This window comes from Procambarus clarkii, chromosome 45 (genome assembly GCF_040958095.1).
Source record: "Procambarus clarkii isolate CNS0578487 chromosome 45, FALCON_Pclarkii_2.0, whole genome shotgun sequence".
Classification (NCBI taxonomy): Eukaryota; Metazoa; Arthropoda; class Malacostraca; order Decapoda; family Cambaridae; genus Procambarus; species Procambarus clarkii.
The window spans coordinates 9,075,424-9,208,579 of NC_091194.1; the positions used below are offsets into that span (position 1 = coordinate 9,075,424).

Below are 133,156 nucleotides of genomic sequence, written 5' to 3' on the forward strand. Positions count from 1 at the left end.
ATCCTCAGGAGGGTTATTGAGACCCATTCATCCTCAGGAGAGTGATAGGCCTTGTTAAGACCTATCATCCTCAGGAGAGTAATTATGACCTATCAACCGCGTGGAGGTTATTTAATAAGGCCTTCACAATAGTCTATTGACCAACCAATAAGAAAACTTTAATCCAGGCCTAAACTAAGCTCTCAGTATACACCGAAAAGTGGAAGACACCTCCCTTGTTAATTATGTTAAAAATGTTATGTAGGATGTTAAAATATTACGTACGTTACGTTAAAATATTACATACGATGATAAAATATTACACAGGATATTGTACTATAATACATAGGATTCGTTACAGTGTTAACAGTATTTGTAATAGGCACTTAAGCACTTTATTGAGGTGCGTTCACCTAGTTATGCTTACAGAGAGTTGAACTTCATCTCCTGGGTCTCGCCTCCCAACCCACTGGTGTATCGGTATCAGAACTTTTTACGGCTGTCATGTGTTATATTATAAAGAGGTGTATGAAGTCTGGCTCAACCTCTTCACTCCTTACTTAGTTCAATTCATTTGTTCAGTACCCTGACAGATTTATATTTTAATTACAGATTACAGAGTGAATAACTATGTTTCCTGTGATTCATTGAGTATCTAACTGAACGCTCCACCGAACGCAAAATAAATGTACACTACAAGCGTATTCAATAGATTTCCGCGTTAATGATTCTGTAAAGCTGAACAAACTATTTACTTGTGATAAATACCAGGATAATTGGCATTTACCACTTCATGTGGGCGCCATTAGACTCGTGGGGCGTAAACAATTTAAGAAACGGAAGTTAGCTTAAGATTGGAACACATTTTCATGATATCTTGCCGGAAAACGATGACTGTGGTGTTATCTGCCTTATCGGTCGGGGAAGCCTCTGTCGACGAAAATATCGACACCTGTGAGGGTGGTGGTGACGGTGGAGAGGGGGGGGGCTGCTGGGGTGCCGGTGGCAGGGGGGGGGGTGGTGATGGGGGGATGGTGATGGGGGGATGGTGATGGGGGTGATGGTGAGGGTGGAGAGGGGGGAGGGGGGAGTAGTAAGCGAGGCGAACAGGCTTTCTGGCTGACGTTGGTGTATGTGAAAAGAGTAGTATGAGTCATGGTGCCCTTGGCACTCTGACCGCCAATCGTTCGCTCCCTCCCTCCCCATTCTCCCTCCCACTTACCGTACTCCCTCCCTCTTATTATAATCCCTCCACCCTTACTTTTCTCTCCTAGCCCTCCCGTAAATCCTCCTTCCTTAATTACTCCACATCCCTCCTCCCCCCCCCCCGTTCTGATCCCCCCTGACCCCAGTTTCCACAACAATGAGGGAGAAACTGGTGAGAGGTGAGGAGGAAGAGGGGTGGAGGGGTTGGGTTGCTGTGGCATAGCACATTAGAAGGGGGCGATTGGGTGTGGGGGGGGGGGAGAAAGGATGGAAATGTGAAGGAATTTTGCGCACGCGCGCACGTCAGGTCGCTTAGTCTCCGCTGTTATTCGACCCAGGTGAACATTAGATGATGAACACATTCTAACATGACTTAGAAGAACAGGTGTGTGTGCTACAACGGGTGATGAACAACGTTTCCTATCCTATTGCTCGTGGACAGAAGGTGAGCAGACGAAAAACAGGTCAGACAATAGGTTCTTCTGGTAAACAGTAAGTTGCACACCTCGCCAGCGTGAAGAACGATTGTCATAACACTGAAGAACGATTGTTATAACACAACCCGAGGACGTTTATGAGCCCCGAAATCATCGCAAGGTAACCGCAAGATAATCCTTCAACTGGGCTCCACCATGCGCCGGACAATACCAAAGAGAGAGAGAGAGAGAGAGAGAGAGAGAGAGAGAGAGAGAGAGAGAGAGAGAGAGAGAGAGAGAGAGAGAGAGAGAGAGAGAGAGAGAGAGAGAGAGAGAGAGAGAGAATTCGTCAATTGTACCGAACTGTGTATTCAAAATTGACTTTTCTTAAAGTAAATGAATATTATATTATATATTTAAATTTTATGTATGGGTAGCAGAAAGTTAGGTGTTTAGGTTCCACTGGCAATTATTTGTATTTGCAGTACGTGGTGAAGTATTTATTGAGTTGCGATTCGAACGCAGGTCGTCAGCGAAGCACTTCGAGAAAAGCTCGAATGTCACTATCACAGAGTCGTATGTAACACGTTTCTCATTTATAAACACGGTGTTTGGCTGCTGAATGTAATCACTTTCAACCTTTGTTGATGAAGACAGGCAGACGTAGGTGTAAAATTTAAAGAGGTACGGTTCGAACAGAGGACATGAGTGAAGCACTGTTCAATAAAAATTCGAATGTCATCTGTTGTGACTCGTGTGTAAAGTGTTTTTCATTAAAAAACGTTGGGAGGCTAGGCTCGAATAACGTGCATATTAGGTCATTGTTTATGAGGACGGGCTGCCTAACTCCAACAGTGGTTCATATGGAGATAATGTGGTAGTGTGTGGGATGATAACATCTTGATCCTTCGCACCATTCTCCACATTAAACTACATTTAATATTTCATTCCATCGTCAAAACAAATCGCCATCGATTTCACAATGTATAATAAAAACACTGACCTACTAAAATCTACATAAGTCAATATTGCATAGCCTCGGTCACTTCCAGCCTGTACTGTAAAAATTCAGTAAATCAACCTTACCAAGGTCTAAACATATACATAATATATAGTACTTTATAAATTAAAAAAAGAATGGTTATTATATATATACAGTAGTGTGAAAGATTCACATTTTCAGTTTGTCTGTGGCGTAATTAAAAAAATTTGACTTTTAAAATCTACGTCACTATTTGACACACAGTTTGAGCCAGAAGTTGTTTTGTAATATATTAAATACGTATCTCCATATTATTATTATTATTGAGAAACTTATTACAATGCCCTATTGATTGAATGAAAATGAAGGAAAACCAAACTTATGGTTTTGAAAAAAACTAATTTTCAGATATAGCCTACATCCTTTCTCAAGGTGCTGCATATAACGTTTATAATATTGTACACACCACCTTGAGAGAGAATGAAGGTTACATCCGAAAATTTGGATTTTAATAAACTTATACAAAAATTGAGTCTTTCCTTCACCTTTATTATTATTATTATTATTATTATTTAATCCTGTTCTCGTCGGTTTTAATCCAATTTTAGTCGATTTGCTGAGTATTCAATGACGTTGATGTTTGCTGACGTTCCAGTAATTCTTTTAACTCTGTAATAGAATTCCAGTTATTTTAAATATTACTCTGAAATAGGAAATTTCCAAAAAATCCAATACCTGGGCATAAAATTTCAGGAAATATAATGCTAGAACATAGATAGTTAAATGTAATTGTATAACATTAAAATAAATCCAACGCCATGATATATATTTCCATTTAAGTCGAAATGTAGGCACGAATCTCTGGAAAATTTCGTAACGGTAGGAATGAGCTGTGAGAGAGAGAGAGAGAGAGAGAGAGAGAGAGAGAGAGAGAGAGAGAGAGAGAGAGAGAGAGAGAGAGAGAGAGAGAGAGAGAGAGAGAGAGAGAGAGAGAGACTGAGACTCCCAAACACTTGGCTTGTCCACTTCAAATTTCAGCGTCGAGGCCACTGACGAGTGGTCGTAGTTAAACAGGTGGCCGGAGTTGAGCAGGTAATCGAGATAACGAGGTTTGTTTATACTGAAGGATGGTCATAAATGGTCACTACTATCAGTTACCAATAACAGTCACTGATGTTCAACAGTTGGTCAATATTATTGCCAAACAGACGACCACATCTATCCAACGGATTGATAACAGATGACCACAACTATCCAGCAGGTGGTTAGTTAACAGATGACTACAACTAATAGTATTATTAATAGTGCAGTGATTATAGTAATTATATTTATTTATGTTTATTTATACACAAATTATATTCCCAAAAGATGGTCACTACTGTCTAACAGATGGTCACTACTGTCTAACAGATGGTCACAAACTGTCTAACAGATGGTCACAAACTGTCTAACAGATGGTCACAAACTGTTTAACAGATGATCACAAACTGTCTAACAGATGGTCACTACTGTCTAACAGATGATCACAAACTGTCTAACAGATGGTCATTAATATCTAACAAATGTTAATTACCAACAGATGTCAACTACTAACAGATGGTCACGACTATGTGACACAATTACTTACAGAGTGCTACTAGAAACAGGTAGTTACAAGACATACAGTATCAAGAAATCAACCAGCCATCTCTAGTATAAAACTCACTGCCAACCTCTTTAAGACGACGGAGTTCAGTACTCACCAGAGTACTCATCTACTCATCTCCAAGTGCTTATACTCATCAAGTGTCTTCCAGGCGAGGTCTATACCTCTTTTATGCCCCCTGGCCCCCTGAGTTGAACTATTTAGACGCGCGAATTCTTGATCGAATCTGGCGCTGTGAAGTTGTGGGTGCAGGACCCAGAAAGAGAGAGTCACCCCTCGCTCTCTCGTATAGCCTTTTTCTTTGGTTAATCACAGTCAGTTCTGGGGCTGCTCTGTCGTCTGGCGTTCCTCTCCGTTACTCTCGTCTGCTGTCACTGTCAACTGTCTCCTCTCGACGGCAGTTTCGGGGTCTGTTTAGTTGCGCAAAATACAATCTACCAACATTTCTCTGCAGCCGTGTACTCACCTCTTTGTGCCATCAGGATCGAGCATTGACTCTTGGAGCCTTGTGTGTGTGTGTGTGTGTGTGTGTGTGTGTGTGTGTGTGTGTGTGTGTGTGTGTGTGTGTGTGTGTGTGTGTGTGTGTGTGTGTGTGTAAAAAGAGAGAGAAAGCGAGACAGTGTACAAGCAGGAGAAAGTTGCTGGGAGCGGTGAAAGCTGTATACAGAGAGAAAGCAGTTCAAGATATGGCATCGCGGAGAAAGGAGCGACGGACTGACATCGAACTGGAACTGAATATTGACCACAACCCGCGGAGGACCCGCGGGACCATCCCCGGCACCACATGTTGGCCTCAGCGTCGTCGGCTCCTAGAATTATGCTGACCAAACAAGTTAATGAGAAGATTCTTGTATAAAGACAGATTGTGGATGCTTAAAACAAGCACACTATCTAGGAGAACGCATAACACCAAGCTATACCCTAAGGTACATGTTACCTTGATAACGTCAGGTGCAATTCTAAAGTTGGCCAATATTAGGATCTCCTTCAGATATCCAGATATGAAGCCCAACAGAACTGTACCCTCTTAGGAGTCACAAGCCCAGACTTGAATTACAAGGAAAGACTGAAGGCCTTCAACTGTACGTGACTGAAGGAAAAAAGGATATATAGGTAAAGTGAAAGCACTAAGCCAGTATGACTATTGCACCCGGAATAAAAATGATGGGAAGCTGGAATATGGGGACAGGAAAGCTGGGATATGAGGAGTGAGTGAAGGGACGGAATGTAAACGCTTAGACCATCGGGGATCGCACCCAGACCCGACAAGACGCAGGTATGACTATATAACACATGGGAAGGGATAACGAGGACTTGGAGATCATGACAAAGTAAAGGAACTTTACATAACCACTTGGATTATCAACGGCTCGAACGCCGACCCTGCAAGAAGCAGGGCTGTGTCTCTACCGACCACTCAACGCAGGTGGGAGACATGAGTCCAAGAGGTGTCAGAAAATACTGACGCGCTCTCCCGATGGTAACCAGGTCGTGTTGGTTTACAGTTGTTCTTAAGACCTAACAACAATTGAGTATTCTTAACTCCACACCAGTGCTTACTCACCATCCAGTGAGTAAAAGTTCTGAGCGTATTCAAAGACTAAAGAAAACTCTAGTGAATTTTCACCAAGCAATACGTTAATCGTTATTTGGGATATATAAATATAAATATATATATATATATATATATATATATATATATATATATATATATATATATATATATATATAAGCAACTACTGATGACCTGGACATGTGTGGGTGAGTGAGAGTTTCGGTGAGTCAGCAGGTGACCTTTGACCCCGGAGCACCACACCCAAGGTCACATGGCACGAGTATGGCACTGGTTGACCCTTCACTCTCCCCGGAGTTCCTACTTGGAAGGAGGAGAGGGTGATGCCTGTTGCAACACGTGTTACTGCCACAGATGCTGCATCTCTCTCTCCCTCTCCCTCCCTCCTAGCCTATCTCCCTCTCCCTCCCTCCTAGCTTATCTCCCTCTTCCCTCTGTGCTTATTTCTTACCTGTGCTAATCTCCGTCACACTGTGCTTATATCTCCCTACATCTCAGCTTATCTCCCCACATCTTAGCTTATCTCCCTATATCTCAGCTTATCTCTTTCCCCATCTCAGGTTATATCTCTCCCTCCCAGCTTATCTTCCTCCATTTCATCTTATCTTTCTATCCTAACCTGCCTTTTAACCGACTTATCTCACTTTTCCATCGTCATCTTATTTCTCATATTACCCATTCGGCTCATCTCAATTCCCCCTTCTCCACTCATTACTTTTCCCCACACCACCCCATTCCCCCCCACCTCTCACGTCCTCCACCACCTCTTGCTACCATCAACAACCCCCCTCTCCCCCCACCCCCCGCCAACACACCTGTCTACTTCTCGTCAACAAACCGGGCCATCAACTGCACCCATCAATCTCTTTCTCCTGCCTGCATGTCCGATGCCGCAAAGTCGACCCCACGTGACGTTAAAAATGACACCGAACGACACCGCTAACGATTCGTAATGACTCCGACACCCATGACCCGCAAGATCTTACGAAAGTGAGGGGAGTTAGGGAGGGGGGGGGAGGGGGAGGAGGAGGCATTGAGCGGGAAGGGGGATTGCGTCATATCGATCAGCTGTTGTTTATTTACGACGCCATTTTGTTTTCCCTCCCTTTTCGCTTGTATTTCCACCCCAGAATATCGTGCTTCGTATATACTCGAGGTCGTGTGCCACGAATACAGCTCAGCTATGTGGCTGTAGGTCACAGGTTGACCGCCAAGAACAGCAGCAGCAGCAGCAGAGATGCCCAGGTCAGGTTTTTCTGAGTTACCCCGGGCAGGATGAAAGTCTGGCCCCATGATACCGACCTTGACTATCAGCTGGTGGTATCAAGAGCATAGGGGTAGCTCTATGAACCCCCCAACATGACACATATACACACCACCGCAATGACCACGAGTTGGGGGAGAAAACGTGAAGATATATCAGTAACTGGGAAGGGAAATGGGAAGTGAGAAGGAAAACGGGAGGTGAGGGAGGATGGGAGAGTGACCTTGGCCTAGTCAACGGTGGAGTGGGGTTGTGGGCTGTGGGAGGGGTTGTGGGATGTGGAAAGGGAAGTGGGCTGTGGAAAGGGAAGTGGTCTGTGGAAAGGGAAGTGGTCTGTGGAAAGGGAAGTGGTCTGTGGAAAGGGAAGTGGTCTGTGGCAGGGGAAGTGGTCTGTGGAAAGGGAAGTGGTCTGTGGAAAGGGAAGTGGGCTGTGGAAAGCGAAGTGGGCTGTGGAAAGGGAAGTGGGCTGTGGAAAGGGAAGTGGTCTGTGGAAAGGGAAGTGGGCTGTGGAAAGCGAAGTGGGCTGTGGAAAGGGAAGTGGGCTGTGGAAAGCGAAGTGGGCTGTGGAAAGGGAAGTGGGCTGTGGAAAGGGAAGTGGGCTGTGGAAAGGGAAGTGGTCTGTGGAAAGGGAAGTGGGCTGTGGAAAGGGAAGTGGTCTGTGGAAAGGGAAGTGGTCTGTGGAAAGGGAAGTGGTCTGTGGCAGGGGAAGTGGTCTGTGGAAAGGGAAGTGGGCTGTGGAAAGGGAAGTGGGCTGTGGAAAGGGAAGTGGGTTGTGAGAAAGATAGTGGGCATGAATGTGGGTTTAGGCAATAAATGACAGAATAAAAATGTGATAAAAGAGGGACAATACATGTAACAACAACAATAACATGTCAGAAAGCTGAAGCATTATATGAGGAATATTATTAGGAGGAATAAAATAAAATAAACTTAAGGAAGAGAAGGAAATACCGCTTAAGATGAAGTAAAGTAGGTTTTATGATGAAAATGAAAGACATAAACACTGATAACATCTTATTTCATCTACCATCGCCTCAGGCGGGACCAAGGAGCCGAAAATAACACCCCCCCCCATAAGCACAATTAGGTGAGTACAGATGCGAGTCACACTTCACATACACCAGTCACACCTCACATACACTAGTCACACCTCACATACACTAGTCACACCTCACATACACCAGTCACACCTCACATACACTAGTCACACCTCACATACACCAGTCACACCTCACATACACCAGTCACACCTCACATACACTAGTCACACCTCACATACACTAGTCACCCCTCACATACACCAGTCACACTTCACATACACCAGTCACACCTCACATACACCAGTCACCCCTCACATACACCAGTCACACCTCACATACACTAGTCACACCTCACATACACCAGTCACACCTCACATACACTAGTCACACCTCACATACACCAGTCACACCTCACATACACCAGTCACACCTCACATACACCAGTCACACCTCACATACACTAGTCACACCTCACATACACTAGTCACACCTCACATACACCAGTCACACCTCACATACACCAGTCACACCTCACATACACTAGTCACACCTCACATACACTAGTCACACCTCACATACACCAGTCACACCTCACATACACTAGTCACACCTCACATACACTAGTCACACCTCACATACACCAGTCACACCTCACATACACTAGTCACACCTCACATACACTAGTCACCCCTCACATACACCAGTCACACCTCACATACACTAGTCACACCTCACATACACCAGTCACACCTCACATACACTAGTCACACCTCACATACTCCAGTCACACCTCACATACACTAGTCACACCTCACATACACCAGTCACACCTCACATACACTAGTCACCCCTCACATACACCAGTCACACCTCACATACACTAGTCACACCTCACATACACTAGTCACACCTCACATACACCAGTTACACCTCACATACACCAGTCACACCTCACATACACCAGTCACACCTCACATACACCAGTCACACCTCACATACACCAGTCACACCTCACATACACCAGTCACACCTCACATACACCAGTCACACCTCACATACACCAGTCACACCTCACATACACCAGTCACACCTCACATACACCAGTCACACCTCACATACACCAGTCACACTTCACACACACCAGTTACACCTCACATACACTAGTCACACCTCACATACACCAGTCACACCTCACATACACCAGTCACACCTCACATACACCAGTCACACCTCACATACACCAGTCACACCTCACATACACCAGTCACACCTCACATACACCAGTCACACCTCACATACACCAGTCACACCTCACATACACCAGTCACACCTCACATACACTAGTCACACCTCACATACACCAGTCACACTTCACATACACCAGTCACACCTCACATACACCAGTTACACCTCACATACACCAGTCACACCTCACATACACCAGTCACACCTCACATACACCAGTCACACTTCACACACACCAGTTACACCTCACATACACTAGTCACACCTCACATACACCAGTCACACCTCACATACACCAGTCACACCTCACATACACCAGTCACACCTCACATACACCAGTCACACCTCACATACTCCAGTCACACTTCACATACACCAGTTACACCTCACATACACCAGTCACACTTCACATACACCAGTCACACCTCACATACACAAGTCACACCTCACATACACCAGTCACACCTCACATACACCAGTCACACCTCACACACACCAGTTACACCTCACATACACCAGTCACACTTCACATACACCAGTCACACCTCACATACACAAGTCACACCTCACATACACCAGTCACACCTCACATACACCAGTCACACCTCACACACACCAGTTACACCTCACATACACCAGTCACACTTCACATACACCAGTCACACCTCACATACACCAGTCACACTTCACATACACCAGTTACACCTCACATACACCAGTCACCCCTCACATACACTACTAACACCTCACATACACCAGTCACACCTCACATACACCAGTCACACCTCACATACACCAGTCACACCTCACATACACTAGTCACACCTCACATACACCAGTCACCCCTCACATACACCAGTCACACTTCACATACACCAGTTACACCTCACATACACCAGTCACCCCTCACATACACCAGTCACACCTCACATACACCAGTCACACCTCACATACACCAGTCACACCTCACATACACCAGTCACACCTCACATACACCAGTCACACCTCATATACACCAGTCACACCTCACATACACAAGTCACACCTCACATACACCAGTCACACCTCACATACACCAGTCACACCTCACATACTCCAGTCACACCTCACATACACCAGTCACACCTCACATACACCAGTCACACCTCACATACACAAGTCACACCTCACATACACCAGTCACACCTCATATACACCAGTCACACCTCACATACACAAGTCACACCTCACATACACCAGTCACACCTCACATACACCAGTCACACCTCACATACTCCAGTCACACCTCACATACACCAGTCACACCTCACATACACCAGTCACACCTCACATACACAAGTCACACCTCACATACACCAGTCACCCCTCACATACACCAGTCACACCTCACATACACCAGTCACACCTCACATACACCAGTCACACCTCACATACTCCAGTCACACCTCACATACACCAGTCACACCTCACATACACCAGTCACACCTCACATACACCAGTCACACCTCACATACACAAGTCACACCTCACATAAACCACGATCATCTCATAAACATATGTATTATTTTCCAAGATTTGGAGGAATAGGGACGAATGTACAGTATTGAATTATTAAACAATAAACATTGAAATAATAATAAACATATATAGTAAATTAATACAAAAATACCTAGACATGCTATTTTACAATAGTCTGCCCTTAATAAGGTATACGTTGTATCATAGAAAACTAAAATTTTAAGCTCTTTCATGAGAGACTTAGATATTCAATACCCTAGCCGAAATTACAATTAAATTTGTTTTTTTTTTTAATAATTCACTTTGTCCGGGGACAGGAAGACAGAGTGTATTCATACACGTTTGGCTTTTATCGAGGTCTCCCCCCTCCCAAGACCGAATTACGGAACCCGGCCAGGACGCAACCCCACAACACGCTAACTCCTAAGTACACCTATTCACTAAGTGAACAGGTTAAGGGAAAGGAAATGTGCCCAACCGTTTCTGTTCCGCCCGGGATTCGAACCCAGAATTCTTGATTGTGCGTCGAGAACGAATATGCAACCGACTATACAATCGGGACCCTTTTAACTGAATTTATATAATAATAATTAATTTTGCCGGGGGACAGGCAGCCAATATATATATATATATATATATATATATATATATATGTCGTACCTATCAGCCAGAACGCACTTTTCTGCCTACTATGCATGGCCCGATTTGCCTAATAAGCCAAGTTTTCTTGAATTAATTGTTTTTCGACTACCTAACCTACCTAACCTAACCTAACCTAACTTTTTCGGCTACCTAACCTAACCTAACCTATATGGATAGGTTAGGTTAGGTTAGGTAGGGTTGGTTAGATTTGGTCATATATCTACGTAAATTTTAACTCCAATAAAAAAAAAATTGACCTCATACATAATGACATGGGTAGCTTTATCATTTCATAAGAAAAAAATTTGAGAAAATATATTAATTCAGGAAAACTTGGCTTATTAGGCAAATCGGGCCTTGCATAGTAGGCCGAGAAGTGCGTTCTGGCTACTAGGTACGACATATATATATACACACACACACACACACACTGGGGTCCAAGAAAATTGAAACAACTTGAGACCCTAGAGCCGCCAGTTTTCTCTTTCAGGGCCTTAGTGTGGCGATCCAGAGAGGAAATGCTCACTCCATCCATGGTTCCTGCCCGCCATCTGAGGAGCTGGAGGAGCTCTACAACCTGTGACAAGTAGCCTTGTACCCTGCATGTAACCAATGTTGTAACCCTCTTTGTGTAATGAAATTTTAAAATAAAATATAGTTAGATATATATACACACGTACCAAAAGAATAGGGGTGGTAGGAGAAGAAAATATCAGTGTTCAGTGAGGTTCCACAAGGTCTTCTCTGGGTACTCTTTATTTTCTTCTTCGAGGCTATAGGTCCCTTCACTTGCACCAGAGGTGGTACCCCCTATTAGGATTATATATATATATATATATATATATATATATATATATATATATATATATATATATATACACACACACACACACAGGTGGAGACTGAATACCCAAATGAGCCACAGAGACGTTAGAAAGAACTTTTTCAGTGTCAGAGTAGTTAACAGGTGGAATGCATTAGGCAGTGATGTGGTGGAGGCTGACTCCATACACAGTTTTAAATATAGTTATGATAGAGCCCAGTAGGCTCAGGAATCTGTACACCAGTTGATTGACCATTGAGAGGCGGAACCAAAGAGCCAGAGCTCAACCCCCCCTTCAAGCACAACAAGGTAAGTACAACAAGCCGACTCCTGCTGGATACCTATATACTGGAAGGTGTACAGGGGCATCAGGTGACAGCAAACGATGCCCAACCACTTCTTTCCCTCTCGGGACTCCCAATTGTGAGTCGATCGCGAACCCGTCTGTACTACCGGGACCCTGAAGGTAACTCTTTTCCTAGTGGTCTCGATAGGGACAGGAAGCTGGTGGCTTGTCAAAGGTCCCTTATTGCTTCTGAAGCTTTGGTTTGTGTTGGGCTTTACTTTAAATCAACTTTGTGGAAGATTCTTAACAATGGCGTGTCGTAACAAAATGGTAGGATGAGTACATGACAATATTTACGCTCTCTGATGAAGGTGAAGTATGAATGTTATTAACTTTTGTATTAATTCAACATATAAAAGGCGAAATAGTAACATAAAATATGATTTTAACTTACCGTTTTAATATAGTTCAATGAAATTCCTCTTTGCTTATGAGCAAAATGATCGGTAACTTCTTTTACGTTTACTGTTTATATCCGCAAGTTGTCCAAACATTTGATAACAGAAGACATGTCCAGTAATAAACGCTTTGGCTCGCTGCGACTGCATTTCCAGTCTGGGAGGGAGGAACTGGGGGGTAGGAATAATGCATCCCAGTGCCTGCGTGCGGGTCCCAGTCACCGCTGACGGTCAACTGACTTGACTGTGTTGACAGGGACAGTAGCCCCCCCCCCCACCCCACACGCAGTAATACCACCTCTTTCATAACACTATCCAACCCCCGCTTCGAAAAACCAGTTTATATCATTAATTTATTATGTTACTTCAGAATATTAATGTCATCATTCAGGTATTATATGATGATTATCTACGAAACTGTGAAATAGAAAAAAAAGGTTAGATAATTATTATTTACGGAATTGGAATTTAGAACTGAATTTAATGAGCTGGTAATGCTGCGGTGCTGCCGGCCCTAATGTTGTCCAAATTTCTGGCAATATTAATTATACTCAGTGATAATAAGAAATATTATTAAGGAGACATTCCAGTACCAGAATGCGTTCCGCGACATATTACTTTGATCTAAACCTTATTTACATACGTTTGGAAACAAAAAAGGGGAGCAACAAAAGATAAATGATTTATTTTCATCTTACGCCTGGCAGTGGCATATCTCTATTTTCTGCAAGAGCGTGAACGAGATTACTGCACTCGGACGCTATCTAAGTAAGGGGACAGATTTTCAGGCAGCAAATTCTGAAATGTATTCACATTCAACTACATAGTGACGTAAGGTATGTGATTTTGTTCTCCTAACAGAGTTTACATTTGGCCAAATACTTCAGCAAGTGGGTGAGGGGGCAAACACCCCCATCCCCTCAAGAGGTACTTGCAGTCTAAGCCTAGCAGTGTGTGGACATCTTGAAGTCTGCTGATCTTTTTGGATGTGCCATAGATATGTGGCTCTTCCGGAAGCGCTGCCACATTGTCTGTGATGTGGTCTGCTCTTCCAAGATGCACAGAACCATTTGTTAGGCTAGATATTTTCACTTGGAATCACTTACACAAATGGCTTTCAGTGCTTTGTTTCATATATGTGGGATTGTTAATTTATATTCAATTATTTATCTTTATTTTTCATAACAAATGTACACATTTATGAAGGTAGGATTAGAAAAAAACTAATATGCACGTTTTGATAATTGTGTGTGTGTGTGAGGCTTCAATGTGTAATTGCATGTATTTTACTGTATTTTAAAATACCCAAACGCCAAGAACAGGCTCTTAGTATTGTCAAGATCAGTTTTTATCCCCCGGGAGACAATTTTGTTTTTGTATTGTAAACCCCATTCGTCCTGGTCCAGCTTCAAGCTCAAGCCCGATTGGGTCGTTAAGGCTAAATCGTCGTGGTTTTCAAGACCAGTTCTGACTAAGTCGTTAAGACCAAACCCAGCAGGGTCGTCAAGACCAAACCCAGCAGGGTCGTCAAGACCAATGTTGGCCACACATGGTGTGTACGTCTGGTCTAATAGCCTATACTCGCAAAATTCGGGCAGGCTATGAACATATATTTTAATACCCTTACGCAAATAAAGTAGTTAGAAAGCTCCTGATATTATATTCTATTTGGTCTAAAACCACTTATAACTTTATATTCACTAACATAACTCTAAAGCGCGTGATCTAACTCGTATTGAGGATTTGTAGTTAAGAGTGATCAGCGTTGGGAGAGTCGTTATCTGTCTTTTAACTTTCGTAATTGAGGAATAGTAATTCTTACAATTAATATTCTCATGCCTTCAGGGTTGTAAGTTAGTGGAGGCTCAAAGTGACTTTAATATATTACAGACATGTCATAACATTGGTTTCTTATAGTAACAAAGTATAAAATTACAAACTGAAGGATATGCCAGCATACCTCTTCATTAATGTACAATAAAACACAAACAATACTGAAATCTAAACTATATACCTACTTCTCAGTGTATATACACTCAGTTTACAGGTCCTGAAATATGTTTAAGACTAAAGTATACCTGCTGGTTGGCCAGTAACCTATTGTGATGGTATAATTTAAACCTCTAGATGGTGATATGCCTTAAGTCCAACACCAAAGCAAATCACATCTAGAGAAACTTAACACTATATTGTTTAATTCGGTTTTGTGTTTTTATAACATAAGAATTTATTATATTCTAATTAAATAGTCTGGGACCCTTGGGAACGCCCAATTTTGTCGGTAGACTGGAGACTAGGCTCTGGGAACGGTTCTGTGAGTTTTGGTGTACTGGAATGCCTTCAGCCTTCCCTATATTCTCCTCAGCTGCGGACCTGGAGTGTGTGAAGCCTCCAACTTGGCCGTCGTGACTTGTGGTGGACGGTGCTGGTGGATAAATTCTTATGTTAGTTATTTAGGCAACATTTAAGTTCAAATGTTTTCATGAAATGTCTGTAGCGTTGCACAAGCCTAATGTCTACACTTATGTTACTCGTGTAATGGATTCCAATCATGCCTTCGCTTCTACAAATGCTGTTGTTTAATGTTTAATATTTAATTAATTACATGAATTAAATTTAACCGAAATAGATTTCGTCCCGAATGATTTCTGTGCAAAATTTGTTCAGATATACCATTCATCTGATACATGTGTTTTCAGATATATCATATATCTGATACATCTATTTAAATATATACCATACATCTGATATATCTGTTTCAGATATACCATACATCTGATATATCTGTTTCAGATATACCATACATCTGTTTACAGATATACTATACATCTAGCTGCTCCTCGATCACGCACCACGTGTCAGTCTGCGTCACCTTCTCTCTCGGGGCTGGACAGTGATGAGAGCCGGCTCCTAAACATCCAATGTATTTTTTCCGAAAATCACAAGTAAGTTCATTTTTTTGTATTACTATTGGAACGTGAAATTTTCATTTGATGGGATTACTTACCACTTTTACCTTCGATGGGGATCCAGATGTCCAATGGTTCCCCATTGACCCCATAATGCATATTCTCCATCATCTTGGCGTGGCTCTCTGACACCTGGGCCTCGAGCGCGTCCAGTCGTTCCGGAAGGGGCTGGGAGACCTCGTGCATGGGTCGGAAGTCCTTCTCGATCTCGTTACCTGACGGGAAGCGAACGCCTCTCGTCGAAGAATCGTGGGGCTCGAATGCGTGTTCCGGAGAAGGGAAACTGTTGATAGAGGGCTGGATGGTGGTACCCCTTGGGAAGGAAGGAAGGGTGCCCTTTGGGAGTGAGGATGGGATCGTCGTATAGTGTTCAAGTGGAGGAAAACTATTGATAGTTGGCTGGATGGATGTACCCCTTAGGGGAACGGGGGAGTTAGCTGTGTGGTTTTCAGCAGAGTGGAAACTGTTGATATATGGCTGGGTGGTGGTACCCTTTGGGAAGGAGGGAGGGGTCGAAGTCTGTGGAAAGTGGGCATTAGTGTTTAGGGAAATAGGGTGGGGTTTAAGGTGGAGGTTTCCACGAGGCGGTGATAGGGGTATGGGTCTCTGGTTGTGTATTTGGCTAGGGCGCGGTGGGAAGTTGTTTGAGGAAACGACACGAGGAAAGGAAAACGACTGGAGCCTCTCACGGGAAAGAATCTGTGGGTGGCGTTGCGGGGGCAGATGAGCAGGAATGAGGACTCCAAAAGAATGGGAGCGTGGTGGGCGTGGTTGTGGAGAAAAAGGTCGTACAGAAGCACGAAGCGGGGCCCTTCCTTCGTTCAGTCCTGTGCCAGAGAGATGACGTGATGATCTTAACTCGTTCATTCCTGGGTTAGAGAAATGAGTAGCAGGTCCTCCATGAAGTCCTGTTTCAGAGAGATCAATGGGACGTCTGTGAGGGAACAAATTGAATTGTTGGAAGTTTTGCGGGGTTACATTGTCTGTTGGTTCTTGGTGCCCAGTCGAGGACCCTCCAGTGAAAGAAGGCTGGATCGAATTTTCATTTTCTGTTCGAGCGTGTGAGAAATTATCCTCATCTTTCCTATAAGGATGCGGTTTAACTTCCCAAGAATTTTCATTTACACTATTGACAAACCCAGATGGAGGAGGTATTAGTTGTTCATGTGGAGGCCTCACGAAGGGAATCAGAGGAGGATTTGTCCCCTGTATTGGTCTTCCTTGACTTGCTGATGCTTCGGGAAAATTATTCTCTAAGGTCATATCCTTTTGAAGATTTAGTGGCCTTATATGGTCATGATTGCCAGTGAATCTCTGGGGTATATTGACATTGAGGAAAGATATGTTTTCCGGACTGAACTGGGATATTCTTTGCTCTTCACTTCCAGTAGCTCCTCGTATATCTTGAATGCCGACGAGAGCATTGTTCTGTTGGCCGTCTTGGGGTTTCCAGGTGTTGTCAACGCGAGCTTCTCTGCCTTCCTGGATATGAAACTTGGTGGGAATGTTGACCTCATTTTCTGGATTTCGATGAAGTGAGTTTCCCTGAGAAAACATCGTCACTTGGCCACCGAAAGTCCTCGTCCCATCTGGGGACTGCCCGTCTTTGTCTTTGTTGGGAACAGAGGTTTTCTCGCTGCTCAGACCCTGGTTGAATTGGACAGGCCTTTCATTTATTTCAGGAGTGAAATGGGTTGGGAATGAAGGTGAAGTAGGTAAAGACGAATGATTTGAAATCTGAGACTGAGGGAGGAAGGAGACAGGTAGCAACACAGGCTGGGATGTTGAATGTAATGGAGGTCTGTGAAGGGAAATTGGAATATCTGGCGACAAACGTGTAGCTGTGTTTGCGAATATTTGGTGAGCATTTCCCGGCATCAAAGATAAACCACTCACGTCTCCACCGGATGATGCTAAGTTGCTGGGTTTTCGTTGTTCGTAATCTGTGATATCTTGGAAATTATTAGGTGCTAGGAAAGTGGAAAGCTTTTCTGTCACCGTCTTTAATGCTCTTCTGGAGTCTTCACTTTCTAAATGATATACGGTCTCGGGAAACTCTAGTACAATGTTGGTTCCCAATACCTCGGGTGCGACGAGACCATCTATGTTACTATTGAGACCATCCCCTCTTGTACCATGTTCTGGCTCTCCTCTCGAACCATGTCCTGGCTCCCCTTTCGTCTCATGTCCTGGCTCTCCTCTCGGACCATGTCCTGGCTCCCCTCTCGGACCATGTCCTGGCTCTCCTCTCGGACCATGTCCTGGCTCCCCTCTCGGACCATGTCCTGGCTCCCCTCTCGGACCATGTCCTGGCTCCAGGAAGCTGTGAGAAGCAGGAGTCCCGAAGCCACCAGAGAGTGAGGAAGGGGCGCTTGACACTTGGTCTTCCTCCGCTGATGAACCAAGAATTGGCGGCTCGTTTGAACTATTATGCAGAAGCTCAGGAAGAGGAAGATCGTAAAATGTATCGTGCTCTTTAGGATGAGAAGACGAGAGATGAGGCGTAGGCGAGAAGGAAGGTGATGATAACTGTGTAGGCCGCGTGGAATTGGAAGTTTGGTGGGGTAATTCTCTTCCGTGTAATATTTCCGGGCCAAAACCCGGCAATGGAGCGGGAAGAGGTGATTCTAGTCTTGGATTTGAGCGAGAAGAAGAGTGATGTCCCTCCGAGTTTGTGTTAGGCTGAAGAATATCATCTTTGTTTATTTGTTGCTGAAAGCCATCTTCTTGCCTTTTAGAGTGAGGTCCTTGGTTCAAGTGTATGATGTGTAGAGGTACTTGATTCTGACGTATTTCTCTTGGTGGGCCCGAATATGTCTGTATATTTGGTGGTGTTACTTGATTCGTCGGTATGCTTGGCAATCGTCCTTGATTTGTCAGTATATTAAGCAGTGGATCTTGATTTGCCTGTATGGTTAGCGGTGGGCCTTGATTTGACTGTATACTTTGCGGTGGGCTGCGATTTGATTCTATACCTAATGGCGGACGATGATTAGACTGTTGAGTTAGTGGCGGGTTTTTATTTGATTGTTTAATTAGCGGTGGGCCTTGACCTGAATGTTTAATTTCTATAGGGATTTGATTCAGCCATATATTTGCCGGTCTTTGACTCGGTCGAAAGTTTTGCGTCAGTGTTTCAACTAGTTGTGTATTTGGAGGTGCTCCTTGGTTCCGGCGGATAGTTAGCGGCTGTGCTTGGTTCCGGCGGATAGTTAGCGGCTGTGCTTGGTTCCGGCGGATAGTTAGCGGCTGTGCTTGGTTCGTACGTGTGCTTGATGTTGATATCTGACTTGGTTGTACATGTTGTGAAGGTCTCTGACTTGGTTGTAACTGTGGCGAGGGTCTCTGACTTGGTTGTAACTGTGGCGAGGGTCTCTGACTTGGTTGTACATGTGGCGAGGGTCTCTGACTTGGTTGTACATGTGGCGAGGGTCTCTGACTTGGTTGTACATGTGGCGGAGATCTCTGACTTTGTTGTACATGTGGCGAGGGTCTCTGACTTGGTTGTACATGTGGCGAGGGTCTCTGATTTGGTTGTACATGTGGCGAGGGTCTCTGACTTGGTTGTAACTGTGGCGGAGATCTCTGACTTGGTTGTACATGTGGCGGAGATCTCTGACTTGGTTGTACATGTGGCGGAGATCTCTGACTTGGTTGTACATGTGGCGGAGATCTCTGACTTGGTTGTACATGTGGCGGAGATCTCTGACTTGATTGTACATGTGGCGGAGATCTCTGACTTGGCTGTAAACGTTGTGAAGATCCTTCATTTAGAAACTTTTGGTACTGCGGTCTACCAAACGAATTCATCCCCATCTCGGTCGGTCTTTTCTGTCCCTCAGAATTATTAATCGTACGATTCTGCGGATGAAGTCTTTGTGTTGATTGGTCAGGTGTTGGAGGCGGTGGGTTGTGGTGTTGTCTAGGATTGTGTTGCCGTTGCTGGTGTGATATATACTCTTGGCTTTCCCGCCGATGCCCATCATCTCGTTGCTTCGTGAACTTCATTTCTTCATGGAGAATGTTGTTCCGCCGAAATTCTTGATTTCTGTTTTGTTCGATGATTCTCAGGACTTCGTCCGTGTTGCCGTAGTGGCCACCTGGAGTCCCTGTCGCTCCTTGCTTCACGGGCCCTTGTTTATCGGCCGTCTCTTCGGTAATGCCATGTTCCCCGAGGAACTCATTGAAGGAGCCGAAGACGTCTTCTTTACCAGCCTTCTTGTTGTCTGTCGAAGCATCAGCACGCGACCCAAGGGGCTCCTGCGGACGGTGCAGGTCGTGGCTGTCGTCAGGTACTAATTTTCGTAAAGCCGAGTTTGAATTTGCGCCTGGATAGTTAGGACTTTCTCGACCCAAAAGATATTGCCTGTTTAGAGGGATTCTTTGGTCTTCTACAGCAGCAAAGTCACCGAGCTGCACCCTCACAGGGTTGTGGTTCCTCTCTGTCTCTCTAGGGTTGGTTCTCGAGTTCTGCGATGCACTGAGCTTGCTACCGAAGAGAGGCTGCGGAGGCGGGGATACTTTGCCAACGTCTTGGGCGTCTGCAAGATAAAATGGAGTTATTTTGAGATGTGCGAGCAATAGTGGAAGAGGAGAGGGAATTATCAAGAGAAAGCGCCAAGCCATTATATATAGCACTTGGAAGGGGTCAGTATAAGGATTTGGGATGAGACGGGAGGAGGAAATGGTGCCCAACCACTTAGACGGTCAGGGATTGAACGCCGACCTGCATGAAGCGAGACTGTCGCTCTACCGTCCAGCCCAAGTGGTTGGCAGGACGGGTACTCTAACAGGTACTTCACAAGTTGTTGAGTAACTTGCAGAAACACTGCATCAAGTCGGAGTGTCCGTGGCCCCGGGTTCGATTCTCGGGCAGGACGAGACGTTTGGACACACTACATGAACAGTGTTCGAGGTGTCGTTTTACATAGTGTCATTAATGTGCATTTACAAAGGGAATCAGAATTGCATTTCACCTTTGTAAATGCACATTTAATGATACTATGTAAAAAGACACCTCAAACACTGTTTATGTAGGACAGACGTAAATGTGTGTATTGATGTATTTATGTTTGTAGGGTAGATTAGCATTTTAAAAGCACTACAATCACTTTCTGTGGTTGTTCAATAAATCACTGAACTATATGTTTAACAGATCTCTAACCCTGTCCATGGAGGACAGGAGAAAATGTATATATGCTGGGAGCATTGTAAATGTGTGGCCACGTCTGTGGTAGAAAAATAATAATGCAGAAAAAAACTTACGCCTCTGTTCACCCAGCAGTAGACAGGTGGTATATATACACATTTTTGTTGTACATGTACAATACATATACAAAAATAACACCAAAAACTGCAATAAAAAAAAGGATCTGCAACCTTTAAAAGTGTTAGAAAATCTTAGTCGGAAAATGGCAGTTTTCCGACTCCCATGGCTTAATTAGACCACAATTCTCAGGTGGATTTGAAAAGCGTGCAAGTGTGTCAGTAGCAACAATAGCCACCGCCCGCAGCAACAGTCACAATAATTCCTATTCGTAATAATTCCAAATATTAGCACTTTTTTTTGAGATACATACAAGAGTTGTTACATTCTTGTACAGCCACTAGTACGCGTAGCGTTTCGGGCAAGTCCTTAATCCTATGGTCCCTGGAATACGATCCCCTGCCGCGAAGAATCGTTTTTTCATCCAAGTACACATTTTACTGTTGTGTTAAACAGAGGCTACAGTTAAGGAATTGCGCCCAGTAAATCCTCCCCGGCCAGGATACGAACCCATGACATAGCGCTCGCGGAACGCCAGGCGAGTGTCTTACCACTACACCACGGAGACCACTACTTGATATGTATGACTGGTATGTATGCACTTATGTACTTACTTGTCCGTTCTTCCTCTAGCGATGACTTCTCTATTATGTCTTGCGCAGATTCGAAGATGTGTTGGTGCGTGCGGTCGTCTCTCAGGCCATTGTGGTGTGGAAGTCGAATCACTTTCCTGTTCTGTAAAAACTTCGTCAGGTTCGATTGGTCCTCCTGGGCGAATTTTTCGCGTACCGCAACATCGTTTTCTTTCGTGCCTTGTTTTGTTTCGTCTCCTATTCTGCTTTTTTGTTCCTGTTCGATGAGTAAAAGTGTCCGTGAGTCCCTTGAAGTATTGGTGTCTTGACTTTCACTTGTTGGAGCAGATGGTATTGTAAAAGGTTTATAAAACGTATATTTTCTGCTTCCCAATGGATCACCGATCAACCCAACACCGCTCGTCGTGTTCAAAACCCAACTCTCAATTCTGTGGGACGCTAAAGGTTCCAAGGTGGTTTCGAATTTGCTGGTGTCGAATTCCATGTTATACGGGTCGTCGGGTGTTTCTCCGGTGGTGGCGTGGTGAGCGACACGATGCGCTACTTGTAGAGTGTCTGGGTTACGCTCAGCTGAGCTTGGGGTCACTGGTGCCGGACGTGACACTACGAAACTTTTCACTCCTAATATTTTATTGTTTTTATTTCCTTCTGAACTGTTTGATTTAGTCCCGGGAAATAAATGTGAGTTTTCATGTTTATCTCTGAAGATTGAATAGTCGCCATTATCAGGTTGAGGACTTTGGTGTCCAAGTAAGTTTGTTGCAACTAAAAAAGCCTCTTGCTCTGGACGGGAGCCTTGGTGCGTATTGTAAGGCGATACTGCATCAGGTGCTTGTAAATCCTCCAGCGTGTCCCCTCTGTTCTCTACTACTTTTCCAACAATGTTCTTGGAGCATCCAGCCAAGACGGAGTCTACACAATTGCTGCTTTCACCCACTAGAACTTCAAGCACGAGCGTCTGCTTGTTGTTCTGGGTGGCAGACTCAGAGATGCCACCGACTGATCCATTCTCCGCCATGTTTTCTCCACGACCCTTTACTGATAACGCATTGACATTGACTCGACCCGCACCATCGTCAGGGTTTTTCAGTGTAATAGCAGCACTCCCGGTATTGCTTATTTTCTTATCTTTAACGTGATATGTCATTTGTTCGACTTCCGAAATATGATCGGCGATTGTTCTTGTATTTTTCATGTGTTTACTGTTTGCCAGTTGCATGATATTAGGCAGAGCGCTGCTCGTGGTGGCCACCGTCGGAGTCGTCCTGGCGGGAGACTGGCTCTCCGCGTGGCTAACATTAACCGTCTGGTCATTCTTTTTATCAGTACTTTCATACTCTTTATAAGAGTTTGACCATGCTTTTATCGTCGTGTTCTTGTTCCTCCTGAACATGGGAGGCAAGTCGCGAGTTCTTCCATCAGGTGCCCCAACTATCGGCCACTCCTTCTGCTGTCTTCTATTATGCCTGGTGAACACATGTCTTGCACTGCTTCCTAACTGGAAAGGTTGACTGGTCGGCAACGGAGGACCTCTGACGTCGTCGGTGGCCGAGGATGAGAACCTGCTGTCAGAAGAGCCACTTCTTATGTCGTCACTTGAATTCTGAGTTCGAGATGAACTCCAAGATCCTGTGGATATTTTCCGGGCAGCCTTCCGCTCATCTACGACAGCCTTAACCGTTTCGGCCTGCGAGAGCACCTTCAGGTCCTCAGTAGCCTCCCTGGCGCTTTGATCATTTAGGTCATCGGCCTTCGGTGATGGAGTGAATTGTGCGGGACTACTGCCAGCCTTCCCCGGTATCCTGTCATCCTGGTCATCGTCGGCTGAGACTCCAGCGTCGTCTTGCAAGATGCGGTCACCAAAATTGGTTGTCTCTGTCAGTCTTAACACCGGTAGCAGTAATACCGCCGCTGTCATCCACACCTGTGGACGGGGAGGAGACATGGTGAGAATGACTGGGTCTACATACAACAAAATACGCTTGCAAGCACTTTGAATATATATATATATATATATATATATATATATATATATATATATATATATATATATATATATATATATATATATATATATATATATATATATTATATATATATAAATATAACAGGAATGACAATTACTATCATTGTACGTAGCAAATGTAGGGCTATCGTGAGGTGTAGGAGTCGTTGGCAGGGCTATTGTACAGTACTTGTCCAGTACATGTGTTAGAGAAAGAGTTATCGCAATGAGTTTATGTTGGTAACGGGGCTATCGTCCAGTGGATGTTCTGGTGTTCGGATTTTGACCCTTATGTGTCAGCGGAAGGGCTATCGTGCAGGGCTATCGTGTGGGTGTTAAGGTTATCGTAGCTACCAACCAGGTCGGTAATAAGAGAAAGTATTTGTGAATCACTCCTTGAGTTTGTCGTGATCTCTCTCTCTCTCTCTCTTTCTCTCTCTCTCTCTCTCTCTCTCTCTCTCTCTCTCTCTCTCTCTCTCTCTCTCTCTCTCTCTCTCTCTCTCTCTCTCTCTCTCTCTCTCTCTCTCTCTCTCTCTCTCTCTCTCTCTCTCTCTCTCTCTCTCTCTCTCTCTCTCTCTCTCTCTCTCTCTCTCTCTCTCTGTCTCTGTCTCTGTCTCTCTCTCTCTCTCTCTCTCTCTCTCTCTCTCTCTCTCTCTCTCTCTCTCTCTCTCTCTCTCTCTCTCTCTCTCTCTCTCTCTCTCTCTCTTCCTCTTATTATCTCGTCTCTTATCCCTCTTTGTTAATCGCTCGCTCCTTCTATTACCTCCTTCATTCACTCCACTTTACACTCTACACAGTTATCCAGTTCTTGAACAGACCGAACAAAACCTGGACTTGAATGACCAAATATGTGGTTTTAATAGATTTCAACCCCCAACAAGTGCAAGGTAATCTAGATATGGGGGCTCCAGAAGATGAAAGCGACTGATGGAAAAGTACACACTGACAGCCATATTACTTGAAGCTTTTGAAAGGAAAAGGAGCCTGGAAATGGGCTCCACACGATGTTTATCACCCGAGACATACTCTAGACCTCTAGAGATAGTATACTCTACTATAGCATACTACTATAGCATACTCTACTATAGCATACTCTATATAGTAGCATACATACTACTATAGCATATAGAGTATAGCATACTCTAGAGATAGATATCATGCTATCATGTCATGTTCGTCACGAGGACAGTAGAATCACACACAATAAATACAATATATCTGACACTAACCGCATCAGTTGTTGATTCCCGAACACAGATTGCATTTAGAAATGTCGTTTTCTACCCATCGCAACATTTTTTTTTACCAAGCGGGGGGGGGGGGGGGTGTTTGGCTTACCTTCAACACAGCCATGATCAGACACTTCTATCACCTTGCCATGATGAACACTGCGACCTTGATCTTCGCGGAGGTGGGTTTTATACTTGGACCGGTCCACTCTGGGCTCGCAGGGGAGGACGCGACCGTTTTCTCTTTGAATTTCCTGTGTCCAGTGAAATGAATCGTGTGTAGAATTATTATTATTATTATTATTATTATTATTATTATTATTATTATTATTATTATTATTATTATTATTATTACACACACACACCTGTAACCTCTTGTACATGCACAAGAGGATCCAAACACTATACCCAAACACTGATGTACACTGATCTAAAAAGAATACAATAGAGTGAATTGGAGTGAATTCCGTCAAAATATTTATCAACAGCGCAAACATAACACGAGTTAAAGATCGTGCATCAATAATGGTTGTTTCACGTGATGGTTGGTGAAGTTAGGGAGTCGCTTTCACTGGTCGGTGAGGGACTGCTCGTTCCTGCCAGGCGCCCCGTTAGCCCGGAGTCAAACCTACCGCGAAATTGACAGTGCTGGAGCAGAACATCAAATTTCGCGAGTTATTATACGTAACATTAAATTATTATATTTTGGACATTAAATATAATCACGTACAACATAGTATCAAGTTTATATGTATGAAAGTATGATGTATATTGAATATATTAATTGTAAATTGAACTTGGATGACAAAATAAATGTTCAAGTGATTGTATAGACAACATTAGCTAATACAGCAATTGGACGAGGACTTAATCTTCTCTCTCTCTTCATGAATGAAGTCAAGAATGTGAGTTTGATCTTCAATAGGATCAGGAATTTTCTATGAACCTTGCCTGGACCCAAGGTTGAACTTGTGGCCAGTCTTGACCGCAAACTAAAAAGTTCTCAAATGTTCATATTTTAATAAAAGCTGCACCTCGTCTCCTCTAACAGAATTAGATTCGCTGGTTATGGAAGTGAGATGTAGCTCTCTACGTCCCACACCTACACGACTCAAATTCAAAATTCAAATTCAAATGTTTATTCAGGTAAAGTACATACGTACAAGGGGTGATACAAATATTGCTGAATTTATTGATAGAGCTAGTACATACAATGCCTAAAGCCACTATTATGCAAAGCGTTTCGGGCATACTTTAATTTACTCGTAATTTAACTTCGAATTCTTTGTCAAACCCAAGTTACAGCCCCTCTCCTGTGCCAGGTAAGTCCACTACGGGCACACCATAGCCCGTGCTACTTGGAACTTTTTATTCCGAGTAGCTGAATCTTAAACAACAACAACATTGTAAAATCTGATCTCAAAGTTGCGGAAGGGAGTGAGAACTGGGTGTGTGGAAGAGAAGGTCTTGGAAGAGTAAAGGTGATGGGATATCAAGAACGTTCTTCTGCCTCTTTGCTCGTTTGGTTTAAGGGAATCATATTTTGAGCTGATTTACTTATGTATATAAACATATATATACTGGGACATACCAGAAGGGAAGGTGGTAACTAACCACGTACAAGTATTGAAATGTAAATGTCAGAAAAGTGTAAGTTATAGTTTCTTGAGAAAAACATAGATATGCCATTGAAGGTTCTTTAGTTGTTTTAACGGTACAGGTTGCTAGGCTGGCCAGAAGGAACTTATATATAATAACAATTCCCCCCCACTCCCCAAATCCCCTTTAGATAAATTGTCCCTATTGTGAGTCATATATAATAAATCTACTACTATTCCAAATTTCAATATAGATGCATAACATAAAACGACATAATGTTAATTGATTTGGCATTGGGCTTAAATATAGTAGGTCATGAGGCGACGACAAGTGCTTACTCACCATTCAGCACGAAAATTTTCGACCTGGATATAGTGCAGAACCAAAGTAAACTGAACATATACACCGAGAAAAGGAGTATACTTCTCGGTGTATATAACCTTGACACAGAAGCCTATTGTTATAAGCCTTAAGCTACTGAGAACCTCCATGTTGCTGCCATTTTAAGACTATCTGGTTTCAGTGACGGAAAATAATATTCGTTTATTTCTGTGCAAATGGTGCATTTCTCTTGTCTTGTATTAGAAAGTATTGGTGTGGGAAGTGTGTTGGTTTGGTGATTACTTTCAGACGAAACCAATCTAGCGTGGACACCACTGCACCCGGTAGGGCTTCAGATGCTCTATAGAAATGATTGTACTGCTATGGTTAAAAGACACTATAATCTCTATACAGTGATTATTGTATCGTTTAAGCGTGAAGTGTGTTGCCAACTTTTTAAATATATTGAGCTAGGCTTTATTTATAATGAAAACGAATATATATCTTTTTGCTGGTTGGTCGGTATATTACTGTGATGGTCTAGGTAAGTCGGTAACCTTTACCTGGTTGATGGGGTTCTGGGAGTTCTTCTACTCCCCAAGCCCGGCCCGAGGCCAGGCTTGACTTGTGAGAGTTTGGTCCACTAGGCTGTTGCTTGGAGCGGCCCAGCGCAGGCCCACATACCCACCACAGCCCGGTTGGTCCGGCACTCCTTGGAGGAATAAATCTAGTTTCCTCTTGAAGATGTCCACGGTTGTTCCGGCAATATTTTGTAAGGTTGATAAGTCCAACACTTACACAATCCAAGATGTATACCTGGTATCTTGGTATATAAATCCCTAAGTCATTGACCTGTACTACAGTTGCACAGTGTTCCAATGGACACGTATACCATCATTGCAGTGACGTATGAGTTTGAATCCTACATATCACAAATCCTTAGACTATATATATATCCTCATTATGCTGATGCTTCACAAACTTCTCGTGAGAAAGCACAGCACATTTTCCAAGGACGCGCAAAACATATATTAAGAACCTGTGAATCAGTTGACTGGGCGCCAATCCTTAACGGTACGCCTCTGTTCACCCAGCAGTGAATAAGTGCTTAGTTGTATAACGATTTGGCGGGTCATATTCCAGGGAAAAAATTATGATTAAGGACCTGGCCGAAACGCTGTGTGCTAGTGGCTGTACTAGAATATTAAAACTCTTGCATAAATAAATAAATAAAAGTAGTAGGTAGCTAGGCAGGCCCACTTACTGCTGACGTACAGGAAGTCAGTGGCTGCTCTCAGCGGTGGGAGGAATGTCGCGTGAGACAGTTTCCCTTGCTCCGACAATCATCGTGTCTCGGATGGTTGTCAATGTTGTAAAATAAAAGAGACTTTCCCCCAGATTGTACAGACGCTACAGGTCATATATTACACGCTAAGGCATCCTCCGCATCCATTCTTTGCCCCATTTCCTCTGAACCCTGGCTGCTTTGGTTTGTCATCGTGTTCTCTATTTTAAAGTATAAACTGAAAATTACATACAACATTCGCTTAACAATGCGAACTTATATAATGATTTAATTTTTCGAACATTGGTGGATTCTGACTCCAAGGTTCTCTTTTTTATTAATTTTCTCCATGGCAATGTTGTTGATTTGATCATTGTGACGTGTATTGATATGCCCCACATGCACGGTCTTGCACTTCTTCGCTATTAATAAGCATTTGCCAGTCTTCCGAGCACTTGTAGCGCTCACGTAGGTCTCTTTGTAAAGCCTCAACATTAATGTCACGCGCTACTCTACCATAAATCGTAGTGTCATTTGTATAAACGTGTTATTGTTTGCGTTTACCTCAGATCCATAAGTCAACTGGAAAAAATGGAGCAGGAAAAAACATAAAATGACACCTGGTGTGGTTCTCAAGCTATATCTTGCTCTAGTTAGGCCCCATTTAGATTATGCAGTTCAGTTTTGGTCGCCATATTATAGAATGGATATAAATTCACTTGAACGTGTCCAGCGTAGGATGACTAAGTTAATTCCCCAAATTAGAAATCTTTCATATGAAGAAAGATTAACAAAGCTTAAGTTGCATTCACTGGAAAGGCGAAGAGTTAGGGGTGACATGATAGAGGTTTACAAGTGGATGAATGGACATAACCGGGGGGATATTAATAGGGTATTAAAAGTATCAACACAGGACAGAACACGAAACAATGGGTATAAATTGGATAAGTTTAGATTTAGGAAAGACTTGGGTAAATACTGGTTCAGTAACAGGGTTGTTGATTTGTGGAACCAATTGCCGCGTAACATTGTGGAGGTGGGGTCCCTCGATTGTTTCAAGCACGGGTTGGACAAGTATATGAGTGGGATTGGGTGGTTATAGAATAGGAGCTGCCTCGTATGGGCCAATAGGCCTTCTGCAGTTACCTTTGTTCTTATGTTCTTATGTTCTTATGTTCTTATGTTCCTGTCCCCGTCGAGGCCGCACTAACAAAATCTGGGAAGACCACAAGAATATCTTCCAATATTCGTGAGTGTATGAAGTAGATACATAGCTCAAATTACCTCATACCATTTGGTCTGAAATAATTGATAAGAGGGTAGTAGCAGATATATATAAAATATAACAAAACATACAAAAAAATAATAGGGGTTATCTTGAGATGATTTCGGGGCTTTAGTGTCCCCGCGGCCCGGTCCTCGACCAGGCCTCCACCCCCAGGAAGCAGCCCGTGACAGCTGACTAACTCCCAGGTACCTATTTTACTGCTAGGTAACAGGGGCATAGGGTGAAAGAAATTCTGCCCATTATTTCTCGCCGGCGCCTGGGATCGAACCCAGGACCACAGGATCACAAATCCAGCGTGCTGTCCGCTCGGCCGACCGGCTCCCCCGGTCGTGGTAGGGTAGAAGAAAAGAATAAAGTATTCAGTGAGAATCCACAAGATCTTCTCCGAATGCTCTTTGTTTTCTTCTTCGAGGATGTGGGTCCCTGCAATTGCACCAGAGGTGGTACCCCTGTATATATATATATATATATATATGAGAAAGCTGCATGAACGCGCAAGCCATATATCACTAAGAACTCTTTGACCCGTCCAGGATTCGAACCCATGCCGTCCAGGATCACCCCTAAACGTACACAGTACCGTGACCACCGCACCAATGATCGTCTTATATATATATAATATATATATATTTTACAATATCACACTAGTGGATGGTTTATACTGCCCGAACATAGAGTTCTCGGTTCTAAACTTATCATAACTCTTTATACTCGTGCTTTCTCGCCTTCGAGTGTCAATGACTGCTCTTCTGTCATCCCTGAAATTCTGCGAGAGATTGGAATGCCCATATCCAACTCAATTTCAGGCTTATGACTTATCACATTCAGGCTTATCATATATCAACCCGTTCTCGCAAATTCGTAAAGTCAATATTGACTTATTAAATATGTGCATAGGTGACATACTTAACATAATAGATACCCTTAAAAAGATTCATAGAAAACACCGACCTTACCTAACCTACTTAGTATGTTAAGATAAGCATCTTATTGCTTCGTAATTACAATTATTACCTAACCTATAATAGGTATAGGTTAAGTAATAATTGTAATTACGAAGCAATAAGATGCTTATCTTAAGATACTAACAAGGTTAGGTAAGGTCGGTGTTTTCTATGAATCTTTTTAAGGGTATCTATTATGTTTAGTATATCACCTATGCACGTAGTTAATAAGTCAATATTGACTTTACGAATTTGCGAGAACGGGTTGCATATATGCAGGTTTAGCTGCCTTGTCTGTGTCATCATGCTGGACAACACCTTTGTGAGGTACAAATATAGCCATACAAATGAGACTGAAACTCTTGCTCTGTGTATTAATAATTCTTTTATAATGGATGTTTTTTGTGGATGAATGGATGAAAAATACAAAAATGAATGTTTTTTATATGTATGTACTTCTTACCTGATGTACAACATTCAGTAGGGGATCTGAATAAGCTTAAAACAGTTGTTGGCCCTGGCAACGGAAAACTTTAGGGGGCCTTCGACAAGCCGCCGGCTTCCTGTCCTCGTCGAGGCCACTAGTATTAGTGGTCTTTGGATAAATTCAGGTAAAACATTAGTTCAAAAAGGAGCCTCTTAGCTATAAATTACCTGAAGAAGTTACCCCTTTAAATACTAATTTCAATTTTCTATAATAAAACGTTTTAAGGAGACACTTTAATATTTGTTATTCTTGCCTCAAACTGCTTAACATTTAGCAGAAACAAATCATATTTTAGTTTATTGAGGTTTCATCATTGGCGACACCTTTCCGTTGCTAGGTGAATGTATAGTCCTCACTAATTTACTGAAAATTCTTCACTCTTCTTAATGTATTTCGTTGAATATTGACACCGAAAAGGCGACGTAACAAAAAGTTTACGGGTTTATATATATATTCATCAATTACAATAGAAACTGAATTCTTAAATTTGAAAATTCACAGAGTTAAAGATTTATAGACACTGGTGTTGTATTAGTGGTTACCAGGAATTATATTTATTCTGCTAGCAGGTTTAAGTAAGTTTATTGAGAATAGTCTTTCGCAAATTAATTGAAAACGAGTTAAGCACTCTGCGTCACTGCATGTTCCCTCATGTTTATTATATACACAATAACAGTTTGGCTTGGTGCTGGGGGTAAGGCTTATAAGCCTCTAGGAGGTCATTAAGCCCCGTCATAATTAATTACTGACTAGTCAGATAGATTGATTGATAAAGATTAAACCACCTAAAAGGTGGCACGGGCATGAATAGCCCGTAAGTGGTGGCCCTTTTGAGCCATTACCAGTATCAATAGATGATACTGGAGATCTGTGGAGGTGCGACTGCACCCTGCGTGACGGGAGATGCCTCCTGTGGACTAGCCAGCTAATATATTTATATATATACTGCCCGAAACGCTTTGCGTAATAGTGGCTTTAGGCATTGTATGTACTAGTTCTATCTATTAATCCAACAAACTTTGTAAAATCTCTTGTATGTATGTACCTTACCTAAATAAACATTTATTTATTTATTTATTTATTTAGTATACTTTAGTCCTGAAAATAGTTCAGGACTATTAGTAACCATCAATATGTATATGTTCTAAAAAGAAGCCAGTTATACATCTTGGTGTATATAGCCCGGTGAGTGAGTGTTTACTTTAGTCCCGGACTATGTTGAAAACTAAAGTTGACTTGCCGGTTGGTTAGTAAAATTTTAGTGCGATATTAATATGTATTTAGACTCGTTGGCCTTTATAATCCATCACTACGCCAAAGTATGTACATAATTGCTTTCGCATATTAATTTGTTTTGCCTCTATTATTATGTATATATATTTGTTTGTTAATAAATGTTAGCATACTGCAATGAGAGAAACGTTTGTTATTTCATATGATTCACGAGGAAATAGTAAATGAACCTCGATTATTTTTACATTAGCTACCCCTCTAACACTTGGACTCGTTTTCTTTGAATGACAACTTTAACTTTCGTTTAGCAATTTTTAAATAATGCTTGATTTATAAATAATCTGTTTTAGATTTACTATTAATATTGAAAATAATTTGGAAGAATAATTCTTGAAAAAAATCAAAATTTTTTTATATATATTAAAAGTAATTACATAAACATTTCATATAAATGGAAAATTTTGTAATAAAGTTTTAAGGGGATGTTCGTTAGTGTCAATAATTATGTGTAGTCCTTATCTTGGGGATTCGCAGGGTCAATGATCGAAATGTGAGCCCCTGTCGTGCTACGCCCATTATATTTAAACCGCATCCCGGCTACTTTCCGGGCTGCAATTTTTGTAACCTCTTTACTTATAAGAGGAAAATAAACTTCAGCAAATCTAACTCCACTAAATTAAAATATAGTGCTGGAAAGATATTCTGGGGAAAGAGCCGTAAAACGTTGACATGAAAGGCAGGGCAAATCATTTTATTGCTAAGGATAACATTTCTGAAATCCTTGCACTGTATCCATGTTTTTGGACGTAATTTGAAATGAAATCGACTCGCAAAAGTGACGTACTGTTCCGTTTTCTATTTGAGTCGTCCGGCTTACGCGCAGAGGTTATAAGAGGACATATTAAATTAACGTTTTGAAACTTAATGAGAATTTCCTGCCCACCTAACCTATCAGAGGACACTTAACTTACTGTTGTTGAAAAAAAATCCCAAATTTATTTTAATTTTTTTTAATTTTCAAATTACGTCCAAATTCGGCCATACGGGCAAACGGCCAAAAGCGACGTTCTTTTTAAGAGGACAGGTTACAAACGCTGCCAGTAGATAAATGACATGAGGTTAAGGAACAAACGGTGTAGTGTGGAGATTAACAAGAATAAAAAGCAGCTTTCCCATAACCCTGTAATACCTCCGTTGCTAAAATATCTAAGTATTAGCTAAAGGGCCTACCATTAATGTTTAGTTGTAAATACATAGCAAATGAAATGAACGATCTCTGTAGCTAGCTGACATTATAATTATAAGGTGTGCAGGACTGATTTAATTGTTAATATATTAATCTCTGTCGAGGTCTGATAAAGACCTATGTGCCCTCTCAAATCCTTTTTTGCGCTACCGCTCACAGGATGAGTATGGGGTGCACAATAATCTAGCCGCCTCCGACGGCAATAATCAATCAGGTCAACAGGTATGTCTCTGGGTCACTCAGTCCTCAGCATACACTGGCAGAGATCTGATGATACTGTGTTCTTGTAGCAGAGATCTGATGATACTGCATTCTTGTAGATATGATTGATAATGCATTCAGGTGGCAGAGACCTGACTGGAAATATATATATATATATATATATGTCGGAAAATCCGACACCATTTAATATATCATACAGATAATAACTGTATTACCAACAAGTTACCCATAGAAAACGTAACTTGTAGTGGAATTACCGTCTATAGAAAACGGGATATCATCACCACATACTATTATAATTCACCACCTATTATGGTGGGAATTATTCTTAAATACATTAGTCTTTGGACTTTACCATCATAAAAACATCTCATATAAATTAACTTAATTATCAATATTAAAGTAGAGTAAATGTGACCCTTCTATCATGTTCTGAAATCTGGACAATGTAAGCCAGGCGTCAGAGGGAGGAAGGAGGGCAGTTGTTGTTATATTGAGACCAGAGGCTCACACGGGAGCAAATTCGGTTCCTGTTAAATTTACTTGGACGTAGTGTTATGGAACCCAAAGGTGTACCATTGTCAACACGCTGTCTACAAATTCAAGTTAAGTCTATCCGAAACCCGTTTATCATTCATTTATGGCCATTAATGTCAGGATATAGGGTGACCCGGTTAGATCGCGAAATCGCCTCATACTAAAGGTAATTAAGCCAGGTCTTTAATGTTCCATGTACTGTATAGTGTTTTCTCTGATATAGCTTGTCATATATAGGATTCTGGCTTCACAGCTAGCGCACAAAGACAGGTCAAGACGAGGAAGGATTTGTGCACCAGTTACTGGGTGATATGGAAGCTACCTCAAAGAGGATAATTTGGTGTCTACACCCTAGTTATACCTGGTGGACTAACCTGCTGTACTATAAGATAAGGAACCTCTTCAATGTTTAATGTATGTAGTTACTGTAGTTTGATTGGCTGCATACATATAAATATAAACCCCCCTAATGTGTAGAGGATCGATTTGTGAGATTGAGATTATTGCAGAAATACAGTCCACTTATCATTATACAAATTGCTATCGAAGTATATAAATTAACGTAAATATAAATTCATATAAATTAAATAAATATAAATCTCACAGGTCGGTTCCCACATTATTTGGACCTTCGGAACCGGAATATTCGGTCCTATGAACCCACATTTGGTCATCTTAGTACCGGATGAACCAGTTATCCAGTGGATTCATTAAATATACTAGTGCAGTGTTATTTAAACAAAGGCCAGCCAGTCAAAGACGGAAGCGTAGCCTCGAGGGAGCTCAGGAGCCTCCCTCAACTGAGTTCAGCTTCGTCAGCGGTTTCATGCACACCCACAGATATTTGGTGGCGTGTTATTTCGTGAAATGACAGCGCTAATATAGAATCCAGCCAAATTAGTGACTGTGTCTTCGCGAGATTGTTCACGGATTTCGTGGTGTTACATTTCGCGAGAGATTATCTACGAATTTTGTGGACTTTATTTCGCGAGGTCACTAATAATATTTAATACTTCTTGATAATATTAGAAGTTTCATAGAGGCTAATTAAGAGGCTATTAACAATAATTGTGTATATTATTTCTCCAAAATAGAGAATTATTTAATATAAATTGCACTAGTGATCACAGTATAATATTTACTAATTGCCAACCCACAACAGGGTAGGATATTAACTATGACTAGTTGAACTATTATTGTTCATCCTAGTCCCATTATTACAATAGTCAGTTGTACTATATTGAATAACCTAACACCATTAATGAATGGTCCAGACCCTATTTTGGGTGTAATTTTTATCAACTCGAGTTGAGTTGTGTATATATAATAATTTACTTATGATCATTACACCTTTGAGTGATTAATTAGTGTCTCTTCCATCCTAGGGTGATATAGAAGAGCTAACCTAAAGGTACTTCCAGTGACACTGGTTTATCACTCAAATCATTAGTGTGTATGATTGTATATATATATATAATGTGTATTAATTTTAAGTGCTAACCTCTAGTAGAGGTAGGATTATTGCCTAGTGAGTGCAGAATTTACCCTAGGCTACCATCAGTGCTTGTTCAGTATTATGAGCAGCCCAAGTACAAGTCCCACAAGGCTTCACCAACTAGCCAGTATGGATAATGCAGGGAGAATGAAAAGAACCCTTGCAGGTCTTAAAGGCCACTTAACAAGACAGATCAAGAAATGTGAAGATTTGTCACAACAATCAACAGTTGATTATGCTGACCTGGAAAGCTATTATCAAGCAGCTGCAGGTAAATTTGAGCAAATTAAATGTCAAATAGCAACATATGTGGCTGAACTTGCCAACACTAATTTATCAGAAACAGAAATAGACGACATTATGGTTGATCTTGCGAATTATGAAGATCACACTCAGGCCACGTTACAGCCTTATGTCAAATTAATTGCCCAGAACAAGGCAACAGCAACAACAACAACAGTTGCATCTAATACGAGTCAAGCAGAAGCTCGACTCCCTCCAATTAATTTACCCACTTTCTCAGGAAAAGATGAGGAAGATTGGGACGAATTTTGGAACAAATTCGTTGACCTTGTAGACTCAAAACAATCTTTACCAAAGAGTAGTAAATTCTCTTATTTGCAAGGCCAATTATCAGGTGAGGCTAAAACAGTAGTATCCCATCTGAGATTAACTAATGACGGCTATGATCTGGCAGTAAAACTCCTCAAGGATAATTATGCTGACCCAGAAGTAAGAACATCACATTTAGTTCATGAGCTGTTGCATTTACCCCCACCGGAGGCTTCAGCTGATTCACTCCAAGTCTTCAAGCTGGAGGTAGAATCATTGATCAATGCCCTCAGCCTGACAGCAGATACAAACGGGGCTGAGTGGGTCTTGAAAATAATTGTCCAGGAGAAAATACCTAGGGACATATTGAGACAAATGAGTGCTCATTACAATAAAAGCATCTTATCCATGAATGAAATATCTGAAGGTTTAAAGTCAGTAGTTCATCAATTACGAACACATGACAAATTAAAACCACCAAGTAAACCCTCAGAAACCAATAATAGTAAACCACAGAGTACCAAAGGTACTCCAAATCAATCTAGACAATATAATTCAACACCAAAGTGGAACAGTGGCAGTGTGGGCGTATATGCAGTGGGACCCTCCAAGCCTATAGTTACTGTGTCACCCAAGAACGTGACACCAAAGGGTACTGGAAGCTATGGAACATGTTTGTTCTGCAATGAGAAACATTCAATGTACCACTGCCCTAATTTTCCTGATAGTGACGCCCGTGTTGAGCGACTCAAAGATTTGCAACATTGCACGAGGTGCCTCAGGAAACATAACATCAACGACTGTGAGACCCAATTACACACCTGTAATAGGTGTAACAAAGGTCAGCACCATGCAGCATTATGCAGAGACACCAAAACAACGTCTCCAAACCCCAAGGTGGAAGATAGCATTCCCACCACAGTACAGTACTGCAAGGTGCAACAAACAAAGAGTGTCCATACGGCAAAGTCTAAAGGTAATACGACTTTGCCTACTGCCCAAATTACCATCCTGAATAAGAGGGCCAAGGTCCATACCCGAGGGTTGTTTGACCAAGGATCCCAGAGAACATACATCACTAAAAAGTTGGCAGATGAATTACAATTAAGGCCTGTAGCCCAGATGTCATTCAACATCTCAGGGTTTGTAACAGATGCAGGACCTCAAGTCTACCAGGTGGTACAACCATCAGTGCGTTTAGGCAGGTACGTCTGTCGAGTACAAGCCATTGTGGTGGACAAAATACCAGTAGACCTACAAGTTCAAGGTCTGAGAGCAACAGCCAAATTCCTGAGAAATAGAGGAATAAAATTGGCAGATAATATTAAGTCTGATCACCTCACTGACTTCGGTCTCCTTGTTGGGACAGACTATTGTCATCGATTCATCGGTAGCCCTACTAAATATCAGGGTATAACCATGTTAAACTCTGCAGGAGGTAAATTACTCTCAGGCCCAGTATCAAGCCTGAGGAGACCTATGCCTGCAGATAAACAATACCAGTAGAAATCTAAATTTGTCAGCTGATTATATTTCTCCAGTAGCATTATACTAAGGAGATTACAGCTGACTATACCAACAGAGGTTGATGTTAGTATCATCATTTAAAGCTGAAGATGAGTTCATGAGGCCTCAGTGGCAAATCAGTGAACAGTAGCCTAAAACAGCTACAAGTCACTGCGACCAATGTCACTGAACCCACTGCAGTCTCAGAACCATACTTTACTTTAATGATGAGCTATTCAATCTTCTGAATCAATTAACTAAATTAAACCCCAATAAATTTGATGACTGATTTGATACATTTATTATTTAATCAAGATGTATTCCATGGGCCTCAGTGTTTATATATCAGTGACCAGTTACCTGAAGAAACTTCAAGTTATATCTAATGTCACTGATCTCACTGCAGTCCCTGAATCATACTTGACTGTAGTACTTGATCACATCCAGTCTTCTGGGTTAAATAATATGTAATAAGGCTTGAATATTAGCCTTTCAAGAGTTGACAGGGAAATGAAATCGCATTAGACTTCTAACCCCTACAACTCTAGTACGGGACATCCGTCCTGTACGAACAGACACACAAATGTGTGATTACTAACTACTAACATCAAATTAATCAAATAATTCGAAGGAGGAGTATCGGTGTTCGTCTGTTCTAAAGAGGACTTCGACCCGTGAGCAGCCCCCTGGGGAATTATGTCGGAAAATCCGACACCATTTAATATATCATACAGATAATAACTGTATTACCAACAAGTTACCCATAGAAAACGTAACTTGTAGTGGAATTACCGTCTATAGAAAACGGGATATCATCACCACATACTATTATAATTCACCACCTATTATGGTGGGAATTATTCTTAAATACATTAGTCTTTGGACTTTACCATCATAAAAACATCTCATATAAATTAACTTAATTATCAATATTAAAGTAGAGTAAATGTGACCCTTCTATCATGTTCTGAAATCTGGACAATGTAAGCCAGGCGTCAGAGGGAGGAAGGAGGGCAGTTGTTGTTATATTGAGACCAGAGGCTCACACGGGAGCAAATTCGGTTCCTGTTAAATTTACTTGGACGTAGTGTTATGGAACCCAAAGGTGTACCATTGTCAACACGCTGTCTACAAATTCAAGTTAAGTCTATCCGAAACCCGTTTATCATTCATTTATGGCCATTAATGTCAGGATATAGGGTGACCCGGTTAGATCGCGAAATCGCCTCATACTAAAGGTAATTAAGCCAGGTCTTTAATGTTCCATGTACTGTATAGTGTTTTCTCTGATATAGCTTGTCATATATAGGATTCTGGCTTCACAGCTAGCGCACAAAGACAGGTCAAGACGAGGAAGGATTTGTGCACCAGTTACTGGGTGATATGGAAGCTACCTCAAAGAGGATAATTTGGTGTCTACACCCTAGTTATACCTGGTGGACTAACCTGCTGTACTATAAGATAAGGAACCTCTTCAATGTTTAATGTATGTAGTTACTGTAGTTTGATTGGCTGCATACATATAAATATAAACCCCCCTAATGTGTAGAGGATCGATTTGTGAGATTGAGATTATTGCAGAAATACAGTCCACTTATCATTATACAAATTGCTATCGAAGTATATAAATTAACGTAAATATAAATTCATATAAATTAAATAAATATAAATCTCACAGGTCGGTTCCCACAATATATATATATATATATATATATATATATATATATATATATATATATATATATATATATATATATATATATATATATATATATATATATATATACACAGAGAGGAGGGGTACCACCTCTGGTGCAAGTGTAGGGACCCATAGCCTCGGAGAAGAAAATAAAGAGTACTCAGAGAAGACCTTGTGGATCCTCACTGAACACTTTGTTATTTTCTTCTCCTACCACCCCTATTCTTTTAGTATGTGTGTATATATATCTAACTTTATTTGAAAATGTCATTACACAAAAAGGGTTACAACATTGGTTACATGCAGGGTACAAGGCTACTTGTCACAAGTTGTAGAGCTTTTCCAGCTCCTCAGATGGCGGGCAGGAACCATGGATGCAGTGAGCATTTCCTCTCTGGATCGCCACACTAAGGCGCTGAAAAAGAAAACTGGCAGCTGTAGGGTCTCTAGTTGTTTCAATTAGCTTGGACCCCAACTCCTTCAAAAAACTAGCAGCACTTTTACCCCAGGCACCAAGTGTCTCTGAGGCAATGGGGAATATATATATATATATATATATATATATATATATATATATATATATATATATATATATATATATATATATATATATATATATATATATATATATATATATATATATATACAGGTGCGCAAAGAGCACCTTAGGTGTATTATAAGTACTGATGAGTTGAAAGTAGCTTATAAAACAGAAGATGTTGGTTTTTGGTTCCATGACGCTTCAGTATGTCTCATTAAACATGGAATGGTTAGAAAAACAAACTTTTTAATTTATGCATTTGTAGTATTCAATTATTTTCCTTGACACGTGTGTGTGTGTGTGTGGTGTGTGTGTGTGTGTGTGTCCTGCATATACAGGGCATTTTAAAATACTTAATACATACTACAAAACATATCTGTAACATAAACAAAGAAAAGCTAAACTACTCACTAAGATTCTAAGAGTGGCTCAACATGTATTTCAGATATAACTGTTCCTTATGGAAACTTTGTCAGTCACCAGCAGAAGAACAGCCAACCCGCCACTCTCACACGAGAACGTGTACAGCAAGGGAACATTTGAACATGTAACTCGCACCATTAAGGAGACTAGATATCAGCAGCTAAATTTGAAAATGGCTGGTGCGTATAAAATCAGTGATGGTCTCTAATTGTTCTCTATATTATAACAACATAAACAAAATGAAAACATATTTGTGAGTCTGAGTGCCACTGAGTACTGTTGTGTCTGGGAGTGCTTCTGCTTCGGTTTATTGCCATGACAATACCTGGGGGGGGGGGAGGGTAGAAATAGCCTAAGCTACTCTATCCCTTTGAGATATATTTCGTTCTTGTCTCAATAAACATACTTGAACTTGACAATACCTATTTATATCATCTCTTCTGGCATAATTAGGAGTCATAACCATCCACACTTCCCATAAATGGCTAAGTTTCTCCATAAATTCTCCAGCCGGGTTGTGATGATTATGGAAGTCTGATGCATCGCTTCGTCTGATACAGTCTGACGGACCAGACACTCGCCAGTTCCAGTAAGAAAGCGTTCGAAACTGATCACAAGTGAACCACAGACTCCTATAATACCAGCAAACCAGACGCTGAGACGTTAAAGCATTGATTTAAAAAGTATTAAATTATCACTCGCCCAAGACACTAATGTAGATAGCCAATGAGTTCATTGATGTCATGCGTGCCCCATACTGGAATTCCGAGCTTAAAGCCTCAGGAGTGTGGAAAATATTTTGCATGCATTATGGGCTTTTTCCAAGAAACCTTTATATATATATATATATATATATATATATATATATATATATATATATATATATATATATATATATATATATATAACAACTTTTCTAAACAAGTTTTTATAATTTTTTTTTACAAAATTACAGTATTTAGATGAGATATAGACTGCTAAAATCCTCACTCAAAGACATCCATAGCTACCTCCCAAACCCACTTATAATTACACAAACCTTAAATAATACAAAATATATATTTTGTCCTATTTGTATATACTGTATATCTTTTTCCTCTGTAATATGTCATTTATATGTTCATAGCTAAACAAATGTTATTCCGTCTTGTGAAAGAACGGCCTTATTTATCTCGTTAATAAAACTTTTGAATTTTTTGTTATAAACATGTCCACCAAGCTTCTTGAAACGTATTATTGTGTGTGTTATCTGTATTTTAAGTACTCGGGGAGCTGCATGCTTGTCAATCAAATATGGCGGCCAAATGAACTCAGCTACGCCCTTATTTTAGGACGCTCAAACAATTTCCAGAATTTTAGCTCTGTGCGCCCATCTCGTTGTCGTACACTCCCACGTTATCCAGCAGTGCTGCCATGTGTTTAACATTCTCCGTATCTTCTCTGGAAGACTCAAAGTTGATCACTTGGGCCTCAGACGTTTCCTTCGACTCTTCTTCAGTATCTATTTCCTTCTGTTTCATTATTCTTCATCTGTAGTTCCAGTCTACCCAGATTATCTTTCTGTCATAGTTCCACGCCGCACACAATATCTTTCTAGCAAAGCTCCGTTCTGTCCAGTGCATCCTTCAGTCGTAGTTCCATTCTGTCCTCAGTGATCTTAAATTCCAACCATATTCGAACCAAGAGATCTTTCTCTTCTGCTAAGCAAGCTGCCTGTTACAGCTCCTGGAGCATTTATACAATTGTCAACAATATCTGTGTTGAGAGAGACTCATTTAAACAATTCACAAATACGCTAATATTTCTAAACTATATGGGGGTGACTACAACAAATCGTGATAATATTGTATACTACGAAATAATGATTAATTAATCAAGGAGCACCGTAGGAACTACTTGGTGGGTTTGCCGGTGCTCCATAGGATTGGCTTGGAGCAGGAGCGGGTGCTCCGTAGGATTGGCTAGGGGCAGGAGAGGGTGCTCCGTAGGATTGACTTGGAGGAGCTCCGTAGGATTGGCTAGGGGCAGGAGAGGGTGCTCCGTAGGATTGACTTGGAGGTGCTCCGTAGGATTGGCTAGGGGCAGCAGAGGGTGCTCCGTAGGATTGACTTGGAGGAGCTCCGTAGGATTGACTTGGAGGTGCTCCGTATGATGGACTTGGAGCTACAGGTGCTCCGTAGGATGAGCTTGGAGCTGCAGGAGGTGCTCCGTAGGATGTGCTTGGGGCAGCTGGGGGCGCACCGTAGGATGAACTTAGAGCCTTTGGTGGTGGTCCGTAGGATGGGCTAGAAGCCTTTGGTGGTGGTCCGTAAGATGGACTAGAAGCCTTTGGTGGTGGTCCGTAGGATGAGCTAGAAGCCTTTGGTGGTGGCCCGTAGGATGGGCTAGGAGCCTTTGGTGGTGGTCCGTAGGATGTGCTAGGAGGGGCTCCATAGGACGTACTTGGCCTACCCTTACCTTTCCCCTTGCCCCGGGATCGATTCCGCCTAAAGAGATTGAAAATAGGAGTCCTCCGTTTTCTTTTCAAGGGTTCGAGGACAGCCACGTCACCACGAACTGAAGAAAAAGGAGTTTAAGTTTTAATGGGCTCATAATGGACATGGGTAGGAATGGCTAGTAGAGCTGCAGGAACGGGTTGAAAAACTTTTTGAAAATCATGGATAATGAAGATAGATGAACAGATGACCATAACGCTGGTGGAAGTTAAAATATATCGCGTAATGATGATGGGTAACAAAACACCATAGTATCCCCTACTCTTCTGAAAAGTGAGGCGTGACGGGTGGAAACGTGAGTTGGGTTGATGCGATGGAGATTAATATGAGGAGGGAGAGTATGAGAGAAGAATACCCACAAGGTGATGAAGATGAGTGTGACTGAAATCAGTATAAATATGAGAGAAAGATGAGTATATGTGAAAGCAAAACTCACGTTTGGTAGCACCGCCGACCTCCATGGCCAGTTGCGTCATACCGCCGCCGCCAGCATCTTCCCCGAGCACCAGCACCACCGCCACCACCACCACCACCACCGCAGGCACCACAGGCACCTGTCAGAGGGAACATAAGTTACTATTGATTCGTCGTTGGCAAGATCTCACCGTATCACTGTTGAGATCTTTTAGAAGTCACTGCTGGGAAATCCCTAAGAGGTTTTCTTCCATGGTCACTGCTGAGGGCTCGCTGGGATTTGGAGCCTAGGACACTGTTGAGGATCCGTTAAGACCTGAGTGTCCAAAATAGCTTCTGGGAGGCTTATCAGCGTCTAAGAACTAGATATAAGGTTAATGCAAGTCTGACAAACATAAATAAATCTATCTACAATGCTGAAGAATTCTTTTATCCTTTAAATATTCCAATTTATTTGTTTTTCTTTCTGTAGAAACTAATTCGTGTTGACATTTTTATATATAGTTTCTTGTTTCATTTTTAGTTGAGAGTTTCCTTTAGACTTGGCCATGTTTTTATTAATTTATAGTTGCTGGTTAGTCAATAAGTTGTTGTGGTGGCTATCTAAGACCCTCCATAGGTTGATAGTCTTTAAGCGCAACATCCAGCCAAACATTACGGGACGGAGTGAGGGACTCAAGAACAGATAAAGCTACTCCTCTGAGATACTTGTAAACAAGCAAATTTTACGTTCTTCGCCGTTACGAAAATTATAAAAATTTAGCTAAGTGTCTTCAGCAGTAAAGGTATCACGTTTAGACAGCCAGATGTTATCTTTTTACGTTTATAGAACCAGACATGTCTAGAGAACCAAAGATGCTTATGTTTTGAGAACTGAAATGGTTCCATATCAAGAGAACAAAGGTGCTTCTGTTTATAGAGCCAATGATGTATTGAGTTTTGAGAACCAAACATTTATCATGGTCACACATAAAGAGTGTTTAGTATGTATAGACTCAAATATGCTTCGAGCATAGAAATCCAAAGACGTTTCGTGTCTGATAAATCAAAAATGTTTTCAAGTTTGGAGAACCATATTTCGTATCAATAAAGAAATAATTAGCACTTCAAGCATGAGAGATTAACTACACAGGAACCTGGCCAAAGGCGCTTTCCTAGTTGTAAATACAACAAACGTGAGACCTGGTTTTGACCATGCAGCCCTGAAATGCACTCAACCTAAAAATGTACAAAACAGGTTTAAAAGGTAGTCAGAGATACGCAGGAAGACATTTACCAGAGCTGAGAGGACAGAGCTACAAGGACGGACTGGGCTCTCACCACACGAGGAACGAAGGAAGACATGAGACATGCTAACACGTGATTTTAAAGATAATTGATTAAGAATACAACAGAAACAAACGTTCCAAGTAAGAAGTAGCAGAGCCTATTGTTTGTTGGTGGGCTTAAGGCGTACCAACCTCGGGATAAAGGCGTACCAACCTCTGCATATTAACCACACAAGGTCACCACAATAGCTTACTGACCAACCACAAAGTAGACTTTGGTCTTGAACATTATCCGGGACTAAAGCAAGCAGAGTACATCTTTCTGTATTCACCTAGTTGTGCTTGCGGGGGGGGGGGGTGAGCTCTGGCTCTTCCGGCCCGCCTCTCAACTGTCAATCAATGAACTTTTTTCCACATACACCGGGAAGCAGCCCGTAGCAGCTGTCTAACTCCCAGGTACCCATTTACTGCTAGGTGAACAGAGGCATCAGGGTGAAAGAAACTGCACATTTGTTTCTGCCTCCACCGGGAATTGAATCCGAAACCTCAGGACTACGAATACGAAGCGCTGTGAACTCAGCTGTCAGGCCCCTTTCTGTACATAGTCCTGTGGAGTTTCCATGTTGTTTAAGATTCAGCTATTCAGAATAAAATTTCCAAGTAGCACAGGCTATGGTGAGCCCGTAGTATGTTGTTGTTGTTAAAGATTCGCTACCTGGAACAAAAAGTTCCAAGTAGCACGGGCTATGGTGAGCCCGTAGTGACCTGAAGCATATTGTTGTTTAAGATTCGCTACTCAGAACAATAAGTTCCAGTAGCACGGGCTATGGTGAGCCCGTAACTTACCTGGCACAGGAGCGGGGCAAGAAGCACGGGCTATGGTGACCTCGTGGATGGGAGATGTCTCCCATGGACCCGTAGTAGTATAGATAGAAACTATATACAAAGTGACTGCTGACTCTAGTCTGTTATTTTAATGACAGGATGTTATATCAAGGCAGTTATATCCTCAACAGAGACGGAGGAAGACACTGAAAAAGCTTGTAAAAATCATTTAAATAACTGTAAAAAAAAAAAATTAGGAGCTATGAAGAGAGAAAATGAGTTACATCGATAAACAGAGGAAGATTATTAATTACTTGCACACGAACACCGCAAACATATACCCACATAACATACCATTTTCATTAGCAGCATGGTCACGCGATCTTATATATGTCGCAATTAAACCATACAGAGATGTTAGCGAAGAAGAGCAGGACGAGGATGGTCGAGGGACGTCCTACCAGGAGGGGATCGAGGGATGAAGTAATGACTAAGGCCAGTCTCCAGCCCTTTATATAGTTTACTTTCACTCTCGTGTGAAGCGTATGCCAGAACGTCTTTTTTTTTGGGGGGGGGGGGAGGGTTCGTCGTCTAACTAAATGCATTTTTATTTTTACGTTAGGGATATATTTTATATTTTCCATATTTTCTTAAACTTCGGGAGATATCTGAGTAGGAATTATACATTGAAATTGAAATTGAAATAAGTTTATTGAGGTAAAATACACACAAAGGGATGAGGTAGCTCAAGCTATTCTCACCCCGTTCAGTACAACGTGTAATGTACTGTGCAACAGCCTATATAGTTATATATATAGCCTATATAATTATACATGGTTATACAAAATATATAACTCGGTTGAAGGGCATAATCACAGTAGGTTACGAAATTTCGTAAGATTCATATGAATGTTCAATTGAAGATGAATCCATGCAATTTGCACAAGTATCCAGTGTGAGAATAGTGGAGACGATGGGCGGGGACTCGGAAATACAGGATCTGGAGCCTCTATTGGTTCTTAGGAAAAACAATTGTAGGATAGAGCTTCGCCCTTCTAACTATTAGTCGTCTTATTCAATGTTTCTTGCCATATCTAGTTTGTCCCAATTGCTTACTGGCATTACACTGAATGTTTCCTCACATCTCTGTGGCTCATCTGCGTGTCTAGCTGCCATGCATGACCTCTTGTTATGCTGCCCCTCAACCTGTACTTACTGTATCTATTTCATCGATGCTCCAAATATTACAATCCCAGGAAGAATACGAGACCTATACTATTGATCCTTGTGGAACACTATGGTAATTATTATTATTAACATCTTTATTAACAAAATTAATTACAATTTTGCCTAATCTGAGGATTTCAATTAATTCTTATTAAAGTAAGGATAATGCTGGTATTCACTGTCACACAGGACAGAGGGTCATACACAAGACAATAAATCTAAGCTGTAGGCTGAAGCACATATATATCATGGTTACAATCAATGTTTTAATGTATGAATATGTGAAAACAACTTTTTATTGTACACTGCCACACAAAGACAGGGATGGGTTCACAAGTGATGCAGCTTAGAAGTAATATAAATAAAATTGTTCTTCATTCTTTAAAATGGACAAGCAAATTTTGGATAAATTGTTAGGATGTCGTCCAGAACACCTGAGTCAAAGAAATAGTTACACAGTTGGTGGTACAAGAGGCCAGGAGGTCTAAAGTCTTTTACGGTTTCACATTCAACAATATAGTGTTCTAGTAAATGTATTAAAGGTTTATCACAGAGTTTACACTCTGAGTATTCTGGTAGTGGCTCAGCCTCACTAACCTGCCAGATGTGTCTATAGCCACGGCGAATTCGCGCAATGACTACATCACATTGCCTGGTTCGGTTACTGTACTTATTATTACAAAAGTTGTCATAGCTTTTAATACTGCAGCTTTCAGGTTTCTGGGCATTTCTTAGTTCTTCTAAATCTGAATTAATTTCTTTAATTTGTATGTTTCTAATAATAGCATTAGATAGTCCAAAGTCATAATCAATGTTTTCTTTCCTGCAAGCCTCATTGGCCAATCGATCTACAAAGTCATGTTTACCAACTATGGTAATAACAATCCTGGGAAGAGCACGAGACCTATACTATTGATCCTTGCACATAGTTACAAAAAGTACTATATAAACAGAAGGATGGGTTGCCATATGTGTATAATTCGAGCGTATTAGGGATTTAATTAATTACGTGGATAAGTACACGCACAAATGCGTAGGAATATCGCGTAAAGGAGTAAGGCGTAATTACGATAGATCTTCCAACGGAGAGGTTGCTTGCGATCGCGGGTAAAGGCATAGTGTCACATTTACTGCTGAGAGAGAGAGACGTATAAGATGTCTCCCGCCTCCATTCCGAAAAGCACGACGTATGGAATTGAAACGATCTCATAAGGTTATATGTTCTTCCTATAAAACGGTAAAGAATTTATATATTTCTTAGCAAGAGCACTTGAGGGGCTGAGGTGTATACACAGACCACTACTCCAGGGAGAACATAAGTAGCCTCGTTGATTTGATTGTTGCCGCCGGGGGAGACTATTTTATTGTGCACCCCATACTCGTCCGAAGCCGGACGACTCAAACAGAAAATGGAACAGTACGTCACTTTTGTGAGTCGATTTCATTTCAAATTACATCCAAATTTGGCCATAGCGCGCATACGAGCGAAAAGTGACATTATTTTTAAGAGGAGGGGTTGCGCTCACATTAGAGGGGGCACAAAAGTCTTTTTTTTATCAGACTTCAACGGAGATTATTGCATTCACAATCTACCCTGCTCACCTTATAATTATAATGTCAGCTAGCAACCGAAATTGTTGCATTTAAATAGCTATGTATTTACAATTAAACATTAGACATTAAGGGTAGGTGATTTTAGTAGTATTTGAGGAGCCTCATGCTGGCGTGATATATCGTGTAATACAACCATACGTTATACAACCATACGTTATACAACCATACATTATACAACCATACGTTATACAACCATACGTTATACAACCATACATTATACAACCATACGTTATACAACCATACGTTATACAACCATACATTATACAACCATACGTTATACAACCATACATTATACAACCATACATTATACAACCATACATTATACAACCATACATTATACAACCATACATTATACAACCATACGTTATACAACCATACGTTATACAACCATACGTTATCAACCATGACATTTTCCTGAGTGATGCAACGGTCAGCAAAAATGGAATGCACTTAAGGAACAGGTTGTGGAAGCAAATTCTTTTCATAATTTTAAAACTAGATATGATAGGGAAATGGGACATTGCTGTAAACAACCGATGGCTAGAGAGGCGGGATCCAAGAGTCAATGCTCGATCCTGCAAGCACAAATAGGTGAGTATACACACACACACACACACACACACACACACACACACACACACACACACACACACACACACACACACACACACACACACACACACGAATTATATACTGTTTGATTATAATTATAATGTCAATAACTGGAGATGTAGCAATTCCAGGCTGAGTCCACAGTCTCTAGAGGAGCGGAACGCCATGACGCAGGAGATGAGTGACGTTATGCTGCTGTATTGTGGGATGCTGTACGGTTTTTTTTTTTTATATGCTTCTTGACACAGTTCCATGCAGATAAGTACAAGCTCGAACCACGCCCTGTGAGAATGGTCGCGCCCCCACTGTCGCACTTCCGCACGGAGTGAGCGCACGAGGTGCCGCAGATTACGGGGTACTCACAGGTACCTCACTTGTTTTGAAGTAGCGCGGGAGAAGTAGGTTGTGGCGAGGCTGTAGAGAGGTTCTCTACAGTGAGGCTCTCACCCCACCGTGAGAGGGGTGGGGCTCGGGAGGGTCGCTGGGAAGAACACTAGTCTCCACCTCGCCACACACTTCCACCCCGAGGGTAGCATTAGAGGTGAGATCTGTGTGTGTTAAGGTCTCATGAAAGTGTTGCAACGCCCTCAAGATGGACTCAAGCGACGGGGGTTTGTAAAGGTTTTCCTAGTCACCAGTAGGAAGGGAGTTGGCATGTGATAGAGTGAGTGCTTGAGTAAGAAAGTGAGTGAGAGTAAGAAAATACTCATCTAGTTGTGCTTGCGGGTGTTGAGCTTCGGCTCTTTGGTCCCGCTTCTCAACTGTCGATCAACTGGTGTATAGATTATTGATCGAGAGCGCGAGAGTGATTGAGTGAAGTGAACTGCATTTCCCGGGGCACACTGAGGCTTTCTTCACTTCCCAACCATATTTATCCTTACAACTGCTGCGTCACCGACAAATAATGAGAGGACGGAGTCTATTCCTTCTCGGAGCTCGTTTGCAAAGATCAGGAATAACAGAGGTCTTAGTATAGGCCCCTGTAGAAATGTGTACTGGTTCCCTGTGAGGTACTGTGTCGAAGACTTTCTGGCAGTTCTAAAATATGCTGTCTGTCAACACTTGTTGTCTTGTGTGAGCTCTGTCGCTTGGTCATAGAGTTCCATCAAGTGTATAAAGCAAGCTATGTCGTCCCAGAACCCAAGGTGGTGTTGCTCTTCTCTCATAATGTTTCAATAGCTCCTTTCTTAAGGTGTTTTGACCATCGTCTTTCATAGAATGAAGGTAAAGGACACTTGCTCCGTAGTTTAGCACCTACTGTTGTCTCCCTTTTAAATACCAGCACTATAGTTGCTGTCTTCCAACCTACCGGTAGTTCTCTTATTTCCAGTGGGTTGCTACGATGTCCTAGTAAGCGGCTAGCACAAGGCTTCAGCTTCCTCCCCTCCCGTCTCTTACAGCCTCCAGGATGGGATCTTGCCTGGTCCAACAGCCGTGACCAGTTCCAGCGGGCGCCTCCTTACCTCATCTCTGGTAGTCACAAATTCTTCCAGTACTGCTTGGTTGCTCACCGTCTCTCTCTCAGATCAGGTGCGGACGCGTGTGTATAGCGCCGGCTCGAGCTCGCACATGGCCTTCATTTGCATTTCCTGGTGAATGAATTGGGTCGCTTGAGTAGGTTTTGAGAAGTGAGAATGATCTTGGTCAGCTTGAGGAACACATGGTAAGTCACTCCACCGCGTCATGGTGGTGAGAGAGAGGGACCTTTCGTATTATGGTGGAGGTAGAGTGTGGCGTAGCACAGTGGATGATGAGCACGTCTCCTGGTCAGTCAGGTAAGCACCGTTTGGTCTGGTCAGTAATTGGATGGATGATCATGCTGAAAGACTCACCTTTTGGCTAAGAGGACTTCTTTAAGCATTAACAGGCTTCCTGTCCCGAGGAATACGAGCATCATGGTAGAGGAGCACATGAGTGGTTATAGCTTGGTAGTGAGTCCCTTGTGCCTCACAGTAGCGTGGTTATGTCCCAAGATTCTCATAAAACTAGAGTAAGCAACAGCCCCTCATGGTTAAGTCCCTCATGGTCGCAAGAAAGACATCACAACTATGGCAGCCAGAAGAAATATATATATATATATATATATATATATATATATATATATATATATATATATATATATATATATATATATATATATATATATATATATATATATTTATCACTCAGAATGTCCCGTAATATGTTGATTGCGATGTGTCTATGCAGGGGGGTAGAAATAGCCTAAGCTACTCTATCCCTTTGAGATGTATTTTTTTCTTGTCTCAATAAACATACTTGAACTTGATGTGTCTATACATATATGATCACGTTGTATTGAACGGGATGAGAATAGCCTAAAGCTACCTCGTCCCTTTGTGTGTATTTATACCTCAATAAACTTATTTGAATTTGAATGGCGGCCAGTATCAACGCTTCCGGTGCGCGTTCGCTCAAAAGTAAACTGTAAATGCCAATCTACTTGTGCCAATCGTAGCTCCTTAACCATACCCTTTAACCCATCCCTCCCACATATACACATATACAGAATAAACAAACAAACAGGCACACGCCTCAAAAAACAAAAACTTACAATCCTCATAATTTTACGCCCTCCTTCCTGCACTGCGTAAGCAAGGCTTACAAACCCTCCACGCAGACTTCCTCGCCAGCTTCCCACTTGCGTTACGAATTTCGTAAAGGAAGGTGTTGGCATGTCACGGACCAGCTGCTGTGTCATAGACCAGCTGGCGTCACGCAGCAGCTGGCACGTCACGTGTTGAGAAACTGACAGGTTGTTGTCAGTAGCCTACTTGGGTGACGGGCAGAACTATGCTCAGAAACCATCTTCCGCCGGTGTGGGACAGAGAGAGAGACAGACATAGACAGAAAGGAAAGAGGCAGAGACACATCCCGAGTAGCAATGAAAACGAAGCAACTAAAGGAGAATGATGATAAAGTGAAATAAAGGCGACATAATGATAAAGGGGACAGAATGGTGAAGGAGCAGGAAGGTGAAGGAGCAGGAAGGGCGCCTCAGTAAAGTTAATACCATAAGGTACACATATTACCAGTTCTTACACCCGTCCCCCAGGTCATCGCCTCCCAGACACCCAGAACTCAGACCTACCAGTAGAAAGAGGTTTCTGGTCCATATGAAGGCACAGTTACTTCCTTTTGAGAAAACTGAAGTATTGTGGGGATTAACCTAAAGGAAAAAATGGAGTTGACTTAGTTTGTTCGAAGCCTTCTGACTATTGGTTGTTTTATAAGATGCTGCAGTGAGAGATGTGTGCCCATCTAACTGTGTTTACAGAATTGAGCTCCAGCTCATGGGACCGCTTCTCAAGCCTCGATCATCAGGCTAGTACTTGAGTACTAGCCTGATGTACTAGTACTTGAGTACTAGCCTGATGTACTAGTACTTGAGTACTAGCCTGATGTACTAGTACTTGAGTACTAGCCTGATGTACTAGTACTTGAGTACTAGCCTGATGTACTAGTACTTGAGTACTAGCCTGATGTACTAGTACTTGAGTACTAGCCTGATGTACTAGTACTTGAGTACTAGCCTGATGTACTAGTACTTGAGTACTAGCCTGATGTACTAGTACTTGAGTACTAGCCTGATGTACTAGTACTTGAGTACTAGCCTGATGTACTAGTACTTGAGTACTAGCCATAGTTGTTTCAGTGGTTCAGGAGACGCAGTTCTAGACACTAGTACCAGCCCCAGCGTCGTTATAGGTCACCTGGTACACTTACTGCTTGCAACCTTCCAGAATTCAGTCGTAAGCGGTCTTAAGGCTGCGTATAATAACAGTTCGTGTTGCCGGGAAGCTCTGATTTAGACTTATCGAGGTTCCCACAGGCCAGAACGGAACTATCAGGGGGAAAGCGCCAAGTCATTAAAACTATATAGCACTGGGAAGGGGTCAGGATAAGGATTTGAGATGGGACGGAGGAGAAAGGAATGGTGCCCAGCCACTTGGACGGTCAGGGATTGAACCCTGATCTGCATGAAGCGAGACCGTCGCTCTACCGTCCAGCCCAAGTGGTTGGACATTCCCATAGGCCAGCCACTGACCTTCCCCAGGATGCAACCAACGACAGTCGCCTAACTCTCGGGTACCTCTTTTAATGCTAGGTGAACAGAGACATCAGGTGAAAGGAAGCGTGCCCCAACGCTTCTGTCGTACTCGAGTCCCCTCCGTTAGGCGTCGAGGACGTAGGCCACTATGCTACAACCAGATGGAGGTGGCTTCCACCACATCTGCATCATCTGTAAGTGTTGATTGTTATTGCTATGAGTGTGGCCTGATCCTGATCAACCAGGCTGTTACTCATACGTCAGGCTGCGAGCAGCCGCGTCCAACAGCCTGGTTGATCAGTCCAGCAACCAGGAGGCCTGGTCGACGACCGGGCCGCGGGGACGCTAAGCCCCGGAAGCACCTCAAGGTAAGGTGACAATGACTCCTGTGTCGTGGTGCTAGAGAGAGTTATATCAACCAATGTTGGTAAATCAAGAAAAGTGTCAGTCCTAGGATTAAGCTCATTAATAATCCACTTATTACAATTACCAACCCTGACAATCCATACCTCACCTTCACTCTTTGTTTTCTGTCTCTCAGGTACTCCTTTGTCAACGGTTGCATCCGTCCTGTCTCCCTGACCTGCACCTTTATTATATGTATTAGTGTCCTTGTACGACATGATATCGAAGACCTTGTATTGTATTCAAGTGGCTATCCTTTAGCTATATGGTAGTTACTTATCTCTTGCAATTTATTTAATATCTGAGTGAGTAGCTTGTTTAGGGATTCATCTCCTTCCTTTAATATTAAAGGAGATATCCTCAGTGACTGCATGACCTTCTGCGTGTTGTGTACTCACCTAATTGTGCTTGCGGGGGTTGAGCTTTGGCTCTTTGGTCCCGCCTCTCAACTGTCAATCAATCATTGTCAATGAACTGTCAATGTGTGTACAGCTCTTAGATGAACCCTGTCACTTCTGTTTATTACGTCAATATTTAGTGTGTGTGTGTGTACGTGTACGTAGGACCTATACCCTGCAGTCATACGAGTTAATTTAAGCTTACTAAATAGTATTTGCATATTATTACTAACAATGAAATTATTAACAGAAATTTAACCCTTCTCTTTCCTCCCTTCCGGTTCACCTCTTACCTGTTTGACCTACCTTCTGCAATGATGTTATAGACGTTAGAAGGGCTCATATTAGAGCCCCACAAGCATGCACAACCCTGGCAGTGAAGTAATGTGAGAGGCTGTAAGTTATATAGTGTGTAGAAAATAAGATAGGCAGTGAGGTAACTTTAGCTACACTTCCACTTTCTCATATGGGCTAATAACTTGCTTCATAGACATTGCTATCAATCTTAACGAGCCAGTGGATTGGTCCTCAAAGGTACTGACGTCACCAACAGCATGATTCCACCCCCCCCCCTCACCACCCCACACACACACACACAAATCCCTCCACCCCCCCCCCCACCCCCACACTCACACAAACCTCTCCACCCCCTACCAGTACTCATCTATTTGTGCTTGCGGGGGTTGAGCTTTGGCTCTTTGGTTCCGCCTCTCAACTGTCAATCAACTGGTGTACAGATTCCTGAGCCTACTGGGCTCTGTCATATCTGTGTCAGCCAGTGTACCTGTCTGTAAGGTAACTGACCCATGACTTACTCTTCACTAGCATAATAAACGCCATTATAATTTAAGAGAATCAACTTTCATAAGTATCCTTTAGCGCCTAGAAATTATCATACACTTTTTAAAATATCAAGTCACTTTCATTTTTGTTTTTTATTTCGCTTGGTCATGTTTACACATGTCGACAGCTGCATCCTCATGGGCGTAATCCTCTCGTGATTATGATGAGTGTGTTGCATTTGTTGGTTTTGTCTTTGTTATGTACTCATGCGGTGAGTGTGTTTTTGTTGTGAGTGTAACCTTCCAGCGTTACATCACAATGACAAGCTGGAACAAGAGCTGTAAAGCAACGTCTGCGTTAAGTAAACATTGTGCTCTGGTAAGGCGTACACAACTGTCTCCCGTTAACAGACTCTGTAACTAGCTCGTCAATGCTGTAACTCCCTGAGCTCACTTTGTGCCTCTGTAACTCTTTCATCACGGGGCGTGAGGTCTAGCTCTGTCCTCCGCCTGCTGGCCTTGTTGTTCGTACTTGCTGCCTTATAATTTAACGATTCTGACGGTCGAATGCTTTGTCGAATCTGGCCTTAAAGTTGTGGATGGAGGTGGCTTCTATAGCTTCTCCATTCCACCGGAATCTGTACACCAGTTGATTGACAGTTGAGAGGCGGGACCAAAGAGCCAAAGCTCAACCCCCGCAAGCACAATTGAGTATTTGTTTACCTCCCGTAAATATGGCGTACATAATAAATTACCTAAACTAAAAACACAGTCTTTAGAAAGTCTCATAATTCATAAAATCTTCAAACATATAATAAATGAAATATTTTCAAACAAGCATGTAATGTTAAGTGGTCTATTCTAAGATAACTTACAATGTTGACAAGAAACTGTATTTCATAAGATTTATACAAATTAATATACTTACGCATTTTTATATTTATGCGAGTTAATATACTTATATATTAACTCGCATATTATATATGCAAGTTAATATATATATATATATATATATATATATATATATATATATATATATATATATATATATATGTATATATATATATATATATATATATATATATATATATATATATATATATATATATATATATATATATATATATATATATATGGTATTAATTTCATCAACACAAGACAGAACACGAAACAATGGGTATTGAATAGAAGTGTTTGTAGAAAGCCTATTGGTCCATATTTCTTGATGCTTCTATATTGGAGCGGAGTCTTGAGGTGGGTAGAATATAGTTGTGCATTAATTGGCTGTTGATTGCTGGTGTTGACTTCTTGATGTGTAGTGCCTCACAAACGTCAAGCCGCCTGCTATCGCTGTATCTATCGATGATTTCTGTGTTGTTTACTAGGATTTCTCTGGCGATGGTTTGGTTGTGGGAAGAGATTATATATTATTATATTGTATAGAGATTATAAGAGATTATATGTTGCATAAGCAACAGGGCTCCATTAAGGAACATATAATCTCTTCCCACAACCAAACCATCGCCAGAGAAATCCTAGTAAACAACACAGAAATCATCGATAGATACAGCGATAGCAGGCGGCTTGACGTTTGCGAGGCACTACACATCAAGAAGTCAACACCAGCAATCAACAGCCAATTAATGCACAACTATATTCTACCCACCTCAAGACTCCGCTCCAATATAGAAGCATCAAGAAATATGGACCAATAGGCTTTCTACAAACACTTCTATTCAATACCCATATATATATATATATATATATATATATATATATATATATATATATATATATATATATATATATATATATTAGCTTAAGGAAGAAAACAAAATGATGGCAGCTGATTTTCTCATTCATGGCAGCTGATGCCTGGATTTGGGACCTGTTTTGAAAGGATTATTAATTCAGTATGGGAAGATTTGGAACCTCAGCATGAGATTTAGAACTTGGGTATAGAGAGGAAAGCTCTCACAGTAATACTATTAACAGCTCTATAGAGACCTTGAGAATGCCAGAACCAGGCGATATGTTGTCTCATCTAAGGGCTATGCCTTTCTCCCAGCTGGTCGGGATAGTTGTTGTTGTTTTAGATTCAGCTATTCAGAACAAAAGTTCCAAGTAGCACGTACGCCGTAGTGGACTTACCTGGCACAGGAGCGAGGCTGTGTGGTCGGGATATTTCGAACGTATATAAAAAGGTCAAGAAACAGAGATAATGTTAGTGGGATTGTAAGGTGATATTGTAAGCTGATACGGGCCCAAACTCGAGCGAAATTAATGCTCATCACCACTTTAGCTGTAACTAGTTTAGTTTAGTTCATTTATTATGCACCCCATACCCATCTTGTGGGCGGTAGTGGAAAGGGTTACAGAGGCACTTAATGGGCTCAGGGACTGAACCCCACAATTCATTTAGCTAAGCAAGTTACAATCTTGATGAGCTAGTTACAAAATTCAATATAAGTCGTCACATCAACAATGGGTTCGAGATCGACCACGAATACAGTTTCTAAATTAAGCAACTGATATATGTGGAGAGCCTAGTGTCACAATTGATATGTTTAGCTGTAACTTACTCATCATTAGTCATTACTGAAACTTAATTATCTTTAAGAACATTAAAATACAATTTCTGGGCCAGTAATGTTCCGAATTTTAACGCAGCCACCACACACTATGGATAGCTTTGCAAAGCGTTCACAGCTCTTGATCGTTGAATAACAGAATATTATTAACTTAAACCCACGAAAAACTAACAAATAACAATCTTCTTCAGAGTGCATCCTACATCAGGGTCGTCGCCACTCCTACAATCTTGTTCAAACTTTCTCTGGACGCTGGTATTTTTAATTTCATTCGGAAACATTTATATTTTTCCTCCTATGCAATCATTTTCAGTCCATTTTTTATTATTTTTTTAATTGTCTGTCAGTAGGGATAATTTAACGCAAACTAACGGTCGCTAGTTTAAAAAACTTTTTCATGGAACTTTTGTCTCTAGTGGTTTAGAAGCAAGAGTTATGATCTACAGGGCCGGATTATCCAATAGGCCTATAGGCCTATTGACCATGGTCTATAGTGTGTATATGTATGTATTAACACGATGTACTGAACGGGGTGAGAATAGCTTGAGCTATCTCATCCCTTTGTGTGTATTTTACCTCAATAAACTTATTTCAATTTCAATGGCCTGGGGCCCAGCAGCACCAGGGGAGTTCCTATGATGAGTAGGAACAAAGATCACAAATATTTAATTTCGCTTTCAAACCTGTGATATTATTTTAAGTAAACCTATTCTGATGACAGTAATTTCCTAGCTGAAGTTAATAAATCAGAACACGTTTTGCCTCTCAATACGAAGGAACTTTCTGCACATTAGAAAAGTTTTTAGATTAGTGGCTTTACGTATTGTATGTACTAGCTCTATCTATAAATCCAACATTATGTTTGTAAATCAACTATGTATGTACTTTCCTGAATAAAATTTACTTTACATTAGTCAGTCATATATTGACCAAGAGTCCTCAGTAGTATAAAAAACGGGTTTCCAATGACATGTCCTGTCCTCGACACTGTTATCAGCAAGGCCTTCTGTATTATCTGCCTCCCTATTGTGTCTTCCACCCATCAGTAGCTCACAAGCGGTACGAGGATAACACCATACAATCACACAATGACATTCAAAGTAATTAGAGCGTACACGTATCATAGATATTTGATAGTAATGGCAGGTTTGTTGGTGTTACCTTTTAAAACCTGTCATCCGCGAGGGTAATTAAGGCCACATACAGCTTACTGACATTCCTTTTAGAATACATTAATTATGAATAAATTTAAAGTCTAGTGTTACTTCCAGTTTATATTATCTGGGAAGTAGAATATACATTTAATGTATATACCACATTTGGAAATATGTTCGCAGACTATACTAATGGTTTAATTAAATGTAGGGCTGACGGTCTGATTATCTCGGGAGTTAATAAGCCGACCAACAATAGCTTGGGTATATTGTGCCCACCACCCAGTGGGTATATTGTGCCCACTACCCAGTGGGTATATTCTGCCCACCACCCAGTGGGTATATTGTGCCCACTACCTAGTGGGTATATTCTGCCCACCACCCAGTGGGTATATTCTGCCCACCACCCAGTGGGTATATTGTGCCCACCACCCAGTGGGTATATTGTGCCCACCACCCAGTGGGTATATTGTGCCCACCACCCAGTGGGTATATTGTGCCCACCACCCAGTGGGTATATTGTGCCCACCACCCAGTGGGTATATTCTGCCCACCACCCAGTGGGTACTGTATATTCAACGGTGGCGTTAATTCGACGTTGAATTAACGTTATCAACGCTGATTTGGCGTTGACTGGTCAATGCTTTTGGATATTGCGCCCATTGGACAGTAATTAAAATTTAATCCTGGATATAGTCCAGAAGCAAATAACCTCCCCCCATATATATACATCTAGAAGTATAGTACACTATTTAGTGTACATCTAAGGAATATATCGTCATTTGTAACATGTAATACATGTACTGTTGCAGATGAGGTAATTTCGCAACTACTGTATGACCAAAAGCAGTGCAATAACACACGGATCGTTACTCTGCACGTTGACTAACAATGACAATGAAATATTGCTTCTAAAAATAACTAGTCATAACCAATACGCAATACCAAAATACTGAAATTAAGTAATTCAATCAGCAATTACTCCAGTGAGGGAACATGGAATTGCAGACTTGCAAGATGCAGCAAGAAAATGTGTGTGTGTCTTTTCCCCCCACTCCGTTCAGCTAACATTTTTATCTCGGAGTAAGACAAACTTTTTATCCAAAGTGGATTGTAGATATTAGGTGTGTCACCGTACCAAACAGTGGCGTAATGAGGAACAATTAACATCATATATCTCTTTCTCATCACTTTCACCAGTGAATGTGTACGACAATGTGCCACATTTGCTAAGATTCTAAGCTAAGCTAGGCTAGAGTAGCCCGAATATATGCGTGTTAGTGGTTTTGCATGAATGTAAAAATTATCACTCTAATGTAATCTCACCAACTCATTGTACCTTCTTGTAAATAAAATATTAATATTATTGTTATTCATATTACTGTGCCTGAGGGGCACAGGTCGCTGAGAGGCTACCTTACCTTACCTCAAGGTAAGTTAAGGTAGCCTCTCAGCGACGCCTTTAATTTTGGTTTGAAATAGAATCTAAAGCCTCTTAACCTGTGCAGGATTGTTAAGGCCACCACGTGACAGCTTATACAGACCAACCAACAAGTTTGGTGCAAAAAATATTGAGAAGATTCGTGTTAGAATCATTATTGAATATATTACTGAATGTCATTTTATTTGTGTGTTATTAGATTATTACATATCAAACTTTTGTGTTTGCTTGATTACTATTTAGGGATGAATTTGCAGATTAGCTAGGTAATGACATTGTAATTGCCAGAATTTGGCGGGGATATCGTTATTTATGACAAGTAACTGCATGTGATGTATATCTTAATTAACCGTGAGCACTACAATTGGGATCCGTGAACAAGATCTAGAACATAGTCTTTAATACTATGTTTACTATGACTACACCATTGTGTGAGATCGGATATTAAATGAACATTTAGCTGGCTCTTGATCTATTCTTAATAATTCATCACATAGAATAGGCAGCAGCAGACGCCTTAAATACGTTCTCTAGTCTCTACTATTCTCTAGTATATATATGTTCTAAGGTCGCCCAGGACGTCGGGTGTGATCCTCAGGTGTTTGGTCGTTTTTATACCTTTTCTGCAATTTTATTTGATATGGACTTTAAATAAACAATTTCTGCTTACTTGTGTGGTATTATTTGATTATTAGGAAATGGCTCGTTGTTTATCTGGCGGTGATATTAAGGAAAGTTTCCGCGAACCGTTGTTCCTCCTGATAGTCAATGGTAAATAAAGCAGCTGGGAGAAAAGCCACAACACCACCTTGATGCGGAGTTTCCGTGGCAATCTTATATTTTGGCGTGTAGTTAAGGTCAGTCTGTGTTGGCAGCGTGGCTGGCCTGCTTCCTAGAGTAGCAGAGTTCTGACTGTATGTGTAGATGACGTTACTGACTCGTGTTTCAGTTGGAAATAAGGTGTAGTTAGTAACAATTTGGGTAGACAGATTTCCTGCTGACTCTAAACTTTCCTCCCGCGAGAGAAAATGTTTTCTCTCTCTCTCTCCTTTGCCGTTGTGGCCGTTGCGTAGTTTGTTAAGCATATTTATAGCTGTGAGTGGGAGAAATGGTTGGCTATCATCATTCAGGAGTGTTTATTGGTGTGCTCGAGAATTAAGACGACGTTATATTAGTGTTTCTTTTACTTGAAAAACTCCAATGTAACTTATTTGTAAACATATCCAAAAATTCTGAAGAAACTTTGTGAGTTGTATTCTGTTGTATCATGTACTTTTCAAAATAATGATAGGTAGTTTAGTCCCAACTACAGTGGTTGGTCAGTACAGCGACGACCTCTCATCTTGGAGATTGAGCGATTGAGTCCAGATGGTCCAAGTGGTTGGGCACCGCTCCTTCACTCTGTCCTCATATCCCTTCCAATTGCTATATAGTCATAATGGCTTAGCACTTTTTGTTACGAATACTACACCCTCACACCTTCTGCATCACAATTATCCTGCTCGTGGTAGTCACGTTTGTGAACTTTATTTACTACTTATAACAGTAGCTTATTCCTTCAGAAAATAATTAATAATTCAATAAAATAATATTCATCTGTACAAGATACATGTTATATTATATTCATATATATGTATATGTATATGTATATGTATATATTATATATATATATATATATAGATATATATATATAGATATATATATATATAGATATATATATATATATATATATATATATATATATATATATATATATATATATATATATATATATATATATATATATATATATATATATAATATGTATAATTGTGTTATTAATTTTGTGCTCATTGTACAGTAGCCACATGGGTCAGCACAGTCAGCTTGTGACCAGTGGTCCCAGGTTCGATTACCACCCAGGAAGAGACATTTGTGAAGGTTTCCTTTCCTGATGCCTGTAAAAAAAAAAAAAAAAAAATCACCAAGCAGTAAATAGGTATACAGGAGTCAGGCAACTGTTGTGGGTTGCATTGTGGGTAAAGATTTGTTGGCCTATGAGGACCTTGGTAGTCTAACTATGTTCCCAACACTGGAAAACTATATGCATTACTGTAGTCAAGAAAAATTATACAATATATGTTTTTCTGATATTTTTTATGATGCTTCTTTACGTATTAACACATTCTACGGCAGAATTTTTCTTTGAGAAATGTAGAATAAAATTAATAATCATGTTAAAATTTATGCAACGCTTATGCGGTCTGCATACTGCGCAGAATCAAGTTGTCATAACTCATTTGAATTAATTTGGGTTGTAAGATGTCAAATTTGGCTTTGTCTGCTGTATTTAATCTTCTGGACGCACAGAATCCTTTTAATAATTGTTTATTAGGCCAAGAGGGCCATAAATGTAGTTAAATACTTAATAGTACTGTACTCATAATGTCCAAATACTGTACCAGTATATTAGTTAAACAGTATAATTGGATAAGTTTATAAGCAACAGTGAATTGGAACATGTGACACAGAACATGTGATGGGAATCAAGGATTTGCAGATTCCCTATATTTAGGTCAAACTCTTTCAGTTAGTCTCGACTTATTTTTAGACAAGAGTATCATCTTAAGTACAATGAAAGTAATAATTTATACTATATAATAATTCATTGTCGGGGGACAGGCAGCCAGTACTGTATATACAGACAGTACATGTTAGGCTTATATCAAGGTTCCTCCCAGGGTCAAATTACTGACCCTTCCCAGGATGCAACGCCACAACAAGCTGACTATCATCTGGGGACCTATTTACTGCTAGGTGCACAGGGGCATTAGGCGACAGGAAACGCGCCCAACCATTTCTGTCCCGCCCTGGATTTGAACACGGAATTCTCAATCTTGGGTTGAGAATGAACCCGACTGTACTACAGTACAGTACATATAAGGGCATCAGTACACCCAAATATGTTTCTGATTCGCCTTTCTACCTGCCATGAGTTGTTCATATCCATCTACAATATACATCAAACACCAAGAGACTTGAAAATATGGCATCAGTGCATTCCATAGTCACAAGCCAAAGCAACATGGTATGAAAATTCTGTTGAAGCACACTGTTTTCATACAAGTGAAGAGATATCTTAGTTAAGTAAACAGCAAGTTGGAAATAGGGACAATTTATGGAAACTATAGTGCATTGATTAGATACAGCTATCTTCTAAAATGAATTACCTCTAATAATTTTCTCTGACACCCTAATTCTATGGTTGTTCACATACACTACCATCTGTTGAGCTTTATTTTAGCTTTTTATGTTCCTTCTCCAGAGTTATATAGGATAGGTATTGTTTAGTGGATGAATGAGCAGTAATTTATCGTATAACAACAACTCAGGTTTTGGTATACCCAGAATTTAGTGTTATTTTACCATCCTTATTATAATATAGCTCTTTGGTTAGTATTCATAAACTGCATGTATTGTATAAATAATATAATATTACAAATATAGTAATTGAATAAGTTAATAACAAATCAATTTGTATTTTCTATTGAGTTTTGGTGTGTCAGCCCTATCCTATACAGTAAAAAAAAAAAAATAAAACTTCAATAAGGTAACTGGTATTTGTGCAGATCAAGTGATGGGTGAGATAGAGTTGGGAGCAGCTGCAGAGGCCACTATCCAGGCCTATAAGGAGCTGGCGTCTGACCCAGGCAAACGAGTCGCCTTGGCACTGGTGAGTGCACATTTCCTTGTGTTCAATCGTAAAGTCTTTTTTCTTAGCTTTTATTGTTTGCTATTCAGTATCTTGGAACATTTGTATGATTTTGTGTTTGTGTGTTTGGGGAAGGGTGGCAGATGAATGTTTTCCCATGTGTATGTTGGGATGTTTTCTATGTGTATTTGTGCATTTATGATGGGGGGGGATGTTTTCCATGTATGTGTGGATATGTATGGATGTTTCCAATCTGTGTGTGGATGCAGTGAGGGAGTTGTATGTTTAGGAAGTAGTGTTTCTGCTTATGTGCTATAAAGAAAAATGGATTTTGGTAATCTGTTACTTTCACTTTAAGTTTCAGTATCAAGACAAAATTAGTGTAAATTTTCCTTTTTAGTTTTTATTAATTTTTTATTAATCAAACTGTAAATTATATTCAAATATATATACAGTATACTGTATATATAATATATGAATGAAAACTCCGAACTCAAATGTAAAGTGGAGTTTTCATTCGCATATATGCTTGGGGACCATTCAAGATTGTTTGCAATATATTATATATATACACTAGTATATATAGGGGTACCACCTCTGGTGAAATTGTAAGGACCCATATCCTCGAAGAAGAAAATAAAGAGTATTCAGAGAAGACCTTGTGGATTCTCACTGAACACTTTAATCTTTTCTTCTTCTACCACCCCCATTATTTTTTTTAATAGTATATATATATATATATATATTATATATATAGTATTTACTGGTATATATATATAAATAAATATATAATACTGTATATATATTCAATATACTGTATGTGCTTACGATGTATATTGCTTTTGGGTTGCAATGCTAATGCTGTGTACAAGAACTTGGAAAGAATCCACTTTTCCATTCTTAACATTTTTGACAGGACCGTACATGTGTTCAGTTCTTGGCTTATGTTATAGCAGAAGGAGAAGGTTCACTAGTTCACTCAGCCATTGAAACATTATCTCTCATTGCTGAAGCAAAGGAGTGTCGACCCCCACTAGCAAATACATTTGGAGTGCTTGAAGCGTTGCAGAGTGTCACTGAGTAAGTAGAGTTTTCTGTCAGATTTAGTCATGATTTAAGCCAAGTAGATAAATTCTGAATAGCATTTTTTTCTTATTAAAATGTATTGTAGTATTACTGTATTAATAGAATATGATACATTAGTAAGATTAGGCTAAATTTTTGTTCTGAGTTAGTAACTGTCAGGCATCCAGATGCTGGTCTGTGATTACTTACTCCATATTACAATTACTGTACTTCCGCTGTTTATTTGTTGCTTGATACTAAACCTCATTTTATGTGTATAGTAAAGTCTCGTAAATTTTAAATGCATGGGGTAAAGGACCATTCATGCTGTGATAAATTTTTGTTACATGGGGATATCTCTGAAATATGGGTTGTAGTAATTTTGTGCAGCTTCTTTCCTACACAGCTCTCTCAAGCACTCCTGTTCTCCTTTGTCCTTCCCTGCTGACATTTGGTGAAGGTGGCTAGGTGAGACAACTGTTAATTAGCAAGAGCTCTTCATTGGCAGTAACTTGTGATGCCAGTGAGAACTCGGAAAGGCTTATTGTGTTTATGGAAGAACCTTTTGTTGTTTTTGTAGGCTGTATTAAATGTTCTCAAATGTTCTAACACTAGTATGATGCCGAAGAAGCGTTTGAAAAGTTTCGTATGGCTCTGGAGCACAATGTTGATCTGCCCTGAATATTATTATTATTATTATCATTCACCCTGCAGCCAGGCCAAAGGGCCTGACTGAAGAGTAAAGGTCTCTGTAGAATTAGCTTGTCATATTTACTACAAAAAAATTATTTGGGTAAACTTTATCACCTCTAATTTTTGTTTTCAGGGATGAAGAATGTTACAGTAAGGAATTACGTGCGGAAGCAGCAGGGTTGTTCACCAGCTTGCAGTTTGCCCGCCACATCAAAGCACCCAAAGGTTCTGACTCTAGTGCCAAACCATCTGACAAGGCTCCTAAACAGCCTGAGTCCAGTGTGGTTCCTAAACAGCCTGAGTCTAGCGAGGTTCCTAAACAAGCAGATGATGGTGACAGCTCTTCAGTAAAAACAGAGAAACAGGATGTAGCTTCAAAGACAAATGATACGACAGATGGAATATCTTCCAAAATTGAAAGTGTAAGTGATTCACCTAAGAAAATAGATAGTGCAGGTGGATCATCCGAGAGCTTGGATGATACGAGTATTTCATCAAGGATAAGCAATGAATCGGAAAGTAGTCGAAGAGGCAGCAGCCTTGACAGTAGATCTGTATCATTAGAAGAGGATGAGGTAAAACATTATTTCATTCTTGCTTGTGTAGGTTGTGGTACAGTGTGTGTATGTGTGTCCTAGACTTCCATACCCAGAGTTGAGAGTAATGATAAGAATTTTGTTTAGTATACCATATTTTCCGGCGTATAAGATGCACCTCCGAAAAACACACAGTACCTTTACATTTCAAGGATATTTTCTGTTAATTTTTCTATTAGCATTTTACATTTAGATAATAAAAACAATTAGTCTTAGAGGTAACGCAGCTGTAAAATTAATGTATGACATATTGCATCCTATCCGCCAGAAAATACAATATGTAGTATTGTACAGTATGTACTATACTGTAATGGAATACAAGTTAGTCTTGGTAGAAGCTCATATATAGTGTATGTTACAGTACAGTATTGTATTAAAAGTCCTGAAGACCACTTTCGTTTAAAACTAGATGTGTTCTTAATTGTTAGAAGTTCATATCTAGTTGGTGTTCATAGTACAGTATTTATATTTTTTCTCGTAAAACTAATTCAAGAGTTTCCTTTTAATTTTATTTATCTGTGTTGAGGTGTGCTTTAATAGTTATTGTTGCATTGTATTTACAGTTAATGAATGTTGTGGATTGACAGTGCTTTATAATTGTTGTTACTATTTTTGCATTTAGCTGGTTACCCATCTTCCCAAAATATCTTCCCAGTGAAAGCAAAAACTAACTTCTCCATATATTTAGCGTCTTTTGAATATCCCGCACTTTTGACGGTGCTACATAGCCTCCCCGGCTTGGTGCCTTCTTTTGATAATTACTTACTTTTCTAATTAATATTTACAGCCTTCTTTTGCTATTATTTCTCTGGGTTTCTCCAGGCTTTCTCCAGGTTTCTTCATTGCCTTGCCTCCCATTGAAATTGGATTATGGGGTAATAACGATGAATGTTTCATTTACACGGTAGTATACTATACATATTTACTGTCACATACACAAATAGTTGGCAAGAAATTTATTCGGTATCAGGCCTAAAGAATGTTGCAACATTTCAGGAGTTATCGGCAGTGTCTCCTGTTTATCATCTATAATTCTTCTCTTGTCCTGTATTTGCTTTTCATGTATTGAGAATATAGTTGAATTAACAAATGCTTTGCTTTCCTAACTGTTTGAGGAACTGACTGGTTAAATAAATCTAATTGTATGTGCTGCTAATAGAAATTTTGGAAAAGTATATAAAGAATAATATAATCGTATCATTGAAGTAAAATAATGATAATACTGTTATAGATACTGTATATGATTATACAATATAGTATACTGTATTATAATATATATAATATATAAATAATTATGGATGGATGTATGATATACACAGATGTTAATAGTGTCATTTGACAGGTCTCAAAGATGGAGAAGAAACCAAGGTTCTCATCAGAGAAAAAGGAGAACTTCTTGGGGCCTCACAACTCTAAGGCCAAGATAATCACCCTCTTCATTAAAGGAATGGTTAACCCAGCAAGTATCCTACATGCACTTCTTGATCTTGTTGCTGTTTGTATATCTTGCAAGCCCAAATCATCATCAACCGAGATGAGTGAATAGAATCATTAGCTTGAAATATAATTTAACAAGTAAATTTATCCTAGTGTAACTAGCAGATGACATTGCATTTTAGGAAGAGCATAGGCAAGTTATTCCTCTTAATATAATTTGTGCTCAGTCTTCAGATAAGTACTCATGACACTTATTAATTTAATTTTCATATCAACAGGAACATAGAAAAAAAGTTGAAGAGGAATTAGTGAGAGTGAGAGGACTCATCAGCATCGTGTTTGATCTAGGAAATTCCCGCGTTACGTGTCGCGTGAGGCGTGATCTGTCGGTGGAGAAGTTAGCGACAGCAGTGGCTCGCACAGAAACTCTTCTGGCTCAGCAGGTCACCACGAATTCTGATGGCGAAGAAGTGAGTTCATGGTGAAGTTTTGATTGCATTTACAAGATTTCTTTACAGCTAGTAGAGGAGTGTGGGTATGTTTTGGTGTGAATGCTGATTGGGTGCATGTCTGTCTGCCTTTTTGTATTATTATTATTATTAAACTAGGCCCTTAACAGGGGCAAGAGTACCCCATTTTTACAAAGTTCATTTTAATTTATTTATCATGTACCCTATATCCATCCTCTGGGTGGTAGTGGACCCCATACCCATCCTGTGGGCTGTTGTGAACCTCTATCCTGTGGGCAGTAGTGGAAAAGGTTAGAGGCACACAGTGGGTTCAGGAACTGAACCCCAGAATTCATTTAACAAAGCAAGTTATATAGCCCAACCCGCACACATGAAATTACAGTAAATGAGTGACATCAAGTAGTGACATGGCAAGAGTAGGATTGAGTCACAACTTAATAAGGATTTAGGATGGACAAAACATCATCACTTTCATTTAATTTCACATGTAGGATGGGTTATATGTTTCAGCCATATTATTGTGACTTATAATCTGCATTAATGGATCACTTTAATTTTCTAGGAAATCCTTCCACTAGGAAAAACTCCATCTGACACAACTTCACCAGTTGAAGACCTTCCAGATTATCTACCTGAAGAGGACACTCCTGTGAAAGATGCCTCTTCGGCCATGGCTCCCTCAGGAAGTTTCATGGAAACTGCAACATCCTTTTTCTCCACTGCTAGCAACCTCCTTCAGAAGTCCTTCTATTGGTGACTATGTGCATGGTTAATTTAGTTGCTCCTTTCAACATGATTTTGCATATACCATGTGTCCCCCTGGATAGACGATGTTGATGTAATGTTGATAACTAATCTTACATTGATGTCATGGTACTCGAGCATATTGTGTCCACCGGGACTAGTATGAGCTACAGGTAATAAATAACCCATTAAAATATAGCCTATAAAGGCTGGCCTAAAATAATAACAATAAAATAATCAGCAGGCACCTATGTAATCGAAGCTGTAAATCATATTTAGGAGTGAATTGTGATTCATAAGAATTTGATTGGAGTTCTCTAATGGATGAAAGGTGTTAAGAAAGGCACCAATTGTTCATCTCTTGAGGTTTGTACATGCTATTACAGCGATTCAGAATGCAGTAGATTCAGGTAATCTTATGATTTAGACACAATAACAGTATTGTACATGGTGCAGAGAATTTGATTGCATTTAGGTTACCCAGTGCTAAGTGACATAAATAATTTGATTGTAGAATAAATAAGATTTTAATACAAAAAATTTGTTAGATTTTAGATGTAGGCTGTTATTATTGCTTTGGAGAAGTCTATGGAGTGTGTGTGGAAGGGAGCATGATATTGCCATGCACAATTTAGAAGTGTGTGAAAAAGAATGAGAGAGGTATTGCTGTGAAGTTTTGAAACATGGAAAAAGACACAAGTTTTCTGGAGGAGCCCCTTGTTGGCTTCCTGAAGCTCTCTCACTTAGATTGCTCCTATCTGCTAAGTCATATTCATTGTGGGAGCTCTCTTTGGCCTACCAGGAACTAGAGTTAGAACCTAGCCTGCCCCTCAGAGAGACAGAGAGCGAGTGACATTCTACCACCCGACGGGTAAAGCATCCAGAAAGTCGGCGAGGTATTAAAGACAACTGCAAGATTCACAAGAACAGAAGTCACAAAAGCTGCCAAACAACTTCCAAAACAAAGCAAACATAATTATTGAATCACTCCAAACTAGCTTGAATCAGTTAGTAACAACCAGCACCACCGGGGGCCTGGAGGCCCAGCCCTCCCCCAACTGTCGCGGGTCAGTTGTGTTGCTGATGTGGTGTCATCAACATTAGTGTAGTGCTCCTGGGTTGCCGTCAGTTGCGGGGAGTGTTCCTTGCTTCTTAGCTAAGTGCCGGCCATCCTTGGACTGTGGGGACCATTTGCTTGTGTATTGTTTATTTAGAAAACCAGTGTTGAATGTAACTAAATGCCTCTTTTCTGGTAGAGCCCTGGTGGCTCCCAGACACCCTCTCTTCTAGGGTCATCCTTTGGTGGATGTGGGGTTCATCTGCTCCAGAACTGACTTTGCAGAATTGGGGGGACGGGCCTGGGCTCCATGTTCCCAGTGGCAGTGGTTGGTACTAACTGGTTCAAGCTAGTTTTAAGTGATTCATGTGTTTCGTTTGAATTCTTTGGAGAGTTGTTTGGTGATTTTCAAGGCTTCAGTTCTTGTGCACCTTGCAGTTGTCTGTAATGTCTCACTGAATTTCTGAATACTTTCCCTGTGGTTTGGCAAAATGTCACAATCTCTCTGCACTTTTGTGAGGAGGTAAGATTAAGGCTCTGGTGACCAAACCACACATCAGAAGATGAAGAGACGAAGATGTTTCGGTCCGTCCTGGATCATTATCAAGTCAATTGTGTCGATCAAGTTGAAATATCATCTCTTCATCTTCTGGTGTGGGGTTTGGTCATCATATCTTCAGCCACGTTATTGTCACTCATCATCTGCTTAATTAAGGCTTTGGTCCCAGGTAGGCCAAACAGAACTCCTGTGACTGATGTGACCTAGTAGATAGGAACAATCTCAGCAAGATACCGTAGATTCAGTTAGCCATAGGGGCTATACCAGAAAGAGGAGTTTCATTACATTCAACACTGGTTTTTTTCTGTAAAGAAATGTAGTGAGCGAATTGAAGAGAGATTTTGCTGTGTCTCACAACAGTAGATGTGAAGCTTAAACTAAATGCAGGTAGCAGTTGAATCTCACAGGCTGCATATGAGAATACAGTAATTATAACCTTTAACAAGAAACACAGAATTTTGCAAAACTATATTTTACCCTTATATGTTGAGCCTCAGTTTTGTGTGCAGAAATTGTTGTCATATAATATAAGAGAAGGTTTCCAACTGATAGCTTTCACATCCACATATATGTACAGTATTACGATAATATTGTGATTCTTATGACATACTGTTTGGTGCTTTTCATTCACTTGTTTTTATTATAGGAAGTGTTGCAGTCAAAGATTTTGTTTATAAACCTAAATGCTTATTACTTGCCAAGATTCTCAGGGGTTCTAAAGACTCATTGAGACCTACTTTATAAATTGTGTATTAATCACAATACTAAACACATTGTGAGAAATGTGATAATAGGTAACTGCAGAGGAAATGTTCAAATTGCTTTCAGGTTATTTTTTCATAAGAAATTATGTTTAAAAATATATCCATGCTTGTAAATGATGATAATTTGTCATATTAACAAAAATTTGAAGTTGCACATTATTTGTGCATTACAACACAAGTCAGACATGTGTCAAATTATTGGTGAGAAAATTTGTTAACTAAAAATTTCGGCCGGGTCGCAAATTAGCAGTTGAAATTTTGCAGCAAGCATGTGAGCTTGTTGGAGGGGCAGAAGGGACTTTTATTGTTAATATGCAACCAAAATAAGTGAGTGTATCATATTACCAGTAAATAGGATGCACAGGCTTAGCACATTTCATGGAGACCCAGTATCATAGGTAGAGATTTGATGTACAGTATGTAATTTGAGATGTACCTGACTGTCCATATCCAGTGTGTGTGAAGTCAATATTATAGTCTCCGTATTGGTTATCCATACAGCAGGGAATATAACATGTTAGTTTTACTATTGCTTGTCTACATTATTTGTTAGCATTAACCAACAATGTATGTAGTTCACATGTGCTTTACAATACAGTAATACCAACCTTTGTACATATGAAAAACAAATGCTAGTGTCTTATGTCACAGTCGGAAGATTATGGAAGCCTGTAACATGTTTACAAGATACATTTTTCAATCATTTATGTTGTCCATTATATATATATATATATATGTACTTTAGGCCTTGCTGGGTTTTAGGCTTTGGGAGAGAACTGGAACCAGGTATGGGAAGAGTGTGCACAAGGGAAGGCAAGAAAGAGTGGGGGGGAGGGTTATACAGCCAAGAACAATACAGTAGCTGGAGAGTGTATGCAATGGGTCTTGTTGTTAAGTTTAGGGAGTTGATGGCTTCTATATAGGCAAGCAGCAAGTGTTTTGAATGTGCACATTCATTTTTAACTAAATTTTAATGATACATACATTTTAACACTTTCGCCCGGGCATGACGCAATGCTGCGTCATCCGTTTACTGTCGGTAATCACGGGCATGACGCAATGCTGCGTCGTCCACTAAAATAATCGCCAAAATTCAGGTTTTTAAAATCAGGTGCCAGAACGGTTAATAGAGGTGCCACTGTATATAGCATTTTAATGAGCTACAGACACATTGGGAAGAATTGTTTCAGTGCTAGAGTAAACAAATGCAATACACTCAGTAGGGAAGTGGTGGAACAGGCTCCATACACAATTTTAAATGCAAATATAATAGAACCTAATAGGCTTTGAAAATCTGAACACTAGTTGATTAAAATTTTAGAGGTGGGAGCAGAAAATTGGAACTCGTTTCCTACAAGTACAGGTAAAAAGAGTACACACATTACATGCCCTCGTCTAGGTGTGTCACGTAGAGGCATTGGTGTATCTCTTGTATACCTTAGGATGCCATCTAGGTGTTCTGATGTCAGCTTCACTAAAAATCCTTAAGACATTCCTACAATGCACTTTATAAATAGGTACTGTATATATTTTATAGTACAGTAATTCAGTGGATGAAATTAATGTGCTTCATGAACCATTCCAAATCTGTAAAAGTGGACAGGGTTGTCGAGTTACCTCGGATAATTTTTAGCATCTAGGCCCTAATTACTGTACGTGTATTTCAAAACATCATTAATATTTGATAGCTACAGTACGATCCTGTAATTTTTGCATCATAAATTGTTCTCAGAATTTTTTTTTACAGTTGTTACCTGTATTTTCATACCATTTATGGCTTGCTTTGTAGCAAGCCTGTGATGGTACCAGACAGGAGTTGATAAAGCATGCAATGATAAAACGATGACTTTACGCTTCGAATATGATGGCAAAGATGGTAACAGAAAGCGAGAAGGCTACTAACCACAAATGGGAATGTTTGATGCATAGTGGTAAGGCAATGTGAGGCAGGATTTCCTGATTAACTTAATTATGCTTTTGATAAAGAAGGCTCCTTGGGAAATAGGCCATCTTGAAGTAGAAATGATTGCTAAATGTGCTGCTGGAAAACAAGTGGTATGGTACCAAGGTTTCATAACACAATGAGGTCTGAGGTACTGTATTTGAGTTTGGCTTCCTTGCATTTGTATCACGCACATGAACATGGGTGACATGTAGGTGGGCTGTACTGTAATTGAACCCTGATAGGTACAGGGGTAGAGAGAGGTGAGGCACTAGAGAAGCTGTAGGGTATGGTCATATATTTGCAGTGACAGACAGACCACAATATGTTTTTTATATTGTCTTTGCATCAACATAATGTTATTCATTTCTAAATTCATCTCATTCACTTCATAGCATGAACATCCTGAAAGTTATGTACATGCATACAGATAGCCAACCCTTAAGTAGTGGCCATTGCTTGCGCATTAGTTTTATATACATGCTGTAGTTGGTTTGTTTACAAAGGTCTTGGTGACAGTTGTTGCTCATCTACCTGGAGGTATATATATTTAAGGCCAATTTTGTAGTCTGTGCTTAAACAACAGCTTTGTTTACGACTGCAGTGCATTGCCTTTTTACATAATTGTAATTCCATGTGAAGGTTTACTAAACAACAATACTGCTGTGTTTGAACCAAATAAAAGAAACCAAGCTGGGTTCTCTCTGGTCTGTCATAGCACATATTTTTTGCAATGTTGATAATCATGCATTTTGGTTTTATTTTCTTAATAGTTGGTTAGTTTTCACTACACAAGTCCTGCTCTGTTTGTATATTGTATTTGTTGGGGTCAGTTACAATGATACTGTAATACCTTATTGCTCGAACAATAGACTTGCCTTTTAAACAATCAAGAGAATACAAAAACTTTCTTGGCCTGCCTATAAATTCAGTGGATTTTATAACTGAATATTTATATTTAAAATCTTATGTTGTGCAATGAAACTCCTCGTCTTAGTGAGTGTCCTCGGTGACTCCCTGAGTTTTGAACTATGATGGTAGCTAGCTCGGGGGAGCCACCCAGGAGATTCCTCTGAGAAAAGTAGCTTTTCTGGAAGCATAGCACTAATATGCTTCTGCAGTTGACCAGACCACACACTAGAAGGTGAAGGGACGACGACGTTTCGGTCCATCCTGGACCATTCTCAAGTCGATTGTCTTTACTTTAGCCACATTATTGTGACTCATCACCTGCATGCTTCGCAGTGTTTCTATATAATGTAAACTCATTTAGTATATGATTTCTTCATAGGATTTATTTAGTTTGGCTGTTGGATTACATATTATACAAAAGTCAATGCCATTTTTCTATTAAATTTTGTGCGATTTGGGATTTCATTGGCATCTTCCTGAATGTGGGTTCATCAAAGCAAATCCCACTTTTATTTTTGCTTATATTTCTGCCTGTATGCACTCTTTTTGAGGGCTATTGTTTAATACTTATGCACTCTTTTTTTAGGGACCTGTTCATTCCACTGTCCATTAAATTTTTAAGGAATTTAAAATGCATGCTCAAATATACTTGTTCAAATTTGGGTGAGAGTGATCGTATGGGTGCACGGTTGCATGTGTGTGAGGTGAGTGTAGGGTGGGGGGGTGCATGTATGTGTGTGTGTGTGTGTGTATGCGGGGTTTGCATGTGTGGGTGTGTGTTGAGTAATCGTGCACACCTTTATCCACTCAATTTCTTAATTGTTTTGATAAGTATATTTTTATGAAGCAAGTTTTCATGTTATTTCATCTAAAACAAAATGTTAATACCATTTCCTCAGGATACAGTATCTCATTTATACAGTTGTAAAAGTTTCACTTTTCATCAGATTTTTAAGTGCAGTATTACTGTACTGTTTATTGTATTGCTGTATTCAGTCATGTACTAATGTTTTTAAGTGTCCATTAAGCATAAGAATATGAGACAAAAGGGATTAAAAATGTATGAACTGTATATATATATGTACTGTATATGATTATTTGAAAAGTTAGGTAATAACTTGGTATATTTTAATGTTGAGGCAACAGTACTGTATTGCACACAGTGATACTGAATTCCTGGCTTTTTAATTGTTAAAATACATACTAATCAAGCAAATTATGAAAAAGTTAAGGCTCATGTACTGTAAATAAAAGTAAGCTGTTCAGATCCAGTAGGTTGACGTAGACCGCAGTTAGGGGGAAGTTCAGATGTAGTACCAATTAATTTTATACTGTGAAGGTTTTGCTGTACGTTTAGAAGAATGTGATAATCTAGAATCCTTTCTAAATGTTACTGACTATTTAGTTTCTAAGAATTGTGTTAATTAGCAACAAAGTGTTCTTGCCATTATTTTTTATTTGAGATATTTCCAATACTGTACTCTAAAGTGATGGTCTGGAGTGGGAAGGATTGTTGTAAGGGTTTGCATCTGTACGTAAGGATTTTTCAGAGAATTACTTTGAGACCTAAACTAGTTGAGAATCTCAACTAATTCATGTCTCAAAACATTTAAGAACAGTGAAAGACAAGAGAAGAATGCATTTGATTTAGAAGAATGATTTTGTGGATTAACTTGGTGTAAGTTGAGTAGCTGCAGAACAAGGCAGCTTCTTGTTGCTGAAGCATGATGGGGAATCATTCCTTGTGATTAATCCAAAAGTGGTGTGGGAAATGAATTACTGCACAGTGTAGATGCTCTGAATAATGTGAATGTGTTCCCGCTGAAGATGGGGTAACATACTAATTGATATTTCATGTTGAAGTTGTTGTCAATCTCTGCTGGATGTAGGCGCTATTTTATGTAGATGAATAACATATTTTAATAGTTTATATAATATATATATATATATATATATATATATATATATATATATATATATATATATATAAAATATATGCTGTCATATGCACCCACATGATTAAAAAGTGTAGATGTTTTTAAGCACAAATTTGAATGTATTTTCCATGTTTGTATGCCATACTGTGTGACTTGATTAAAGAGCAAAATTGTATGCCATTCCACCTGCTATTAAATGCATAGGACATTCCGTAAACCAGAGATTAGGGTATGCATCACTACAAATTCTGACATGTACATAATTCTATTTTATTGTGTAAATAAATGCCATAAAGTTTGTCTGGTTTTCTTTATTATATTTTTATTAGTTTACCATTATCAGAGACAGCTAGTGAGTTAGGCTTATCAAAGCCCCAAAAATGTAACCCCACAACAGTTGACTAAAACCGAGCATACTACTGTATAGTATTTAGTGTTAGTTGAACAGCGGCATCAGGTGCAAGGAACTATGCCTAAACTTTCCCGTCCTGCATGGGAATCAAATCTGTTGGTTTTGATGTTACTGATCAAGATATCTCTGGTGATGATCAGTATGTGTGTGTGCAGAAATTGAATCATGTCTGATATATATATATATATATATATATATATATATATATATATATATATATATATATATATATATATATATATATATATATATATATATATATATATATAATATTATATATATATATATATATATACAGTATATATAATATCAGTTTGCGAGGCACTACACATCAAGAAGTCAACACCAGCAATCAACAGCCAATTAATGCACAACTATATTCTACCCACCTCAAGACTCCGCTCCAATATAGAAGCATCAAGAAATATGGACCAATAGGCTTTCTACAAACACTTCTATTCAATACCCATTGTTTCGTGTTCTGTCTTGTGTTGATGAAATTAATACCCTATTAATGCCACCTCTTGTTCTGTCTTGTGTTGATGAAATTAATACCATATATATATATATATATATATATATATATATATATATATATATATATATATATATATAACAGTAAATTTGTGTACTCTAACCTAAATATAAATGTACAAACATTTATGAATTAAACAGTTGAATTTCTTGTGGGCCCTTGAAAAGAAGTTTGTGTAGTAGAGTTTTATAGGTGGAACAGGTTCTGTGGTGTTAAGCATTTTATCACTGATATCAATAGTTCACCATCCATTGTTGACAGACTTGCTTGGGTATATTGGGGTTCCTTGTCATCAGTCTTCCAACTTGAGCTGTGTGATGGAGCACAGCTAATGTAGGAATCGGCAACACTACACTTATAGCAATCATGACAGGCACAATTAGCATTAAGGTACATTCCTATGTTCCCTTGGTATAGACTGAAGTGTTAAAGCTGCTGTTTCTCTCCGAGACTGTTGCATCCAAGAAAGGTAGCTTGCCTTTACTCTTCATCTAAGTATAATTAGTGAGGGAGGTTTTGTAATATAACTTGTGCCAAGATAGATTCTAAGGGTTCCAAGTGATATTAATAAGTGCAAAGGAGGATAGTTCATGAGAGGTGCATTCCTCAAGATGCTTGATGTTCTCGAGTAGTGAAGATTGTAATTTGTACTACTGTGGGTTTGATTTTTGTTGGGCAGAAGCATTTGGACAGTATATCCTTTTACCCAATGGTTCTGTTCACCTAAAAGTAAATATGTACCTGAGAGTTAAGCAACTGTTGTGGGTTGCATCCTTGGGAAAGTCAGTGGGTGGGGGTGGGGACTCTGAAAGTCTTGGCAGGCTGCCTGTCCTCGACTTGGGAAAACCATAAGGTGAACCAAATGAGGGAAGGGGGTAATTATCGGGGAAAAGCACCAAGCCATTATGATTTTATAGCACTTGGAAAGGGTCAGGATAAGGATTTGGGATGGGGTGGGGAGGAATGGTGCCCAACCACTTGGACGGTCGGGGATTGAACGCCGACCTGTATGAAGCGAGACCGTCGCTCTACCGTCCAAGTGGTTGGGCCCCATTCCTCCCATTTCCACTCATTTGTAGTTACAAATGAGTGGAAACTGGTTTGGTATGAAATTTTAATTTTCATTGCAATTTGTCATGTATTGTTAGTTAAATATTTTTTAAGAATGGTAGAATTCTTGTTCCCATCTACTATGATCAATTTCCTCATAGCTTTACAGTCTTTACATTTCAGCTCTGCTATATGAAGCAAAGAAAAAACAAAGAGAATCCTCTACTGCTGTCATCATAAGGAAAAGTGAGCAAAATAGAGATAAACTAATTCTAAGGCATTCGTTTAGAAAATATAAATTTTCCAAAATAACTGATCTAAGTGGAAAAGATAAAAATAACAAATTAACCAATAAGACAACTGTGAAGGTAGCAGAAGGTTGCCAACAAGGAGACAGAAATTACTCGTTGTCAATGATGGATGTTTCCAGTGAGCAGAGTTGACATCCTGCACCGATCGTATGTGACATTTAACATCCTGCAACACTTCTGCTGCTATAACCATTGCGCAACAAACTTCTGTGACATTACAATTCACAGTGAGGTATGTAACTAAGAGTATACAACGTACTGGGGCTCGTAGGTGTGTTTTAGGAACTTTTGATGTTTGGTTTCATTTCCAGTTGTCGATAAGAGGAAGCCTGTAGGCTTATCAAGGCCCAACGGCTGGTCATTTCCATGGTGACGGTACCTATTTGCTGCTAGGTAAACAGGCATTAGATGTAAGGAAATGTGACTAAAGGGTTATTGGGTGCTTCTTTCTCAGCTACTGTCCTCCAGCCAAGGGTATATATATATATAATAAGACAGTTTCATTTCCTTATTGGTGATGTCATCATAATGGAAGGAAAAACCCTCTCCCTCCCACTCCTTGACGGTCGACGATTACATCATTGGTCAGAGGTAGAGTTTTATTCAAGTTTGACAAGCCGTACTTCACAGTTAATTTTTTTAAGGGTTACATAATTTTGTAGCTTATTCCAGTCTTTACTCGACCAAATTTTGATTCAGGACGTTTTTCAACCTAATATTAAGTTGGCCTGATACTCGAAATATGAGAATTGGCCAAACTATTTATAAATTTAATCAGCTAATATTACTAAAATGATGAAATTGTATACTAGTAACCTGAAAATTGCATGCAAGGGGTTTTATAAATAAAATATTATTTATATTCCAAAAGTTTCATCGAACACAACATTTTATTTACATTTATCTTGAACCGGAAAGAATTCCCCAGAAATTTTTTGTATTCGACACTTGAGATATGATTCACGCGGGTCGTTAATGACTCAACGACCGCTGGGAGGAACTCCGGTGCCCACAAGCACATAAACCACTAACATAAGGCTTTGTTCCGTTGAATAGTCCGACGGCTGTAGTCATAATTCAGGACTACAGTAAGCTGTACATACTGTACACCGTGACGCGGGAATATGTATTATCTGTACCTCTGATGACGCGATCATTTGCTTAGCCTCGTCCATGCGAAGTCTTCATAAATATATATACAAGTATATATAGAGTCTTGTCACATCATAGATCATCCAGCTCTAATAGCCTCACGCACCACATCCGCTTAAAAATGGCATTGTCAAAATTTGGATGTTGTCAAGAAAAATTAAAATCCTTTTTAATTTTATATGTATTTGAGAGTTTGATTCTTTATTTGTCAGTGATTAAAGTAAACGTGATAATGAGTTGTAAACCTTTTATCATTTCAGTTTGGGCATATACACAATATATAATTTTTTTTTAGTTTATATTTACTGAAAGTTTACATTAATCCTGAGCTGTCTTATTAGAGGAAATCTGAGGGTTGCAATATATTATAGCACAAATCATTATTTCTAAACCCGCAATATCTGCTTAATATATTAAATATAATATGTATGAAGATATTTTTTCCGGAATATAATATAATATCAGATACATATTTTACATTAGAGGAAACGAGTGACACCATAGTATATTTATTTAGCAAACTAGTCATATGTTCTGTTGCAAAGATCAAGGAACGTGTTCAAGACGCTCTGAAATTGTGACGGAATGCGGTTGTAATGGAGGAAGGTTGTGAAAGAGAAAGGGAGGGTAGGTTGTGATGGGGGGTGGTGTGGATAGGCTGTGAGGTAGGATAGGTCATGAGTGAATGCTAGAGATCCTAAAGGGAAGGGGGGGAGGGGAAGGATAGATGTCTAGACGCAAGGACGAGTGAGTGTGGACAGTGAAAGCGGTGGTGACGGTTCGGACATCCATTTCCTTCCTGTAGTGATTTTACGAAACATTTCAACGTTTTACATAATTTATTCTCAGGTCTGTTTACATGTACTAGTGTCGTGTTTATATTAACCAACACAAGTGACTTGTAAGTTATTCAAGTCACTTGTAAGTTATACAGGTGATTTGTAAGGTATACAAGTGACTTGCAAGTTATACAAGTGACTTGTAAGTTATACAAGTGACTTGTAAGTTATACAGGTGACTTGTAAGGTATACAAGTGACTTGCAAGTTATACAAGTGACTTGTAAGTTATACAAGTGACTTGTAAGTTATACAGGTGACTTGTAAGGTATACAAGTGACTTGCAAGTTATACAAGTGACTTGCAAGTTATACAAGTGACTTGTAAGTTACACAAGTGCTAGTAGGAGCCTGGATGCTTAATATCCCCACCTGCGTTAAATAAACAAGATACAATGAAAGTAACTTGTTCCGTTATTGTACTGTGGTTTAGTTGTGGTCCGTGTGATCTCGCGGTACCCTCGTTCACTGGGACCGTGGTCCAACTAAGCTTCTAACGTAGTTGACTGATGATTGATGAAGATTAAGCCACCCGAAGGGTGGCACGGGCATGAATAGCCCGTAAGTGGTGGCCCTTTTGAGCCATTACCAGTATCAAGAGCTGATACTGGAGATCTGTGGAGGTGCGACTGCACCCTACGTGACGGGAGATGTCTCCCCCGTGCTAACGTAGTTGTATCTGAGGTAAATATATTTACGTAGTCTCATGACGTAGTCTGTGACGTGTCAGTGACGTCAGAGTGGGGTTCCCCGCCCCGCTATAATGGACATCTTGAACAGTTTTCAGTCATTCGTCCTGTTCTTGTTTAAATTGCTGCTTTTAGACTCAATGTAAAATTATATCTATTGTTTAGATTTTGGAACAAAATTACACAGCATTGATAGATCGATCGCAAAATATTTAATTACAAGTATTTAAAAGAATAATGTGATAGAGAGGCGGTAAGCTTTTCATAAACTGAATGGAGATATTTCTATAAATGTTCAGGAAAGCGGGCAAGCTTACATTGATCGTGGGCGCCTGAACCACGTTGCTAAGCTTTCGAGTGCTTACCAAACTCTTCAACCCCTCGTCAAAGGCCAGAAATGTACCTTGAGATCTCTTTCTCTTGTGTTTTTCACTGCGTCTTGGCTTACCTGTCTCGTCTCCTGTTGTGATGAGAGCGTGGCCGGGTTGTTTAAGTATCTATGGCGGCTGTTGAGACGCAATGAGCACAGAGGCTTCAGTAGTGTTGTCCTCAGCGGTGCCCCTTGTGGCGCGGGGATGGATAAGGACCTCAATGCCTCCTAGCAAAGGATCCAAAATGGAATACTTGATCGGGGGTGTTGAAGCTGTTATCTGCCACCGGATGCGACCTCCTACATTAAGACGTTCTCCGACTCTCAACACTGCTTACTAGTCTTCTAGTTTAATGTCTTAGACATTAAGACTAGTTAGTACAGTATAGGAGAGTTGTTACCCATTTGTGGTAGTACATTAAAAAAATAAGAAATATATATATATTTCTTTGGTTACCTGTGTTAAATGGATGAGGCTTCCATTGTTCAGATTTCCCAATGAGCTGTGCTCATTTAGAAACTGTTGAAACCAAAATAAGTATGTTCGTAACATCTTCAAGTATATAAGCTGGGAATGTCCTCTTTAATTAGTTCTTAGAACAGCAAACTCAATGAAGGTTAAGTATTCCGCCTTGGGATTGCTCACAGGAAGGGTAGAGGTGCTGGGAATAGTTGAGTCGCAGACCACACACACACATACAAACACACACACACACACACACACACACACACACACACACACACACACACACACACACACACACACACACACACACACACTAACACACTAACACTAACACGGGACCTAGTGGCTGAGTGGACAGCGCTTGGAGATCATAGTCCTAATGGCCAGGGTTCGATCCCTGATGGAGGCGGAAACAAATGATCATAGTTTCTTTCACCCCTCATGCCCCTGTTCACCAGCAGCAAAAAAAAAAGTACCTGGGAGTTAGACAGCTGCTCCCTGAGGGATGTAAGTGCGTGTGTTAGATAGAAAAATATATATTGTAGATATAATAGAGGGAAAAAATAGATTAGGTTAGAAAATCGGGATCCAAGAGCTAATAACTCTATTCTGCAGACACAAATAGTAAATACACACCCCCTCTAGCCCCCCCCCCCCCCTACACGCGCGCCATGACAAGAGACCTTCACTGGTGGCAGTGTCAGTGTGCTTGTAGGTGCGGGGAGGAGAGGTGTTGCTGCTGCTGCTGCTGCTCCACAGGAACGGGTTATTAAGTAACGCCACCACCGCTGCTCTCACTCCAATAACCAAAGGTACCAAGGCTTTTCTCAGCTTCATTGTACATTTTTTTATGAAGAGTTTATTCTTCAATGAACTCATGCTATATAGTCGTAATGGCTTGGCCTTTTACCCTTGATAATTCCCCTCCCTCCAAGGAAATCTTCGAATGTTCTTAAGCTCAGTGAGGTCTAGGAAAATTTTTGTCAAGAATACATCCTGTGAATATATTCTTTACTTGCAAGTCAGTATTTCAGGATCTTACCAAGGTAAAGTAACCAGCTTCATAATAGGCTACTTTTTTGTTCGACTTGTAATTGTGTATATTCGTGTCTAATGTATTTGTTTCCAAATGAATGATCTGATATCATTGCCTTTGTCACTTGCATCACTGAAGTTTTAGGTCACATTGTTGTTAAGGTCAGTGATTGACAGGCACTGTTGTTGTTGTTGTTATAGATTCACCTACTCTGAACAAGTTCCAAGTAGCACGGGCTATGGTGAGCCCGTAACTTACCTGGCACAGGAGCCGGGCAAGTAGCACGGGCTATGGTGAGCCCGTAACTTACCTGGCACAGGAGCGGGGCAAGTAGCACGGGCTATGGTGAGCCCGTAGTGGACTTATCTGGCACAGGATTGGTGCCGACAGGCACTGTGAGGAAGGATATGTATACTCTCAGAGAGGTGTATCCCGCACTCGGCGTATATAAACTTGAGTTTACCTTCGGCCTGGTTACGGGCTAATCATGCCCGTGCCACCTCTTGGGTATCCTAATTTTCATTAATCAATCAAATCTTAGGCCTGGTTATTCTTAAACTATAATCAAGAATAGCTGTGTACATGCTGGTGGGTCAATGAGCTATTGGGGTGGACTACGGGCTCACCATAGCCCGTGCTACTTGGAACTTTTTGTTCCAAGTAGCGAATCTTAAACAACAACAACAACATATTGGGGTGGGCTTAATAATCGTCCAGAGGTTAATATAATCTTTAAAGCCCAACACCAAAGTTAAATGCACTGTGGACAATAATAATGGCAGTCTGAGAATGCTTATGTAGTACATGCATGGCTCGTCCTCGCGATTATCTTATGCGTATGCTTGTGGCGTCATGTGTGTGTCATGCAGTAAGTTATCAAGGTTGGCAGGTGGCATGTATATGCGCAATCTTCAAGGTTATCAAGATTGGCAGGTGTCTAATACATGACATTCAGTAGGTTGTCAAGAGGGGGCAAGTGTCACGTGTCTGTCATTCAATAGGTTGTTAAGAATGACAGGTGTCATGGCTGTCAGTTAGATGATTATCAAGGGTGCCATGTGTCGCATCCAGTAGGTTGTCAAGGATGACGGGTGTCGTGCGCCTGTCAAGAGTGACGGGTGTCATGTGTCATCCAGTAGGTTGTCAAGAGTGACGGGTGTTGTGTGTCATCCAGTAGGTTGTCAAGAGTGACGGGTGTCATGTGTCTCATCCAGTAGGTTGTCAAGAGTGACGGGTGTCATGTGTCTCATCCAGTAGGTTGTCAAGAGTGACGGGTGTCATGTGTCTCATCCAGTAGGTTGTCAAGAGTGACGGGTGTCATGTGTCTCATCCAGTAGGTTGTCAAGAGTGACGGATGTTGTGTGTCATCCAGTAGGTTGTCAAGAGTGACGGGTGTCATGTGTCTCATCCAGTAGGTTGTCAAGAGTGACGGGTGTCATGTGTCTCATCCAGTAGGTTGTCAAGAGTGACGGGTGTCATGTGTCTCATCCAGTAGGTTGTCAAGAGTGACGGGTGTCATGTGTCTCATCCAGTAGGTTGTCAAGAGTGACGGGTGTCATGTGTGTCATCCAGTAGGTTGTCAAGAGTGACGGGTGTCATGTGTCTCATCCAGTAGGTTGTCAAGAGTGACGGGTGTCAAGTGTCTCATCCAGTAGGTTGTCAAGAGTGACGGGTGTCATGTGTCTCATCCAGTAGGTTGTCAAGAGTGACGGGTGTCATGTGTGTCATCCAGTAGGTTGTCAAGAGTGACGGGTGTCATGTGTCTCATCCAGTAGGTTGTCAAGAGTGACGGGTGTCATGTGTCTCATCCAGTAGGTTGTCAAGAGTTATAGGTGTAATATATTACGTAGTTTGGTATTGTGCTTAAGGCCTATCAACCTCTGCAGGAATATTAAGGCCGCCACAAAATGTTTACTGACTCACTAGCAAGTGTACTTTACAAAGTCCTGAACAGGGGGGGGGGGGGTAGAAATAGCCTAAGCTACTCTATCCCTTTGAGATGTATTTCTTTCTTATCACAATAAACATACTTGAACTTGAAAGTCCTGAACAAAGTCCTAGACTTAGGTAAACTCTATACACAGCAAAACGAAGGGTATACGGAGAAGAATCCATCCCTAGAGACGGGTACACATCCTGCTAGGCTATCAGGCGTGTACAAATTTAACATCATTACATTGAAATCAGGAAATAAGAAACGAAATGTTCCATTATTAACTGATACAAATAATACAAATAAAAATGATTATCGTTAATATTAGCATCTATATTTCTATTTATATTGACAAAGGATATATTAATATTAAGACTAGCAACAAAGAACATTTGCGTTGTACTGGGAGACCTTTGTTGAGCAAAATATTTACCTCATGGTTATGAGGTGTTTAATGGTTTGTTCTGCTTCCCAAAGACTTTTCATCTTCAGTTGTTAGTTGTTTTCCTCAAGGAGAGAGAGTCGGCAGTTATATAATTCTGGACTTTTCCTTAATTTAAATGGCATGCATTTGTTTTTTGTTGGTCTTGTCGGAAATGGGAAGCCGGTGGCATTTTAAGGCGCCCTAGTTTGTCTAAATCCTTTAGTATATAAATTCATAATCAAGTAATCCTTATAATGTTTTTTCGACAGCTACTGGATTAATTCTCTTGCGCTAGCCTATTGGTGTAGTCTTGGCCATTATGTTTGTTATACAAACAATTACGTCTTTCATCTTCTTCAGGCGTTTGGCTGTAGTTTGTCTGCTTGTATGGTCTTGACTACTAAATATTTGTATCCGATACTGTTTTCCATTCCTCTTTTTGTCTCAGAGGGATTCCTGCGGCGTGTTGAGCATCGTTGTGCTACAGTGGTTGAGCGAAGGTCTGAATGATTGTCGCATCCAGAGGCGTGACACGAAGCCAGATAACGGGGTCTGGATGGGTGTCACTTCCAGAGGCGTGACACGAAGCCAGATAACGGGGTCTGGATGGGTGTCACTTCCAGAGGACGTGACACAAAGACAGATAACGGGGTCTGGATGGGTGTCACTTCCAGAGGACGTGACACGAAGCCAGATAACGGGGGCTGGATGGGTGTCACTTCCAGAGGACGTGACACAAAGCCAGATAACGGGGGCTGGATGGGTGTCACTTCCAGAGGACGTGACACAAAGCCAGATAACGGGGTCTGGATGGGTGTCACTTCCAGAGGACGTGACACGAGGTCGGACAAGGGCATGGAAAGACAATAACCTTTTCTAGCTTATCACAAACGATTGTAAAAACGAGGTTCTAATGACAATGGATGGCAGGAACTGAACTGTTGTTTGATGGACCATTATTGAGTCGAAGCTTTTGTGTGCAACTGTGCTTACACTGACGGAACACTTCCCTATACCCTCTCAAGCTCGACTGACTCGCCACCCGTGTCCTGAAATCCTGGTTCCTCAGTCGAAGCAGGCTGCCTTTGTTTGCGTTGTCTGTTCATAAATCCTTGTATTTTTCTTCCCCCTCTCCTTCCTCAATTTTCTTTTCTTGTGAACTTAGTTTCAGCTTTCACTAGTATGTCCTCGTGGATTAGTTTACATATTTAAGGAACAGGGTGTGGGACTCCATACAGGTGCTACATCCTCTAAGACTGCTCTAACATTCGCTATATGTGGCGTTTTGAATGTTTTCTTATCTACGTTCCTGCTATCTTGCGGTGATTTCAGGGATCAATATCCCGACGGCCCGGTCTCTGACCAGGTCTTGCTCAACAAAACTGTCTGTATGATAACTACATATGCCGTTGATGTTATCCTATTTTGTGTGAATTTCTAGGGCTGATTTTACTTTATTACTAGAGTAAAAATGAATTCGTACAGCATTATACTGTACCATTATATCCAAAGTAGGATTATTGTTTGTGGAAAGCATATTACAATTGAAGGTGCGAATTTCCGACGAAGTACTTGTCAAGCTGTTTGTAAATATGTACACAGTATTGCTCCGTATTATGTTACTTAGTTATGTTTGCTAACCGAGTAAAGAAAACGGGTCATACTTCACAGGAGTGAGCTTTCTTTTGATAATTACTTACTTCACAGGAGTGAAATTGTTTATCAATATATTCAAATCTTCCTCGCTCTTTATGTTTGATTCTGCAATATTGAAATCTTTTTTGAGTCAAGAATGTCATGTCCTTGGTCTTTTCATCAATTTCTTTCAAACCTGAATACATTTAGTAGTTCCTTAAGAAAGGTTATCATGATTTATTTGTCTTGGTATAATTTTTGGACGCTAGGTTCCGTGTTCCTGCTCAAGTATGGTGACCAAAACTGTACGCAATATTCTAGAAAGTGAAATATTAATGATCTGAAAAGAGAAAGGAGGATTTTCACTGAGCGAAACTCGAAAGATCTCCGGCAATCCGAAAAAATCCAACTGAGTGACACATCCATTCACATGTGGGATATGGATATATATATAATATGTGTGTGTGTGTGTATATCACGAAAATAAACACGTGATTAAAAATGTGACAGTGTCAGACCACGGAGGAAAATTGAAACAGGAATTTCCTTAAGTACTTACGTATATTAATACATCTTCAGAAGGAGTGAAGACTCCTTCTGAAGTAATGTTAAGAAAGACATAATTCAATGAAGACATTAAAAAGTACAAATACACAAAGTACAAAGTTAAAGAGACATAAATCAAGGTAATACAAGATATATATATATATATATCAGCGGCTCCATCACCCACTATCTTGAGGTTATCTTGAGGTTATCTTGAGATGATTTCGGGGCTTTTAGTGTCCCCGCGGCCCGGTCCTCGACCAGGCCTCCACCCCCAGGAAGCAGCCCGTGACAGCTGACTAACACCCAGGTACCTATTTTACTGCTAGGTAACAGGGGCATAGGATGAAAGAAACTCTGCCCATTGTTTCTTGCCGGCGCCTGGGATTGAACCCGGGACCACAGGATCACAAGCCCAGCGTGCTGTCCGCTCGGCCGACCGGCTCTCCCCACTACAGGAAGTAGCTACTTCCTGCCCTTGGTAACCTTGATAGGATGAAGCACTGGTCTTTGTCCCTTTCCGTGTTCCTTTTCTTGATTCGGTTTGAATTCCGGGTGTTCTTATCATTTCCCTGCCTGTGTTCCGCGTTCCTTCTCATCCTACCTGCGTCATGTTATCCCTTCAACCTAAAACCCTCCTGCTTTCCGTTTCGCGTTCCTCTCTCTTTTTTCCCTCCCTGCGTTCCTGGGGCCAGATTCACGAAAGCATTTACGAACGTGTGCATTTTTTCTCAATCTTTGACGGTTTTGGTTACATTTATTAAACAGTTTACAAGCATGAAAACTTGCCAATCAACTGTTGTTATTGTTATAAACAGCCTCCTGGTGCTTCGGAGCTCATTAACTGTTTAATAAGTGTAAACAAAGCCGCCAAAGATTGAGAAAAGGTGGACAGGTTCGTAAGTGTTTGCGTAAGTGCTTTCGTGAATCTGGTCCCTGATCTGCAACCCGTTCTCGCACTTGCTTATGGTCAATATTGGCTTATTTAATAAGTGCATATGTGACATACTAATTGATTGTAAATATTTTAGTTTACCTTGAAATGCTTCATAGAAAACACCGACCTCACCTAACCTTCTTAGTATGTTAAGATAAGCATCTTATTGCTTCTTAATTACTATTATTACTTAACCTATCTTGCATACGTTTCGTGTTCCTTGTCTATTCCCTGTTTACGTTATGGGTTCCATCTTACCTCGCCTCTGTTGTGTTGTTATAGATTCAGCTACTCGGAACACGTTCCAAGTAGTAGGGCTATGGTGATATTGGCTGTAATAAAACGCTTCTGGTTTTTGGAAGGGGTCTCGATAGCGCCTTGAAGCTATCTTGCCGAGATGTCTTCCCGCTACAGAACTACATCAGCCCTAGGAGTGCTGTATGGCCTACCGCAGATCACAGCCAGAATGTACCCTCCTTCCCTCGCAGAGGTACAGGGAGCAAGAGATTGTTAACTATATTTAGGTACAGAATTAAGTGAAAAAGTCAATTAACAACTTTGGACATAAAATTAGTATGAGTGCTTTCATATTGAAGAAAGTTACCTTCGGCAGTAGTTGTGGTGTGGCATTGTCTTGCCCCGTTTGTAATCATCCTACTTCCTATACGAAGATTTGGAAGGGTTATGTTGCTTGGGAGAGGAAAGTGTTATAGTGTAGCACTATAGGGAAACCTATTAAGAGCCACTTAGGCCCAGCGCTTGGTTCCTGTTAATCTTTATGGCCTATCAACCAAGGAGCTACAAAGGGATGGTTTTTAAGGAAACCACAAAACTTTACTGACTAACCAGTAAGCATACTTTAGTCTTGGACGAAGTCCACGACTACAGTATACTCAGTGTATACGCACCGGGAACAAGTACACTCGTGAGAAGTTCACAGGGTGTTAGAGAGGATGTGAAGATGCAAATGGATGGTTACTTGAGATTCACCACGGCCCCTGGTACACTGGTCCTCAAGGCCACCACACTTCCCGGTCCTGCTGAACGCTGAATCGTGACGCACCATAATCTACCAGTATATATATATATATATATATATATATATATATATATATATATCTACATTTGAGTGAGGTGGATGGGGTGAGGTGGTATTTAATAAGGGTATTAAATTCATCAACACAAGACAGAACACGAAACAATGGGTATTGAATAGAAGTGATTGTAGAAAGCCTATTGGTCCATATTTCTTGATGCTTCTATATTGGAGCGGAGTCTTGAGGTGGGTAGAATATAGTTGTGCATTAATTGGCTGAATTATATATATATATATATATATATATATATATATATATATATATATATATATATATATATATATATATATATATATAAAGAGATAGATAGATATGCGCACAGGTTACTATAAATGCTTAACTCTTAGATAAAAAATATCTGCTTACTTTGACATGTATTTTGTATTTAATAAAGTATTATTGGTATTATTATAGCGGATTTCTTTTTGATAGGTGATTATTTAAACATTTTCAGATAAAGAAATTATAACATCATCTTAAGAGCCTATCATGGCCGTTTTTTTCTTTTAAGATAAAAACGTTTCTCGCCAGATGTAGAAATAAATATTCGCTAACATTTCAAAACAAAGTTTGAGTCGCTAAATTTAAAGATATGTGAAATATTGTTGGCAAATTTAAAGATGCAAATACACAGGTGCCAACGACCAAGACAAATCTCAACGCCAAATTTATCTCCTTTCAATGTTGTGGGGTGAAGCATCATAGAGCCAAGACCTGTTACAGCTTCCGCCGGCTATGTGGACCCTGCCAAGGCTTGAAGTTCAGGGCGACCACCTCCCTCCCTTGCCTTGTCTAAGTCGGTGAAGCAAAATAAGACGGTGGAGAAGATGGCGTGAAGAGATAGGAAAGGAAAGTGCTGGGAAATGAATAAAAAATGAACATAAAGAAAAACAAAATTAACAAATGTCTAAGATAGTTTGGTAAGACAAGAAGACACAATTAAATAACAAACAAAGAATCAGTAATAGTGTAGATCAAGATAGTAAATAAGGGTCAACAGTACCAGTAATCCTCAGCTACTTCTTGCACACACACACACACACAGGCTGCAGCCTGTTGCAGCCACACACACACACACACAGACTGCAGCCTGTTGCCAACAACAGGCTGCAGAGATGGTCAGGGAAATGGCTACTGGAGTTTAACACCAGTAAATGTAAAGTTATGGAAATGGGATCAGGTGACAGGAGACCAAAGGGACAGTACACAATGAAGGGGAACAGCCTACCTGTAACGATTCGAGAAAGAGACCTGGGAGTGGATGTGACACCTAATCTAACTCCTGAGGCACATATAAATAGGATAACGACAGCAGCGTACTCTACACTGGCGAAAATTAGAACTTCATTCAGAAACCTAAATGAGGAAGCTTTTAGGGCGCTTTACACTGCCTACGTGAGACCCGTCTTAGAGTATGCCGCGCCATCATGGAGCCCCCACCTGAAGAAACACATAAAGAAACTGGAGAAGGTTCAGAGGTTTGCGACGAGGCTTGTCCCAGAGCTACGAGGGATGGGATATGAAGAGCGGCTGAAGGAACTGAACCTTACGACACTAGAGAAAAGAAGGGAGAGAGGAGATATGATAGGGACATATAAAATACTCAGGGGAATTGACAAAGTGGAAGTAGATGAAATGTTCACACGTAATAATAACAGAACGAGGGGACATGGGTGGAAACTGGAAACTCAGATGAGTCACAGAGATGTTAGGAAGTTTTCTTTTAGCGTGAGAGTAGTAGAAAAATGGAATGCACTTGGGGAACAGGTTGTGGAAGCAAATACTATTCATACTTTTAAAACTAGGTATGATAGGGAAATGGGACAGGAGTCATTGCTGTAAACAACCGATAGCTAGAAAGGCGGGATCCAAGAGTCAATGCTCGATCCTGCAAGCACATATAGGTGAGTACATATAGGTGAGTACACACACACACACACACACACACACACACACACACACACACACACACACACACACACACACACACACACACACACACACACACACACACAGACGAAATGTTCACACGGAATAGTAACAGAACGAGGGGACATGGATGGAAGCTGGAAACTCAGATTAGTCACAGAGATGTTAGGAAGTTTTCTTTTAGCGTGAGAGTAGTGGGAAAATGGAATGCACTTCAGGAACAGGCTGTGGAAGCAAATACTGTTCATAATTTTAAAACCAGGTATGATAGGGAAATGGGACAGGAGTTATTGCTGTAAACAACCGATGCTCGAAAGGCGGGATCCAAGAGTCAATGCTCGATCCTACAGACACAACTAGGTGAGTACACACACACACATACGTGTGTGTGTGTGTGTGTGTGCGTCTAACACAGGACGTTAGAAAGAACTTTTTCAGTGTCAGAGTAGTTAACAGATGGAATGCATTAGGCAGTGATGTGGTGGAGGCTGACTCCATACACAGTTTCAAGTGTAGATATGATAGAGCCCAGTAGGCTCAGGAATCTGTACACCAGTTGATTGACAGTTGAGAGGCGGGACCAAAGAGTCAAAGCTCAACCCCCGCAAGCACAAATAAGTGAGTAAATAGGTGAGTACAAGTTGCAAGCACGAACCGGTCGGCCAATGAAGGCCACCCACAAATTGCAAAAGGTTTATGTTCGTAATCGTCGCTTTCCTGTTTCGTTGTAAAAAGTATTTATTAAAAGACGAGAGCTGCGACCCGTCCGCTCGAACAGTGCATCGTATTTTGACGTATAAATCCCCCAACGTCAAAGTATGATGTATTATAAACCATACCGGCTCATAAAATTGACGGCCGGCTGTCCCGTTTTCTATTCATGGGTCTTCGGTCACATAGTACATAATTTTTGAGACGTAACAACTTGAGAGAACAGACACCCGTAACCCACAAAATTGATTGCCTGACCTTTCCACTTTGGCAACCATGGAAATACGGTTCTCTGTGGCCATAATGAGCTGGTAGTAAATACGCCTTGACCCTAAATTTTAACGTAACCTGAAAACAGCAGTTACAACAGGTGTGGTTTAGACCCCCTTGCATAAGTTATTATGCGGTTATGTCATGAAGTATGCCCTCTCCTGCTCCTTGTATATCAACGGCTAAATGCTACTCTTGGAGCATTTTCATGATTAAGGCATGCTTGCTAGTTGGCCATTATGCTTTTGTGGTATTATTAATCATCCTCTCGCTGTTAATACATCTTGTCCTGTCTCATAACACACACACACACATATATATATATATATATTGAGGTTAAAATCCCCGCTGTCACAGCAGGATTTACTAAAAATCATAGCGACTCCCAAAATTGATGTGTTGTCCCGTTTTCTATCCGTGTATCCTCTAGTAGGTTTGGTACTTCATTTAGTGCATCGTTTTAATGACGTTATGAAGGCATGAGAGGACGGGCTGGTTGATAGGCGCTAAGCTCAGCTACAAACCAGTGACAGTTATCAAGGAGAAATATGTACCAAAAAGTATATCCAGCTTCTTGGTGTATATATACTGAGTTTACTCACCTGCGATTGGATTAGCCTTAAGCCCAATACCAAAATCAAGTGATATTTTCCTGGAATTCGGTAATTAGTTATATATATATATATATATATATATATATATATATATATATATATATATATATATATATATATATATATATATATATATATATATATATATATATATATATATATATATATAGAGAGAGAGAGAGAGAGAGAGAGAGAGAGAGAGAGAGAGAGAGAGAGAGAGAGAGAGAGAGAGAGAGAGAGAAAGAGACAGAGACAGAGACAGACACAGACAGACAGAAGACATGGAAAAACATAACACTATTATCTGTGTCTCTATATATAAACATCGCTTCACTCGACGGTAATTCCTGTTGAGCAGCTTCGTTTAATAGAGCTTTTGGGATTCCCCAATTTTTTGTTTTGTTTATAACAAGAGTAAAACAAAAGTACTAACACGGGTATTTCAATATATTTCCATCCATTTTAAAATCAAGGGATGTGGAGTTCTTCGTATAAGTTTAAGTTGTTATTGAGAAGCAATTGTCATTAATTTCAGTAGTTGCATATAGCATGCTACTAATTTTAAATTTGGATTTCGCTGTCCCCAGATGGCATTTTTAATTGTAAATGCTTGGTTACGGGCACACCGACAATATATTCCTTAGGTGCGTTCGTAACAAGATAACTAACTCTGGTGGCGGCCGGAAATCATCAGATACGGTGGATCTCTTGACTGCGGGCGAGACAGACAAGAGAGGTGTGTATATGTCTTAGTGATTCTTTTACATTGTCAAAAGTATCTCAAACGAGTATGTGACTTCGAGCAGCATCACCAGTGACAGAGGTTAGAAAAAGAGAGAACAGTCTTCACTGAGCCATTTAAAATCAGGTTACCCAGGACTTTTTGTCGCTACGAACTTTCCGAAAGTTTTTTTTTTTTTGTCACCGTGAAGTGCTCGAGAGCGCTTAAAATAGACTTCCAGTCCAGACTTTCAATGCTTCAACATTTTCATTTATCCCTCCGATTTAATTATAGACTTTAATTATATTTGTTTATAACATTAAGGTAAACTTTAACACGTTGAAGAAATCCTCAGTTAAAAACAGACGCTCCTTTGCTCAGGTGAAAAGTCTTAACATTTTCGGTGGAGTGGAGTAGGCTTCTTGGCTCTCAGTATTAATGGCCGCCTCGTCGCCTAAGGTCGCGCTGAGAGCCCTGGTAACAACACTATTCTTAGCAAAGACTACTTACTACCCAGGGAGAGGAATACGGTTCTCTACGTGTGTGTGTGTAAGATTAAGCGTTGTTTGAATGCTCACACGTTTCTGCCCGCATTGTTTTCATCATTGAGGTGTTAGGGGCAACGTTTTAAACATTTTACCATTTTTAACGTTTTTTTTTTTTACATTAGATGTTTATCCATATTTATAAATTTTTAGACGTTTATCCACAGTTATTCGTTGTATATTCATTTAGGCTTTTCTTTCATCGTTTAGGCGTTCTCGCCACGTTTAGGCTTTTCCTCAAATTTATTCCACTGTAAATTAAGGCTTTGTCTGCAAGTTTTTCACCGGTCTTACAAGACCCCGCCGGCACCCGCCTCGGCCCACACACCAACCTTGGAGACGCCCACTCCGACACCTCCTGCGCCGTCTTTTCAATAGCAAGGTGACAGGAGGAATCTTAACTGAACAACGTTGTCTAACGTACTGTAACTCTATAGGCAATCCAGTTCATATAAATAGTTTGAAATGCATTCTTTTTACAAAATTCTTGTAACAGCAGTTACTGTTATTCTGAATATAAATTTTGTTATTTGTATTATTGTTATTATTATTTTTCTGTTGGCATTATTGATTTTATTATTATTATACAGAGAAATCACAGTAACGTGAAATATCATTGAGAAAATCCACACCGCATGGGTTCGAATCCTTATCACGGCGCCTGTGGACTTTCTCATTATCATTATTATTATTATTATTACATAAGTATATCTGAGACAAATCCACCGGAAGAGAGAGAGAGAGAGGACTGCGTGAAGCTGAATAAGAGTGCATGGCAGCTCTAATATCCGGATGTGAAGGCATGGTGGAGTTGTCTGGTGCGTGGCTGAACAATTTCATACTCCACCCAAGATGTTAGATGAGCGATTTCCGGTCATGTTCTGCGGAAGAGATACGCAGAGACGGAGTCACAGGCTGACAGAAAATGAAGTTTAACATGTAAATAAAACCCGATTTCTAATTCCCTTGAGATAATCTGAGGGGTATTAGATTATTATAATGTCAGAGTGCCAAACGAGTGCATTCGAAACTGGTTATCTTGAGAGAGCAATTGGGCGTTGGGTCTGGAGTTATAAGAGGGGGACGCGACTGTGATATCAAACACGTTGACCGTCGCGTGACTTAAACAGAGGATTAGCTAACAAGAGAAAATATAACGCGAGCAGGAATGCTTAGTAAACACTAAGTGAGCGCTAAGGGGACAGACTAAACAAGCGAAAGGTTGTAAGGGTCACGCAAGTATACTCACTGATCACCAGCAAGTATACTCCGCATATATAGGAAATGTTAAAATTGATGACTTGCGTGTTTGTGATCGCCTGTAGCTTGGACAAGCCAAGCCGACAGAGGGGCTTGTGTGACAACAAAATATATTTATATATTATTACTTCATATATTATATAAAGACCATAACACGGTTTAAGTTGTAATTTTCTTATTATTCGACTGTTGACGCACAATTCACACATTCATAGACTAGCAGATAGACGCATTTGAATTTCATAGCTTGTGACTTGAGAGGGTAAACATCGACGTATTTTGCAGATGCCGCCACCAAAATACGTGAGGGTGTTAGTGGCGGTGTTGGCGATGGTGTGCTGGAGCTCCCATGGTGATGCTCGCACGCTGAAGAGAGTCAGAAGGCAAGGTAATAGTAGTAGGACAGAAAGTAAGTATATTTGTACACTTCGAATCCATTCATGGCTTCCTCTGCTGATCTGAAATTGCGACCTATGTATTTCTTTTTCATGCTTTTATTTAATATTGGATCTTTTCATTGATGGTATTTCCTTTTCAGTAAGCTTTTCTTGAAACAGTTTACATTTAAAGAAATATTGCTGTAAAGTGTTGCTAAATGTAGGTAAATGCTTAATGAAGAAGTGACGAGGATGCTTGTCTGGTGTGTGGGGGGTCTGCAAGCCTCATGTAGGTGATGGTCGTGGCTTGCATGTTGGTGCTTGGGCTTTACTGCACATATAATGAACTCCATTACACATACACTCATCTCAAGGAAGCAGCCCGTAGCAGCTGTCGAACTCTCAGGTACCTATTTACTGCTTGGTGAACAGGGGGATCAGGTGAAAGAAACTGCCAATTTGTTTCTGCCTCGGCTGGGGGTTTGAACCCGGGCTCTTAAAACTACGACCTTCGAACGCTATCCACTCAGTCGCACGCGCGTGTTTGTGAGTGTATTCACCTAATTGTGCTTGCTGGGGTTGAGCTCTGCTCCTTCGGCCCGTGTGTGGAAGGTAGAGAGATATATATAGTAGATATGATAGAAAAAAAAAGGTCGGAAGTCAGTGCATTAGACAACCGACGATTTGAAAAACAGAGTCCAAGAGCTAACAGCCCGATCCTGCAGGCACAAATGAGTAAATACACACACACACACACACACACACACACACACACACACACACACACACACACACACACACACACACACACACACAGGCGGGACCAAAGAGCCAAAGCTCAACCCCCGCAAGCACAAATAGGTGAGTACACACACACACACACACACACACACACACACACACACACACACACACACTCGTCATTGACATATAGGCTACATGTCAGCTTAAGGGGGATGCAAGTGGCTATCACTGCAGCCATTACTATTAACACCAGTACCAGTACTGGTATTGTTAACAATATCTTAAACTAACCCTACCAATGATAGCGGTACTATAGTATCACTATCTTACCCAGCTACTAATATCATTGCTACTTCCTTCAACTAACCTTAATGCTGATGACGTTTCTATTTCCGTTATCATGATAAGATTATTACCAGTTGGTTTAAGTGTCTTTTATCAGCAATTTAAAGTGTTACACATAAAAAAGTAATTATTCAAAAATATTAAAAAATTGCCTGCAATAAAATAGATAAAAATAATTATACAAAAAATATTTAAAAACTACCTGCAATTAAATAGGTAATAAATACTAACTAATCAAGCTATTTGTGGTACTGTTAATTCCATAATTCAGTGTAATCTGTACTAATATTACTGTACTGTTAATATTGTACTTTGTATTGTAGTGTTATATTTGGCTGCTCTTCTGTATAAGTGGTAAACTTTTAGTTTACTCCAGGTAAACTGTTGGAATTAAATGTTTTAAGTACTCGGTAAACTCTAACACGTCTTTATACGTAACATGTGATTAGATTAAAATTATGTTAAAAAGCCTAACACACAAACTAAAAATTTAATTTGATGCTAATTTAATAACATTAAAATCCATTTTCGTTTAAACGGCGTTTGTTTAGAGACAAGTTTTAAGGCAATGTAGAGGGGGTATCGAACCAGCGTCCCTGGACGCCTCAGACACACACACACACACACACACACACACACACACATACACACACACACACATACACACACACACACATACACACACACACACACACACACACACACACACACACACACACACACACACACACACACACACATACACATACACACACATACACACACACACACCACTACCTCAGGAACCTGTACACCTGTTGATTGACGATTGAGAGGCGGGACCAAAGAGCCAGAGCTCAACCCTCCCAAGCACAATTAGGTGAGTACACACACACACACACACACACACACACACACACACACACACACTACCTGGGACGGGACAACCACCACAATTTCTCATAAATACATCAAGTTGTTGCGGTTGTGCACTGTTGATGTCATTCTCATGAGGAAGGTGAATATTTTCTCCATATAAAGAAGCATGTATTAGAACATCAATATTGTGTCTTAAAGGCCGCCTCTTACACCTGTTGTGTGTTCGACCTTGATGTTGTGTAGAATGGACCTTGTAGCTGGTACTAGTGAATTAAGCGGACTTGCGTTACTAGTCCCACCGCTTACAGTGTTAAACAACGTTACTACCACAATATCCCTTACTATTAGGATATCTCAACTACGGATGAGTTAACTGTTACTATTATAGCAACAGTAACGTCTAATATCACAACAATTATCCCACGATTATATCTTAAGATTTAATCTAGTTATGGAAGTATACCCTTTAGTGTTTGAATTGAAATTGAAATTGAAATAAGTTTATTGAGGTAAAATACACACAAAGGGATGAGGTAGCTCAAGCTATTCTCACCCCGTTCAGTACATCGTGTTAATACATACATATACACACATCACAAACAATAAACATATTACCAAACATTCTGAGAGATAAACATATACATTTCCTCTTTAGTATTCGTTTCCTGGTTCCTTAAATAGCCCGTCTACTTGAGTAGCCACAACGGGGAAAATACAGAGCACTAAAACGCGCCAAGCTATAGCCTGCTATAGCCTAACTAAACGAACGCGTAGAAAACGTGGATGTTTGTGAGAGGTGATAGATTTCCTAGACATTAAAACATTGATTGTAACCATGATATATATGTACTTCCGCCTACAGTTTAGACCTATTGTCTTATGTATGACCCTCTGTCCTGCGTGACAGTGAATACCAGCATTATTCTCACTTTAATAAGACTTAATCGAAATCCTCAGATTAGGCAAAATTGTAATTAATTTTGTTAGTAAAGATGTTAATAATAAGTATATTTGCATTTTGTCTGTCGGGGAACATACAGCGTATATATGTATATAGAATGCGGTGTATTATTGTGCATGGATGGCCTTATTGGTCTCTGGGGAAGTAAGCAATTGACTTGTGTCCGCAGCCATAGTGTTCAACGCGCCGACGCTCCGAGACCCCGAACAGTGTAGGACTCCGAACGGCGTGGGAGGCCGGTGTGTGATCCTGGCAGAGTGTCCCACGCTCTTCAAGAGACTCACCTCAAAGCCCTCGCAGGAAGACTTGACGTTTCTGCGGTCGTAAGTGAATCTTTCACGTTGAGTGCAAGACTTCTCCGAATGTACGCTAGCAGCTAAAGTGTGTGGACAAAGACAGGGACACACTCGAACACTATATCTTGGATTGTAGTAAAATTGAGCCATTTAGAGATAAATCTAAGCTCACTTTGTATAATATGGCAACCTATCTTATTACCATGGATAAATTACCTGAAATCATTGCACTGTATCCATGTTTCGCTTCCGGTAGATGAACGACATATGAGATTAAGAAACAAGTAGTGTATTATGAAGACTAATAATAAACAGAAGCTCCCCTATGACTCTGTAATATCTTCATTGGTCAAATTATTATGTATTAGCGATAAGACTTACCATTAATGTATAATGACTTACTGTAAATATATAGCTCTTGAAATAGCACTTTCTTTTGTGCCTTCTATAATGCTTTTTGCACTACCGCTCACAGGATGGGTATGGAGTGCACAATAAACTAGCCGCCTTCGGCGGCAACAATTAAGCTACAATTTGGACTGTACTGAGCCGTGAAAACTTACAGTTTGAAACATAGTTCAAAGTTCTGTTCTTAGATTAGCAATACCGGCAAATTCTATAAAGTCAGTGTAGGTATACGTAGCTATACTTAACGAGATGTATACGAGTTATTGAATACAGGTGCCATGGAAGTGTCGGTATCAGAGAGAGAGAGAGAGATATGTTGCTTTGCAGTGGGGGGAGGGGGGAGTTAATTATACTTTAGAGGGTTATAGAAAGAGGTCCCTGAAGGGTTTATCGGCGTCACTGACTGTTCCTTGTAACGCCAAAGACAGTAAAATAATCAACTACGTGTAAAATTGGAGGACTCCCAAAAGTTTCCTTCTCCTGCATCACTATACCTTATTTGTTCTCTCTTCTTATTAAGGAGCATCTGTAGATTCGAAAAGTCTTCCCCTCTCATCTGCTGCACTCTTCACGACATTGCCCTCGGGACCAACACGTCTTCTACTACGACCTCCACCACTACGACCTCCACAACTACGACCTCCACCACTACGACCTCCACCACTACACCCTCCACCACTACACCCTCCACCACGACACCCTCCACCACGACACCCTCCACCACTACACTCTCCACCACCTCAGGTTGGTAACCTAAAATATTTTGTAGAGTTAGGTCTGAAAATAGACCTAACGCCTCCACGTTGAGATATGTTGTATATTACTAAGAACTTTGTTTGATCCGACCGGGATTCGAACCCACGCCGTGTAGGTTGATGTTGGTTTAGATTCAGCTACTCTGAACAAAAAGTTCCAAGTAGCACGGGCTATGGTGAGCCCCCTAGTGAACTTCCCTGGCACAGGAGCGGGGCTGTAACTTACCCGTAACCATGTTACAGAGGTTGTAAATACCATTCATATTCTCCCGTTGTTAGTTTTAGGGACATATTTACTCGCAAGTTTCTAGCGTATTTTATTATAGGAAGTTACTTCATCATTTTTCACGGCTTTTAGGGTTTCTCTCCACTTTCTATTATTTTAAACTTTGCATTTGTTTAGCTAAAATCCAATAGCCATTTTCAGATCACCTTTGAAGTGTGTTTAGTTTACTTTGCAATGTGTCATTGTAATTATCGGTTCTGGTTTTTCTCATTCATTTTACATTACCAGCGAACTCTGATACGAGTGGTTCTGTTTTCTCTGTTAGCTCTTTGGCGAATATTAGGAACAGGATGAGCCCCTTTAGTCCTAAACAATGTCTAGGGCTAAAGTATTCCTGCTGGTTGGTTACTAAACACTTAATAAGTTGGTCACTAAACACTTACTAACCCTCCAGGGGCTGATAGGCCTCAAGCCAAACACAAAATCAAGACTACACCATATTTTTTTTATAATTCTTCTGGCAACTGTACATGTTTAGACAGTAGTCAGGGAATTGATAGATAACACGCAATAGAATCAGAACTGCGAGATAGTTACGCAAAGTTTAAACCATCGCATCTAATTCGCAGCACTAGACATAACGACGGAGGTGTCAACGACGACGGTGCTTAGTGCAGACAGCCGACAAGACAAGACAGACGAGACGCCCACCGCCGCCACGACAGAGCCCACTACCACCCTGCCGCCGCCCACTGGATTACAACTTCTGTCGCAGGCCACCTGTGGGATCAGCGAAGTCAGTGTTCTGAGGATAGTAGGAGGAACACCTCCCCCGAAGGGTAAGGTGTGTGTGTGCGTGTGTGTGTGTGTGCGTGTGTGTGTGTGTGTGTGCGTGTGTGTGTGTGTGTGTGTGTGTGTGTGTGTGTGTGTGTGTGTGTGTGTGTGTGTGTGTGTGTGTGTGTGTGTGTGTGTAGAAATTCCGTGACCAGACAATGGTAGGATGCATCTTGGATATAACAATATAGTGTGTTTATATACATAAAACAACTAAGGATGTATCCCAGTGCATGTAAAGGGAGGAATATATGTGTCGCTGCTGTAACTGTCTGTGGTATACTTGCTAGGTTTGTACCCGTGGCTGGCCGCCCTGGGGTACGCCGACGGTCAGGGTAAGATCGAGTTCCTGTGCGGCGCGGCGCTGCTCACCCACCAACACGTCGTCACGGCTGCCCATTGTGTCCGGAACCGAAATGATCTGTAAGTCCTCAGTTCTCTACTGATACTGTTGACCAGACCACACGCTAGAAGGTGAAGGGGACGACGACGTTTCGGTTCGTCGGACCGGACGGACGGACCGAAAAGTCGTCGTCCCTTCATCTTCTAGTGCGTCGTCTGGACAACATACTTCAGCCACGTTATTGGGACTCATCCTCTACTGATACTGTTTGCTGCGCTCTCTGACTAACAGACACTATATAAACCAAGAAGTGTACCCCCCCTTTCCTGTGTGTATGTACACTGAGTTTACTTTTAATTACTGAACAACGTAATGGGCTAAAATGTTCTTGTAAGTTGGTTAGTAAGCACTTGTGGTGGCTTTAATAGCTCTCTGGCTGTTGATAGGCCTTAAGCCCGACTCCAAGCAAACATTCAGCAAAGAAGATATGTTTAGTGAAAATGGTAATACATTTCTTTGTGCATTTACACTTATATCTTTGATTATATCTTTGTTTTACACTTATTTACCTTAATTGTAACACTTATTTATCACTTATTACTTATTGTAATTTATTGTAACACTTATTTTTGCACTTATTTATCTTATGTAACTTAATCACACTTATATATCTTTGACTTTGGCTATGTTCAGGACTAAGGTATACTTGCTGGTTGGTAAATAAGATAATGTCACTGCCTTAATGACCAGACTAAGGTTCACATATCTTAAACCCAACAACAAACAAAATTGACTTTCTTGGCTTTCCATCTGTCTTGAGATGGCTCCAAGTTGTATGGTAATCAGTAAAAGTGTCAAGTTATACCTCTAGACTCAATACAATTTCTTAATGTTCATATTTTTTACAACCATAACAATGCACTTCTAACCAATGTAGATAACCTCACACAGTTTAAAGTGCAGAAGATGAATACAAAAAAAAGGACAAATTCTCAAAGATTGACACTTATACATTTTGGAAGATGTGGCAAATGAAGACACTCGCCGGCATCTCTGGCGCATTATCAGTGACCTTTAAAGATGTCATTCTCACCAGAGCTATATTTCTCAGACTCGGCACCTCTTGCTCGCCACGCCCCTCTATTCTTACGTGCTCCCTTCCTCTCTCTCCTCTCTCATCCATCTTTGCCCTCCTCTTCCACTGTGGTATGATCCTGCTTCCAGTTTCTTTCACCAACCAGCAGTGTGGGCCGGAATGAGGAGGGAAGAACGCCTTCGGCTGTACTTGTCTCTTTTTAAACAGAACTTTGTGTAGATCTTGCGCCGGTCTCATCGTCGAGCAAATTACAAAGTCGTGCAAGGGCAAGTTTTCTATTTTCAATTTTTCTATACATTCTTAACCATACATTTTTCTCTTCCTGTCTTTCTATGTACTCTTAACCTTCCCACTTGCCCTCTTCTTGTCTACTCTCTTCCTCCTTCCCCCTCTCTCCCATTTTCTAGCCCTTTGCTACCCCGTTTATCTCTCTCTCTATCCTCATTCTCTCCAGCTTCACCCTCCCCTACTCTCCACTCTGACTCCTCTTTTACCCCTCTTCGTCTTCATTTTCCCCTTCCACACACTCACTCTTACCTGGAGGGAGTTTTTATATTCCCTGAGCCCGGCCTGGGGCCAGGCTTGACTTATGAGAACTTGTTCCAATAGACTGTTGCTTGTAGCGGCCAGCAGGCCCACATGTCCTCTACAACTTGGTTCGTCCAGCAGTTTTTGCAGAAAACTGTCTATTTTTTTCTTGGAGAAATGCACTTTTGTTGTGGCAATATTTCTTTTACTTGCTGGAAGGATATTGAACAGCCGTGGACTCTTGATGTTCAGTGTTCTCTGATTGTGTCTATAGCACCTCTGTTCTTTACTGGCTTTATTCTGCGTTTCCTTCCATATCGTTCGCTCCAGTATGTTGTTACTCTACAGTACAAATTTGGGACTTGAACCTCCAGTATTTTCGCTGAATATATTATTGGATACCTCTCTCGTCACCTGTCCAGAGTACATCTTGAGAGCTTTGAGACGATCCCAACAATTTAGGCGCTTTATTATGCCCATGCGTGCCGTATATGTTCTCTGTATTCCCTCTCTTTCAGCAACCTCTCCTGCTCTGAAGGGACAAGTGAGTATCGAGCAGTACTCAAGACGGGGCAGCACAAGTGGTTTGAATATTACGACCATTGTGATGGGATCACTGGATTTGAATGTTCTCATAATCCATCCTATCATTTTCTCTATTCTCTTGCCTCCCCTCACATCCCCCATCTCCAGCTTCACTAAACTCACTTCAGCCTATCTCTCACACACTCACTATATGTTTAACACATCTCTAACCCTGTCCATGGGGGACAGAAGAAAATATATATATGCTGGTTACCATTGTAAATGTATGGCCACGTCTGTGGTAGAAAATAATAATAAAAAAAACTCAGTCTATCATCCTTCATCTTATCTCTTGGTCTGCTTTACTCCTTTCACCCACTTTTACCCCTTTAGCATCATTCACCCCTTTCATCTCTCTCTCTCTCTTCCCCCTCAGGAAGGTTGTGAGGCTGGGGGAGCACGACCTGAGCAAAGAGAACGAGACTGTTCACGAGGACTTCGGTATCCAGACGAAGACCTTCCACGCGAACTTCAACCCTGTGTCATATGCCAATGACATCGCTATTATCAAGCTCGACAAACCTGTCACTTTCAGGAGTAAGCTTGTGATGGAGTATTTGTTTTAATCGGTGAAACAAGAGGATTTAGTTGCCAGTATGTCCTTGACTCTCACGTTAAGTTATTTTACTTGTTCATGCCCAACTGGCACTACATATAGTGAGTTTCAGCTAGTCATTTTAATCACACACACAGAGACACATATATACATATTGTTCTAATGTTGATTTGTGGAACCAGTTACCGTGTAACGTGGTGGAGGTGGGGTCCCTTGATTGTTTCAAGCGTGGGTTGGACATGTATATGAGTGGGATTGGGTGGTTATAAATAGGAGCTGCCTCGTATGGGCCAATAGGCCTTCTGCAGTTACCTTAATTCTTATGTTCTTATATAATGTGCGTGTGTGTGTACTCACCTAGTTGTGCTTGCGGGGGTTAAGCTCTGGCTCTTTGGTCCCACCTCTCAACTCAATCAACTGATCTACAGGTTCCTGAGCCTACTGGGCTCTATCATATCTACACTTGAAACTGTGTATGGAGTTTGTCTCCACCACATCACTCCCTAATGCATTCCATTTGTCTACTACTCTGACACTGACAAAATTATATCTAACGTCTCTATGGCTCATTTGGGCACTCAATTTCCACCTATGTCCCCTGTGTGTGTGTGCGTGTGTACTTACCTAGTTGTGCTTGCGGGGGTTGAGGTCTGGCTCCTTGTTCCTGCCTCTCAACTGTCAATCAACTAATGTACAAGTTCCTGAACCTACTGGGCTCTATCATATCTACACTTGAAGCTGTGTATGGAGTCAGCCTCCACCTCATCACTTCCTAATGCATTCCATTTGTTTACTACTCTGACACACAAAATTATTTCTAACGTCTCTATGGCTCATTTGGGCACTCAATTTCCACCTGTGTCCCCCTAGTGCGTGTGCCCCTTGTGTTAAATAGTCTGTCTTTATCTACCCTATCAATTCCTCTGAGAAAGGAGGAATGTGTGTGTGTGTGTGTGTAAATCACGAAGAAATTAACCTGATGAACAATGTAACAATGTCAGATCACGAAGGAAGGTTAAGATAGGAATTTCCTTAAGTACTTTCGCATTCACATCTTTAGAAAGATGTATCCTTCAGAAGAATCCTTCTAAAGATGTGTTATTAATTACGAAAGTACTTAAGGAAATTCCTGTGTTAAACTTCCTTCATGGTTTGACATATATATATATATATATATATATATATATATATATATATATATATATATATATATATATATATATATATATATATATATATATATATATATATATATATATATCTTTCCTCAATTAGTATCAATGCCCATAAGTTCGTGTTGTGGTACTTATTCCTCTCCAAACTTGTGCGGTCCCGCAGAAGGCATCAAGGCGGTGTGTCTTCCGCTCCCTGGCAGGTTCCACAACAACTCCCTGGTTGGGATCCCCGGCATCGTCGCTGGCTGGGGCGCTGTCTCCTTCAGTAAGTATGGCAACAGTAGCGTACGGTAGGGCACAGGTGTACACAACCAGCCCATCATAGATAGGCTGCACACAGTAACAAGATAAACATGTATGTACTCATCACATTGCAGGTAGGACGTGTTGGCTCAAACATGGATATCTACAATATACCTAAAAATTGATAAATATATGCCTAATCTATTTCCTGAATGTCAATTAAGTGAACATCTGATTTGTTGAAATTTCTGTGGTATGGACTTATTTTTAACGTTTAATAAAATACAATGTTTTTTTCGAGATTGCGTAAGGAATATAAAATTTTAAGCATTGATAATCTTGAGGTTTGAGGTTTCAAGGCCATAGATCAGGCAAGCAGGGGTTTGAAGACAGGGACGAGGATGCAGAAATCTTGTGCAAGGAACTGGAGACGAGGTGGATACTTACATAATCTTGTTAGAAAAAATATTTTATTTTATAAAACTAGATACTGAGGACTTCGGGGTCTGAGGTGAATAATAAAGATAAAAAAATTCTCATTCATGAATTGTATTGTTGTTGCTAACCCTCCGCCCTCAACATGCAGATAATGTGTCGTCGCCTGAGCTGCTTCACGTCATGCTCCCGGTAATCTCACAAGAGGAGTGTGCTCTCAAGTACACCCGCTTCAGGCAGGTCCGCATCGACAACTCCGTTCTGTGTGCAGGAGTTGGAGGCAAGGATGCCTGCCAGGTGAGTGTCCCCTCTTAATATTACCCGTTTACGGACAAAGAAAACGGATATTTGAATTGTTAAAATATATTTGATGATAATACTACTAATAATAATACATATAATAGTAACGATAATAGTAATAAAACGCAAAATGATAAATTGCAACAAAATAATGACTTAACAATTTAAAACTGTTTAATATTTGCATTTATAGATGATCAAAGTTCTTAATAAATTAAGCTAGTATGTAATACAAGGGATGCATCAAAGTGCACTCGGGGTATGAACATTGAGAAACGTTCCCCGCGCCGTCACAGGGATATATATGTACTGAGAGGTGTACCCTGCTCTAGACTATGTCCAGAGTATTCTTGCTGGTTGATCAGCTAGCACTTTTGGTTACCTTGATAACCCTCCAGAGGTCGATAGATATTAAACTTAACACGAGACAAAGTCCGCTGCTCTGTGTATATACAATGTAAGTTTACTTTAGTCCGGAATTGTGTCCGGGACTTTCTGGTTGGCCAGTAAACTATTCAAGTTCAAATACGTTTAGTTATTGAGACAAGAAAATACATCTCATATTTCTACTTTCCTAGTAAGCTATTGTAGTGGCCTTAACAGTCCTCCAAAGGTTGATGGGCCTTAAGCCCAACACCAAACCGAAAACATGTTATGTCTACCCCATATCTGACCCTAGTACCTTACCATGAAGTTATCTTTAAGTGTTTTCGGGTGCTTAGCGTCCCCGTGGCCCGGTCGTCGACCAGGCCTCCTAATACCTTAGTATTAGAACAATTACATTATTTTTAACCTCCAGTACTATAGCATCTGGCCCCGGTATATGCCCCACACCCACAACACTTAACCTAGTTGTAAACCCCATCATCCCAATTTTGTGCCTCTGTTCCCAAGAATCTACTGTCTGTTTATAATTCACAAACTTACCCTTTGTGTATTTCCTCAGGGCGACTCTGGGGGTCCTATGGTAATGCACTATGGAAGTCAGACCTTCCTGACTGGCATCGTCTCATTTGGGTTTCGGTGCGCGGAGCCTAACTTCCCCGGCGTCTACACCAAGGTGTCCTCGTACCTGGACTGGATCCTGACCATGCTCAACTAGCAGCATAAAGGGCTTGTCCATCGCCAGGAACTTTCACTACTCAACTAGTTGTACAGAGGCTTGTTTAGAACTTGTGCAGCGTCTGGAAAGCCTTACACTACTAAATCATTGGTGTTCAGGCTTTTTCAAAGAGCGTACAGTATCCAGTCAACCTCTTTAAAAACCTGACTAGCACTATTTTGAGATACACATAGCCTACCACTGAAAACCAGCCAGCACCTACTGTCTGTATTCAACTGTGTGTGTGTGTGTGTGTGTACTAGCTATTCATTACATAGTGTGCCAAGACCAGGCCTGGGGAACCATGTGGCTGCTGTGGGAAGGAACACGTAACCACGCAGCTTCTCTTATAGTTCACATGATCCTCTTTCATCTTAAGGCTAGGCTATTCATGCTACGTTTTTGTAGCATTTAGGATTATTCGACGTCAAATGCAAGACGTGTTACATGTAATAATATATTCTGTTGAGGGATCGATCAGCGTCATGATGCGTTTTTGTGTAACGTGTTAACATGTGTATGTAAAACCTATGCATAAATACATAGGATTTTAACATGGTAAATCCTATGTTAAATAATACAAATGTTGTTGGTTTGGGTTGCTGTTGGACTTAATTAAGACATCAATTTCTGATGGTTGATTAGGGCCACAAGTACTTACTGACCAAACAACTGAGTATATACACTGAAAAGTGTATCCTCTATGTTTATATATCCCTTGACGATGTTATGACTCATACGCATGTCGCTTTTTAATTATTTAATTACATGCACGAAGTTACAATTATACAGTTGAATTTAATGTTATTTATCTGTAAACAGTATCCTTCCCTGATTGATATATATATATATATATATATATATATATATATATATATATATATATATATATGATAAATTAAAAAACGTGAACACGCTTTTAAATGTATATAGAACTTACTGAAAAATTTTCATTAATGAGTTTCAAGTTAGACTGCTTTGTTTTTTTAGTCTTTTTTTATTTTTCTCTTAAATGTCTAGGCTTAACGAATAGCTTTGTGATCAGAAATACAATGTTTTTATTCTTTTCATGGTTGGCACTTTTTAAAATACTGTATTTAAAATTTAAATAATTGTAAATACAAAAAATCATTAACATTCATAATTCACACGTTTCGAAATGAATGTTTTTATCTTTTCATTCTCGGCAAATGCATAAAAGTTAAAGGTTCCCAACCAGGGATTGTTGGCACACTGGGGTTACGCGAACCTGTTTTGGGGGTTCCGCAAGCCTGTGTCCAGGGTTCTGTGAGCTTGTATCCTGGGTTTTGTGAGCCTGTGTCTGGGGGTTCCGTGAGCCTTGGGGGGGGGGGTTCTGTGAGCCTTTGGGGGGTTCCGTGAGCCTTTGGGGGGGTTCCGTGAGCCTTTGGGGGGGTTCCGTGAGCCTTTGGGGGGGGGGTTCCATGAGCCTTTGGGGGGGGGGGGGGTTCCGTGAGCTTGCATCCGGAGTTCTGCAAGAATTCGCAATAGCTTGCGAAAAAAATACAACTTGCCATCTTTTTTGTAACTGAGTAAAATAAAATAAAAATTAAGGGTTGACCGATTGATAAAACACTGAAGCGTTTTGAAAGTTTTCCTTGGTTAGATATGCGCGAGATACTTTAGTTATTATTTAAGCAGCGGAAGTCTTACTTGGTAGGAGAAATTTCAGTCCTTGGTGTAATTACCTAAGTGTAGTTACCTAAGTGTAGTTACAGGATGAGAGCTACGCTCGTGGTGTCCCGTCTTCCCAGTACTCTTTGTCATATAACGCTTTGAAACTACTGACGGTCATGGCCTCCACCATCTTTTGTGTGTGTGTGTGCCCATCAATGATGCGACCACGAATTAAGTTATTTTGTTAAAAAAAAGCAAGCTCAACTTTCATATTAAATTAAGAGACAATTAGTATCAATGTTATTCTATTGAAATTGTATTTTTTTCAATTTTGAATGTATTATAAAATAATATCATTTGTTTTTGTTAACTTTATGAAACGCAATTAATGTAACAGAAAATCATTACACAATATATACACAATGTTTTGTAACCAACAAGTCAAATGTAAAGTGAAAATGTTTGTAGTTTTCTTGTACAGTAATTAATACAAAGAAATAAGACAATAAATACTCATGTAATATTATGTAATAACTCAACCCAAAACCAACCAAACCCAAATGATAATACATTTTAGCTTAATAATACATATGGTTAATAAACACAAAATAAACTTTGCCGTATCTTCATCCACCGGGCTCCATTTTCTTCCACCACATCCTCTAAGAGGCAACGTGGGAAGGTAAATTCTTACAGGTTGTCAGTCGACAGCTTGCCCTCGTAGGTGGTGGTCGCTGTTGGGTCTTCCCCTTAATTGTGTGCGCAGACATTTTGCCAGCTAAGCCATTATGATTTATATATTGTTTTAAATAGTGTCCATAGCCAGGCACTTATTACGCAGTTTCTGTTATTATTATGTTTATTAATTGTTGATGTGCTTGTTTAGAGTTTGTTAGCAGTCACTGAGACTGTCATTTAATAATGAAGCTAATATTAATTGCTCGTTAAAGGTGAATTTCGTCTTGTATATAGCATCTTGCCCCCCCCCCCCCAACCTCGAACAGACATAATAATATAACACAAATATAATGAAATATATGCAATATATAATTATTTATTTTTATATTTTCTATGTATGGTCTAATACTTAAACGTTCCAAGGCTTCGTAAATGTTCCAAAGCTTCGTATGTGCTTACACGCTCCGAAGTTAGTCCCTTTGTGCCGTTCTCAAGAATATCCCTTCATTAGTGATCGTTCGTTCTTAGTCTGAATCGAGTTTCTAACATGTTCCCTCAACATGTAGATACTCGTCATCTAAACTCGTCCCACCTTACGAAGACCGACACACAGTTAATGCCCCACCTTCATTCAACAGCTAACACGATTGTAACTCCGCACTGCATAAAGTTTATTCTTAATGGAAACTAATAATAATCTCGCCAAATAAATAAGTTGATGTAGCATTACAGGTCTTAGCTGCAGTTTCTTTAGGAACGTCAGTACACTTTCTAAGGAATCCTCATCTTAGTTTAAGACGGAGAGATCGGGAAGTTCAAGTTCAAGTAAGTTTATTGAGACAAGAAAAAAAATACATCTCAAAGGGATAGAGTAGCTTAGGCTACTTCTACCCCCAAGATCGGGAAGGGAAGGCGTAATGATGGGGGGGTGGGGGGAAGGGGGACCGAAAACCAAATATTAAGACATCAAGACAAACATGCATTATGAAAGAAAGTGAAAGTCTTATTTCAAAATGTCATTTATTCTACCATTTATATCCATGCATTTATTTAAAGACTGAGACATAAGTTTTCTTGATAGGTAGTATTAAAAAATAAGAAATGACTTTTAAGTACTGTACCATTATTGTAATTTTATACTTAATCAACTTTTGATTAAAATAATTTCCTTGCATTCAAAACAATAATTTAGAAATACACTTATATAACGAATCTTGCATAGCTTCAGAAACGCTGAGAGTACAGTTCCTCCCGAGATGCTGAGATTACGCATCTTGCGTAGCTCCAGGTAAGCTGAGGTTACGCATCTTGCGTAGCTCCAGGTAAGCTGAGGTTACGCATCTTGCGTAGCTCCAGGTAAGCTGAGGTTACGCATCTTGCGTAGCTCCAGGTAAGCTGAGGTTACGCATTTTTTCCTGGAGCTTGGTGATGGCCCGCTGGTGCTCTGAGATCTGATGCTCGTGGTATTCGACTTTACCCTTGTGAGTAATGATGATACTGCGGTGGAAAGCAGCCTGCTGGCGGTGCTCCTCCACGAGTTTCTCGTGGCAGCCGATCTTCTCAAGGTAGACGTCCAAAGTGGTCTCCTTGACGCTGTTCTCGCTCTTCTCCAGCTTTACGCGTAGGTCCTCCATCGCCTCTTGTTCCTACAAGAGAGGACGAGGGCTTAGGTTAGGTGTTGAGGTTAGTCTTAACCCCTGCTAGGTTCATTACTTCAGCATACTCCCCTTGCGCTAGCGCGGAGTCCTCATCTTAAATCACAAATAGAAGCTGGTGAAAGTTCAGAGGTATGCTTGAACAGAACAGCATAGTGTCTTAAGAACTAACAGATATAAGTTCCGAATTAACAGTAGTTAAACCTCGCGTTAGTGAAAGAGGGAATAGAGTAAGCATGATTATAACATGCAAAATATTCAGTAAAATATAGAGATAACAAGAATAGGGAATTTAACATAGATAGCACACCGACAAGAGAACTTGGGTGGATACTTAAGTACACAAATGAGTCACAGGGACATTAAAATGATTGTTTAGTGTCAGGATAGTAAACAAATGGAATAAATGTACCAAGAATTGAAGTGGTGGAAGCCAACTTCATACACGGCTTTAAATGGTTCCATAGCCCAAAGAGCCCTATGGGCCCCATAGGAACCCATACACCTTACCATCACAATCGCCTCTACCACCACTGTCGCGAACCTTGTCATAACCACCATCCTGACCACCTTACTATTACTATTCCGCAACTACCACCTTCCACAGTAGTCCCACTACGACCCACATCACTCCTACAGTCCCACAACCCCCCCCCCCTGAAAACCCCCACTACTCTGGCTGCCACATTCCAGCACTTACTAATTGAGTCCAGTCGCACGTACATAAAATCGAAGGTAAATGCAGTTACCTAATTAAACAAGTGAGGCGCTATGCTGACCTTTGAACTGGTAAATACTGTGACGTGTGGTTAGGGAATCAGTGTGGAGGTGGGATGGGGGGCGTGGATGGGTAGGAGGGGACGGATGAATGGAACGGAAAGATAAGTAGATGGAGAAAAGGGAAGGGAGAGAAGTAGGTGGGGTGGATGAGGAAGAGGGCGCTGAAGATTTGAAGAAATATTCGAAAGGAAAGATGGAGAAGAATAGATGTATTACTCAGAAGAAACAAGCTGCAGAACAATAATCAGAAAGCGAAAGAATATGATCAAATACAAGACAGAAGAACTAACAATAAAAGGAAAAACAAACGCTAAAATAAACATAAAAAGGTAAGAAAGACTAAAGTTGAGAAGAAAATAAAATAAGAATAAAACAAGACCCACAAAGAATTCATGTTAAAGCTGCCAGATTCCAATTTCGTGGACAAAAACAAGGAATATGAGAAGCCTAACGGAGCGTCTCCTAGAGCTGAGAGGTGGGAGGGGACGCGACGATATTGGCGAATGTCAGGAGAGCGAAGGACAAGTGCTAATTAGGAAATGCATTCACCGCTGCCTTTCTCTCTGACCGCGTTAACTGTGTCAAGCTCTCAATGAGTTCACGACCCAAGCCAATTGGAGAAAGACAATATTGTTTAATGTGATTTTAGAAATTCAGGCAAATATTGTGGACGATATATCTAGCATATGGATGCATTTCTGACTACTGTACATACCATTAGCGAGCGGACGATATATCTAGCATATATCGTCCGATACATGTGGACATCTAGACGAGTACTTTTTGCAAGCGCATTGAGGTGAGCACGCACGCGTACGCATGTCAGTGCAAGGTATAAAGCAGAAGAGAGCCAATATCACAACATACAAGATACTTTGGGGAAGTGACACGTTAGACATGGGCAGACTATTTGAAATACCACATAACTAATATAGAAAATTTGAAATGTAGACTACAAGGGCAGGCTAAGAGAACATACTCTAAACGCTAGAGAAAAAGAATCAGAGGATAGGAGACATGGTTGAGAAGTATAAAATACTAGCAAGAATATACAAAGAGGGAAACCACAAAATGTTCCAATGTAGAAAAATTGATTAGCCGCAGTAATATAAGTACTCGTTTAGTATGGGTGTAGTATAAGCAATATTCAAATCGAGAGAAAATGCGAATAAAGTTGCAATAAAATACTCTTCTCAAGGACAGAGAAAGGCCCTTAGAGACATTCTTCTCTACCCGCAAGCGCTAAGAACACCCACACAATCCACCCACTCACTGGCACACCAATAATCGATATAGGGTCAGCACAGTCCGTTCACACCCTAAGAGTGCCGTGTAAGATTCCTACAGCAGGACTGAATAAACTGTATCTGATGCCTCTGTTCACCAAGCAGTAAAATAGGTACCTGGGAGTTGGGCAACAGTTGTGGCGTTATAACCTGGGGAAGGTCAGTAGTTGGCCTAGAAGCGCCTCGATAAGGCTTTCCTGACTGTGGGAACCAAACCAGTTACGGACTCGCCTTCCTCCTGAAGTATTGTTCCTCTTGGACGACGGCTCTCTTGCCCAAGGCGCCCCCAGCGTCCCGGACGGCCCCGCCCGTTCCCCCTCCTGCTCCAGCGCCTGACCCAGCCTCCTGAGTCATCCTCATCACACTCCTCAAGCTGGAAGCGTCAGGTAGAGCACAATTACACATACAAAATTATAATGACACAATGTAACTGATCCAGAATTGCCACCATTGTCAATATTTATAAGGACCATTAGGCTAGTCAAGCCTAATGGTAACTGATCCAGAATTGGCCACCATTGTCAATATTTATAAGGACCATTAGGTTACCCTAGCCAAAATAAATAGAATATAACCTAATATAATAGGGAATGGATTTATTATGTATTTTTTACTAGAATTTCTATATCGTAACCATTGGTATAATTGTAATGTTTATTAATGGTACTGTAATTATTAAGGTACAAATAAATTTGTGTATATTGTCTACAAACCAAGGACAGTAATTTGTGCCCCTGAAACCAAACTACGTCCCTAAGTACCATGACAAAAACTGATAAATAATCACACATGCCATAAACAATTCAAGCAAACTGAAACAAATATTATAATTATTATTATTAGTTATTATTAATACCAACAATAAAATGCAACAATCGCCACTAAAATATCAATTAAATGATTAAGTAAAGCATTCTATAAATCAGTTTTATACTAAACAAGACACTCAAATATTAAAAACATGAATACCAAGTCGGAGATTGTACACGCAAAACACCCACCTGATTAATTCAGAAACCTACGAGAGCTTGTTATCACTATTCCTTAATAACTAACATAATGCAACCCTACTCGCCTAACTGAACTAAAGCGGGACTTAATGACTTAAGGGGAACTATTACTTAACTTAATTCATCTATATGTTAATCTTCATATCAATACAAGTACAAAATTATATTAGCAGGGTCACACTAACTTGAAAATAATATTTTCATATTAATTTGATCGAAATTTGAAAAAAAACTACGCCCCCTCCTCTATATGTATGTATTGTTATTTTGAAGGATGAGTTGGAATTAAGTGTGCAAAATTGTACCAGCACGTGTACAGTAACTAATTATACCAACAGATATATTAATTATATACTAAGTGATATATCACATTTAGCATATCACTGTATAATATATTGTTATGGTGTAATTAAAATTTTATTAGTATAATATATTTACAATATATTAATTATAATTAATATATCGTTATAGTGTAATTAAGATTTTATTAGTATAATTTATTTACAATATATTAATTATAATAAATATATCGTTATAGTGTATTTAACATGTAAATATATTATACCAATAATTGTGCTACATAAGTCTCCACGGCTTGGCGCCTTATTTTGATAATTACTATTTACAATAATTATACTTAATCCGATATATTAATTATAAATATACTAACAATATATTAATTGCTGAAAGCGATACATTAATTTCGCTAGCGGCCGTTAAGGTATAAATTTGAATATTCGAAATGTTACAGAAAATATTAACTGCAACAATTATACCTGAAATAATAGGAATATTTTTTTGTGTCTAGCCTATTCGCTCCTGAAATAGCGCGAAGTTTTTACATTTGGAAGCAAATCTACATTCATCATGGTACAAAATGTGGCACAAAATCTGAAATTCTGAAAAGAATAGATATATTAGCCCAGAGAATGACAAATACAATATATATATTAGTTGGTATAATGTCAATAATAAAAGAGTTGACGGCCGCCTGCTTCAGTATAAAGCACACCTCACGCTTATCTGGGCTCTGTGGGGACAGACAATCTTAAGTCATGGGTAAACAAAATTAATTTCTATGGCAAACCAGGTGTAGAGATACTAACAAGGTGGAAAGAGCCCTGAGGCCTAGAGGCACGCGGGAGCTGGTCCAGAGAGTCATCTTGTCCCCTCCTCGGCTCCTCCCGCACTGATCCAGTACTCTGCTTGCCTTCCTAATCCACTACCTCTTTTGTAATTAAAGCACTAGCAAATTATTCACAAGCAAGGCACATTTATTAATAAGTAACTGTTTAGATATTGGGTACTTGTATTTCGTTTATGTGTTGTTATTCGTGCATTTTATGCCAAATGAGGTTTCAAAAGACTGAAATATCGCCGCAGTAAAAGTAGGGATAAACACGTGAGTGGGACTGTGTGTGTTTTTGAACGTGTGATTTCTACTGTGATCTGTGTTGTGCCTGCTCTCTCCGTCAAGTGTGGTGCCTGCTCTCTCCGTCAAGTGTGGTGCCTGCTCTCTCCGTCAAGTGTGGTGCCTGCTCTCTCCGTCAAGTGTGGTGCCTGCTCTCTCCCCCTGCCTCTCCGTCAAGTGTGCAACTGGTCGGCCTAGCAGGAAACGTATGAACCCAAGCAGCCCACCTAACCTATGGAGGCCGATAGGTTACATAGAACCTGACAGTCTGGAGGGAGTCTGACATGTTTCAAGAAGAGAAGAAATATGCTATATTATGTGAGTATTACCGAATACTTCACGTATTTTAGGTTCATTACGGCCAAGATGAGTAAAATATTTTGGTCATGAGAGTTGGTAGTCAGCTCAGCTTACTGAAATGAAAGTACTTATAATAACTACTGGGTGGAAAGTACCAATTTACAGTGATGGGCCACCAGAAAGTTGATTTCTGTATTATTAAATTTGAGTAAACCGGAAACTTTTTAACCACATCAGAAATATAGGACCTAATCTAACCTCTCCTAGTGATCCTAGGCCTAATATAGTACATATATATATATGTGCTATACTAGGCCTAGGAATATTTGAGTTCAGTTTTTAGCTTTATTTTTTCCGGACTTTTATGAAGTTAATAATACAAAAATGGGTTTACTGGCGGTCCCCTCTACATATTGGTACTTTCACACCCAAATAGTCACCATAAGTACTATCATTCGAGGAGATATCAGTTGTGGTAGTACAAAGTGGGCACCACTCAGAGGGTCTACGTGTTAGTTATAATTTGACTAATTGATTATGTGGTCGACGTTATATGGTTGACTAGTTGATTATGTGCGACGTTATTTGTCAGAGGACGGGTTGCGCGATCAACTATGGAATACAGATTTGATGCGATAAGAAAGAATTAATTTAATATTGTGTTGGTGGTGCTCCTATGCGGGTCAGAAGGCTACCACAATTCCCGCCAATTATATTCATGCGAAAAGAAAGAAAACTACAACATATTGAATCATGTCTTCCAGCTATTATTGTCTGCAAAATGCAACAAACACAATATGTATTTATAAATGTAAATGTCCCAGGCAGGAGGCCAAATGCTTGGTGATAGCTTTATTCATTTTTGGCAAGTAATTGCTGTAAGGTACATGCCCAACATGGGTGGGGTGGGATTGGTATAAATGAAAAGTGCCGTGTGACACTGTGCAACAACCCATCTGACACAACAACAACCCTCCATCCATACACCCCGACCCCCAGAGAGACAAAGACATTCCCGGGCACCGCTGGGTACCCCCTTAAAGTGTGGTGTTAGCCTGTCGAGTGTCCTGGGACTAATAACTGTTCTCTAACAATGGGTGCCGCCTATTTGCACGATGTGCACAACAAATGAAAATAGAAGATATAAATCACTTCAGATGATGGTTTCAACCGAATCCAAGCGTGATGGTTTAATTGAAATCAGTGAACTATACATCTCCATCCTAAAGTAACATAAATGTTAGTAGAAGTAAATTCTAACAGTTGTGTTAATTAGTCCTGCGTCAATACTGGCCAGCCGCCTCCGGACCTACAGTCATGTCGGGCCTCAGTTGCTCAGTTCTACTTTAATATGGAAATGTTACTCCCAAGAGTTTAGAATAATAATAACACAAACAGAAATGAAAGAATTGGAAACAATAATGATGCGATGCCTCGGGATATTGAATAATGAATCATTCTAGTATAAAATGAATTCTTCAGTTGCCGCTGGTCGGAGTCTCTTCTGGCTTATTTATACTTCATAATATCAGTAATTCGTTTTATAATTAATTAAATAACCATGCTAATAATATTTTTTTTTTATAAAATTGTTGGCTGTTGTGAACGTTATAGTATCATTAAAGACAGGTTGCTGTGAACGTTAAACTGTAGTATCATTAAAGACCAAAATATGGAAGCCAATAAATAGGTATTTGCGTGGGGATAATGCAAGAGCAGGATGATTAACGAGGGCTAAGTATGCCAGATGAATATCGGATAGACAGCAAGCGAAGCCTCACACAATTATCTCCAAATTTTGTACCAATTTAATAATATCGAACCTCTTAGCCAGCTCCTCATTACAACTGTTGCTGAAACCTGTCCAAGCATTGACACACAACAATCAGCAGGTAATAAGAGTTAAACCTCGCGTCAATGAAAGAGGGGAAAAGGGTAAACATGATTATAACATACAAAATACTCAGTAAATTATAGAGAAGACAAGAATAGGCTATTTAACGTAGGCAGCACACCGACAAGAGAACTCAGGTGGAATCTAAGTACACAAATGAGCCACAGAGACATTACAGTATGTGTTTAAATTTATGAAAATACAATTCATATACATTTTATTGCGAATATGTTGCTAAGACGCCATTTGTTGACTTATTAATGAAATTTTCCCCCCTCTTTTCAAACAGTGAAAGTAATATATTTATAATAAGTGTACTGGATGTTGCAGATGATATTGCGATATGCACTATGCAACTCCAGCATTAAAATATACTGGAGTGCAATTTATGGATGGGGAGAAAACGTTTTGGATCTCGTCCACCAGTCAGGGGTTAATTTTATGCGTTGAGGCGTGGCATGGATAAGACAGTATTGGCATCTTGGAGAGTCATAGATCACGCTGGGTCCTTCGGGTCTGAGGACAGTGAGGGGGATGGGGCGGGGGGGGGGGGGGAAGACAGGTTTTTGAGACAACGGGAAAGGAGAAAGAGGGTTGTGTGGCAGGGGAAAGGAAGAATGGAAAGGTTCGCGGATTAGAAGAATGGAGTGGGTTGGGGACGGTTTTATTATTATTATTATTATTTTCTACCACAGACGTGGCCACACATTTACAATGCTAACCAGCATATATACATTTTCTTCTGTCCTCCATGGACAGGGTGAAAGATTTGTTAAACATACAGTTCAGAGATTTATTGAACAGCCACAGAAGGTGATCGTAGTGCTTTTAAAATGTTAGGCTAAGCTACATACGTAAATACATAGATACATAGATTTATGAATGCATTAATGAGAATTTATAATGGAATAATAATAATAATATTTTATTTAGGAAAAGTACATACATAGATGCAGTTACAAACATTCTGATTGATTTATAGATAGAGCTAGTACATACAATATCTAAAGCCACTAGTACGCATAGCGTTTCGGGCAAACAATACCTAAAGCCACTAGCACACACCATACACAAGATAGTTCGCCTATGGATTTTAAAACCTAACTTACCTAATATAAAAGAACCGAAAATTAACCTAATCTGATACCGTCTAATTAAACGAAACGTCCGGTATTTTTAGTTTTAAAACAACTTTGTCGAACCATCTTGGGTACGATTTGACCACAGCTCGGTGTTGGTAAAAACTATTTTTAAACGGAAATATGCAAAATTAAAGGGATAATTAGGGTAAAATGGAAGATTATGGAAAGAGGGAAGCTGGGTAATGAAGGATGTTAAGAGGGGAAGTGGGGAGTGAATGAAGATGTAAAATGAGTTGGTTTTGGAGAGTGGTTGGTAGGAGGGGAGGGTTAGGTGGCAGACCGAGACACACTGAGATACCAGAGTGAGAAAACAGGGTTAGGGGAAGGTGCGAAATAAGAACCCTAGTGATAAGTCAGTAAGAATAAGAGTGGTGTAAGGAGATGGAGGGAAGAGGTAACGTCGAGGGAGGTAGTGGGTTGAGGAAAAAAAGGTGGAGAAAGAAGCAGAGGAGAGTAAGATGAGAGTGTGAAAGATAGGCCCAAAATAATAATAATAATAATAATAATAGTAATAATATAAGAACCCGCGATTGTGTATTCGTGAAATTTATGTAAAGAAATTACACCAGTTCTTTCGCACTCTCCCGAGTGTGTTGTCAAGGGCTGAGTGTGTGGCAAGGACGAGACTTACATCTCAACGTCTTAATACATAATACTCATTTCTTTACATATTTTTAACAAATACACAAGTGTGGGTTTTTATATTATGTTATTCTGTCTGTGAGAAGACATTACCATTTATAATAATAACAATAATAAATAAAATTTTATTTGTAAAAAAAAAATATTATGCAGTTGTTGTTACAGTGTTAAGCTTAACTATTATAAGTAAATTATTATCTATAAGGAGACAGCCAGAGCTAAGCATTTTGGACAAGTGTGAAAGAGTGAAAGTTAAAAATATCTTGAGGTTATCTTGAGATGATTTCGGGGCTTTAGTGTCCCCGCGGCCCGGTCCTCGACCAGGCCTCCACCCCCAGGAAGCAGCCCATGACAGGTGACTAACACCCAGGTACCTATTTTACCCAGGTACCTATATGAACGATATTAGAAAATAAAATAAGTCATCATTCGAGTCACAATAATCTGTGATTAATTACTTGTTGCCGGAGTCTTTTGTTCTGTGGATCTCTCAGTGTAAAGCAATAGTCAACAGGAAGTGAACTGAATAATAACTTCCATTGATTGGGTGTTGAGTTTCAGGGCCAGCAACCTCTGGAGGGTTATTAAGGTCACCAAAACAGCTGAATGACTAACGAACAAGTTTACTTTTGTCCATTGCTAACGTATATTCTCAGTATATATATATATACCGAGAAGTAGGGTACACCTCTTAGTGCATGCACACCGAGATACAGGGTACGGATCTCAGTGTATATATGTGTATATAACAGATAATGAGCGATGTATTCCAATCGCTGGAAGCAGTGAAGGTGTCGAGGCATCAGTCAGTGCCATCTAAATCACCCCCAGCAAACTAAGCTCTTAAGGCCATGTCGTTGATAAATGTACTTTTTTTTCGGAATGCCATCTCATTCGCAAGGGAGCAAAAATATTCGTATTAGAGAGTCAAAATTGTGTGATTCTCGTAAGATATTCCTGGAGTCCGGAGATTACATCAGCTTCATCAGCCTGGGGGAGGGGGGAAATTTGCATGGAATAGCCTTGATGTATAAATTACCACTTGGGTTCACTATTTTCTCACCCCCTCTCCCCTTCCTCTGCCCTTTTTGCCTACTTACACACTGTATGCCAACTTAGGCACAACGTGTGCTAACTTAGATACCGTGTGTACTAATTTAGATACAGTGTGTACTAATTTAGATACAGTGTGTACTAACTTAGATGCAGTGTGTACTAATTTAGATGCAGTGTGTACTAATTTAGATACAGTGTGTACTAATTTAGATACAATGTGTATTAATTTAGATACAGTGTGTACTAAGGCTTAGATACAGTGTGTACTAACTTAGATGCAGTGTGTACTAATTTAGATACAGTGTGTACTAATTTAGACACAATGTGTACTAATTTAGATACAATGTGTACTAATTTAGATACAGTGTGTACTAATTTAGATACAGTGTGTACTAAGACTCAACGTGCACCAACTTAGTGTGAACTGACTCTCCTTCTAGCCTACACCTCTCATTCCAAGTTTTGACTAGCATTTCTCATTTCAACCTGAGATCGCTGTAAACTAAATCACCTAACCTAACCTGGATTTATTTATAAAATCAGTATTCTGCCTATCTCCACTCACATTCAAATGATAATTATTTTTATAAATTTAATTGAAAAACAAAAAGTTATACAGTATTTGCATGTCTAGTTAATTTCGCAGCACGGGCAACACAATTAATTTATATATGTATAGTTTAAATAGAGTATGTGTATATGTGACAATTTTTGCAATATATCATCTAGTACACAGATTATTCAAAGCGTCAAATGTCAAAATGCGACATGACAACATCAGTAGTCTTAAATACACACACATGAATGTAAATTTTAAATGTTAAAGTTCACCACTATAAAGCATGGTATAAGTTTAATTATTCATTTCTAGATTATTAGTTGACTATTGTAATGGTTTAATGTTTTCTGGTTTTAAACAAGATGTTATATCATCGATTTATCGCTTGGTGTGAACGCTGGTTGGTGATATTGACGGCGGGACGATGGTGTTCGCTTTATACTAGTGTTTTGTTACCGTAGTTTGGTACGAGACTCAACTGGTCACTAGTGAGTGGTCACTGGTCACAAGGCATTGGTCAGCGGTTACTGGTCACAAGGCATTGGTCAGCGGTTACTGGTCACAAGTCACTGGTCACAAGGCATTGGTCAGCGGTTACTGGTCACAAGTCACTGGTCACAAGGCATTGGTCAGCGGTTACTGGTCACTGGTCAGTGGTCACAAGGCATTGGTCAGCGGTTACTGGTCACAAGGCATTGGTCAGCGGTTACTGGTCACTGGTCAGTGGTCACAAGGCATTGGTCAGCGGTTACTGGTCACTGGTCAGTGGTCACAAGGCATTGGTCAGCGGTTACTGGTCACAAGGCATTGGTCAGCGGTTACTGGTCACAAGGCATTGGTCAGCGGTTACTGGTCACTGGTCACAAGGCATTGGTCAGCGGTTACTGGTCACAAGTCACTGGTCAGTGGTCACTGGTCACAAGGCATTGGTCAGCGGTTACTGGTCAGTGGTCACTGGTCACAAGGCATTGGTCAGCGGTTACTGGTCACTGGTCAGTGGTCACTGGTCACAAGGCATTGGTCAGCGGTTACTGGTCACTGGTCACAAGGCATTGGTCAGCGGTTACTGGTCACAAGTCACTGGTCACAAGGCATTGGTCAGCGGTTACTGGTCACAAGTCACTGGTCACAAGGCATTGGTCAGCGGTTACTGGTCAGTGGTCATAAGTCAGTGGTCATAAGTCTTTGTTCACTTTTCACTTACTTGTAACTCGACTAGTCTCGGGTTCGGCGGTATTGCTCACATTTTGTGGTCCAAAGCATAAATGCTTTATTTTGCTGTTCATTAAGTTTCTATATTAATAATTTAGAGTAAATGGGAGTGTGCGGTGCAACATGGCGCAGGTGGGCCCTTAATTCCGGGAAGATGTACAGGCTTCGTATGTGGTCAAGTAAATCTTTGATATATCCTGATCCTGCTGGTCGTGCCAACTAATGCTCACTTATACATAAATATCAACATATTGTTAAAAGGAAATAGTGCAAATTTGCTTACATAAATACAAACGTTAAATTAAAAAAAAAACTGAACTGTTGGAAAACAAAACAAAATTCTGGTGGTGTGGGAGCGTTCTCCTGCAAGTCTTCTTAATGGTAAAAGGATTACAGCAACTCTCTCAAGAACGCCCGAACATGTATCCGGAGTCTGGGAGGATCTCTGTGGATTTAGTGTCTCGGACACACAGTTACACGAACTGTGAGCTCTGTCGCCTACAAACTTCTCTTCGTGATTATATCATAAACTTATTATTTTTATTTTAACAACTTTTACGACAGCCAGATGTAACAGTCTTGGAAAGATATGCGTGGCGACTTCCACACTTCTTTATCAAAAGAAGTAATATAGGAATGTGCCTTAGTGAGTTACCTGACAAGTGCATTGTTGTTGACTCCGATATAGCTACGTCAACCATGATAGCTCTCATACGAGGCGGGACCAAAGAGCCAAAGTTCAACCCCCACAAGCATAATTAGGTGAATACACGCCTCCGGTTGAAGGCAGATTGACGAAGAACTCGGTATTGAGTGAGACACGGCCTTCACAACAACGGGTTCGCTAATAGATCTATGGAAGAGGTCATCAAAAGGAAGGTGATCAGAAGTGCTTCCACTGATGAAGCAGTCCGTCCTCTTTATTTGCCACGACGTCACAAGAATTATGTACAAAATTGCCGAACCTAACCTAATCGACGACCATCGAATAAAAATTAACAGCCCGTCAATTTAGCGAGCCGCTATGATTGATAGTTCATCACATTTTGACGTTGGGGTTACCGTTACCTGTGGCAGGTGGCTACATGTGACGGGTCTCCCTGTCCTGTGCACACCAGGTGCAAACTCTGTGAGCAGGAACTGGAGCATGAGCTTGCACACTACATCACCGAATGCCCAGTTCCATTCAGACCCGTTGGCATGAGGTACCTAGAACTTTGTAGTTACTTTATTCACTCTCGTGTGCTTGAGGATTTCCACATATTGCACCCAAAATTTGCCAGTGCAGACTACTTAACGTATGGTCCTGTATGACTAACCATCCTGTGTGATGGAGAGTTTTAGCATCACGTAGCTAGTTTTTTGACACGCTGTACTTCCCTTCATATGGTCTAGCGTAGCTACATAAATGCACATGTACCTAAATGTGTTAATAACAAAAAAGACGTTGGGGGTTTTACGTCAATATACGGTGTATTATTCGAGAGGACGTGCAGAAGTCAACATTGCAGCACTTGTCCCAACTAAAACCCCCCCAAAAAATATTTCGGGAACATTTTTCACCACCTCACGAGACGAGACGGTTTGAGAGACAGCAACGTCACCTCTTTCTGTCATCACTCTGCGTACTTTACGATGCTTTCCCATTGTTATCTTTGCATAGTATATATCTTCTTTTGAGTACTTACCTATCAGTGCTTACTGATAGGTAAGCACTCAACATAAGATATATACTACGCAAACACCTCCATGGGAAGCATCATAGACCTACGCAAACACTAGCGTGGGAAGCATCATAGACCTACGCAAACACTACCATGGGAAAGTACCGTAAACCTACGCAATTTGTGACAGGAACATGTTCAATATATATAACTTGTTTGTTAGTGGAATCATGGCATTACAAGCGGTATATTATAATAAACTTTGACGTCAGTTAAAATACTGCTTATATAATGGCTTCAAAACTTGTGAAATATGTCATTGTTGCTCTCAACAGCGTGGGCGAGGCTCCACAACATGGTACGAAACTCACTATAACGAGAATATATTGAGGTCTTTATTTTCCTTGTTGCAGCTCCGCAAAGTTGCTTCAATAATGACTCGGTTCTACATTTATATCTAAAATACATTTATAAACGTGTATCTAAACTGGTTATTTAATACAAATGAAGTTGTTATCCGGGTGATTTCTTGTTAATAGGCTATTATCGCCCTAAACGAAATTGTAACTCACAAAATTGCCCTATCATCGAGGCAAGAGCGCGGCAGCCCGTGAATATTAACGAAATTTTATCACTTAGAGTAAATATATTAAACAAAAAATCATATTTAGAATTTTAAACATCATTCCACTAGAAGCTTCAAACACATAAAATCGTTTTTATCGTTAAAATCGTTGGGTCACAAGTCGTTAATTTTTCATAAACAGTAACAATATACCGTAAGACTCCATAAACCGAATCGGAAGAGGAGACCCAAGAAATTTTTATTATTATTATTTTCTACCACAGACGTGGCCACACATTTACAATGCTAATCAGCATATATATTCATTTTCTTCTGTCCTCCACGGACAGGGTGAGAGATTTGTCAAACATACAGTTCAGAGATTTATTGAACAAACCCAAGAATTAAGAGAGCCAAGATGCAGGCGATGAGTCACAATAACGTGGCTGAAGTATGTTGACCAGACCACACACAAGAAGTTGAAGGGACGACGACGTTTCGGTCCGTCCTGGACCATTCTCAAGTCGATTGTGAGAATCTCACAATCGACTTGAGAATGGTCCAGGACGGACCGAAACGTCGTCGTCCCTTCAACTTCTAGTGTGTGGTCTCACAATCGACTTGAGAATGGTCCAGGACGGACCGAAACGTCGTCGTCCCTTCAACTTCTAGTGTGTGGTCTGGTCAAGAGAGCCAAGAATTAAGAGAGGCCTGGCTGGACGTCGAAGAGAGTCTGCCACCCAGACAGGGAATGGCTCCACGCCGCCCAAACTTACCAGCCCACCACTATACTAAAGACTTAACGGTATTACTAGCTTCCCTCGTGGAATTTGTATATCTTAAATACAAAAATAACAGAAGAATAATATGTGCCTTAATTAAGACGAAACTGACGTTTAATATTAATTCCGTCAGGCATAAATTTCTAGGTGGCGGGGGCCAAGGAGCTAAATCTCGCACCTTTGTAGTCGTTGTTAGTTAAGCATTGATGGTGAGCACTTTAATGGTTGTAACGAAAAGAGGTTTGCGAAGGCTTATATAATTCTGTTTAGACCCGAGTGTTTAACGAATCTCATAAATAAATATATGGATGTTTGTATATCTTACCAACCTTCATATAACGTCATTTTAATCTGTTACTGTCCTCATGGTGGAAATATTGACACAATTATCGGGGAAGTGTGGCGGAAAGTGGACACACACTCTCACACACACACTACATACCAGGGGGGCCTGATAGCCTGGTGCATAGCGCGCAGGACTCGTAATTCTTTGGCGCGTTTTCGATTCCCGTCCCTGTTACCTAGCAGTAAATAGGTACCTGGAAGTTAGTCAGCTGTCACGGGCTGCTTCCTGGTGTGTGTGTGTGTGTGTGTGTGTGGTGTGGTATGGTATGGTGTGGTGTGGAAAAAAAGTAGTTAGTAAACATTTGATTGACAGTTGAGAGGCGGGCCGAAAGAGCAAAGCTCAACCCCCGAAAACACAACTAGGTGAATACACACACACCAGTTGATTGACAGTTGAAAGGCGGGACCAAAGAGCTAGAGCTCAAGCACAAATAGGTGAGTACACACACACACACACACACACACACACACACACACACACACACACACACACACACACACACACACACACACACACACACACACACACACAACACAACCCCATAATACTGGAGTAGCGTGTATAGTAGCATTTTAATTTAGTCTGGGGCCATTTTAACCCCCATCTTAACAAGTAATAACATTCCTCACAGAGTGATAATGCGATACACACCCTTGTACAGCCTTACCCCTGAGCCAAGCCTCTCCTATCACCCCCAACCCGATTATTAAAAGTAATGCCTTCCCCTGGCCCCAAGTCCACATACTTAAGTTCGGTTAATATTAAAAAGCTTGTGTGAAAATCTGCTAAGATTTTTCGGGTTCTAAGAAACGACATTTTTGGACTATTTAAAGAATTTGGTTTAACATAAGCAGTAAATATATTCACGATTGACCACACATATATATTCATATATAAACACGTATTTTCAACCCGTATTTAATGTGAGTTCTTTGTGTATTTGAAGTAGGAGGTAGAATTCCTTAAGACTTCAGGTCAGAGTGCACCAAGGTACTATGTGGAAACCTGCTTAGGCTTGAGTGGAAGCCTTCTGAACCCCCTAGAGGATTCAGATGAATCCCAGGTGGCACTGGTGTTTTTAACCATGTCGTGGTGTAGTGGTCTAAGGCCTTGCCTGGGAGTATCTAGAGCATAGGTTCGAATCCTCGGTTCCTGCTGATTTTCTTAATAATTTATATAATTAATATATATAATAATTATAATTAATGGTAATCATTATTATCTAATTATTATTAATTGATAATAATTGGCAACATCCACAACGATAAGAAGCCTAATAACTGGCAACTCTGCTAGAACCGGACAGCCAAGCTAAAGATAATAACCAAATAGCGATCAAGATATTACGTTAAGCCAGCATATATAGACACTGAAGCAAAGCATCTTGAAGGAGTTAAAGTCACGGGGACTACTTCTATTTGACGATATCACTAGTGGTTTTGAACTGGCAGTTCAGTTCAATCCTTGCGCCACAGATTAGTACCCAATTTTATACTGACGTCACGGCGTTACTCTTGTAGATAAGGGGTAACGACTGCTGCTCTTGGCGCGTCCCTGCTTCACCAAGCCATAGTCCAGGGTGATGTAATATTCATTCATAGGAGAGATATGCGATCATTCATAGGAGAGATATGCGCCAGCAGACTCGCAGCTTCTTCCACCTGTTGGTTGTACGGTGCCGGGGCACCAGCTAAGAATATAGTGTTCAGTGTGCTATAGACACTTCTGGGGTAAGGCGTTCCTTTTATTATTAATGTTTATTAATAAAATCTATTTGTATAAAATAGATTTATGGTTACCCATTACCTATTACAGCCAACCGCAGTATTAGATTACTGAACTTCTCAAGTGATACCATTTTAAGTGGGTATTGTAGTACAGTAGGCTACAATCGTAGTTCGTAGGCTACTCGTAGTAGCCTACGAATAAGCTACCTCGTAGCCTAGTACTCGTGAGTAACACTCCTACTCGTAGGCACGTAGGAGGGGGGAGGGGGAGTTTTCAGGGGAAAGCGCCAAAGCATTACGACTATATAGCACTTGGAAGGGGTCAGGATTAGGATTTGGGATGGGACGGGGGAAAGGAATGGCGCCCAACCACTTGGACGGTCGCTGATTGAACGCCGACCTGCATGAAGCGAGACCGTCGCTCTACCGTCCAGCCCAAGTGAGGCACGTAGGAGGTCCCCTCGGTTCATAAGCACGGGACCCGGGTTCAATTCCCTAGCAAAACAGAAGTGGTTGGACGCGTTTCCTCTCATCTGACGTCCCAGTTCAGGGGTGCGGACCCTGCGGCCTTCGAAAGCGTTTGCAATCTATGAAACACTTGATTTCTTTAAAGAAATCTCATTCTTCTCACATCAAAAACTTTGTTATTGATATGTATGTATACAGAGCATTATACAACTTATTGCCGTATGAAATCTTCGCTAAATGTGGCTTTCATATAATGAAAGGTTCCCACTTGCCTAGTCTATTTGACGCCAAATAAATATTAAATATTTGCAGTCATAAAATATATATATTTATTAAATTAATAAACAGTTAAGGTAAAGTAGTTATCATTAGAAACAACTTTAGGCATTATGATTATAATACGCTCGGTGCCTTCTTTTGATAATTACTGATGACTATAATGCAAGGAAGGGGAGGGTGATTTCTGGAACACATGGTAAATAAATAGCCTTGAAATACTCTACTTTTAAGCCCCTGGCTAGGCTAGACGAGGAATAAGGATTATACAGTTATATATATATATATATATATATATATATATATATATATATATATATATATATATATATATATATATATATATATATATATTTTTACACACACCAGAAGTTTGACAAACAATATACATGTCTTATTGTAATCAATATGTTCCTGCTTATGATGTATATTATATATTATGATAATGTACATCCAGGTAAAACTATATATTTAATAGGTATTTAGTAAAAGTATGTATCGTACTAGTTTTTTGTGTATAATTCAACTGGGACAATTTAGTGAGGAAATGTTGGTAATTGTTGTTATAATGGGGTAGTTGGGAGGCCGGCCGGGGACACCGTCTGGCAGGTTGTGTTATAGTTTTATTATTATTATTATTATTTTCTACCACAGACGTGGCCACACATTTACAATGCTAACCATCATATATACATTTTCTTCTGTCCTCCATGGACAGGGTGAGAGATTTGTCAAACATATAGTTCAGGGATTTATAGTGTGCCTGGCGCGGTTGTTAAAGTAGCGAGGGTTGAGGGGCAGCGGCGTTGCCCTCCGGCAGGGCAAGTCGCACCAAGCTCAAAATTCCCGCTATTGTCGAATTTTGTCGTGTTTTTTTCTCATAAACCCAAAAAAATGAGGTTGAAAATGGTGTGTTTGATGTGGTGGACACCAACAGACTCGGGCATGGCAATGGTCGTTCACGTTGCCGATCGTCAATTATTTTTTTCGTGAATGACGCGCATGGAATATCTCTCTCTTCTTCCAGCTTATACTGTTCTCTTGGTGATTTGGTTCGGGTGTTGCTTGTCTTCTTCAAAGATTTGGGCGTAAAAGCAGACGAAGCGTAGTGAGAAATTATGCTGCAAGTCGCCACCTTGGAATCAATATGTCGACCTTCACCTTTTCCATGTTGCTTTGATTACTGTCTTTAATTACGGCCTTGAGCCTAAATGATAACTATTTATAAGTTAAAGTGTTAATTTTCATGAGCATATCTACGAGTTTATAAAAGATAAAGGTAGAATTTGAGTTTAGATTATGAGAGTGTAAGTGGTGAGTGCTGTGAGGTGGTCGTACGCCAGGCAGCGGGAAGCAGCGTGCAAGGCTCCCACTGATTCAGTTCAATGTTTATCGTCGTTTAGTGAGGAAGGTCCGTCGGCACTCTCTCCTGATGTACACCTCAGTGGCACTTGCACCTCAGCTCCAATTGTGAACCCCCAGGCAGCGAGTATTATGAGCTAATTTGCCTGAAAATATAGGTGCTTCGGTTGGGTTTGGCCCTCTTAATAAGAGCGGTGCCAGGTCAGGGAGAGAGGGCTGTGTCTGGTGGCGTGGCACTGTGCCGGACTTGGGCTACTGTTTCCCTAGACATATATCTGGCAGTCTCTCCTCCACGGCATCTTGGGAGACCAGCACATCACCGGAGCTCCTCCATGTGGCTCAGCCTCCTCATGGCAGACTTAAACGCTCAAAAATGTAACGTTTAACACTGGAGTAATTATCAAGGAGTTGTGACGTGCCTGTGGTCAATATAGTCTTTCTGCACAGTCAAGTTAAAATTAACACTACAATTAAGACAAAAGAGAAGCAGACATACGAGAGTGTCTCTGCATGACAATATTCACACTATGCAATAAATGGTTAGATATTAAAGCTGGGATACAGGACATGATGCAAGCACGCAGAGATGGTTCCCCGAGGCACGAAATATTGGCCTGAAATATTCTCTAAACAGTTCAAACAAAGAAACGTCGAAGGTGAAATAAAATGATATAAATCGATAACTAATCCGAAAAATCGAAATTAGTGGAACTATATTTTGACCCCCCCCAAAAAATATTGAAGTACGTTGATTGAACAATGGCTGCGATTATGGCGGTGAGGAGCTGCAAGTACGGTGTGCTGGCGGGGACAATGTGAGGTGTGAGGCAGGTTGTGAGAGCCAGGTGGTTGATAGGCTTGGCCAGCGTCTGTAGCGGTGAGGCCCTGACGCCGCCACCATGGTCCAGGTAGGTGGCGTGTGTGTGGGGGGGGGGGGTTGTGAGGGGGGTGGTGTTTGTGAGGGGGTGGTGTTTGTGAGGGGGTGGTGTGTGTGAGGGGGTGGTGTTTGTGAGAGGGTGGTGTTTGTGAGGGGGTAGTGTGTGTGAGGGGGTGGTGTTTGTGAGGGGGTGGTGTTTGTGAGGGGGTGGTGTGTGTGAGGGGGTGGTGTTTGTGAGGGGGTGGTGTTTGTGAGGGGGTGGTGTGTGTGAGGGGATGGTGTTTGTGAGGGGGTGGTGTTTGTGAGGGGGTGGTGTGTGTGAGGGGGTGGTGTTTGTGAGGGGGTGGTGTTTGTGAGGGGGTGGTGTGTGTGAGGGGGTGGTGTTTGTGAGGGGGTGGTGTTTGTGAGGGGGTGGTGTGTGTGAGGGGGTGGTGTTTGTGAGGGGGTGGTGTTTGTGAGGGGGTGGTGTTTGTGAGGGGGTGGTGTTTGTGAGGGGGTGGTGTTTGTGAGGGGGTGGTGTTTGTGAGGGGATGGTGTGTGTGAGGGGGTGGTGTTTGTGAGGGGGTGGTGTTTGTGAGGGGGTGGTGTGTGTGAGGGGGTGGTGTTTGTGAGGGGGTGGTGTTTGTGAGGGGGTGGTGTTTGTGAGGGGTGGTGTGTGTGAGGGGGTGGTGTTTGTGAGGGGGTGGTGTTTGTGGGGTGGTGTTTGGGAGGATTCGTGTGTGTGTGTGTGTGTGTGTGTGTTTGTGTGTGTGTGTGTGTGTATGTATGAATGAATGACTGAAGGCGTGAAGCCTAGCTCTATGCCTCGCAAATTAGTTATTGTTTTGCTCTTGATGCGTTTGTTGTTTATAACTTTCCTGACAATTGCGTTCTTTGACGTATCTGGCCTCAAGGGTATGGATGGAGGGGGCTTCCTATAACTAATTCTTTCAGTACATTCCACCTGTTGACTGCCTGTAATGGGTGCGAGTATTTCTTTACATTTCTTAAATATTTGCATTTTCATTTTCCACCTGTTCCCTCTTGTTCTATATTTATAATTTAAAATAGACGATACTTGTGGACTTTGTTTATACTAATGTGTATTTTGTATGTAGTGATCATGGACCTTCTGTTCCTTCTCTAGGGGGATTGTTTTACCGAGTTACCTTAATCTGTCCTCGTAGCTTAGTTCTCTTAATCAAGGCACTATTCTTGTTGCAAAGTTGTGTCCTTCACACGATTAGTTGTGTGTTCCACAAGTGCGGGTTCCATGCCGGAGCTGCGTATTGTAATATTGGCCTCGTATGATGTATATCATGTTTAATGTTTTAGCTTGAAATGCTATTCTGATGTTAAAAATAATTATATCCACGTCTAAATATTTTTTCTTTCCGAATCTTGCAGTTGCCTTCCTCTAATGGTGTGAGAGACCTCCTGAACGCATTTCTCCCTTTCCCATCTTCATTGCTTTGTACTTTTTGGTATTGAACTCTAGCATCCATTTATATGCCAACTTCTGAAGTTTGTCGAGGTGTTCTTGTAATGCTTCTCAGTCCTCCTCGGTGGTTGTCATTACTCATTAGTTTTGCATCATCAGCAATACTGACATTAACAAACGTGTGGTTGGTCATGAACCGGACCGACCAGTGATAACTGTGTGAATGGCTTATCGTCTGGTAAATCACTCAGCCAGGGGAGCCAGTCGGCCGAGCGGACAGCACGCTGGACTTGTGATCCTGTGGTCCTGGGTTCGATCTCAGGCGCCGGCGAGTTTCTTTCACCTTATTCCCCTGTTACCTAGCAGTAAAATAGGTACCTGGGTGTTAGTCAGCTGTCACGGGTTGCTTCCTGGGAGTGGAGGCCTGGTCGAGGACCGGGCCGCGGGGACACTAAAAGCCCCGAAATCATCTCAAGATAACCTTCCCCAGCCTGGAATCCGCAATTAGTTGCCTAACTTCCGGGTGCCTATTTAATGCTAGGCGAACAGGGGCATCAGGTGAAAAGAAACGTGCCCAACTATTTATCACGCCCGGGGATCGAACCCGGGAGCCCCAATTGGGAATTAAAAACGTAGAACCACAGTACAGTATCAAATGCTATCTAGCAATCTAGGAAGAGGCACTCTACTCTGCTTTTATTCTCCTGAAATCTGTCAAGTGTGTCAAGAATGAATTTACCTTTCAAAGTCCATGTTGTCCTGCCCACAATGGCAATGTGTATCCTCTGAGGGTGCTCCATTATTGTCATCCTTACTACCTTCTCAGACGCTCTGCAACGACTTCGTGTCAATAACACTGTTGTATAATATAGTGCCTCCTGTCTGCTCACTTTATTTTTTTTAGTGAATATTGGGACTTCGTTTGTCATTCTCAAATTTCCGAGAGATCTTCAGTCTCGAGTGATTTATTGAAAGCGTCACTGTGAGCGGGTGATGGAGCACCTCCAGGGTCTCCGTCAGCAGCCAGGGGTGGTATCCGGTCTGGTCCAGGGCCTCCGTCAGCAGCCAGGGGTGGTATCCGGT

At 40.6% G+C, this 133,156-nt stretch overlaps 4 protein-coding genes, 1 long non-coding RNA gene and 2 other non-coding genes across 9 annotated transcripts in view; 5 read left to right on the plus strand and 2 right to left on the minus strand.

Moving 5' to 3' along the window:
- Window positions 1-32,804: 32,804 nt before the first annotated feature.
- Window positions 32,805-32,922, plus strand: LOC123770225 (U4atac minor spliceosomal RNA). Its single transcript, XR_006774314.1, has one exon. It is a non-coding gene; the product is annotated as a U4atac minor spliceosomal RNA (small nuclear RNA).
- A 9,468-nt stretch (window positions 32,923-42,390) lies between these two features.
- Window positions 42,391-43,080, minus strand: LOC123770178 (pro-resilin-like; the record flags this gene model as incomplete). Its single annotated transcript, XM_045761851.2, has 1 exon — window positions 42,391-43,080. A coding segment is annotated over one exon (690 nt), but the record flags the coding sequence as incomplete, so codon positions are not given.
- Window positions 43,081-60,514: 17,434 nt separating this feature from the next.
- On the plus strand, window positions 60,515-75,977 carry LOC123770050 (armadillo repeat-containing protein 1). Of its 2 annotated transcripts, none has more exons than XM_045761658.2 (7): window positions 60,515-60,669; window positions 63,421-63,524; window positions 64,420-64,583; window positions 65,395-65,683; window positions 67,200-67,316; window positions 67,573-67,764; window positions 68,327-75,977. In XM_045761658.2, exons 2-7 carry the CDS (start codon window positions 63,429-63,431, stop codon window positions 68,519-68,521), a joined length of 1,053 nt encoding a protein of 350 aa, XP_045617614.1. In that variant the 5' UTR covers window positions 60,515-60,669; window positions 63,421-63,428; the 3' UTR covers window positions 68,522-75,977. The 2 variants fall into 2 exon arrangements, with proteins under 2 accessions (XP_045617614.1, XP_069157469.1); XM_069301368.1 differs by lacking the exon at window positions 60,515-60,669 and adding an exon at window positions 60,683-60,726.
- A 6,205-nt stretch (window positions 75,978-82,182) lies between these two features.
- LOC123770048 (venom serine protease Bi-VSP) lies at window positions 82,183-108,128 on the plus strand. Of its 2 annotated transcripts, none has more exons than XM_045761653.2 (10): window positions 82,183-82,313; window positions 95,445-95,568; window positions 98,614-98,767; window positions 99,669-99,892; window positions 100,759-100,968; window positions 101,254-101,386; window positions 103,892-104,052; window positions 105,410-105,511; window positions 106,076-106,221; window positions 107,171-108,128. In XM_045761653.2, the coding sequence occupies exons 2-10, from the start codon at window positions 95,445-95,447 to the stop codon at window positions 107,324-107,326; spliced, it is 1,410 nt and encodes a 469-aa protein (XP_045617609.1). In that variant the 5' UTR covers window positions 82,183-82,313; the 3' UTR covers window positions 107,327-108,128. The 2 variants fall into 2 exon arrangements, with proteins under 2 accessions (XP_045617609.1, XP_045617610.1); XM_045761654.2 differs by having other exon boundaries at window positions 95,445-95,547.
- A 641-nt stretch (window positions 108,129-108,769) lies between these two features.
- On the plus strand, window positions 108,770-111,151 carry LOC138350458 (uncharacterized). Its single transcript, XR_011222108.1, has 2 exons — window positions 108,770-110,927; window positions 111,030-111,151. It is a non-coding gene; the product is annotated as an uncharacterized lncRNA (long non-coding RNA).
- Window positions 111,148-115,985, minus strand: LOC123770047 (uncharacterized). The gene is made up of 3 exons (XR_011222107.1): window positions 115,477-115,985; window positions 113,592-113,733; window positions 111,148-111,285 (listed from the first exon to the last, which is right to left on the minus strand). It is a non-coding gene; the product is annotated as an uncharacterized protein (transcript).
- A 13,828-nt stretch (window positions 115,986-129,813) lies between these two features.
- Window positions 129,814-133,156, plus strand: part of LOC123749159 (beta-1,4-glucuronyltransferase 1) — a 68,232-nt gene continuing 64,889 nt past the window's right edge. The window contains exon 1 of the mRNA XM_069301050.1: window positions 129,814-130,684. Within this exon, the coding sequence (XP_069157151.1) occupies window positions 130,676-130,684 (9 nt within the window). The 5' untranslated portion in view covers window positions 129,814-130,675. The remainder of the gene's footprint in view (window positions 130,685-133,156) is intronic.

What these genes read in the sequence shown, in the direction of transcription:
- LOC123770050 (XM_045761658.2), top strand. Translation starts at nt 63,429, where the DNA reads ATGGGTGAGATAGAGTTGGGAGCAGCTGCAGAGGCCACTATCCAGGCC. An exon ending in GCGTTGCAGAGTGTCACTGA is followed by an intron (nt 64,584 to 65,394) that starts GTAAGTAGAGTT and finishes TTTTGTTTTCAG; the next exon opens with GGATGAAGAATGTTACAGTA. An exon ending in CGAATTCTGATGGCGAAGAA is followed by an intron (nt 67,765 to 68,326) that starts GTGAGTTCATGG and finishes TTAATTTTCTAG; the next exon opens with GAAATCCTTCCACTAGGAAA.
- LOC123770048 (XM_045761653.2), top strand. Translation starts at nt 95,445, where the DNA reads ATGCCGCCACCAAAATACGTGAGGGTGTTAGTGGCGGTGTTGGCGATG. An exon ending in GACTTGACGTTTCTGCGGTC is followed by an intron (nt 98,768 to 99,668) that starts GTAAGTGAATCT and finishes CTTCTTATTAAG; the next exon opens with GAGCATCTGTAGATTCGAAA. An exon ending in GTCCGGAACCGAAATGATCT is followed by an intron (nt 101,387 to 103,891) that starts GTAAGTCCTCAG and finishes CTTCCCCCTCAG; the next exon opens with GAAGGTTGTGAGGCTGGGGG.